This window comes from Bradysia coprophila, unplaced genomic scaffold (assembly GCF_014529535.1).
Source record: "Bradysia coprophila strain Holo2 unplaced genomic scaffold, BU_Bcop_v1 contig_24, whole genome shotgun sequence".
Classification (NCBI taxonomy): Eukaryota; Metazoa; Arthropoda; class Insecta; order Diptera; family Sciaridae; genus Bradysia; species Bradysia coprophila.
The window spans coordinates 3,090,570-3,233,346 of NW_023503501.1; the positions used below are offsets into that span (position 1 = coordinate 3,090,570).

Here is a 142,777-nt window from a genome sequence, read left to right on the forward strand (position 1 = left end):
TGTGATAGCTCGTTGAACTCGTGTGGATGCCTAGATTTTAAATATCTAAGTTTGGGGGGTTAAGGGCGGGAAGTCAAAAAGTTGCTGTAAATATGTTCCGTCATTCCAAACTATAAAAACAATTTTGGTAGTGAACTTGCGTCACGCCCGCTTGCTAACGTGCGGGCATGATAGAATATCCACTCAATGCGAAATTTGTTAAATTCGCGTCAACTTTTTTTTATTTGCTCAAATTTACATTCCTTTTCAGCAGTTTTTAGTTGGATTGGTTTGCATATTTTGAACGAATGTAATATAAAGCCAATATGAGAAGGGATTGATCACTAAAAGAAACTTAATCAGATGAACCAACGGTAGGAAGTAGAGGAAAGAACGTTTAGTTGTATGCTTCTTAGCCCAAGTATAGACCTTTACAAGATCTCAAAAGTTGAAAAACGTATATTCACACTCTGAAATCCTTTATCTTTTCGATCTTTTAAGTTACAGATTGTTTTTGATTGTTCAGGGATAATCCATAATTAAATCTAATCTGCAAATAAGAGTAGGCGACCGATATACGATCTGCACCAGGGCCTATTTTTAGGAATTTAATTAAAAAAATTCTTACAAAATTTCTCTAAAATTCCTAAATTTACCTCCTTTTTCTGGAATTTATGAGGCTCCATATAAGGAGACTTTCGGAGTTTTTTTATTGGTGGTGCCTGATCTAAGGAGTATCTTAGGAGATTATTGTTAGATATCCAAAGTGTTTTAAATAGTGTTTCAAAGATGGAACTGTGAATAAGGTTTGAGAATGAGAGTCGGAGAGATTCAATAAGGAACTCTAATATTTCCATTTTTTTAATTTATAAATCTTCATTTTAAGATTTTCAGGTTGTAGTATGATTTTAGAAATTTTAGGATGTAAGAGAGTTTTAGGAGTGATAACTCTGAATTCCTGAAAGTAGGCCCCAGCACCTATTAAATCACAACTGGAGCGTCTAGACAAGAGCTCGGGATTTCATGTCAATTCTGTGAAGTCAAAAAGATTGTGCTGATCGGAGCTTTAACTAACTAACAAAACCGGCTGGCTAAACAAATTCAAACAACAGTCACAATCAGTGTTAGTCAATCATTACTTTATTTTCGAGATGTGTTTCGGTTGTTTTTTCTTCTTCTCAAAAGTCATTTTCTTAAAATTCTCTTCGCTGTCTTCATAGCTGATTTCAAAGTAAACTGACGAATCTCGCAAGGTACCAACGCGATTCATTTCTTCCAAAATAATTAAAGAATCTACGTCAACACCGACGTACACGCATTTGGTGGAATCAACCACTTTGTTCGATCGCGGAGACCGTAGCTCCCAGCGTCTTGTCAGCAGCCGTGGATTGTTCACTCTCAGTTGTTCCATCAAATTATTGAAATGAAAATACTGTGGAACGTGAAACTTAAGGCAAATGGTTTTCAGTTGATCGTAACCGATGGCATTGTTGACGGGGCGAATTTCGACGCCAAGATGATGAGACAGCGTGTTTTTCAGCCAATCGAACGACATAGTGTTGATGCATAGGATTTCCAGTGCGCCGTCTTTGAATTTTATATCTCGGAGCGCAGGTTTTTGAATTTTCATGCAATTTATCGATTCAATCAGAACTTTGGTCAAATCGGTTGCTGATTTCGAAGTCATTTTTGTGTACCGATTGAACAACTTAACAACGAATGGAACATCAATGAATCGGTCCGACGGTACACTGAATTTCTTCGGCAATCTGACCGGAATGAACTGTTCCAATGCAATTTTGATGTTCCTCATAATGTTGCTGACCAATTGACCCTTGCCAACAATTCGATTTTTGACACCCGTATTACTCAACAACGCATATGGGTTCTTGACCAGTTCCAAGGTCAAATCGTGAATATTGTCTCCAGGACACAGAAACGGAGAAATGAGATTTGCGATTTTGGTGTGTGGCCCACGAAATGTTTTAGTTTCGCTGACAGTCTCCGGGTTAGCAATCCCTTTTTTCAAATTTTTGACCAGCAGCTTTTGAGATTTCGAAAAGGAAGCCTGATTTTCCGGATCAGTTCGACTTAGATTGGATAAAATGATGCTGCTCTGTTTGATCAGTTCTTCGAACTTTCTATCGCCGACTCTTTGTCTTACTGTTTGCGCTTTCGGGTGAGATCGAAGGACATCCGGATTAATCGCCGTCTGTATGAGAATTTCATTTTTAAGTTCAAAGTCACTGGCTGAGAGCGCTTTCCAATTGTTTGATTTGTTTTGGAATAGGTCCGCTACCAGTTGATCCATAGCAATCCATTCCGCTGATTCACTTCGAATGTTGGTCTCAGCGATGAAGCTTTCGCCAATGTCATAGTCAATTGTAAGATCGATCGTGTTATCAGTTTCGACGGTATTCGATGGTGTTTTGGCAGCACTGTCAATATTTCCAGCACCAGAGTGATTACTGGATCTGTGGATCGTATTTTTTGCACTGGCTTCATTCATTACCAACATTCGCGTTGGGAAATCGGTCGAGCCATCTCCTTGTTTACGTTTTAGTGTATTATGTAAGAGTAACGTCTTTGGCTTATCAAAAAATTTCGTCGATTTATTTCCGACCAACTCTCCTCCAAAAATCACTGTTGGTTTTTCTATCGTTGGTGTTGGTAGTGTGGCAGATGGGGTTTTGCGTTCCTGCGGTCTTCTTGTATTCTTTGAATTATCTGTTGGTAGCGAAGTTTTTTGATCTTTGAGTTTTCGAGTTGATGGTAGAGCATATGCACCAGATGGCAACGAGCTAGCCTGGAGGAAAAGTTTAAAATTTGTTTTAAACGATGGCAGTTGTTAAATAATTTAAATAAATTTAGGATCGATCCCACAATCGTGAATTACGTACGTAAATGGGCATTTCGTATTTACGTAATTTCGTGATACCCGTAAATCGATCAAAACCTAACATATTGAAATATGTATGGATGGATATGTCTTGAGCCTACCCATATCCAAAAGCACTGTCCGACACGTGTATCACGAAATTACGTAAATACGAAATACCTGAAAAGTGTAACGTAAAGTAAGCTACGTGAGAGCCCGTCACAAAAGCACAAAAGTATCATTTTTCACCGTGCCCTGAGTACGAAAAACACATCAGTTGGTCTCAATGATGTCTGTGGTTTCACTGCAGGAGCTTCACAAAAAAAAAATATGAAAAAGTAATAAAAGCGGGACAGTTATTAGTGCAGCAGGAATCTAGGGAGCAGTGAGTTCAAATAACAAATACTACCTATCATTGGTAGGCAATGTCGAAAGAAGGCAAAAATTACTCGTACATGTCTGTCTACTTCGATATTGTACTAATGATAGGTAGCAGGCACTAATGGAGTGGTTATTTGAACTCAAGGCACCAAAGAAACGTGATAATGTGTGTTTCGTATTTAGAGCACTATGCCAACATTTGTGCACAAGGCCTGTGTTGCCTAGTGAATTTATGAGCCCACATCCCGAAATATAATTTTTTTTACCTTTGCCTCTGCCTCAGATATTACTTCAGACGAATCTTTTGCCGGAACGTTGATTCCCCTAATATTTGCAATGGATGTTGTCGAGCTGATCTTTGTTTCAGTCTTTTGAAATTTCTGAACGGGTATTTCAATCAAATTGGAATTGAATTGACTGCGGTAAGTTGAGGGGATTTTTGGGGAGAGCTCAATTAAATTGGAATTCAATTGTCCCCGATTGATGTGTGGCTGTTGTTCACAATAAAAAGTTGATACTCCAGTTGGATTTTGGTTCTGCTCCGGAATTTGATAACTTCCGTCGGAATTCCACGCATTTTCGAATTCAGTTTGTTGATCGACGTCTTGACAACCATAATAAATTGCTGGTGCGGCCCAACCATCTGGATCGCTAGCAATCGATGATGTTGAATTGTTATGGATTTCATATGTCTGCTCTTGTTGTTTTCTCAACAATTCGATTAATTCGAACTTCAATTTCTGGTCGACTAACTTCAAAACGATTTTTCTTCTCTTCGATAATTCTTGGTCTGTCAATGGTCGATTGGGTGATGTTCGTTGACCGAACAAAATTTCGTTGGCATCAGGTTCGAACTGAGTGTACAGTTCACGTTGCTTTTCAGAACACATTTTGTAAGTCTTTGAGTTTAAAATGTTTGTTGTTTTGCTCACTGATCTTTCTGATCATCGAGTGAAAATGTCATTTTAACCGTTGTAACCCTTGTAACCAAAATAAAACAAGGTAACCAACTAAACCAACAAATCTACGCGTTTAGTGCCGCCTCGGCGTATGCCATAAATCTTGGCGCGAATTTTTAATTTTTGTAAGGAAATTCACATTCAAACAGTGATGTCTCGGCTGTTTTTGAAGAGTAATAACCAGATGTTGTCCTGTTTGTATCTTTAAGTGTGTATTATCGAGTCGCATACGAGGGATTCTTCTGAAAACGTAGTCGTGCGGGATGTCGTTGGAAACTTAGTACTTTCGGAAAAATAGGTCTTAGTGGGTTTCAAGTTCACATACACTGAGATATGTGCAGAAACAGGCGAAATATTAAGGTACTTCGGGGAACTGATAACGGGTCTTCTGTAACCGAAAAGCAATAAAAATGCCAAAAAACTTTTTCCTGATGATAACTCAACCTCAGCTTTCCAACGACACCAAACCCTCAGCTTTCCAACGACACCAAACATGCATGGGGAGTGACACTTTTGTGTACCTTTCAAGTGTAAATTTGTTTATCTCGAAGACATGAAAAAGATGTGATTTTGTTTCTGAAACATATAAGGCTGCTGACTTACGCTTTCGATAGCAACCAAATATTTCTCTTTGAATCTATAACACCTTAGGAAATTCGATATCTAACTGAAAACATTCAAAAAGATCTCTCGGTGACTTATTTAGTCCTAAATACAAATGGATGTAACAAAAGACCATACAACGATTGGGATCCTTTTAAGAACACTTAATGATTTAAGATTATGGAATTTTTTTATCTCAATATTTTAGTATTTATTAGTGATCACTTTTGAACATAATATTTCGTGGTGATCACCACACAAACGCTATACATGATTTATTAACGCTAATATAGCATTTTAACAGCAAACAGAACACAGAACCTTTCATGCGAGATTCCAACCAACGAAGTATAGAACCAGATAGTTGGTGTACGTATACAATATTGCGTCTATATATAAACTCTATATAAACTTCTCTTGGACTGAGACTGAATCCGACATTGATCGCTGTTATTTCTTCGCCTGTTTTGATATTTGTAAATGTAAATGAATCTGAATTAATTTATTAAAGGAAAATGCGCAAAAAAAGACTGCTCACAATAATGACGCAGCCAGTAAAAAAGCGATCTTTTGTAAATGTACCTAAAATCAACGATACTTACTTTTCAACATTACAAATACGGATAATATTTCTAAAAAATAAATTGACGCCGAAAGTCCGCGAAAAGAGTTCACAATTAAAGGGTTCAAACGCTGCGTTAAGTGCCAATCCACTCAACAAAAAGTACTCCGTGAAAGAGCCGTGAGAGAGCAAAGGAAGAACAAAGGAAAAATTGAAAAAAAAATCAGTTTTGTCTCTCACACGGAGTACTCTTTTTTGGTAAGAGGAAACTAAGCATTAGGTAGTTTACGATTACTCTCGTACAGATTGCTTTGGAACATATTTTGTTTATTCATTTGTTCATCCACTGATTAACCATGTATTACTTGTGCTTTGGAGAGCTTTTCAGAGCTTTCGACAGTTTCGACAGCTTTGGTGTTTTTTTCGGAATTCATTGGAAAAGTGGAATGTGTGTGTGGAATACTAGACAGGCTCAAAGCTCTCGAAAGCTCTATAATACTTTGGGGAGGTGATGCAGATAGGAATACGCAGGTGACACACCAAAGTTTCAGAAGTGATGCGTTCTGATATCATAGACCTCCAAATATTTGCTATGTTAATGCTTGAAGCCAGAATTTATCCAGAATTCAAATTCTGAAGAGCAACTTTGGCGTGGCGTGAAAGTCTATATTCTTGAACTTAATTTTTATAGAGAATTCAACGTCGATTCGCTAAAAGTGATTTACGGGGTCATGAAATAATGACGTTCACATTTTTCAGTGCTGTCAGTAAACTTGAATCATCAATTACTCGACAAATATTCATTTTATGAAGTCAAATGTGTGTTCTACCTCTCTAAATAAACCCCCTCATTACAGATACGACACAGATTTAACTACAAAGCATGCAGTTTTGTCGAGTTATCGATGGTTTAAATTTACTGACAGCACTGACAAATGTGGACGTTATTATTGCATGATCCCTAAAACCCTATTGCATTCTGCTTTATGTTGTAATTATTTTCCCATACATAGAATGTATCGCGCTTTTAAACGACTTGAACACCTATGGTTTATCATGTATAATTTTCGTTCAAGATCTTGTGATATTTAGGACGCGTGCTGACATACAACCCAGAATTAGCATAACCCAATAAAATAAAAGTCTTAAATGATATTTAATGAATGTTAAAATGAAATTTATAATCAATAGCATTTCAATATTTTTATTTCTCTGTTCGTTTTCGTTCGTTTTATTTTGTCTTTCTTCATCTCATTTAAAATGTTTCGATTTTCGTCAAAAGATTTATTGGAGCGATGTGTCGGATTCGACAGAAAAATTGGTTAATTTTTATTTGATTTTTGATTATGGGCATAATATAATATACGCTTAAAATTTGATCTGGCTGTGATTATGAAAAATTGGTTAAAGATACATTTAGGATGTAACACAGAGGGAAATAAATATTTTCGTTAGTTTAAATGATGTTTCTCGATGTTTTTTTTATTATTATTGGGTTCACGATAAATATTTTCTTCGACGATTCGAAAGCCATTAATAATAATCATTTATCGATTTAGAGTATTCACATGTCGTTGTTGAGGTAAAATGTGTGTGTCTATAGTTATTGTATGCATAGTGTTTCTGGTGTCGTAAAAAATTGTAGGTAGCTGTTTGGTGTGTAGATACTTAGGTGAGGTCGTTATTTGATTTGACACGTTCCATTCTGATCAATTTGGAAGTTACTGTCTAGGACATTATTGAAAAGAAAGCTTGTCTGAATCATAAAAAAAACAGGACAACAAAACCATCTCCCATATACATCCATATTGTGAGACTTCAATTTGATTTAAAGATTTTTTTTTGGATTAACATCATCATCTCCATATGTCGTATTCAGGTGATCATAAACCTACATGAATATAAATTGCACACGGCTGACAGAAATCTTCAAAATTATTGGGATTTTGAGAATACACTCTTGCACTGAAATATCAAATTTATGTTGAGAATAAGACCTTGTCAGTTATATATTTACTCTTAAGAGCAACCAGCCTGGACTCAACCTCAAATTTAAACGGAAAATCACGTTGACACTTTCATGGGTGGAACTCTACATGGGCTAACTTCACAGCAATCAATTTTAAAACGTTTCAATGTCCATTCCACTCAACAAAAAGTACTCCGTGAGAGAGCAAGCTGTCAAATAAACAAAAGAAAAATTGAAAAAATTCAATTTTGTCTCTCACACGGAGTACTTTTTTGGTAAGAGGAAACTAAGCATTAGCTTGAAGTTAAACTGAGGGTAGATCCATGCGCTTCGTAATATTCGTGAGTATAGAGTGTTTAAAGAAAGTCAGACGTCGAAATAAGGCAAGTGCAGAGAGCAAAATTACCGTTGGCTAGTGCCATACATAGCATAGAAAACTTATATTAGTGCAAAAGAGATTCAAGATTTTGAAAGAGTAAACGTATGAAATTCTCTCTCTTTTATGCATTGATCTCGATCAAGTGAAAATTTGCTTGGTTTTTTGTTTTTATTGTTTTCTAGCCATGATTTTATGGTTCGTCAATGAACCGAATGCAAGGGGTGAACAATTCACGCCGTAAGTGTGCCAAAAATTCGAATTTTAAGTGAACGATTCGATGAAAAAGCGAACCGAAAAATACATTTCAACGCTTCATTGTATGAAAATGACGCTACGTTAGAAAGACCTCCGCACTTTCCATTTTGAATTTCGACCGCACTTACGGCGTGAATAAACTAATCACACTGAACTGAGTAGTTTTTTTTTCATTTTGGGTGAAAGCAAGCGATATAAGGTCAAGGACCAAATCTAGCGATACAAAGACCTAGACACTTTAAAACAACTGGTCCAAATTATATTTCCTTCTCTCTCATCATAACAGTCTATTTTGTAAAATGCTGACATTTGGTGTTTATGAGTAAAACCAACTCACTTCAAGCATGAGTGGTACTCTAAATAGAGTACTGAAACTTAATAGTATCTCACACAACTGTAAAACACTGTAAAAGCCATTTCATATTCTATTTGACAGCTGTCAACTATGGTCACTTTTACTTGAAGTGCATTGATAAAACGTCAAACCATTAAGAAATCGACTCACTTCAAAGCACCAGCATTTGCGTATCTGGACTTCAGATACCATAAATTGAATTCCCAATTTACTCTGAACCAAACGATATTGCATAAAATGAAACCCAGAAAACGCCGAGACCCCACTATAACGTTTAAACTTGTGGTGTAAACGTATACCTAAAATCATTCAGTTATCTTGATATTTATTACGATCTGTAAATTCATATTTAAAATCCTGCAATAAACACCGTGAACCGTGATTGGTTTTGAATTATCTGAAATTTCTTTATTTATTTTCTTCTTATTAAATAAAATTATATTCGTTTTGATCATATCGTGTGGGAATACGTGTATTTTTACCATTTTACTACCATCAGAGACGACACACAAGAGTTTTTTTTGGTATTCTTTTTTCTTCTTCTTGTTTCTCATCTCCCCATATTCAATTTCGTTCGGTTCTTATTTATGGTATTTACGATTTTTATTTAAAAAAAAATATATTTTGGTTGGCAGCGGGTACTGACATAAACGCTTAAAGAGGAGCACATAATAAAAACCGATGTTTTTCTACCGTGAAAATTATCGACATTCATTATCGTGGTTCTCATCAGCAAGCAAAATCCCAGAGAGTGGCGTAGTTGTACAATTCACTCCTAAATGTCGCCCTAAATAATTCTCAGTATTTCTTTCCATCTGAAAAAAGCGCCTTTCAAATTCAAAATAATCAAAACGATTACTCATTAAGTCAACACAACTCTTTACTATAAGTATAATCTGCATTCATACGAATTGTCCATTTTTTTATGTAAAATAAATAATTCTGGTAAACCAGTAGAGCACCGAACCTTATAACATTAATGTTATTCCGGATTGAAATAAAATAAGATTAGAGTTGATGTGATTTGTGTGAAATTTAAAATTGGTACGGAAAATTATGATGTGTAAAAGGTTATTACTGAAGGTTGCGCCGCATTTTACCATCGGGAGTTTTGAATAATTTCATAAATTCATGGATTTCAATTCAACGTTGTTGTTTTTTTCGATTTATAAATTATGCCATTTAAATTAGAATTGCATTTCGGAACGGATTGTTACACTCAACAAAGATTCAAGAACTTTCGAGAAGATTAATTGAATTAAAAAATAAATAAATTGAAAAAACGAATTAATATCCACAAATTCATATGTATAAGACAACCGAAAATGGTGCAACGAGATGCATTATTGCAGTATTTTTACTGCAAAGAGATATTGTATGCCCATGTTAAAATGAGCTGCCGCTAAGGTCCGAAATTCACGATCTATTCTTAAACATTCCCGTAACTACGGAGGTTTCATTGACATGAGCGCTTAACCCCAATAATGTATTGTATACGAAACTATTTGGAACTTCGCATGTTATTGCAACTCCAGCCGAAGGCAAAAATACCGCACCTGGCAAAATAAAACTTCTAACCAAAGACGTAACCTACTATTTATCTACGTATAGATTGTGGAAATTGTTATCGTCACTACCGCAAAAATCAGTGATGGCACTGCCTTCGAGTCGGTCTTTTGAGATACGAAATTTAAAAATCCAAATCATTTGTTAGGAAATTAAATTTTCGATCACATTGTCCGTGAAAATATTGTTCGGTGAATTGACAGAAGTGACCGACTTGCTGACAGCGTCAATCATTGAGAGTCCTGTGAAATAGTGGTCATATCCATAATCTATTTCTACTTTGTAGCTTGGATTATGTCATACCTAACTTATATTTTACGTTCGCAGATGACATCGGGTATAGGTTATTTGTTGTCCTGTTGAATGTATGGATAATTCCAAATGCTTTGTTACGCTATTGCTCACAATGATATTACCATATCTCCAGTCCAGTGTCACTCTATGCTTTAGATTAATGCAAGAGTCATTGTCTAAATATCTCCGCGTATGTGATAATGGTAGATTATTCACCTCTGTCTACATGTTTATTTAGACACTTGGGGAGTTATTGCATAAGCCGAAGGCGAATGTTATAACCGTAAGTGTCTAAATAAACATTTGGACAGAGGTGAATACGCTATTTTATCTACCGACGGCGAAATAATAGCACTTTTTCCCTGCCAATATTTCACCTAGGTAGATAAAAAAATATTCCGCCTTTGCACACAAAATAGTCAAGTGAACTAGGTACTGTCATTAGTTTCGCCAACTGACCCTAGTCACTTGAATCAGAAGTGTCGATAAAAATAAAATTATATCGCTAAGCTAGGGTTCCCAGACGTACCCTTTTCAGAGTAAATGTACTCTTTTTCGATATCGCAACTACTTTTGCCGACTGAGGCTAGCCTGCTACTATTTCATTGATTTTGCACTCTCTGTTCTCTTTTTCTGCAGGGAAGTGAAATTCTTATACACTTTTCCGCACGAGCTGAAAATTCTGACATACATTTTGTGTCAAAATTGCATTTCACCGGCTATACTAGGCTTCAACAGGTGAAAAAAAAGTTTCGCTGCGCGGCAATAGGATCAATTTTTTACTAAAATCTTGTACGTGTTTCACAAGAGATTACTTTTAGTTCCATATCTTGGAGCCAATGAATACTTTCTTGCGAAATGTCGGGAACGATTTGAAATTTTTGACGCAAAGTTTGTTTTGCAAACACCTCATTTGTACAGCAGAACAACGGCATTTATGTTAGTAGTTAAAATAATGACTTCAATTGAGAAAATTCGAATTTTAGTAATCCAAGTGTCGTTTTTATGGCAGTTACAACACTTGAAATATTGTTACAGTTAAGACCAATCATTTGGCTACTAAATTGAAGCCTGAACTTATGGGCAAAAAATTTATATTTTCGATGATAACTTTGTCCTCACATATTTTTTGGAAGTACATCCACAGTTGTCAAGAAGTGATAACTTCTCATTGAGAAATAGAAACGTTTGTGATAATCATCAATAAATGTTAGAAAAAAAAGAGTTACAGTACAAAGCTATTACTGAAACAGGACTTCTTATTGATGTTTTCCTAATTTAGCAACCGTACTCTTTTGTACTCTTTTTTAAGTCAAAAATGTACTCTTTTTGAAATTTTCGATCTGGTAACCCTACGGCTAAACTAAGACAAAATATTTTTTTCATTGCAAGAGATTTTGAGATAAGACTGTGCTCGTTTCGTTTCAACTCGAGTGTCAATTGAATAATTTAATAAAAACGCGATGATTTAGACAAATAATGTCTATAGAACCAGAAAGTTCGTTTCATTAACTTACTTACATCGTTACAATAAGGAAAGTTTAACAATTTTATAATTTTTTCTGGAAAATAGGAAAAATAGAGTCGAAAATGTTTTTTCAAAGAATGCTACACAAATTTATCAAGTGTTTTTGGGCGATACTGACGTATCTACAATTAGTTAAAAATAAAACATTAAATATAGTGCCCGTGTCAGTAAATTATCATTTTACGAGAAAGTGTAATTACTCGTGTGGTTTTTGCTTTCACACAGCTAAAACTTCTTATGTGGCTCCACTGGGGGATATTAAAGTCGCCCTACGCAAACTAATGCTAAAAGGAATGAAGAAACTTAATTTGTCTGGTGGCGAACCGTTCTTGTATCCGGAGCTTGTGGGTGAGATCTGCAAATTTTGTAAAGTTGATTTGAATCTGGAGTCGGTGTCGATTGTCACAAATGGATCGAAAGTTAAAGAGAGCTTCTTCAAGAAGTATGGTGTATATGTGGATTATATAGCAGTTTCTGTCGACTCGTTTGATGAAGAAACAAATATAAATATTGGTCGAGGTAAACAGATTCTCTTCTTCGTTATCTGTGTTCAATTCATGATGACGTTGACTAATTTGAAACTTATAGGAAAAGGAAAGCATCTCATTCAGTTAGATTATGTATCGCAATGGTGTCAACAGTACAACATCAGATTCAAATTAAACACAGTGGTCAACCGGTTCAACCATTTGGAAGATCTATCCCAAAATATTGCACTGCTAAATCCTTTCCGCTGGAAATGTTTTCAAGTTCTTCCAGTAGACACTGAAAATGTTGGACAAATCGCAAAACGAGACTGTTCTGAGTTCCTAATTACCGATGATGAATTCGGTGAATTCTGTCGGCGACATCAACATCTTCCGTGCTTTGTTCCGGTATCAAATGTTGTGATGAAAAACTCATACATTATCTTGGACGAGTATCTCCGATTCCTTAACAAAGGCGATTTTTACAAAGAATCAGAATCGATTCTGAATGTTGATGATATTGATCCCCTACTTCAGTCCACTGACTATAAACATAACATGTTTATAGAACGAGGTGGCTATGATTGGTGGACTAAACGTTCCGCTTGTGATTCGGTAGATCCAGAGCTGGACTGGTGATACAATTTAAAACATTTAATTACTGTTCCGGTACAAATTTCTGCTTGAATACTTGTTCACTCAGCTAAGATTTAAAATCTTTTCTTTTTAAATAAAAGCTTTATTATTTAATGAAATGAAACATAGTGTTTGACATTTTTCTCAAAGGTCTGTTACGTTGAAGTTTACCTCTGCCAATTGTGTGAGATTAAACCTCAACGTAACAGACCTTTGAGAAAAATTACAATCCTACATGTTAGCAATCGACCCGATTGAAGAATAGTGTTTGACTTTCGGTTGAAGGTATTTCTTACAATTTCATTCGACAACATTTCTTTAGAGTGACATACTCGGCACAACTGATTCAAAATCAAACAACCAACTCTTCACATCTTTTTCACATATTTTCTTCTTAAAATTTTCTTCGTTAAAATTGATTGCGTTTAGGCGTCACATCTGCGTCAGCAAAACTGATATCAAATGTTTTGGAAGTTTTATTTAAGGGACTAGCGTCACCTCTTCCTCTTTTGAGATTTTTGTGGGATACATTTTACCCAAGAAGTAATTTTTCACACATCGAAAATTATCAAACGTTGTAAAAATGTTTCCCCATTTAAAAAATGCATTCGCGACGCAAACGAATACAAAACAAGCGTCAAATAACGCGTGACAACGAAAAAATCGCACGATCTTTCTAACTTTTCCTCAGCAGTCGGTATGCCAAGTTTCCGGTCTCTAGGAATTTCTATCTGGAGCTCAGCTCATATATACCAACAGAAAAACAAACAACAAAAACTATATGTTCGTGCCGTAAGTGCGCTTCAAAATTTGAATTTTCGATTAGAGAAGGAAATATAATTTAGACCAGTTATAACAGACGTCCCACTGATTTTCGGGGTGTCCAACTTAAAACAAGTCGGACATTTTTCTTGAAAAAGTCGGACAAAATCGGACATATTTTCGCTAAAAAGTCGGACTAAATCGGACATTTTCTAAGGAAAAGTACCTGTATTTTTTCAATAAAGTACAAAATCGGACAATTTCTCGTCGATAAATCGCAAAGTATACTTATAAACATACTGAAGGTAATGCAAATGCTCAGCGGATCACACATTTTACGGAACCTAAGTTTCGGGTGAATATAAGACGCGTTATGTTGCTTGCGTGATGTTTGGAGTTTTTGTGTTGAGTATAAAGATGCAGCCTAGGGCCAACATTATAAAAATTATATTCACCCGAATGCTCTCAAGCTCTCATAAGGTTATTTGAAGAAGCAATAATGGGTTTTAACGATGGGAAGTTTACAATAGCCGCTTTTCTAGACATTGAAAAAGCTTTCGACACTATGTGGGTTGAAGGACTCATATATAAACTGATAAACTTGAAGTTTCCTGATTATCTCATCAGAATTATTTTCTCCTACCTCAAAGGACGTAGTTACAGAGTTAAGTTGGGACACCAGCTCTCCGACCCAATAACAGTGAATGATGGGGTACCGCAAGGATCCATACTAGGACCTTTACTCTTTATCATTTTCATGATTGATTTGCCGACGCATATGAACACTACTCTGACCGTCTTTGCAGATGATACAAGTACTTTTTCTACGAGATTATCCCTGAGCAGAGCTAAGTCAAATGTACAAAGCCACCTTCACAAGTTGCACAGATACTATCAGATTTGGAAAATTAGAGTAAATGTGGAAAAATCTGAAGCTCTTTTCATTCAGAGGTCCAACCGCGGGCGTCCCAAAAATGAAAAAGCTTGTGGCATTGAAATGAATGGCACAAAAATCCCTTTCAAGGATAGCGTTCGTTTCTTGGGTTACTACGTTCAACCAAACCTTAAACACAACGAACATGTGAACAGGATGCTTCTGAAAGCTAACACCGGTTTACATAAACTGTATCCCATCATGAAAGTCAATAATGGCATTTCGCAAGAAGTTAAAGTTAAAACCTATTATATGTAACCATATTGAGGCCGGTTCTAACTTATGCCGTCGCGGTTTGGCATAGTTTGCCAAAGTACTTGATTAGGAGGTTAAAAGTCTTTGAAAATAGATGCCTACGTATGGCAATCAATTTCAGAAGATCGAGAACGAACTTTAAGTATTTATCTACTGAAGAACTGCACAAAGTTACCAAAGTGCCGAGGCTTAACGTACACCTGTACGATTTGGCTATGAATATGCTTAGCAAGACGTATTCACATGATAACAACGTTATTAGTGAATTTGGCAGCTTTTCAGCAGAAAGAATTGCTAACTGTACCTATAAACCTCCCCACTCGCTGTTAGGAGGCCATAATTCCAAGCTATTGTCATTATAGACACAACCGCATCCCTATTTGTAATTTCGTATCACCAAAATGACCACTGTATACGAACTGATTATGAGAATTACGATTTCTTTCAAATTTGATTTGATCACAACAAACTTTGTTGTAACCCTAGGTTAAGTATTTACTCAAAAAAATTTAGAATATTGATTGTTTTTCGTGCTTTCTTCAATCTACAAGGTGATGAACCTATTGCAATTTCATTTATTCCAATTAAATTTCAATTTTTTTTTAATTTTTAAGTCTAGTATTACTTAAAATGATGAAATTTCATACATAAATTTGGAAAAGTCTGGCAGACTGTAAATTTATTTTTAACAAGAATTATTTGTAAACAAACTGTATAAACTTGATTTGATTAAACGAACAATAAAAAAAAAAAAAATATTCACCCGAAAGAAGGGTTCCGTGAGTTTTTGTGTATTTGCATTACCTTCAGTATGTTTATATACTTTGGATAAATCGTACTTATAAATTGAATTTAGAGGCGTCAGGAATGAAGCTCATCTAAAAGATAAAAAACACCTCTAGCGAGTTTGCTTCGCTGCAAAAACTCTCCATTAGATCCTGCTTCGGGTCTATATCGCAGGCTTTTTAAAGACTATTTTGGATTTCTGTCTGAACTTTATGGACGTTTTAACAGATGCATGTCACTTCCTGAAGTCTTATTACTCAATCATGGTTCAACAACCTCCCTGTCTACCTACAACTTATAACTTAGATGTTACAAGTCAGAAGGAATATAAATAACTTATAAATTCGATTGTCTGTTGATTGTAAGTTAACGTATACAAAATTGTAAATATGTGAGTAAACCTCTATGGTACCTCTATGTGGTCAACATAACAAGTCAATACAGTAATATATTTACTGCCTTAATTTTATAGTTACATGTACAATGTGACAATTTGTAAACAACTAAATGCGAGCGGAGCGAGCGAATTTTTTCGAGTTTGCATCAGAAGCATTTAATGTTACTAACGAATTTTATCTTGAAGAAAAAGTTTCATAAATTTTTATTTTTGAAGAGAAGTCGGACAAAGTTGGACAATTTTTTATGAAAAAGTCGGACAAGTCGGACAAATCGTACAAAGTCGGACAAATGTTGAAAAAGTCGGACAAATCGGACATGTGGGACGTCTGGTTATAGACGGTTATGATCAGAACGAGAGTACCATTTACTGCGATACAGAGAAATCTCGAGCTGTAAATCAATTTCGTGATACTGAGTTTTAGAAAATCTTTCTGGATTAGAATGTCTGTCCCAATCTGCTGTATGTAGAGAAAAACTGAATATCAATTCTCAATGCTCAATTTATTAGTTTCACTTTTCGGATTCGGTTACAATCGCATTCCTCGAAGTCAAAATTAAATTTACATTGCAGTGTCAGTACATTTGGTCTCTGTTCGACTATTTTAACAATTTCAAAAAAATCTCTCTTCTTCAATACAAAATAATTCCTAGTCGCGTGATGCTGAAGGAATACGAATTTCTCTAAATTTATTAGCTGTCTTACTATGTCAAAAAGGTCGGATGCACAGAATCCACTAAGTGATTCGTATAGGTACAGTTGCCCCAATTGTGTTAACTTTGTCCATGGAATGAAACAATTCAAGAGGCTGTATGTGAAACGTAATTCACGTAAATTCTCCATCCGAGATAGAGCTTCAAAGACCTGATCTGGAACTTCGTCCATGTGTCGAAATTTCAACGTTTCTACCGCATTAAAGACTTGGAACAGTGTAATGTGGTGATCATTAATTTGAAAATGAAAATCAATGCTTAACATTCTGAGTTTTAGCAAATTTTGCAGATTCCAAGAATCCGACGAAATGTTAGGAGTGTCCAAGCTTTCTAAAGTCAATTCTTCCAATTCCTTGCAACTATTGCTGATTGTGTGTAAGAGCTTGATGCTACAAACTGATCCTGCACTCAGATCGATAGATCTGAGGCATTTATGGCGTCCGATAAACTTTGAAAAGACATCACTCTCGTTATCACTTGTACCAGAAAAGATTTCAGACGCAACAAATGCCAATCGTTTCAAATTGGGAAAATTATTTTGCAGAATTGCGCCGCACCAATACGAATAATTGATTTGCAATTCGATCAATGAATCACAGATTAGTGAGGCTGTGGCTGGTGTCGCAGCATCATCAAGAAAAGAACAATGACGAAAAGACAGTTTCAGCAGCCGTTGAATGATCGATTTAAATTTCACTTGGAGATCTTCCATATTTTTCATATTAACAATGTCGAGACACTGTAGCGTTACGGCACCGCAATACATCGCGACCAAATCGGTAAGAGCATGATCTTCCTCCCAGGATACCGAAAGCGTGGAAAGATATGTCCCGAAATTTTTTAAAATTCGTTCGATGTCTTGCAGGTTTTCATAAAATTTCCGATAGTTTTTCGTCTTGAGAATGTATCCGCGTATCCCCATGTCATAACTAGTTTCAATGGTGAATTCTTTAGGAAACACGCGTAGAGCTATTCGTTTGAATCGTCTACAAGTTTCAGCCAGTGAACACAGGTCCATGAAAGTCAATGAATCGCTTGAGAATATATCTAGAAGACAGTACTCATTCAAATGTTGGAGATACGTCCCAGTGGTATTCGATAGTTCAATCAACAGCGTGTTGCTATTTTCGTCCACCTAAAGTGCACAAAGTTGTTTATCTCCGACGTTATAACGCTGCCGTAAAACACATGTATTCGGCAAGAATGTGAATCGAATTTGAAAGAAAAATATGAATTTTAGTTCTAACCTGATACTGAACAGACGATACATTGTCAATTTGATGATCCGCGCCCATAACTATTGCGAATTGCGACTAATTGTAAAATGAACAAACAACGAAAAAAATACGAGAACAAAATGATTTTTGCGTTACAATTCTGCAAAATAAAACCGTCTATGTATACACAAGATGACTTTCTAAATCGGAATTTAAACAATTACAATTTTGAGAGATTTTGCCAAAAGTTCCGTTGCAAAATTGACACTTCTTAGACGAAAAGTCGTGAGTCGTAAGACGTCGGGTACTGTACGAAGGCTGTGAAAAGAACAGTGTCCTGCTTACTTTTAAAATATTACCTCCTATGTGCAGCGAAAATTCATTTTTCAAACCTAGGACCCAAATCCGACGGATATGAAAAATACCATTCGTACCACGGACTAAAAGTCTTTTTTAGCGTATTCGATTCCAGACCTCGCCTTCGGCTCTGTCTGGAAACTTCTCACACGCTATAAAACACTTTTAGTCCTAGGTACGAAATATATTATTTCGCAGGGGGCCCGTGAAATAAAAATTCATATTCGCCGCACTTAAGAGGTAAGATAAACTACATACTTGTCTGGAAATCGTTGTTTTGACTCGTGTGGTTGCACACTTCGCCTTCGGCTCAGCATATAAACTCCACACTCTTTAAAACAACGATTTTACGCACAAGTATGTAATCTATTATTATTGACTGTACCATGCGAAAATTGACTATTACACCTCTGTGAAACTAATCCATTACACTTGGGATATTTAGGGTTTATTTTCATTTTGTTGACTGCATCGAGCAAAAAAGAATGCAAGAAGTGTCGTTAAAATTAAAAAATTTTGGTAAAAATATTTACATCGCCTTCGGCTCGGATATACAAACTCAACACTTGTCGCAATTAACTGTTACAAAGCTTGTTGCTCAAAAGCACACTCGTGAGTTCGCTCGTACCACAAAATTGTGTCTATGTGTAATGAATTACTTTCGCAGCATCCAATGTAATCTACTATTGTAGATTTTTGATTTGAAGTATATCGGATATGGTGAGACAACGAGTGATAAATGAAGAAATAAAGAAATTGCCGCCTAAAATTGAAATTTTCGAAAATATACATCAGACATCGAAAAGCAAACTTGTTGATATCTCTCTCAATCTCTCTTTCTCTTTCTGAAATAAACGTCATGTTTCCAACGTGCTGCTGACAAACTCTATTTCAGTGATTTCAGTGTTTTGATAATGGAAATGCGGGACTTGATCTGTAAATATGAATCAAAATCTCTTACTCTGCCTACCTTGCCAGTGGGATACATTCAAGTTAAAAGCTCGGTTGAAGAATGGACAGTAAGATTGAGTTACTCTTTTAAGTATTATTCAAGTTTTTACCATATTACTGAACACAATTTACCCTTTGCAATTTAGAGCGATTCGAGCCAACATTCCCAACAAAATGTTTTGTTACCATTCGCTGCTGAATCAAAATGTCATTCAGTTCCCATTAAGTCATCCCGTTTACTCACCACATCATCGAATCAGAATGTGAAACCGGTCTACGAGTTATTGTTTGATGTCGAGGTATTTCCATTGTTTTACAATCGGTTCATGAAGTCGACCTTTGTGTGTGTTCCTTTTCAGCAAATCAAGGAGTTTCTGTTCAATCCTGGCGATACCATCGGCATATTGCCAATAAACTCGGATGACGAGGTTACTATTGTATTAGAAGCAGCCTCTTTGAGTGAATTGTCCCAACTGAAAATTGCTATTGAACTTGCTGCTGGTAGCAAGAAAAAATTACCAAATCATCTACCTCAAGAAACGTCAATCAGAAAGTGTCTACTCGAATGCCTGGACCTGCACGCCATACCGAAAAAATTATTTCTACGAAGTTTAATCGAACATTTAGTGGACGATGAGGAAAGGCGCGTTCTCGCAATTCTATGTTCAAAAGAAGGCGCTACGGATTATTCGGAACGGATTCTAACAGCTGGAGTCGGATTTTTTGACATTTTACAGATGTTCAAATCATGGAATCAAATTCCATTTCAACTACTGTTGGAGCATCTACCTCGTTTACTACCTAGGCCATACTCAATTGCAAACAGTCCACTGCAGAATCAAAATATTTTAAAAATTTGGTTTTCATTAGCTGAACCCCCGGGAGTTACAACAAAGATGCTGCATGATATGATCAAAAGAGCTAACAGTGGTGTAACTACCATGGTTCCAATATATTTGAGACAAAGCAATGCATTCAGTTACACACTGAATGAGATGACCGATCCAGTGATTTTCGTAGCGGCTGGCGTTGGTGTGTCTCCGTTTCTGGGCTTTTTAGAACATCGAGAACAAGTGCAGAAATCGGATAAAGAAGTTCGCTTAGCCAATGCGACAATGTTTTACGGCTGTCGACAAGAAAGCGAAAGTCTGTGCAAAGACATATTCCGCCACCACTTACAAGCTGGATCGTTGAGTGATTTGAAAGAAGCGTTCTCTAGAGATGTCAATTCGCAACATAAATACGTGCAAGACCAAATCCAATCGAACGCAAATATGTTCGCGGAAGTGTTGATCAGAGGCAAAGGTCGGATTTATGTCTGCGGGAGTGCTAACATGGTACAAGATGTAAGAAAATCAATTCAAAATTGTTTGGCTGAGCACCTGGACGATTCTACGACTAGCGATACAATTGAATCTATTCAGAAATTGATCAGAGATAAACGATACGTCGAAGATACGTGGATCTAGGTGATTGAAATCTGGTTGGACAAATAAAAGTTTCAAATTTTTGTACAAAAAAGTTTCACTTCTTTCGTTTAGCAAATGAAGAGGTGGTACGTGTCAATTAATATTCATACAAGACTTTAGATCTTAGTACCCCCCATACCACAGTATTACAACAACATCACAGACTTACTTCGTAATATCAATTAAATCGCCGTCCCGAACCACTTTGAATTTCAAAAATTTCGTGTATTGCATTATCAAATCATACCAGTAGTCTAGGATGTCCTTCATATCTAGCATCTGGTCAATGGCGTCGCATCCCCGACGTGCTATATCCTCGGCAAGTTTATCATTTTCCACCAGAAATCTGAGTAAATATCTCAGTTCATTTTCTTGCGGATAAGCGGGCACTTGAATGAAGTGGTAATTCGGCACGAGTGCATCATAAAAGAATTCCTTCCATTCGTCTCCGACATGAATAACCAACGACTGGCACATAAACAGATGACGAAAGCGAAAACTTGCTGCCACGCCACGGAAATTGAACAAATATTTGTAGCGGCAATGATTTTCCATCGGAATGTCCTTCACAGGTTCAGCACCCAAAGTATCCGCCGATGATTTCCATGCTTGGTTCTTTGTGTACTGAGCTTTCACCAGATCTGGATATTTTCTGGACAGTAGCACCAACGAATCTCGTTCATCGGACGTACGAGATCCTCGGAACAGAGCCTGGCTCTTTTTCTTGGACCAGGGATGTTTCGCTGCGGCTTCAGTCAGTTTTTCTCTCATCACGTCCCATCTGCCCAGTCCGGTTGGATATGTAGAAATAGCTGGTCCGCCTTGCCAGAAACTCCACGCCGGATACATAACGTCGAGATACTTATCGGTTTTGCTGAATGAAAAGACGGGACCACGAACACCCCAATCGGTATGAATTTGTGGCCAATCGCGACAGTTGATTAGAATTTCGGTGTCTTTTAGTCGGGGCAATAGTTGCATCAGAAAATGTTCGATGCCAGCACATCGGGATGGAAACATGCATTCTTTGTCCCGATACAGTCTCTGGTTGACAATTTGGTACTTAACTCCATACTTTCGTACGTCATTTATCATTGCTTGGGAAATGCCCTGTCGAAACGGCGACAAATCTTTCTCAATTTGCTTGGAGAAGCCGGTGTAGTTTTGTGCCTCGAATTTGGCTTGAGACGAAGTGAGTTTCTGAGTTAGGGCCTCGGCGTCTAATCAAGTGCAATGTAAAGTTCGGTAAATTTTAATTAACCCTTTTCCAACCGACAAACAAAGTCACTTACACTTCTTATAGTTTTCCTCGTCTCCGGCCAAATACTTTGACGATCCATCGCTGTTATCAGATTCACAATTTCCATCAATTGTACAAAAACCATTTGATTCATCATTCGGTAACACAACCGCTACCAGATGAAATAACAGAAATCCAAAAATTAGTCGTTTCATTGTTGAAATTTTGAAAATGTAAACAAAACTCCAAGTCAAACTATTGACAACACACGCACACACGGCACACACACATATGAGCACACAAATTTTTCGAAAATGCATGTTCAAGCCGTTGTAGTTCAGTGGGCTCAGTGAAAGAAGATAATGTGGATGTGCTAACCGCGGTCTTATTCAAATTAAAACTAGCGCAAACTAACATTTTTCATAGTAATTATCATGTCTTCAACAATAGGGCGTATCGAATTTTACAAATTTTAAGGACCGCGATAGCCTGTGTGCGGAAAACGTATATCATCGAAAACTGTGTCCGGGCATGTGGTTGATGGATCCAATGGAGCCATGGAAGAAGTCCCCCCGGGCGACTTTAAGTTTCCGATGGTCATAATTCGGAAAGTTGAGAGTATTTTTGAAAACAATTTTCTAGCAGAATGTAGAGCTTTGAAAACTCTACAAAACTACCGAAGAAACCGATGGTCCAAAAGGTGTCACTGCCAAGATTGCCTAACATCGAAAAAGTGACCTTTTGGTTTTTGACTTATATTCCCTGAGAGACAAATGATTTTGTTTAGCCTGTGGTATGAGGTGGTAGAGGAGGTCGAGCACTACCAGTACACTAGGCATGTCCCGATCGGATATACTCTTGAAATCACTTTTATAACATTTGTGAATGGAATTTTTAAGAGTGGCCACGTCGCCCACGAAGCAAGTGCAGACACTGCAACCGGTGCTGTTGAGTCGAGGACACCTTGGCCAGTAAGTATGCATAATATTCCATGACAGTAGCTGAACTCTTTCACAAAATATTTGTTATTTCGATGTGGCACATGAATTGAAAAACTATACTACGAACTTCAATTTTTCGTAAATATATCGAAAAATATATATAATCTGTGTATTTGCAACGAATTCGACTTCTTACTACTATTCGTGGGTGAAATAACTAATTAAATCGATTATTTCTCGTTTTTCTCATAAATTCAATTTATTCAGATTTTGTAGTACAAAGTGTGCCACATCGAAATCACAGATATTTTGTGAAAAAGTTCAGCTACTGTCGTGGAGTATTATGCATACTTACTGGCCAAGGTGTCATCGACTCAACAGCACCGGTTGCAGTGTCTGCACTTGCTTCGTGGGCGACGTGGCCACTCTTAAAAATTCCATTCACAAATGTTATAAAAGTGATTTCAAGAGTATATCCGATCGGGACATGCCTAGTGTACTGGAAGTGCTCGACCTCCTCTACCACCTCATACCACAGGCTAAAAAAAATCATTTGTCTCTCAGGAAATATAAGTCAAAAACCAAAAGGTCACATTTTCGATGTTAATCAATCTTGACAATGGCACGTTTTGGACCATCGGTTTCTTCGGTAGATTTGTAGAGTTTTCAAAGCTCTACATCCCGCTAGAACATTGTTTTCAAAAATACTCTCAACTTTCCGAATTATGACCATCGGAAACTTAAAGCCGCCCGGGGGGACTTCTTCCATGGCTCGATCGGATTCATCAACCACATGCCCGGACACAGTTTTCGATGATCTACGTTTTCCGCACACAGGCTATCGCGGTCCTTAAAATTTGCTAAATTCGATACGCCCTATTGGACATAAATTTCGGATTTTTTTTCCGTAATTTTATGTTAGCTTGAAGCGTTGTATACAATGAAAGTAGATAAGTAGGTATGGCCAGTCCATACAAGTCGGAGCACATACGGATTTGCATGGCGCCACCTCAAACGAACTCATTTCTAGTGGAAATTTGCACTAGAAATGAGTTCGTTTGAGGTGGCACCATGCAAATCCGTATGTGCACTGGCTAGAACAAATTTGAACGTTTGGCCATACCTATCCATTTACTTTCATTGGTTGTATACGCATCCGTTGTGGACGATTTATTTTAGACTTTGTCGCTAGGGTCGCTAGTGTCCGCACTTTCGTTTAGGCTGCAACTATTACGCATCGGTTGTAGACGGTATATTTTAGGCTATTTCGCGAGTTGTAGCCCGAACTAAGTGACAAGCGGAAGTGTCTAAAATATAACTTCTACAACAGATGCGAAGACACGTTTCATTCTGAGGGTCTAAATTACGAGAAAAATTCTGAAATTTATGTCCAAGCCATGCAAACGTTCTTCTGTGAATCAGTAGTTTTGATTGAATACGAGCTAACCGTAAATTTATGACCAAAATTTCTGCTACACAGAGGAATTTTTAGATTTCTTAGGTAAAAGGGTTAGTGGAAAGAACGTAGCGCCCGTGCTACTGAGGATCTAATGGCGATCTGCGTGACCTCACTTGGTAACACACGTAAAATAAGCATGTAAAGAGAGAACAGATCAAAATAAGCACAAAGTAAATAAACAATACAATGGTTCGCCAGCTGACATGATACCAGCTGTTGATAATTCTGCACAGTAATAAAATTTACCGGTCGAATTCCCAGAAAAAACAATTTTTTGCAGTGTTTTCCCGCTTCATAAAGGGATCAAAAATTTTATTGAAAATTCGATCCGAACCTTAACCGAATACCATGACCCAAATTTCGGTAAAAGTAATCGGTTCGGGTCACGCCGGTTCAACCAAATTTGGGTAACTCGATATTCTCTGTTTCTAATGGAAATATTTCTCTTCTCACTGTTTGAGATACTCAAATGTAAGAACGATGAATATGTAATTCTAATAAGTGACGTGAACTAATGATATTCGGTTCATTCGTAATGAATTAACGAATTTTGAAGAATCACTTGATCAAACAGTTCAGGAAGTAAAATGTTGTGGGCCATAATTCTTTACTCGCACGAAAAATAATTATTTTGCATTCAACAAATTTTCAGATATATTTGGCCATTTTTGAAATTGATTCCGCTTTATGGGAAAGTCGCAGTGTAGGGACTAACCGCTCGCAGTGTAGGGACTAACCGATTGGCGAAAGTAACGCCATCTGTTACCATCTCTTCGAAAATATAACTTAAGTTGCACTTCGCTCCTTGTCAAAGTTTCTCTAACTAAAGCTGTACCCTCAAAACAAAGATTTTTCGTCATATGTAGAATAGGGCCATAGGGCCTATAACGAAATTAATTAATTTAAAATAATGTCTGACAATGCATTTCAAGCAAAAGAGCTTCGAGTGACAGCAACCAAACAGGATGCTATTTTATATGAAAATTTTGTACACATTTTTTGACAGTGTTAAATATTGTTTGATACACTGTTCAGTTTCAGTGCTCTGTGAAGAGTACTACTCATGCTTGAAGTGGTCTCTAGGTATGATTGATTTGGATTTATTTAAATATCCTTTATAGCAGAAAGATCAGGCAGGAGAATACGTTATTTTTTGTTGAACTTCATTTTGGGATGCAGCTTTGCATGTGTCACTGCAATGGGATCTCCTCATGTACTACTATTAAGATTTTGGTTTCATGCAGTACAATTGTGCTGATGAAACTGCAAAACGCCTTAAACATTTCAAAAAATTTACAAATTACCGTGGGTCATGATGATGGTGCTAATAATTGCCGATCTTTGACGTAATTATCAACCGGCTTTATGTAAATGAGACCACAGTTTTGCGGTATAAATACTAGCTTAGACACGAGGATTAATTATCATTTTTAGTGTTATATCAACATTAGCAAACGTTTAGCCACAAACGAGATGAACTCAATTTTGGTAACAGTTTTATTTGCTTGCCTTGCTGGGATCGTTTCCGTAAGTAGAATCTGATTAGTGTTTCGCAGGGTCATACTCATACAGTGAATATTGGAAAATCTTTTTTTTTTCTTTTTCAGACTGATGAAGCTTCTGATCTTAAGCAAAAGTTCCAGCAAGTTCATTTGAGTTGTGCAGCCAGAACGCTTTTCAATCCGGTGGGAATTAAAAATTTGATCGATCTTGATTTTGCTGCCGCCCAACGGATACCAAACCATGACTGCTTCGAGAAATGTGTTTTCCAGAGTATCGGTACCGTTACACCGACTGGGCTGGACAACAACAAAATTTTGGCACTAGCAGCCATATTCCAACCGCAGACTGTACCGCAAACTCAAATTCAACTAGTTAAATGTGCCAGCTTGTACGATCCCAATAATTTTGACTGTGCGGCAGCTTGGCGATTGTATCTTTGTCTGCAGAATGGGGAAAGTGCTCTGAGTCAACCCAAGGCACCAACATGTTTACTGGTTCGAGCTGCTTGGAATTAGAATTTTTTGTTTGAGAATTTAGAGGCAAGAAGGGAGTTGGTCACTAGAAGGATACTACGGAATAAAGATTCATTTACTGACACGCATTTGTTTGAGAACCGATTATGTAAAATCTTCGTCAATTCTTCTGCAAAGTTGTTTATTGGAATGTAAACATCGACCGCTACAACTTCATTTTATGCTCTATAACATTTCGGCTTGGCGAATACATCGGAACGCTGTACATTTACAATGTCTTCATAAACCAAAATTTGTCTTTGGTCATCTTGGGTAACGTTGGACGGAACCGTTTTCAATTTAGAGCCGATCAAACCACTCTTCTTGATTCTCACAACCCAGTCAGCGCGACCTTTGAATGCGGCGTTTATTCCGCCGTAATTGTTCTTCAAAATGTCGTCACGAAAGAAATCCGTCGGTTTCAATTTTGTCATATAGACCCCAGCACCAAATGCACCGGATGCGCCGCTCTTTTTTAGATAACCAGACGCTACAATTGCTTGGGCACCGACGAAGCTTGTGTAATGATACAAATATTCGTGTGCATCACCGCTGTTTCTGAAATTGGTCGTTCATAATCTCTGGGTTCGCTAGAATTCAATGCAATTTGCCTTACCTTTGATTCTTCGTGCATTGTGGTTTATCCATCACATCGGCGGGATTAACGGCTATGTGAACTGTGTATTCGTAGACTTTACCACTTTGCTTCGATACTCGCAGCTTAGCACCTTCCAATTTTGTTTTATCGATCTTGACACACCAGTCTGCGCATGCAGCAAACTGCAAGCGGTCGTAGCCTCTTCCATAAATTGTATTGAGAATTTCATCACGAAAGTACTGTTCCGGTTTCATTGTGGTAAGGAAGAGACTACGATTACTTTCGTACGGAATTACTCTCAAATTCATGATCCGCTGAGCGTTGCTGGTGTTTGTATAGAAGAATAGTTCGGAAGAGCTTTGTGCAATTGAGCTACTCGACCCAGAACTACTCGGACCATTAACACATCGCGGCTTATCTTTGACATTTTGAGCGTCCACCTGGATTTCACCTGAATACTGATACAGGGTGGGTGTTATTTTGAACATCTTAGACGAGTCCAGATCAGCTTCGGAGATGTACACAACGTTATCAGCTCCGTTTTTACGTTCGCTTGGAATTCCATTTCCATAAATTGTACGCAAAATGGCATCACGTGTATGCTCCTCTGGATTTAGAGTAGACAATTGTACTCCACTCTGAGACCATAGACGCCCTTCGTTGCGTATAGCATTTGCTCCAGCAGTGCTCGTATAGTGATAGTAGAAATGTTCCCCCGAAGACCCCATCTGTGTGTTATATAAAATTCAATTAAATGTGTTAGGGGGTGGATTTCAACAGATTTATGTGCATATATGGACAGAATTGACGCGCTTGGTAACATTTATTTGAAAAATTTCCTTACCAAAAATGTGAATCTGCAGCAAAAGAAATTGCAATCAATTGATCGAATTAATTCGGGGAAAGCCCAGCTCTTTTCTCAACCGCACTTAGTGACAATGTGATCAATATGTCACACATTTACTTTGTTCTACCGGTTCTACCCTTATGTACCTGGAGACCAAGTGTCGGGGTTAATGCGTCTATACCCTTACGATTGTAACATTATTTATTTACATGTTGAATGCATTGGAAACCGTCTCTTTGAGAAGTACTCAAAAATCGATCGTAGTTTACGTGTCGAAATCCGTCGAATTTTAGTCTTCAAGCGCAAAAAATGTTTTTTTTTCCTAACTAGTGTTAAAACGTCTCGACTTTGTAGCGTATTTCCATCGCTTTTTTAGCGAATAGGATTAGGATTTTTTAGCGAATTCGATTGAATCGAAACGAAGCTGAGGTCAATAATGGTTCAATTTTTCAACTTTCGCTCCTTGTCAAACAAATGACTTCAATTTATTAAACGTAAAGCTTGTGCAGAATCAGCAAAAGGTGAACATCTTCAGTTGGTCGACAAAGACATTACCTTTGTATCGAAAACAACTCAAAGGCAAGCTATACATTCAGTGCATACATACATACGCTAAGGTCATCTATATAACACGTATGACTCTAGTAAACTCATTGTTTAGAATGTGTTTTTCGATTGCATATTATACAAGTAGAGTTTGTTTGTTGATCAACTGGTGAAGTTCAGCTGTTGCTGATTCTGCACAAGCTTTACGTTTAACAATTGTGTTGTAATTTTGAGAATATTTCAATGACGAAGTAGTATATAAACTCCCTCTCTTTAACAATTAATAGTCGATTCTATTGCGAATTGCCAACTGACAAGGGTTGCAACCATACTTGTAAGAACGACTTTTTTCTTTAAAAGGGATTTCCATTTAAGTGTCCATTCCACTCAACAAAAAGTACTCCGTGAGAGAGCGAACTGTCAAACAAACAAAGAAAAAATTGAAAAAAGCATTACGGCGGTGACACTTTATCTTAATGCTTAGTTTCCTCTTGCCAAAAAAGTACTCCGTGCGAGAGACAAAATTGAATTTTTTCAATTTTTTCTTTGTTTATTTGACAGCTCGCTCTCTCACGGAGTACTTTTTGTTGGAGAGGACACTTAATTTTTTGAGTGAAATACCTCGCTTGTGAATGGGACATAATAATGAAAATGAAATCTTGTATGTCTACCGGCCTCGGTCTCGTCTCGGATCAGTAAACTTACACTCTATTTGGTCTGCTGTTGGGTACGGTACATGTATACATACAAACTCGTATTACGAGTCTCGTAATCAAGGTTACAGCATGTGAAACATGAAACAGTAGTAAGGTTCGGAACAGATCAGGTGGACCTCAAGGCTGTTGTCTCAAGCTCAGATTATTTGAATCTTAATAAACTGATCCTGAATTGTAAACTTTTACCTGACCAGAATTTATCTGACATCTGAAAATCAGTAAAAATACAGGTAAATCAGGCCAGATTTCTAGTATATCTGGGATTTTTTTTCAGGATCTTTTTTGATTTCCAGATTTCAGGTAAATTGAGGTCAGGTCATATCAGATTCAAAAATTCTCAGGTCGACCTGAAATCAGGATCTATTTTCAGTGATTTAAATTCGCAAAAATTCCTTCATTTCTCTATAATTTTTTGACCTTCATCCTTTTAAGCTGAACGTGATATTTAACACAAACCAGAAATTGGGAATTTCGGGGAATTGCAGGTTCAGATCAATAGATACCTGACCTGCTCCAAGTCTTATGAACAGTATGATGTTCGATCACAACGTTAATGTTGAGCTAAATTGTAACTAAAAAAGAGAAAATCAACTCGGCTGGCTTCTGATAGTTGGCTACGAGATATTGTTCGCTAATTATATGACGACAACAGATTTGGTTAAGTACATTTCGATTGTGAATCTAGTTGATTATGGTCCATCCACGATTCCGCTAAACATAACCTTCGAATTGTTATTGAGAAAATTTCTCTCGTTTTGAGATTGTGAGATTTTAAAAATAAATCTTACGCTGGAGGCTTCAATTCAACAGATTGAAAAAATGGATAATTTATTAAATTTCTGGGGTGGCAGCGAAGCAAAAGAAAGGAAAGACGGTAAGTTTTTCCATTCAGGTCATTGAGTCCAATGTTTTGGCTTTGCCACGGAGATGCAAAGTTTTGTCATAAGTCTTAACATTAGCATTGGATTGTGAACACCGTGAAAACCCCGACAAATCAATAACTTTGAAGTAAATATTTCGTTCAAGGTCCTATCTATTACCATTACACAAATCGAAACGCGGCCGACTGTATATCTCGTGATGGAAAAATTAAGAATTTCGGCAATGGAATTCTATTAACTACTATGGATCCAGAATTATACTACCGTAACGAAATTCTATTCAACAATTACGGCGACAATATTCCATCTCGTATTGAAAATCGAGCCGACTATTGTGTGCGCGTACTGCGCAGTTATCTCATCGAAAAGAAACTGATTAAGGTGCCGATGCCTTCGGAACGGTTGATCTATTTATATAACGAGGATATACGCGTAAGAGAGCTAGATGTGTTCGATAAACCGGCGTGTAAAAGAGATTCTAAAAAGACTCAATCTCGTAAGACTTCCTTTGTATTGTGGGATCGGAGTGCTAAGGCCTTAGAGTCTCTTTGTTAACATTCGTCTTTCTTCACTGATCTAGATGTTCCACAATCCAGCTCGAGCTCATTATCGTCTCTGTTATGCGTTGCCAAAGAAGATGAACCTGATGTGTCGCTGAAGAGGTCTGTGCTACATGTTCAACAATCAGCCTCGAGCGATGTTCAACAATCAGCCTCGAGCTTGCGTTCGCCATGCGTGGCCAAATATGAATCTAATATGGCATTTAAGGTACATTGTTGGACCATTCACTGATAAATTGTGTAACAAAACGCACGCTCAACAGAAACCAAAGTGCAGCAAAATGAACGAGATCAAAATGCAACTCCGACGTGACATCAAATTTAATCAACCGGGTTATCAAGATGAACATGTAACAGTTTGTGCTTTCGAATGGATGAAAGATGGACTAAAGCGTATACGAAAGTTCCTCGGTGATGAAGATCTGGAAGTGAATGTTGCTGATTCGGCTAAGTATTGCATTATGGAAGGAAGTCTGTCACTGAAAGACTTACAGATTATCGCCAGAAATGAGTCGTCGAATACGACTGGCAGAATAGATTTTGGAAGTTACAAGGGAATCAGCAGAGAATTGATTTATTCGTTAAAAGACTTGAATCGGCAAACTGTGATTGTAGGTGGATGATGGCGGTCATGTTATTCCCATTGTTTTGATTCTCGCTATTCTTCTAGATCGGCAAAGATCGAACAACTGGCTATGGTGGGTATCCTAGCACCAACAAAAGAACACCACAAAGTGAACCGGTGTACGTTTGTGATCTCAGTGGTCTTCAGTTCCAACAATCATACAACTCCGGACGACTTGTTCTTGTGGGTACGTGCTTCAATATTGTTTTTTTTCCCAAAATAAAGATAAAGCCAAAGATTGGGTGTCGCAGGTGAAGATCTACCGAAAGGATTGCTCGACGACTTTATATATGAACATGTTGTCAATGAGAACAAACCAACCATGGACGATGTACGAAGCAATCAAACTGGTCGTTTTATAGAGGAATCGGGAGTATTCTTCGACACTAAGGCCTACGTCAAATTTGTTGCTAATGACGTGGTTCTAGCCGGATTTGCCTTAAATCGTTGCGCAACCGAATCAATAAATTTCAAGTTTCTGAAGTATGGAACTGGATACTTTGCAGGACCGTTCCGATACCTACTTGATCGATTCATAGGTAGGTTGAGCGACAAAATTATGCGACGACTCGATTGATCAGCCCTAGATTGTTACAGGACTTGGAGTAGCAGTAGGCCTGGAATATCTACTAAGAGTTCTACCGGAAAACCATCGGATAAAGGCTGTAGAGTTGCCGTTCTACGATACATTGCCCGCCATTGGGAGCGTTTGTCGCAAGTATAATGTGGAGCTAAGGTACAGCATGGACGATGCTCTGAAATGTACCCGGCGTGGACTGACGACTGCGACCACAAACAGTGCAGATCCTCATGCTATGACAGGCAACCGAATGGGTTTCGGCAGTGTTGACGGTGCGATTGCAGAGAATCTGCAGGGGAAAGCTATCAAATTTTCGCCAGTAATCAATGAATCGATGACGGAATGTTTTGTCACAACTCACGAGCCAAATCATTTGAATTAAAGAAAATATATCGCTTCCATCACTAACCATAATTTGCACAGTCTACCCTGCATTGCCGAATTTTCTTTCCTAATTTTATTCTGATCCATCAGACTAATCGATGTCAAGCCAAATTGATCACTATGGATTCCAGCCTGTAGCCCGAAAAATGGTTTAATTTTGTCCTTAAAAGTAAATTCTACCCGTTTCGTTAACGGCTTCAATATTATTTATTTAACAAAGTTATTGGAGGTCATACGCAGGACATCATTCTTATCCTTCGATAATCGATAACGAAGACAAAGCCTGTTTACTCATTTAAACGACTATAAATTGACATCCTCATTAGCCAGCTCAGCTTCAGTAAGAATCATCATCACTTTCATTATAACAATAACTCGCATCATCGTCGTATCCATAACTGTTGTCATACTCGCAGTCATCCTCGTACTCGTCTACATTACAGTCTTCTTCGCTACCCCCACAGTCTTCTTCGCTACCATCACAGTAGTCTTCACTACCATCACAGTCGTCTTCGCTACCATCACTTACAGATTGCTCAGCTACTTCCGAATAACATTGGCTTTCGTCCACTCCACTTGGATCTTCATAACTGTCTTCCTCTCCACTTGCATTTTCATAACTTTCTTCTTCTGCACTTGTGCCTTCACATCCATTCGAGTCATACTCGGAATATCCATTTCGTTCCTCTGCACTTGCGTTAGAAAAAGTGTCATCATCGGTTTGATGCTCATCGATCTCCTCAATTTCTTCATCTTCACCGCTGTACGCGATTTCATCGGAATCACTGAGTACGTCATCCGTATCAAACTCAACGCTTCCATCATCTGTACTGTCGGAGTCGTGATCCCCATCGCTGCTGAAAGTATCTGCTTCACAATCAGTGAAAGCCTTAAAACATCTTGGCTTGTCGTAAATTTGGCTCGCAGTAACCGGAATAGAAGTTGGGTACACAAAAATCCGTCGATCACCAGGAACATGAACTCTGCTCAACAGTTGCTTGTTAATGTTTTTTTCAAACACAGCGACTACCCAATCGGCGCGATTACGAAAATTTGATCGTATTACACCATAATTGTTTCGCAGAATCTCATCGCGAAAGAAATCATTGGGATCGAGATCAGTAAGATACACCCCAGGGCCGAACGATCCAGATTCTCCACTCGGTTGAATATTACCTGACTGACTGATTGCTTTGGCGCCGCTTCCATTTGTGTAATGATAATACATTTTGGTTTAATGAATTAAATTGATCGAATATCTGAAGAATGTAAATTAAATTTTGAGTTACGCAATTGTGACGAGTTTCTCTTCTGCACATAGTTGTCCACCTACCTTCGTAAGCTTTTTATATTTTTAGAAACTCATAACTGATCGATTTGTGAAGAAATAGTTATTGACAGATTACACACAAAAGCGTACAGAGTATGGTGTCACAATAGCAAACCTCAGTTGACCTGTAGAGAGGCACCACCATTTTCTTTTCTTTAGTCAACGCACTTCTAGCATAAGTGGTACTCTTACACTGTGAAAAAAATTGAAGCACATTTTCATACAAAATAGTACTCACTCTATTTGGTTGCTGTCAGCTGTCAGCTGTCATAAGAACTCTAAATAGGGTACTGAAACTTGACAGTGCTCCATATAAAATTTTACACTGTAAAAAGAGTGGGGATAAAATTTCATACAAAATAGTACTCTATTTGGCAGCTGTCATTAATAGCACTTTTGCTTGAAGTGCGTTGTTGAAGTGCGTTTCTTCAATACCTCTTGTGAAGTGCAAATCACCTCTTCAGTGATCATTTATTGACTGTAAATGGTCAGTACACATCTCTGCTTTACAATAAGTCCATATTCGGCGCAACCAATTGAGTTTCTGTTCATTTTATAAAGTAATAAACATTTACTACCTACTACGAAGTGGGAGGAAAGCAGCATTTTCAGCCAGTTATCGCACGGTACAGTACAATTTTGTGCTAAACATCCCGTTTCAAGACTAAAAACAAGTTGAAAACACTGAAAAATATGGGTCTACTTCGACCAACTTTTTGGTTTGCAACACAAAATATCTGGGGTGTGTTATATGTGGAATGAAAGGGGGTAAGTCCAGCTACAACAACTGTTAGAATATGCACTTGATATAATTATATCTAGTGATATAGTCAAGTAGTCTAAATGAATCGTAAGGACGTAGTGGCCTTAGTTAAGTGAAAAATGTTTTTAGTCACTTCTCAATAAACAGCTGAAAGGTACGAACGTGTGATATTGGAGGTCCGGATAAAAGTTCTATCTGAAATATCCTGGAGCCATTCCACAACTTCCAACAACAACACCCTATAGTCATTTCCGCAGTTAGGCGCTGTTGCAAGCCAGCAGGACTGTCCAATAATTCACCATATTTTTAGTTATAAATCCAGAACGGGTGGCATCTAAACAAATTTGATAATAAATCGGTGAACCAAACGGAAGCTTTGATTGGATGCTACAGCAAATATAGTTTTCCTGGATTTACATTAAAAATTTCGTTTCTGATGATTTATAAACATGGTCAAGATTCGCTCCATCAGTTGAAGAAACTTGATCATCTGAATCTTTGTCTTTGGTACCTGGCTGTACGTTACATTTTTAACGTTGCGGTTCTTGCAACGGATCATCAAAGTACCAAATGAGTCAGTGTAATGTGTTGTACTGTGCTCGTGGACATGTAATTTGAAATGAAAAATTGGTGCACGGGTGGAAGACGAACCCACAATCTTTAAAAAAAAAAGTCGAACTGTCCTGCCAAGCATTAATTCACGACGTAAGTGCGGTCGAAATTCAAAATGCAAAGTGCGGAGGTCTTTCTAACGTAGCGTCATTTTCATATAATGAAGCGTTGAAATGTATTTTTCGGTTCACTTTTTCATCGAATCGTTCACTTAAATTTCAAATTTTAGGCACACTTACGGCGTGAATTGTTTCAACGACTTTTGCATGAAGTATTTGGATTCAAAGAGGTTATGGGTTTGCCTGCTGCCAGAAAGAAATTTTTGGTGCCCATCAAAAATAGCAAGTAATAGGCCTCAGGATTTCATTTAATTCATTTTAAGTGTAATAAAGCCATATAACAGAAAAAGAACGGGTGGCGGCCCCTACTAATGACTATACTCTTTGTAAAGGCCTGCCAGAGGTCTATATTCCTACAACATTTCAACTTTTAAAAAGCATGTCTCAAGCTATCACAAAAAAAAATGTTTTCATGACCCTTTGACATGCTAAAAAATTTTCATGTGCTTACTCCAAAAATAGAAAACTAATCAGAAAAGTAAAAGTTACATTTCTTAGATTTGAAATTGAAAGACGATTCAAACGAGCTATAGCTTTCCCGGATCACCAAGCCATTGCTTTCAAAGTTGATTCACGTTTTGGCGATTAAATTCAACGGAAGTAGGTAGTGTGCAAAAATATCAAATTAAAAAAAAAAAAAATCCAGCAAATGTGCAGAAAATTGGAATGGGAGAAGTTCAAAAAAATGTGAATTTTCGAAAAGAAAAACCAAGAAAATTTGCAGAAATTAGAATTTAATAAACAGTTTAAAGAAAATGTACTTCGTCGAAAATTTTTTAAAATCGGTTCACTCGAGTTATGGTACATACTTTCAAGGGTTGCATAGTTTCTGTATTTTTTTTGTCAACTTATAATACAGATAACTGCAGACGTATTTTCTGACGTAAGACCGTGACTTTCAGTCAAAGGAATTTAAAGAGTGATAGTTGGTAATTTGCAGCAACAAGTGCCTAACAAGATAAAAAAGAAAAATGCAAAAAATTAATTTTTTATTTTGAATTCAATTTATTGGATAGGATCTCATTAAAAACTCCTGTAATTTGTATTAATTTCTTCTTTTTATATCAACATCAACACAAAAAAAAATTGCCTAACATATTCTATGCAATCGTTTTCTAATTCTTGCTTCTTAAAAATTGAATCAAAAACGTTTTTTTTTAATTTTTCTCTTAGTCTAATTTTTATTATAAATTTTTAATTTATACATAGAAACAAATACACATAAAAAAACAAACAAACAACAGCAGCAACATAAAAATAATCAATAGAGCATCAACTTATTTAAAATGTTTTTAATAAAATTACAATTATTGAACTTAATTTGTTTTTTTTTGTTGTTGTTGTTTTCGTTTAATCTCACTGGAACAAAAAATTGTTTTTTTTTTCGTTTAGATCTAAAAAAATGCTTCTAGAAAATAAGTTGAATGAAGGAGGAAGAGGATGCGGTTCTCTTTTTAAATTCATGGTTCCATTTAAATAAAATAATTAATCCGTAGCGGGCTCTAAAGTATTTTCATATTTTTATTTTTTGTGTGTTAATTGCACTTAAAGTGTTTATATATAATATATATTGAAATCTCTTAAACCACTAAAAATTTGTTTGTTTTGTTTTTTTTTAGTTAAAATTAAACATATAATCCACATGTTGTTTATTCTCTAGTAAAGTAAAATATTTTTACAATTAATTTATTGCTTGTTTGTTAGTTTTTAAGTTTTTCACATTCAAAGTAGATATTATGTCCTAAATTTCCGGCGTCTGAATGGTCTATACGATTTGTTGCGTCTTCTTGTTGCATTTTTTTTTTTTTTAATAATTAATGGTACCGAAGAAGGTTTTAAACTTAAATTCTATTTCGTCAACGTGACCTATATTATATTCGCTTTGTGCAATTTTATTGATAAATCAGCTTTTCATATCATACAATTATACAAACTTTCAGGCTTTCATTTATACAAAACCATTGTCGGCAAAAAAAAAATTAAAAAATAATAATTAAAATCAAAAATTTACATTTAATAATTAATAGAACGGCTGAATATTAAAAGAAACAAAAAAAAAAACTAAATAAAAATAAAAACTAAATAAAATTTTTCCGAAACGCTTTTAAAAAGGTTTGCTTTTGCTCAAAAAAAAAATCTTTTGCTTTAAATTTTGTTTTATTTCCGTTTTTAATTAGAAGAACTTAAAAAAATAATAAAATAAAATAATTTTATAAAATTAAAATGTATCACAACGTAAAAATTAAAAAGAACGAAAACGATTTTTCTTTTTTTCTTTTTGTAAAGAACGGTAGGGGGATATAAGTATTTTGTGTCTAAAAAGGACAGAAAACGTTTTCATGTAACTTTTACCTCTCAAATTTGCATGATTCGCGTTCGGTGTTACATACGCAATTAATTTATTGATTTTCTAAGATTCGGCGATGATCTGTAAAAAGTTTAATGTAGAATTTGGGTCAAAGTTGCAGTCAGACAGAATGAGAAAAAAACACCGTGCAGAAGAAACAATTAAAAATTAAACGATATCGAGAGCAACATCAATAAAAGTCTCTGATTTTTTAAGCCAATTCGACTGTTAGTTTGAAAGTTATAATCGAAAAACCAATTGTTAACGATAAACCACTGATGAAGCAACATAAAAAGGGTTTTCAAATTCCGAAATCAGTTTCTCTGAAATGTTTCAAAACATTGCCCGAGTCGAAATAAGTGGAAAATTGTTCTTTCGAATGACATTTAGACAGTACCGGATTGGTTCAAAAAAGCCCTTCGGGCGTTGTATGAAGAAATTTTTCAAAAGGCCATCAGTTGACCCTTATCCATACAAAAATCAAAAGGCCCTTCGGGAATCGCCCGAACGCCCATAGGGCCAGTCCGGCACTGCGATTTAGAGATCCTACATTTTGATATTTTTGAACAATTCCTCGTTGTATCACATTGACGATCTTTAGTGCAATATGGCTTACGACAAAAACACCATTCTTCATTGACTAATCAAGTCATGAGTACGTTTTTTCAAACATATCTTCCCCATCTCCATTGATCGGATTGGGCGGCTTTAAAAATCATGTACAACATACAACTCCAGGAACTCTAGCTTTCATGGAAAAATGAGTCTATGAAAATCGATTTAGTCATTCCGGAAACATGATATTGGTGCACTTTGGTGATGTTGACTCGATCGATATCGAAGATTTTGTCCTTGTTTGGAACTTTTTGTTTTGTTAAAATTTTCGATTTGCTAAAATTTACCAAAAATATTTTTTAACAAATTACAGTTAGAGGCATTGAAAATTCAACATGATTTTTTTTCAGCTGATCCACTGTCTTTATACGGTTTTGTCACTACCACGCGCGTGCGTGTACCAGCTTCAACCGTATAAACAGTTTTGAATGTATGTGTGGATCAGCTGAAAAAAAGATGAAGAAAATTCATGCTGAAATCTCACGGCCTCTGGCTGTATGTAAAATCTTAAAAATTTTTGGAAAATCTTAGCAAATTTCACAAATCAATTTTCCCAATTTGGAATTTTTGGAAGGTTTGCATGAACCATGAACCACAACGAATGTAAAAGTTACATAATTGTCCGTAAAATTAAAATTAGAAATATTCAAAAAAAAAGTTTAAAAAGCAAATTAGTTACAAAATTTTCTTTTCATTTTTTTTACTTTTCTTAACAAATGGAAGACTATGTTTTGTTTTGATTGTTTGATTTTATTTTAAATTATAAACAAAAAGCTAACGAACGAAAAAAAAACTAAAGAAAAAAGTTTCTCTCTTTTCATTTTACATTTCATCAAACCTATCTTTAATGTCAGTCGATTGATGACGAATAAATTTTTTATTAGAAAGAACGAGTCCAAAATTGTTTTAACCATTAAAAATGGGGTAAGGCACATTTGGATTTTTCACAATTTCAGTGACTAAAACTAAAAAAATTCTGGCTACCAATATTGTGAAAAACATTGTAAATGCAACTCGGTGAAAAATGTTTTTTTAAGCATACGATACACATTGGCACATTGTGACAATAACACATCTAGTGCCTGAAAAAAAAACATTCATCACTCGGTTCCATAAGTAACTATTTTGTAATATACATGCGGAAAAGTGAAAGCACTGCTCCTAGCATTAACCTATTGAAATAACAAGCGTCATATTTGGTGGCTTTACTGATAAGAGCTACCGCAAGATTATTTGTAACTAATAGAAGGAAAACGATTCATCTTTCTATAGTTAAGAAATCTCTGTTATGTTAATGCTAGGAGCCTATGGTAAAATACAACACATTTTCTGATTTTGAACAAGATTTGTAAATGTTACATGAATTTTGCTTCACAATTGAAAATCTAGTACTTCGTTTCAAGTCGCGTCCATACCCGGCAAAAAAAGAGCGGAAAATAAGAATTCACACTGAAAGGAAATGAGAAATTAGCACAATTTTAAACAAAACAACTCCTCTCTACGCCCAACGCGTTATTCTGAATGTTATCAGTTGTTCGATTTAACGTTAAATTAATAATAGGGAGCTCAGGTGTAGATCACTTGTCCATTGGTCCTCTTAAAAATCTAAATTGTGCCAATTACTTATTTACTCTAACCGTAACGTGGCAATCAGAAAGCATATTGTTGCATTCCACCTTTCCGCGATTGTATTAGATTTTCGTAAGCACCTTTTCTCGTATACATTGCAGTGCCTATTTTATAGAATTACGTTTTCTAGGAAATAGACCCCGATACATTGTTTACATTCATACTCGGTTACAGTCACAGTCACACACGCTCATATTTCACCAAAAACAATTCATTCAAAATGTTTTGTGTAAATCTTAATAAAATTCGTCGCAGTCTGATTACTTTGAGAATTTGGAAGTAATTTGGAGTAAATTCTCCACGGATTGAGGATCCCAGAAATTAAATTTTATTGATCATCTCTATCAAACTAGTCCGTGATCGACTGTTGTGAGCGTAATAAGTTAGTCAATCAAGAAATTTAAAATCTGATTTTATTGCAATATAGAAAATGGTTTAAAGAAGTACGATTGAATGGCAAAAAAAAAGTTAAGTAAAATAGAGCAAAGGCTATCTCATCCGGTGTATAATTCTTGAATAATCAACAAAAATTAACTAATTTTTCTCTTTTATAATTGTACGCTATCAATCAAAAGTATTCGATCATTGTGCTTTCTCAGTCTGAATTGCTGAATTTTGAAAGGACATTAAAAATCAAAATGGTACCGCATTTGCACGACAGATGGCGTTCTGGAAAGCTTGATAAATAATCTTTCTTTTTTTTTATTGATCTGTCTGTCGTGCAAATCCGGTGTCATTCCGATTTTTAATGTCCTTTCAAAAATTCAGCAATTTAGACTGAAAACACACAATGATCAAATACTTTTGAATGATAGCGTACGACTCGGACTCCGGCTCCGCGCATGAAATAAACGGCAAACGAACGTATATCATTGAACGGGAACACATGTATACAAATATTTCATTGAATTCACTTGACAAGTGCGAGAAAATGACTGCACAGCATAGTCGCATCACATTCAATCCGATGACGGACCCACATTTTCCACTTGACAAGTGCGAGAAAATGGCTGCACAGCATAGTTGCATCACATTTAATCCGACGACGGACCCACATTTTCTACTTTTATCTGTTGCATATTCAACATTTGTGCATTAAATTGTGACATTGCTTCGTCGCTCTTATCATTGCTCCGGACGTCGTCATCATGACGGATCGTACTGGGTGTTAGCATATCATCGGCCGATTCGTTCAATGATTGGGCTGAAACGATACGCAACTGTGATGGTGATGCTTGTGGTGATTGTGATTGAGTGGAGGTTTGATTTTGAAGTGAAGTTTGTTGATTTGTCAATTGTTGCTGAAGTTTTTGAAGTAGTTGCTGTTGTTGCTGCTGTTGATGGTTGGTCAGTGTTGGTGATGGTGTTGATGTACCAGACGCACTATCACCCATTCGTTGTGAATTCAGTAAATGCTGGATTTGCGGAGTGACCACCATGTTTTCCACTTGAGAATTTAGTATACTTTGTATTTGCTGTGACACATTGTCCTTCATCTGAGAATTTTGCAGTTGTTGCTGTAGTTTTTTCTGCTGTTGATTGGTCGGTTGTTGGGCGCCTGGTGATGCTTGAGGCATATCACCTCCACCACCCATTAAATAACTTAACGGATACACTTCCACTTTCGGCATGAATGCCTCGTGTGTCATTTTCATGTGATTTTTCATTTTGTCAGGTCGCGAAAATTCCTTACTACACACCGGACAGGGAAATACTTTACGTTGCGTACCTTCGTGGTACAAAAAGGCGTGTCGCTGGAAGCTGTACTTATTTTTAAACGTCTTTTGTATGTTCTCTTTCGCACATTCTGTACACTGATATATTCCTTCGTAAATCGTTGCATATCGGAACAGATTCAAGCCACGCACCGACATTTCCGTTAAATGTTCCGCCTGATCGTCAGCTGGCGAATTGGCTTTCCGTCGAACGCGTCGACGTTGTGGCGGTCGAGAGCCCGTCGGTGTCGTAACTGGTTTTACATCGGCAGGTACAGTTGATTGAGTGGGATTGCTGAGTTGATTGGACAGGTAATTGGTTACCATTGAATTGGCTAAACTGGTTGAGACACTATTTGGTGTTGCGGTATTGGTGGATGGCATGGCAGATCGATTCGGTGCATTGTTGTTTATCGAATCGTTGTGCAGTTGTTGTAGAGCATTCGCTAAATTTGATGTAGATGGGGTCTGTGTTAGCGGATTTATGCGAATCTTCATCGGTGATGGTTGAGGCGACGATTCCGATTTCGGTACCATTAATCCATATCGCATGTAGTTCGAGTAATTTGTGGGCGTTATTTCTGAAAGAAAGTAACGAGAGAGAAAATTTTAGCGACGGAATTAATTCGATAATTTAAAAAAATTTAAAAGATGAAGTACTAGATCGCCATGGATGAACGTTTAGTTGATGTAAATTATAAAGTTAAAGAAAAGTTTCAATCTCGCAAGAAAATAAAAGGATTTGGAAAAAATATATAAAATTGTTGTTCAAACGTTGTTCGTTTGGTTCACGAGACTCAAAGGGCATAAACGAGGGGTGGGTAAACGCAAATTCCGGTCGAACTTTTTCGTTAACAAATTGTTTCTTGTTTATTTCTTTTTTTCTTTTGGTTCTTTGCTCCTTTGTTTTTTTTATGTTTTTTGTTGCTCTTTTCTGTTTTTTTGTTTGTTTTTTTTTTCAATTTTTTGATTGCCCTGAACCTTGTTTTTTATGTTTATCCACCTCTCGGGCATAAATATGATTTAATGAATACTGTATTCAGTAAGTGCAAGTGAAAGGGATAAATGACTCTGGTAAATGGTGTCACAAGGTAAAGTAAATAAATGAAAGGAAAATACAGTTAAATGTCAACGGACAACCTTAAGTCAACGTTACTAAATGGCGACTCAATATGGGCCATTTAGATAGATTAATAATGGGAAATTATATTCGACCAATATTTTTTGATCGACGACCATTGGAATTTTTCCTTTTACAAACATTTTAATTCTCGCTACCGTTACTATCATCAAATTGGTACCAATTAGATGGAAATATTGGTAAATGGAATTATTTTTAACGCTCAGCCCAAAACGTTCGATTATTACCATCCGATTAATAATGTATTGTCCGTTGACAAGTAAATCGCCACCGGTTTCTGGCAAGCTTCTGAAAGAACAGGTTAAGCCACTCACGAAGGCGTGTGAAGTCTTATTAAGTTGACATTTCACGAGTGTGTTTAACAATACCCGTCTAAATTGTCAAAATTTGTGTTTCATCACCTTCGTGATCAAGTCAGAAGTGTCTCCTGTTCTTTCAGAACCTTGGTTTCTCGTGGGTTTTGGTTTTTGTTTTTATACGTTGCCACACTTTATTGACAATTTCATGATATTTTAATTGTGAGGCTACGCTGATCGCTTGGTGAAAAACGACTTCAGCTAGCACAAATTAAAGACCTTGGATATATGGGTGACTTTACAATGTAAGCAACATAGAGAGACTTAATTTCAAAACCCACCGAAACCCCGTGCTTCCATCTACATACAAAACACATACCGAACGAGCCAATCTTAATCTATTGCTATTTCCACAAAAGGCATATGTTTTACATGCGTCGAAAATCGTACTTTTCATGTTTCAAGTACTCCTTTCGACGCTCTCTGCATGTAAAATCAATTACATAACTCGGAATAAAAAAAAGTCTCGTTTTCGTGTGTTTATTAACCTCGGATACGCCACCAAAATTCACACGAAAACTCTACTTTTCATCTTTTTATCTATAGTTGTGTTAATGACTATTGATAAAAGGATTCGGTGGCTAGTGAATTTTAGATTTACCGTATTTCATACTGCAACAAATTATGAGAGTAAAACATAATAAACTAAATAAAACGAAAAATTTTTTACTTTAAAATAATTATTTATTTCAACTTATAATACACAATAAGTCTACAATAATAATATAATTAAAAAACAAGAAAAATAAAACAGAAATAAAATAAAAACAAAAATTGAAATAAAAATAATCAAAAAAGGTACTACTATTGAAAATAAAGTTAATTTAAAATAAAATCGAAAATAATATTTTCAAAATAATATTTTGTTTTATATTTTAGCTAAAGAATATCTAAAGAAATTATTTCAAAAAAAAATCATTTTTTTCCCTTCCTTTTAAAGATATTCCTTAAAATTTTAGGAAATTTCATCATTTTTTCATTATTAGTTTCTTTAAATCAAAAAACCCTCCCATTGACTGGTAAATGGGAAAAATGAATTCAAAAGATTAAATCTTTCTGAACCATTGTCCCGTGTCCAATGAATGAATATGTAGACAAGGCTTTCTAAGTTTAAATAAATTAGAGACATTACACCCAGGTGCTTATTTCACTAAACTAATGCATATACCCAAATTTTATAATTATTAATTGTTTTGCTTTTAGTGCTAAATACACTCATTTCTTAATCCGTATGCTCTAACATAGTTGAAAGGGGTTGAATAAAGACAAAAAAAAATATTTCTCCTTTTATATAATTAAAATTATTTAAAACTTAGTGCGGTTTACTTAGTAAAATAAATTGTTTATGCCTCGATATCGTTAATTATTTCTTTTCTTAAAAAAAAAGTTAAACAAAATGACGGGCTCCAACGTAATTGCAGTTAATTTAAAGATTGAGAACTACTTGCTAAAATTGCACTATCTACTTAATAATAAATGTTTTTTTTTTGTATTTAAATTGAAACGAAAAATGGAAGAAAATTGTTTTTAACGGAAAATAAAAATTCGGAAATCAAACTTTTTCATGTTGTTCATTTTTGTAGCATAATATAAGAATTACCTGAATGATATTGTCCGTATGTTTAATTGTAAATTATCCTTTTTGTTAGCAATTTGTCGAAAGAGAAAATACAGAAACTTTAGTTAGTAGCTACACATTAAATAAAAGTTAAAAAAAAATTAAAAAAGAAGAAAAAATGTTTTGTTGGAGAGTGTTTAATTGGTGCTTGAATATATTTTGTCGGTGCAGTCATTTGTCCGTATTGCAAAGAAGGATATTAAAATCAATGCAATTTTCGTTTTTGTTAATTTATTCCAAGTAATAGCTGAATCAAAACATTTTACAATCGATTTATTTTAACAACATTTTTCTTTTGTGTGTTTTTAACAGTAGAACCACTAAAGTATTATTCGAATAAATTTGGCATTTTGACAAAATGTCAAAAAATGGAAGATACACTTGTATACAAAGTCACAGAATTTTGTTTGTTTTAAATTTTCAAATATTCTCATTTCTCAGGAATTAATTTTTCCCAATATTTTTAGTCGGCAAAATTAGGCCTAGTCAGGTTTTCCTCTGGTGTAGCACACAACTCACACTATTTTTCATCGCCAATTGAAGATTAAAATTTTTTATTCCAGGACGCGGATCGGTAAAATGAACAAAAATTCTATTCGACAGTCAACAATTTTTCGTTTTAAAAATTAAACTGTTTTATTCTATTGATTAACATGTTGTTATAGTTGCTATTGTCTAGTCATTATTGCAGCAAAATAGATTATACTTCAAACTTATTTTTAAAATAATTGATTTTGGTTCGTTTTATTTATTTTTTTACGTTAACGTTTAATAGACCTCGGCTTGTTCTTATTTATATTTTTCATTTGTTTTATATATATTAAATTTCATAAATTAATATTTTTTGTTTTTATATTTATAAATATTCATTTCAGCCTTTTGCATTGTTTTTTAATTTTATTTATTTATTGAATTGGAAAAGTTCGCTTCGCGACGCATTGATTGATTAAGAAACAATTTTACATTTCGGATGGACTGCCTCGCATATTTTATGAATTTCATTATTTGTTTAAGTCATTATTTTTCTAGCAAAAAAATCTAATTAAAATCTGTGAACGCATGAAGTCTGTTGAGATGACACTGCTGTGGAAATCAACTTTTTGAAATAAACGTTTTGTTCGTAGATCTGCAAAATATTGAATTCCAGATTCAAGAAAAATTTACTTTCCCTTTCCCTTTCCAATTAGTCAATTAGCAATTGATAACGATCATCTAAACATATTTGAATAGTTAAATGAAAGGTGACTTGTCACATAAGTGAAAATTTCGTTCATTTAGCTCAGCTTCGAATCAGCTGACAATGCTTTTTGTCGGCATATTATTTTGAAGCCGAGTTAAATAAATAAAATTCCATTTTCCCTATAATTCACTAATTTGGAACGTCCTCTTGAGCATTTAACTATTCAAATATGTTGCAATGTTGACAATGACTAAAAACAAGACATTCATTCTGACACAACATTCGTTGGTAATTTCTAAAGAACTTTTGTGAGCGTTGAGCTTCTTTCGAATTCCAGTTTCCATCAGATTGGAGAAGTGTAAAGGCCACCTACGTAGCCGTGAGTTAGATATATAGGTAAAGGGATATGGAAGATTCAACTGAATATGTTCAAGAACAAGAACAAGAACCACAAGGCACTTCGATCTATATTTTTGAGAAAGCGATAAATCGTGAAATTGTTATCCTTAAAGAGATCACCAGGGCCTGTTGTTGCTAAATTTATTTACCGAATTTTCTCAAACTTACCCAAATTCAATGAATCTTTACTGAATTTATCGAAACGAATCGGTAACTTTTCGGTAAATTTGGGTAAGTTTGAGTAAATTCGGTAAATAAATTTACCAATGATAGGTCCTGTAGAAACCGATATCCATGTGTTGTTGATAACATCCACAAAAATAAACCATGAGCTCTGTATGTAATATGAAATTATGGTGAGAATGTATAGCAGTGACTTCACTGCTAGTAGATTTTATGTAAATACAACATGCATGTGCTGCAAAAAAGATCGAAATTGTGCTAACTTAAACAATCAATGAGCGCAAACAGAGAGGTTGTGATGAAATGAAGAAAATCACTTAACTAAATTTAGGTTCTGTTTAAAAAATATTTTCCCATTCGTTTAGATTTACATTTTACTCGTTGACTTAACATTAAAAAGGCCACTTTCTTTAGTTGATATTGGTTTAGTTTTTTGTTTTAAATGTTTTTTTGATTTTATTTTAATTTAATTATTTTTTTTGTTAATTTTTATTCAGTTTACATAATTACAATAATTTTTTGTTTGTAACCATTTGATTTTTGTAAATAAGGTCACCCTAGATATTATTTATTTCTTTTTTCATTTTGATTATATTTTTTGTTTTGTTTTAATCTTTTTAATTCATTCTCCCGTTCCATTCGATTAAAATTAATTAGTTTCTCTTTTTTTTCAATTAATTTGTTTTTGAATAAATTGATCACAGAATGTCCAAGATTAGTCTATTCATTTAAATTTCTTCATAAAAATTTTTTAATTTTATTTTTTAGTAAAATGGACATAGCAAATTTTCCTTTTTTTTAAATCCATTTTCATTGATTTTTTGTTTTATTGTACTCGTTTCCTTTTGGCGAAAAACAAAATTATTTAAATTTGTTTTTCGTTTTATTATCATCTTCTTCTTCACTACTACATAATAATAGACCGTGTTAATCATTTTTCTTTTATTTAAACTTGCAAATAGCTTTTAGTATCTCCAATATACATAAAATATTTTTGTTTTTATTTTTCATTTCTCTTTAAATTAAAATAGATATAAAATACCCTTTTTAAGGAATGATAATTTTTTGTGTTAATTAAAATTAATTTTTTTTATAAAAACGCATTAGAAATGCCATTTTCCGTACGCTCATTTTGTTAGTTCAAATAATACGAATTTTGAAGAAATATAAAGCCGAGGGGACAAAGTCAACATTTTTTTTTTACAAATTTTGCAAACATAAACTACTTGACTACGATCCATAGAATTAATGAGTGCAAGATCGTTCATTGGACGTGGTCTTGTAGTTTAGTTGTTAGAGTTTAGTGGGTAACTTTCGAGCGATCACGAATTCGTTGCATGCATCAAATAATTGTACAGTTCAGCCAAAGGATAATTTTGGTCACTTCAATAGAAATGTTGAGCAAATGCATCATCAACATCAAATACACCTTGTAAATCACTCTACAATTTCTCCCAATATTTGATATGAGGAAATGGTTTAGAATTTTTCAATTTCTATACCGACTTATAGGTCGGAAATAATGTTTTGGCAACTCGAAAACATAATGTTCGAAAACTGCGATCTTTAAATCACTCTGTTGCATAAAACGTTGTATGAATCTCGGTGCGAAGTACGTGATTAGGCTCACTATGTGTATTATGACACACGCCCTGCCTCGTGTCATAATTACACATCCACAGCCTAATAAAGTACTTCACACTCGATGTCATAAATAATATGAATTCAGGCTTTTTGAACATTTCGTCTCTTACTTGCTACCCGTGTTATTGCGCAACTAACTTGCGCAACATACTTAATGATTGCCAGAAAGTGATAGAATATTCCACCATGTTATGTGTAAGACGATGATGTTGGATCGATTATCGTCACAGAAATAGATCCAACATCATCGCCTTACGAATAAAATGGCAGAATATTCTATCACTTTCTAGTTGCGCAAGTTAGTTGCGCAATAACACGGGTAGCAATTAAGAGACGAAATGTTCAAAAAGCCTGAATTCACATTATTTATGACATCGAGTGTGAAGCACTTTATTAGGCTGTGGATGTGTAATTATGACACGAGGCCGCATGGCGTGTGTCATAATACACATAGTGAGCCTAATCACGTACTTCGCACCGAGATTCATACAACGTTTTATGCAACAGAGTGATTTAAAGATCGCAGTTTTCGAACATTATGTTTTCGAGTTGCCAAAACATTATTTCCGACCTTTTAAGTCGGTGGGGTGAGTGTACCAATCCTTGGACAAGAATGAGTCTTCGGACACCTGTTGTTCTTTCATTCATAAACTTTTTTTATGAATGAGAGAACAATAGGTGTCCGAGGACTCATTCTTGTCTGAGGATTGGTACGCTCACCCTATACAAATTGAAAAATTCTAAACCATTTCCTCATATAAAATGGGAGAAACTATAGAGTGATTTACAAGGTGCATTTGATGTTAATGATGCATTTGCGCAACATTTCTAATGAAGTGACCAAAATTATCATTTGGCTGAACTGTACAATTATTTGACGCATGCAACGACTTTGTAATCGCTCGAAAGTTACCCACTAAACTCTGACAACCAAACTACAAGACCACGTCCAATGAACGATCTTGCACTCATTAATTCTATGGATCGTAGTCGAGTAGTTTACTGGCCGTAGTTTTTCTTACGAGAAAAAGTTATTTTTTTTTGGTCATGACTTCGGTGACTCGATAGAAATTCTATGTGGAAGACAAATACGGCTAAAATCGAAAATTTATTGACTTTGTGTTACCCCTGTCATCATCGGTACTGGTACAGTCGTATTATTGTTATTGATTGTCGTATCGATTATAGGTACAATCGATGTTGTCTGATCACCAGCACTACTATTACTGCTGACGGCGTTTCCAGCTGTTGTGCCGCCGTCGCTCTTCGCCGATGACGTTTCAATTTTATGAATTATTTTCACGTGCGCCGTCATATTATCTTTACGCGTGAATTCCTTAAAACAATACGGGCACGGATAGACTTTAACGTTTCGCTTATGCGACGTCACATAGTGTCGACAGAAATTACTTATGTGTGTGTATACTCTTGAACAGACTTTGCAGCGATAGGTGTGATCACCCTCTTTGGTACAGAAATCCCGGACGGATCCTTCCGAATCATCGATGATATACTTTCCGGTGCGATTGCTCGTCACTTGCGGTTCCACTTTGCAAAAATCACTGGAATTGGAATTGTTTGCGGATAGGAAACTGCTCGAAAACAGATCAATGAAATCGTTATTGTTGATGCCGGCGGCCAGAGCGTTCAGTTGTATTTGAGCGGTGGCTTGAGACAGATGTTGTTGTTGAATTTTCTTTGAATTTTGGTAGGTGCGTAATCCATTTTGTTGAATACGTGGACGTTTTGTTAGCTTTGGTATGGGTTTGGTATTTAATTTTTGATGTGAGAGATTTTGCTGTTGCTGCTGTTGTTGTAAAAGCTGTGTGTTGATTGGTGCTAATTTCGGCATTTTCGGTGTACTCGTATTGCCTTGCATGGACGTTGAATCGGAATCGGTTTCGGGATTGTATTTAAATTCGACCGGCTCATCGTATTCATCAAGCATTAACTGTGGTTCGACGTACGACGACATATCATGAGCATCTGATGAATTACCCGCATCATCTGAAAGATAAATCGAATTGGTTTTCATTAGCCGTTTCTTTGACCGTTCGACTGGTTTGAATTTAACACAACGACAACAACAAAAAATTGAGAAAACAAAGGAAAAGCTATAGGGATTTTAAAGCCTTTTATCGAAAAATTGATTATGAGTTAGTGATTTCACGTCGGCCAAAAATCCCTATGCTGATATCCCTTATTTCCGATGTCAACTGAATGACTTAATACGATTTGGACTCACCTGCCGACGGAAATTCGCTTAAAACACATCGTAAATTCCAATAAAAAACAATAAAACTTGGAAAACAAAATTATTTAAATCAAACACGAACACGGGGTGCTTTAAATCCCAATAGCTTTTCCGAAAATGGTTTTTTTTTTAAACTTAACAATTATTGTTTACACTTAAATTATAAATACAAAAGTGAGATTTCTGTTTGTAATTCATGTTTTACACTACCCACGCCGATCATCGATCATAATCATTTACGATCTCTGAAATTGTCTCAGTCAATTTTTAATCTATGTCCGCTGTGGAAATCTAAACAATTAAATTACAGTGGCAAATGATAGAGGAAAGGGCAATCAAATTTCATCCGATGTTTGTTTCAGCTGATTTTCAGCTGATTATCAATGCAAACAAATATGGTTATGAGTGTTTATACGGATTTAACAGTGTAAAACAGTGTATAAACCAACGTTCATTCACAGTTTTGTTTGTTTGAGTTAAAGAAACGCACTTCTAGCAAAGGTGCTTCGAGTGACAGCTGTCAAATATGTAGAGTACTATTTTGAATCAATACTCTCTGACATTTTGCAATAACCATGTTCAAAGACATTTTTTAAATGGTAGAAACTTGGTTATTACAAAATGGTGTTTAGACTTAGAGTACCAAACAAGCTTGACATGTGTTGGTTAAACCAAATTTCGGTCGAAGTTTCATTGCCCCTTCCTGTAATTTGAAATGTGTAACGATTTGCCACAACTGAATTTACCAGCTACAGCACACACTCATTTTGCATTGTAAAAATCAAAACACAAGCGAATCAATGTCTTTATTACACTGTTACCACTGTGTGGCAGCTTGTCTTTGGATTGTTTCTTATACAAAGCGTGCCTGTTTGGTTTTTGGAGTAGCTGGTGAATTCGAAACTCAATTAGCATTTTCTGGGGTCATTTAAAATTTACAAAAAATCTAATTCTTTCACCGAATGAGATACACTTCGATATGAGCTCATTTCTATGCAATTAGTTCTATCGGTCCGTTTCATGGAACGCCAGAGTATTGATAATATGGCGTACCTTTAGTGAGCTTAGAATTCGATAGATGGAAGGAAAAAAATGTGGACAACTGTTTTCGTTGAAATCATATCAGACCAACTGACAAAAAAGTTTTCAGGACATTAACTGTGACAGATCGTCTAACTCCAAGCAATCAGCAGGAAATCCAAATTTTTAGGAGTTAGGGAGTTAGTATACACGCATCCGCTGGCCCCAATGAAGTCTGTGGTTCCACTACAGCCGATTCACAAAAAAAAACTGTTAAAAGTAATGGGAATGGCGCAGCAGGTATTTTTGGTGTCGTGAGATCAATTGATTGAACAGGAATGTTCTTTCTTGGCACAATTATCCATCACCTCAATTTAAAGGGAACATTTCCATAGGTGTCATAGGTGTGTTCAGAGGCTCGACAATAAAAACGGAACGTCTAGCTAGACTCGTTTTTCCATTATAATGGCAAAAAGGTTAATTATCATATCAAAGGCCAAATTTCTAGTCAAGGCGCGACGCATCCTATCGCTTTTTGAATTCAAGTCTAATTTTATTATAAAGTCTCATGAAGGCCAGCATGTTTTGGCTGTAAGTTGTCGAGTGTAAAAATACTAACGCACAAATAGTCATTTATATGATACGTAATAGATAGAGATTGCACTTACCCGATCCGCTATTGTCGATATTATCTTTTCGAATACTACTGTCTTTGGACGACGACGCTGCCAATTGGGATTTGTTCAACGGTTCGGATGTGTCCATTTGTTCCTAAAAATTACGGAAAAATTTTGGTCATTCATATCAAAGCAAAAAAGATTCATCAGCATCCTTACATTCGAATCTTCATCATCATCACCATTATCGTCCGATGATTCTGGATAAATGTCAGCATTCACTTTCATTTCAAGCAGCTCCGGTGAACCCTGGAAATGCATAACGATATGAAAAATATGGCAAATCATTCGATGTCAATGTGATGCACAAACCTGCACTAAATTGTCTCTCGACTCGTAATCGTTAAAATCGTCAGCGGTCCCATTCGAGCAACCCGATAATTTTCTCGGTCTCCCCCGTTTTCGCTTTGGCATCGTTAACGCTGATCCCAATAAGGGATTGCTCAACATCATCCCTTGTGCTTTGCGTTGTTGCTGCATCAAATACGGCTGTATTCGATGCAACTGTGGCGGTGGTGTTTGTGTTTGTTCGGCACTATTTGTATTGCTATTATTGTTATTGTTGGTGTTGTTGTTGTTGTTGCTATTACTACTGTTGTTATTATTGCTAGCAGGTTTCTCATCGTTGACTTCAGTCAGACCTTTTATTCGCAGACTTTCAGCTACCCGGAGAAATGCAGTTAGGCGTTCCTGATCCACAGAAACCTCGCCGCGGTACATAAAATCTAACAGACTTTTCATATCGGCATACGTTATATCCTTTAAAATTACGATTGGATGCTTTTCCGGATGATTTACGAAAAGTGCTTGGAAGTACGGACTACATGCCGATAATACCATCTGCAAGAAAAAAAGGTTTTCGGTTAGCAAGAGACCTAAAAGACATAAAAGATGGTTTAAGTAGGGAGAAAGCTGTTAGTTGTCACAATTGATACAGGATCGCCTTAAAAAAAATCGAAATCGAATGCTGGCCGTAGCCACAAACCAAAACCGCTGGAGAATTTTTTTTTATTAACTCGATGTTGTAAAATTGATAAAATTGATTGATAAAATTGATTGATAAAATTGTTTGATATCATCGACATAACACACCCAACTGCCCTCATCGACGAGAAAATATTTTTGTCGTGAAGTCACTGACATCATTCATTAAATTTTTCGAAAATGCTGGTCCATTCTACAGATTAGTTTCCAAGAATGACCATTCCCAAAATTTCATTTTTTTAAAAATAAAGCCTCACGATTGCTGTCGTTTGAAAGCTACTACATGTGTCCTCACCACAATAGTCATTTACATAACTAGGGATAAAAATACGAATAATTTTCGGGTGAATTTTATTTATCCGAGGCGTAGCCGAGGTCAATAAAGACACTAAACCGAGACTTTTCGTTTTTATCCCAAGGTACGTAAGGGATTTTACGAGAAAATTCACACGAAAACTTTTCGTCTTTTTATTCCTAGTTATGTAAATGACTATTGTGGTGAGGACACATGTAGTAGCTTTCAAACGACCGTAAACGTGAGGCTTTATTTTTAAAAAAATGATTGGACGAGTCTAGGCGAAAAAAGCAGCTTCACAATGTCCCAAAATGATGTTTTCGATTTTTACTTCATCAAGTCCTTCTGGAAAAAATATTCTTAAAAAAATCTCTCCAGGGATTTTGAGTCAAAACAAAATTTTGTGCAATTCATTCGACTTCGAAAAAAATATATTTCTGGCTACCCTAGTCAGCAACTGAACAAATAACATTTTCTTCTTGTCGAAATAACATATCATCGTTGTTGAAGCGGAAATAATTTTTAGTTTGCTTCAATCGCATAATTAAAACATTGTGAGAGAAAATGAACACAAACATTATCCTCGGAACCCTTATTGAAATGACACAGCGTAACCTTTTCGTCTAACCATAATATTCTATATTCTTATCTCAACATATTTCCGTATAAAATTTAACTAAATGCCTTATCTAAAATACAAAAAAAAAATGGTTTGATAAAAGCTGAAAATAGGGGTGTACATTGTACCGTACACTTATAATTTCCATGTGTAGCCTATACAATATTGTAGTCGCATAAAGAGAAGATAACGATAAGGACACCAAAGCATTAAAATTAATCATTTTGCTGGCTCCGAGATAAAATACCAAAAATAGAATGAACGCATTCATACATCGCAGACGAAAAAATTATTTCATTTCAGAAAACAGGCAATGCCATTCACCAGGCTTAAGGATTTTCATTTGAAAGACGAATTTGGTGCTAGAGTGGATACGAACGACATCGTCTTTCTGTTCAACACCCATTGCACAACGTACGACGTCCATGTTGTGTGAGAAAGTTAAATTTACTGTTCCATTTCAAAGTGCTTATCAGTTCGTTGAGTTCGCTTAAAAACCAAATCGAATTCATTCATTTGATAACTGTATACGATAAAGTGGTGGTTAGAAACCACTGTACACAATAGTATTTATGGTCGGTACGAAATGGAACGCTTCGGTATGAAGTCTATGTATACTAATAGGTATACAGTCCAACGATTGCAAATTTAAATTTAAAATTTATTTTTTTAGTTTTGTCAAAAAAGGATCGATTGAATCACTAAGCGTTCTCAGCGAGGTTCTGAGTGAAACCTCATTTCAGTAAGCATGTTTTCCAATCTTTTGTTTCCAATGATTAGCAGTCGGTAACGTTACGTGAACTATCACATGATGCTGTCTTTCTTGTGAGCTTTTTAATTGAGGTTCAGAGAAAATTAAACAGATTTCCGCAAGGGTTCCTTATAGTGAACAAACTAAAGTCAACTTAAATCCAACATTTGTGGAACACTTACTTTGTGAGCCTTTAGGTACTGGCCTTCGACCGCCAGCGTGACGTCAGTAAACGTTTCAGCGTGCAACAGTTGGTCGAACACCGACAACAGATTACTCTGGTGATTATTCCATCGCAAACAAAATCTTTGGGATGCCATTTCGATTGATTTTTTTAAATTCAATTCTCGACAGAACTGAATGTGTTATGTGTCCAAAGGGGTTGTACTTTTTACCACAAATTTATTCGAAAATTCGCTAATTGTAGGGAACGTATCAAATACTTTCTGTATTGAAGTTTAACCGTTTTTTGCATCGCCACTTGGCGGTAACATAACATTAATTAGTGTTGTGTCAGGTAATTGGCAAACAATGCTGGTGTTGTGTCCTGAAAATGAAAATGAAAAAATCGTTAGCATCTCAGAAATAAAATGGAAGATGTGTGAGTTGGCTTCTGGATTCTAGTTTATATTTGCGACGAATTACAGTAAAAAAGACGTATGAAATCAGTGATTCTACTCTAGACATTCCCCGATCCCTGACGCGTCATTATTCATTTTGCAAAATAAATTTAAAAAAAATATTTCCGAGACACACAGGTGCTTTGAAGTCATAATAATTATAAGTTGTTAGAATTAAAAGCCGAGATAAAATGTCGATTACAATTGAAGATGTTATGTATAGATGGTATTACGTACATAAAATGTAATAAATCGACGTACGAATACAATACAATATTACGTTATGCATACACATAAATATGTGAATGCCATTCAGGCACAAACACTCACTCGCAGAAACCGCAATTATTTAATTGATTTTTTTGTTGATGTATTTTTTGTTGTTTATATTTTGAATCATATATTGAATGTGTACGTTCATTATAAGTATGCACAAACCACGTTTCTTCAGCTGCATATGAAATAAATGTGCAGATAGAATTATTTATTTATCACTGTCGCAAATTTAGATCTTCCCTAGAATAATCATTTACGTGTTACGGCATGTTTCATTTTCATTTACATTGCCTAATCACGTAAAGCATTGTACTTATGAGGTTCCAAGTTGTTATTTGACAAGTGGGGAATACAGCCCTCCCCTTCGGGTCGGGCTGTAACACCCCACTTATCAAATACACAACTTGGAACCTCGGAAGTAATATACTATAAATTCATAGCACTGTCTTCGGTGCTTGACAGCGCTATGGTAAATTCTATTGGCATCCCTTGTTGGTCGTAATAAATTATGTCGATAATTACGTCTTAATTGAATATATATGTTTGTTTGTTTAGAGACCTCTCTAACAGCCTTTTACGGCCAATAACAAGTGCAGTCTCGAAGTAAACAAATACTTGCTGAGGTAAGTTAGGTGCTTAATTGATATCTTGCCTAAATGTAGGCTAGACACTATGGACACAGATTCATCGTATTTCGGGGGTTACGTCATACGAATCCTTTCAGTGCGTACATCCTTGCAGCCACCAAACGCACTGCAATTACCGAAACTATCAAGCTTGAGAGACCCTTAGAGCGTGAAATGATCTGGCGTGGGAATCGAACCCGGATCATTTTGGTGCAAGGCTAGTACGTAACCACTCAGCCATCCTGTCAGGTATTAAGAACACCGACCCGGAGTTTCAGAAATAAACTATTGAGGGAAAAAGACAACTGAACCTGTAAACAATAAAGACGCTCTTGTGTGAATCTACATTGTACTGAGCATCTTTTTTTTAATAATTCAATTTATTAACATCCCTTAACCTAGGGTGTGTGGGATACAATTTGTGCTTGGCACAAAACTGTCCATTTCAGAATTTTCATAGATTCCATGTCACTTTCCAAGGATGTCATGAGTGATACTCTAAATAGAGTACTGAAACTGGACAGCGCATCAAACCAATTGTAACAGTGTCAGACTGAGCTTGAACTTGAACGGCCCATAAATTACGGACCGCGATAATAGAGGGAAGGGTTGTGTGACAGTCCATTAATTTTTTACGTAATTTTTGACCGGTAAATACGGATACGGTTAACAGAGATCCAATCAAAACACGCCAAAGTCATAGCGGCCAAATTACTTTGTAGGATAATAGGCTAGTAACATTTCCTACGTTTACAATCCAATTGATGTATTATTCAATCCACATGCAATATCAGCGGTAACATATACTTAAATGCCTTAACATTGCATCATGTGGATTCAATGAAGAGAAGTGGATTGTAATTGTGACTTGTGCGTGGAAAATCCTGTTCTAGTTTTGGGTCAAAGTGATGTATCGAAAAAGGCCGCGCTACTTTCCATACATCACCATATATTTCGGACCAACGGAACCACTTGCTAAGACCCGTAGAGTGTTTTTGGTCTGCATTGAGGCTAATAATAATAAATGAATGTCGTCTGGTTATATGAAATCGTAACCTAATCTAAAATTCAATAAATTCACAGCTTTTTGCTTGTATTTTCCGCTCAAAGAGACTGCATAAAAATTGTAGTCATGTTCTACTCTACCCAATAAAAATTAAATCAAATCAAAAGTGATTGTCAACCAATTACATATCGTTCATTAAGCCTACATTAGAAAAAAAAAACCTAAAATATGAATTAATCACGCGGGGTAGACGTGTGAAGGAGGTGATTTTGATATCTAAACTGTGTTAAGAATTCACAATCGAAGTGTTCGTTCATAATATTGTGGAATGGTTGTCATAAAGCGTTACGATAAGTTCAAGGATATGCCGATGTATTGAATTGTTACGATTAAAATGTTCGGTAAAATTAATTAGTAAATTAGAACGAAATGTCGGATATTCCTTTGGGAAATTCAGCCGCCAAATGAATTGGTGATTTCCTTCTTTTTTTCCATTTCTAATGCTACGATTTTAAGTAACGAGTTTCTACTATCATCGAATCTTTAGAGTAGATAAGAGGCTTATCGCAAATATAATGGTTTATTGAACGTTATCTCATCTCGACATTACCAACAAAAAATGAAATAATCGTCAGAAAGAATAAGAAATGGGTTTGAAGAGGTCTGGAAACCCGTGATAACCCGTGTCCTTAAATTTTAATGAAAAAATTAAATGAAATTCGGTTATATATGAAGCAATTTTGATTTTTTCTTAGATTGTACACCATAGAAACTGTCGATCATCGATATCTCTTGAAATTAGGATGGGAAGAGAAGTGGTCGTTTCTAGATCATGTTACGGAACTTTCCGATGTAACCTCACTTAAGTTTCGTTAAATGTTTCGTTCATTTGTATGAAACTATTTTGAAGTGGATGGCATTTCAAACGTCCTTGAAGACGGTCTATTAAATGCAATTACAACTATTAACATCTTACGACTGACTCACACTATATGTAATAAGAACTGCTTTGCACTGGAACTTTTGAAATTACAGAAGCGGGACCAGGACAAATTTTTCCCATACATCTAAGGGGTCATTCACTCACGCACTAAAAGGGGAAAGAGCGCAAAAAATTAAATTGTTCCTAAAGTGGACTTTCACTCATATGCAACCGAACTGAAGTATCAACCACAAACACCAGTCAACAAACTTGATTTGAACCGAAGGGCCATTGGTAGAAGGAGCTACCAAACCGTAAGGAATTTTCATTTGAAGCACCTTTACATGTCAACACCCATAAGGCGTACTCACAAATTTGATAATTCAGTTGGAATTCGATTCAATAGTTTTAAGGTTTCCTGGTCGTTTTTCACGCTCTAATTTGAATTTTCGATAACCAGATTTCGTGCGCACTTTTCGTAGAGAGTTGGGTTCGGAAAACGAACAAAATTCTATAACAAATCGACCACAGATTGACCACACGAGTGAGTGTAGGTACATTTTTCACATGTGTTCAAAAAAAAGCTTCGAAAAGCTACCGTAAGCTGCGGTATTTTCGATATGGAACTCAGATATCTTCAGACATCGAATAAATCTTTCACCTTTTACTAAAGATTTCTGTGAAGGGAAGAGACGCTCTAATCACTGTAAACTCGATTTTTGGTTGACATAATCATGTGGTCGCGACCACAGAGAATTGATTGAAAAGAGGAGAGAAGACCCCAAAAAAACGCCATTTTACATCGTGCATATTACTTGAATGACCCCTAAAGTGTTGAAATACATGTAAGCTTGCGTAAGCTTTGCCTTTCAGCCTAATTAATAATTTCCTGCACAATGTACACGTATTCGATATATCAACTTCAAGTAAATATCCTATCCATATCACAAGCAATAAAGATTTGTCTTATAGATTACGTTATCTACCTACATACAGTTGTGTACGTTGTGTGTTCCTTCATGATAATGAATACAATTTAAAAAAAAAAAATATTTTTACTTGAAATTTGGCAATCGAAACGAAATAAAAAACCAGATCCTGACTGTGACTCACTCAAATAAAATATGCGAACGAAGTAACGCAAACAAAAATTCCTCATCAATTCAATAGAATTTTAATCATTGCTAATCAAACAAACAAATATTACGTTCCGAATAACCCAAATAGCCGAAAAAAAAGAACGAAACATCGACGTTAAATAAAATACCGAACTATGAGTAGAGAAACGCCGAACACACCACAAAATATATCATTGCAAAATGGGTGCAGCCCTTCAACGCCATTAAATTGTTTATAAAGAAAAAAAATAATTCAAAAGAAATCTCAACAAACCATCGGTGGAATTTTGTTACGTACCTATGTATGTACAAAAATCTACCTACAAGCCAGACCAAAAAACTGATACATAAAGACGTTTTATAAACACAATTTTTTGTATGGGTAGAAGTCTCTTTTTGTTGCAAAATTATATAAAACTCTATAGTCGATGGTATGTACAAAAAATAAAAACAAAAATACTCCGCCCCTAGAAAATGTTTTATTTTTCTGTATATATGAAGGTCACAAAGTTGGTTGTGATAAATGGTTAGCTTTGATGTGGTGTTGTTTCGCAGTATAATACGAAAAATAAAATATGAATGCGATCATGTGAGCGAATGTGGCTCGAAGAGGATCATCATGTTGTTAGTCATACTGAGGTGAACTTTTTTTTTTTTTGGTTGAATAAAACTTTTTTCTTTGAATGATCTGCTGTGTAACATACATAAGATGGGGTTGATTTATTGGCATGAGTTAACGTATAAATTGGGATCTTGCAGATGTGCAAAAATGTATTGTATGGGGGAAACGAAGACTTTAATTTAATCCTACGAACAAACTTCCATCTCACGAAGCCATCGACACGAATCTCTGTGTGTGTGTGTGTGAGGCATAAATTTACTTTGGAGTTCTTTAAATAGAAATAGGACGCTTACACTTCCAGAACGAGTGAATGTGAACGACATACATTGGAGCTACGTGTTTACACAAGGATTATTAACTAAAATAATAAATAAAAGATAGGGTGACGGCACCAGTCTCCGGACATGTACCAATAGTCTCATACCTTTTGTTCTTTCATCGATACACTTTCTTATGAATCAAGCAATAAAATAGGTATCTGACTACTGGTTACATGTCCGGAGATCGATGTTGTCACCCTACGTTAAATTGACGATGTGCAGATTTTGCAGAGTAATTTGATCGAAGTACTGTTTCGATGGATTCGACGTTCATCTAACCATTTATAAATTTACGATCTTATAGCAGCGAAGATTTATGACACTGGAAAATGAAATCAAATTCGATAAACTCAATCCAATTCACAAGACATTCAAATGCGTTGTAATAATAAAATCATAAAACTCACAGCCTCTACCATACAGCTGGTATGCCTTGAAGGATAACAACTATCGTGAAATGATCCTAATAATTTACGACTAATATTATTCATACTGAGATAAAAATTCATATTTCTAGATGGAATGACTAGATGCATGCATATGGTTCTTATATTATATTGCGTAAGACGAATATACAATCGCTAAACCGAACTGGTGTGCATACGTTATTTTGCACCAGCTGGTCACATACAATTCCAAATGGGACCAGCTGGTGCAAAATAACGTATGCACACCAGTTCTGTTTAGCGATTGTATATACGGAAAAAAAACAAAACACCTTCTGAGCGCATAAAGCTGATGCGAACACATTATGACATGGATATAGGTGTTGTGCAAATCCGACAATCTTTGTATAAATATTTGTAAATTTAAAATAAAATGTCAAATAAAGGCGTTGCTGTTGCCATACTCGATTTTCTACAGATCCTTTGCATGATCGACATTTTTTTTTTGGGAACGTCCTCCCAAAGTAACATATAATGCAACAAATGGTTGTAACATAATTCTCGAAACGAAACCATAAACCAAACAATTGGCATCCTGACTCATTTAAAATCGTACAATAAATGGTTTCTTTTGCTGATTCAACGCTAAAATGTATTACAATTAGTTAAAGTGGCATCGATAGAGTTGCTTACTATTAAAGTTTATAAATACAAAAACAAAAATCGTTCGTATGCTATGACACCGAATACATTTCTTCACAAATTAGTGGAATAACATATGTCTTTTGTTCAATTCTATGCAACCTACCTACTGTTCGTATTTTTCTTTACAGAAAAAAAACATGATCTCTGAGGTCAGAGCTGTTAATTTTGAAAATAATCTCTAACTAGTGTGCTGAGTGGAATTGAATAAATGATTCAAGTGACACTATGTGTAGTGGACAGAATACAATACGTCGATAAATGTATTATTAGCACTACAAAAGGCTTGAAGGGGTGAACACTCTGATGAGTCGCATCAGCAAATGTAAATGTTGAAATTCGTTAAAATCACAGAGTATGTGGCAAGGGGTCACCTTTAAATGACTTTTGATTTGTTTGTTTAGAGACCTCACTAACAGCCTTTCAATAACAAGTGCAGTCAGGACGAACGGCCAATGTGACTTCTGAACCACGCCTCGAAGTATATAAATACTTTCTGAGGAAAGTCAGGCGCTAAGTTGATATCTAGCCTAAACTTAGACTAGACAAATAAATAGGACACAAATTACACGTTTACTGGGGGTACGTCATACGAGTCATTCAGTCATACCAAAGACACTGCAACTACCCAAATTTTTGAAGCTTGAGTTACCTTTAGGACGTTCACTGTTAAGAGTTATAAGGGAGTTAAGGGTGACTACCATAATGGTTGGTCAGGATTTGGATGATAAGACACGATTTTGAATAGTTTTTCCCCCTCAGGTCAATGGTCATCAATGGAAAATGAGACGGGTTCAAAATCCAGGAAAAGCATCATTTATGGATGGAAAAACGTGGAGACAAAAATTGTGCGCACTAGTTTCAATAGCAGAAGTACAACGTTATCGGCTCGATATACGTATTGAAGGAATGAAAATGAGATATTGAAGAAAATGTTAATTGGACTCTATGTCTTCAAACAATAAAATGTTTGTCGGTAGCAATTCGAACTGTATCTGCAGGTAATTTCCAACTATTACGTAAGGATAATTACGACAAAAATTTTGTTGAAGGGGAAAAAATTACATTCGATTTCAATGTGAGTGAATTACTGTTTGCACAACACAAACAACCATTATTTTCGCTCCATTGTAATTCTAATTCTAACAAGAATGTTTTCCCATTGAAATTAGCTTGTTTTTTTTTTTGTTAGATAAATTTTATTTTCATTTATCACTCGGCTGTGTATGAAAAGAATTATTAGTTTTTTTTCAGAAAAATGACAAAAAAAAAATTAAATGAAACTGTGTTACATGCGATGTAGCCTTGAAAGTTATATATTACTTCATTGAATAGACAAGAGGCGACATTTAGCAATTTATTACGAAGGACGAAATAAAGGTGTTTTTTTTCTCTCTCTCCACAAACGACGATAATATGTTACACACATGGTTTATGTTATTATCAAACAGAACTGGTAATTACTTAATTATCAATCACATAACCAACTGATATTTTTGATAAATGTATCTACAAAATGTTGAAGTACACTTTGTTTGACCCTGAAACAATACAGAACCCATTTTGTTCACTACCACCAAACCACAATGCAAAGAAATAAGTTTTTTTTTTTCGAATAATCATGTGTATCTCAGAACGAAACCAAAACGCGAAACGCTATTTTTCCGTTGTTTTCTTCTCATCCACATTCATCTCTCCGTAGTATACAGAAAATAGGCATTTACCATTCACAGACTGTTCATATATTAAGGAATAAAAAAAAAACCAAATACGCAACACACAACTCACCAAATGTAATTTTCATAACGCCGAAATTAGAAAATTAATACCTCCACCGAAACGATCGAATGAATTTAACGATATAAATAAATCGCGGAGGGTTTTTTGTTTTCACTTGTTGGCTTGTAGACGTACGACTTTTACGGTTTTAAAAACTAAATAAATATTTAACTGGCCACAATCTAAAAACGGGAAAGATTTGAAGTAATAACCACAAAAATATAAAAATATAAATTCAACAAAAACGTTTCATATTTTAGAAACAAAATGTAACACACACCATAATCAACCCGACCGAACAAATCTACTGAAAAATTCCGCACTTCACCACACTCCGGACGCCATGTCAGCAATATTTTAAACGAAATACAAAAAAATACGCGATTTTCTATTTCGCTCTTGAACACATTGGGGTTAGGTTGCGATTTCCCTCTCCCTCAGTGAATGTATGTGTTAGTGAAATTTTATATTACCAGCAATTGCGCGGATCGTCGCGATTTTATTCAAATACACAAAACGATATAAATGCTGATAGTCGTACATATATATGTACATAATTCACATGGGTGGGTATATTGTGGTATAATCGTACTCAGTTTTAATATAACACTGAAAAAAAGAAATAACTCGAAACAGGCAAATGGAATCGAGGCTAGGAGAAACGAAAATTTTTATTGTGAACAAGCATAAAATCACATATAACAATTTTTGTTGCGAAATTCTCGGTAATTTTAATTCGTTACAATGAAGGGAGCAACAGGGCAAACCGGTGGAACCGATGATGATAATGGTATGTGGTGTAAAAAAAAAAATCTGTTTTGATTGTATGGGGTATATCGTCACGGTTGAATGTTATGTGAAGTGAAAACGATGCGAATCCGTGAGTTGTTATGGGGTTTTTTTTCGGTGTGTTCAAGTCATTTCGTATTTCAAGTTATGATACGGGTAATGTTTTCTTTTTTTTGTATTATTATTTTTTGCATTCGTGTCTGGTGCTTCCATTTAACCCTGTACAGTCGTCGCTTTATTTTTAGTTATATGCATGAAAAATGTTTTGCTTACGTTGCAAGGAACTTTCTGGTGCGATTAATGCAGTCAAGCGAAATTATAAATTGATTTTTGTTGAATTTTTCTGTTGGAATGCATGACGAATGTCTTCGTAGAGTGGAAGAGTTGAGTTGGAAAAAACCAGGAAAATCATCAGAACCCCATTGTATTATAATAGTATCCGCAAACTTCAATTTCAAACATTTTAGTTGACAAAATTCTGTTCACGTCATTATGGCTACAAAATGACATTTATCTAAATTGTCACTCGCAGGGTTCATTTTATTCAATTACTATTTTAACCATCAACATTTCAAGCGAAAAGGCTTCAAAAGTCGTTTTCAAGGGTCATATGGTAATCTCAAGTACCTCAATATTTCATTCAACGCACACATAGAACCAATGTCATGACACTTAATGATATACAGTCTTCGCCGAATTATAAAAAAAAATGAACGAAAAATATTGCGGGCATACATTCCAACTATATGGGAATCCTTTGATACCGTTGATTGGGACTAATTTAATTCAAATAACGTCAATTATGCCATGTATCAAACAGCATAATTTTGTCATTACAAATGAGAAGAGACAAAATTTACGGAACGAATAATAAAATGAATTTAAAACAAAAAAATTAATATAGAAAGTCGTCCTACCATCATAAAACTCTTCAATAATAAAACACACATCAAGTAAAATCGTATCCAAGCAGACCCCAATCACGAGATTTATGAAACTAAAAATTTTTTTATTGAAACATTTCCACTTCCACCACCTACGTCCATGGCCTGATAGATGCGATGTAGGACGTAGGTTTTAGGTGACTATACATATATGTATACACGCGAACAATATTTAGATATCTATCTATCTATCTATATATACTGCACACATCCACACACATATATATATATATATACAAGGAACTTTAATTCTAATTCAAGTTATTTAAAAACCTAAACATGCTTTTAACTTACACAAACGTTGCTCAAAATTTCTTGTGTAACAAAACGCCCGATATATTTGTGTCTTATGAACGTACACAAAATACATAAACTGCACGGGGAAAATCATCCTCCGTCTATTATACTTGCTATATATACATTACAGTTCGCTCTCTCGCGATAAACAAACAGATAAGTAATTGATGTTTTAGATAATCTCTGAGCAAGTATTGGTTAACGTGTGTATACTCAACTCTCACATGGATTACGAAACGTATCCACGTTTAGGGGAGAGGAGAAGTAAATTTGTTTTAAGGGAAAGAGGGGAGTCAAGTTAAAAAAGATCATCGTGATCATCGTTTTTCAAGCGAAGAACCATTCCAAATGGAACCGAAATGAATACATCGAATGATATCCTCTCGGCTTCACGTTATACTGTATAGCAGCATGTAATTCAATAAAACATCCGAAAAAAATATTATTTTTAGATTTATGGGGCGAGATAAGTGTGTAGTAGGAACGAGAGTTGTAGGAATCAAGTATTTTATTTTTCTTTAGATATTTTTTTTCTCATGTGTGCTAGATAATTCTCTAATAGCAAATAGTCGTTGATAATAATGTAGGAATATCCATAAGACAATAAAGTGGAAATTACATGAAATAAACAACGCCATATAGGGACAAGTTAAGTATCTTGGTTGTAAGTGTCATGAGGAACTGTCAAGTTACTATGAAAGTACGTGAAATCCAGACGTCTAACATAATTTGTACTACACATTCAACATTCTCTCAAAAAAGGATTTTTTTGGATATCAGTGGAAATACGAAACGCCCAAATGTAGATTCTAATTTCAGCTAAGTGTCCATGCCTCTTAACGGATTTTTTTTTTTTCAAAGAAAGGATCTTTTTTGGCCGAAAAAATCAAATGTTTTGAACGAAAATTAAAATCCTAAACGTTATAGGATAACGCCCTTTTGATTGTCACACAGCTGAACGTTTCATTTAATAAAAATTTTTGAAAATTGTGCAATTACGAAGACGGTCTTGGTGACAGTAATATACCTAAATTTAATTCAAAATTTTGGAAATGGTAAAATATAAATTTAGAGGTGTAAATGCTCCAATACATACACACATAAAAAAGCAACTAAATGGGGTCGATCAGTTCATTGACCGATGTTTCTCTATCGCTTGAAAGTTATTTTTCTTATTTGCTTTTTTTACAAGAGAAAAAAGCAAAATACGATTGTCTGCACGAGAGATTTACCGTTTCTTTTCAATCTCTTTACCGGCTTTTTATGTATAAAATTTTTCTTTTTCCTGTTATTAACTTTCAATGAACAATTGAATGTTATAAGCCAGGCTTTTTTCATAGAGTTATTCAACCATGAGAGTGGCTTTGGAGAAAAAAAAAACATTAATTTTTTAATGGCATGGAACCGATCTTAAAGTTTACAACAAAATTTAAATAAAACTTAAAAAATTTAAATGTAAAAATGACAAAATAAAATTGAACAAAACTGCCACGTACCGTATTCATATTACTTATTTATTTTTTCATTCGCTCAGTCGAAGTGGTGTAAGGTAAATTCCATTCGAACTCGTTCTATTTTTGAATAACGGGTAAAAATAATCCTTTACGTAACGACGCGAACGCCACAAGGCACTAATATATGAACGCACAATTATTCGTTTACTTTGCTTGGTTGTCCCAGTCGGTTTAAGGTTCAAAGAAAATGTGATTTTCTTTTTTGGGAGTATTTTCTTCTTCGTTTTTATAAAACTTTTTTTTTTACTTTATCGAAGATACAATGTTTTCGACTTCTTACACTCTTTCCGCTTTTATAATTTGATATGTGTAATTCAATATTACAACACAATTTTTAATCCAATTTAATATGTTTGCATAATGAAATCCACTTTAAAAGTCTTTTCGTCCGGGTTTTTTTTTCTATTTATTTGATAAGTCAGTCCTTTTCCGGTTCACCATACACAATTTCTTTTCATATAGTCAAAATCAGATTAAATGTTCATCTTCAACTCAATTTCGAATCAAATCACAAAACTGTTCCGCAATTTATTTATTGGTCAATTTTATTGGATAAACAAATGACGTCACCATAAACTTCGGTTAAATTAAATTAAAAATTTATTTATTTTTTGCTTTTATCAAAAGCTTTTTTTTTATTTATAAACAAAAAATTTGTCACTTATCAACAAATAAAGTCTCTGGAACGTTTCAAAATTTGCTGACAAATTTTTAGTTTTGTTTTTCTTTTCTGTTTTCCCTTTAAATACAAAACTTTCAGCCACAAAAAATTCACATTTTTTTCATCAACCTCAGGAAAATAAATTTCAATGCAGCGGAGAATCCATCGTCGTCACTATTTTAGGGCTGTTACCGCTGTGGCGGTAAATTTTAAACTAAATTTGACTTTGTATTCTGTGTAAGGCTGGTGGTGACTTTGAATTAAACATAATACAACGATCGCGTACGGATGTATTCAACAATTTTTTTTAGCGTAACACACACTCACTGATGTAAAGTCTATGCATATTGGATACAATGAAGAGAGAGAGAAAAACGATTTCGTTTATATTATACAGTAAAATTTCAGGGCAGATTTTGACTACACACATAGAGCACTACACGAAATGTCACTGTGTGTAGGTATATGGGATCTAATAATATTTGTTACTTAAGATTTATTTTCATATAGAAAAATGTGTGGTACGGTACCTAGTAACAATTTATTTTATACTCAAATCGTATACTGTTTTGGGGATATAATGCCATGTCTATTGGCTTGGTACGTCCTCGCGCATGTTTTCGAACTATGTGAATGTCCTACTCGTCGAATATTTATTGTATACATGTATTATGCTTATACGAGGCATTTCGTTATACGGACAGATAGTGGATGTCAATTATTTTGGACTTTGATGATTTACAAAAATTTATGTGCGTACATTTTGTATATGTAGAGTTCGTGTGGAGCTCGGCTATTTGCTGGCTTAATCTGACTGCTTATAGGTTTTTTGGAAGGAATAAAATAAATTTTAAAATACTCGTTTTACAGAGGTAGTAGGGGAGCTGGGTGCAAGTTTACATTTGATGAATTTTACAAATGATTATTTTCGAAATGTCGACGTTTACATTCATCATAATACTACTTTCGCTGTACTAAAGTAGTCAGAACAATCTTCTTATTTATTTAGGAAAAAATTTCATTTCTCGGTATTTTGAAAATGGTTTTTTGATGGATTTGAAATAATTACAAATATGAGCATCAACCCTTCATTAGTTGCTCAAAATTCCAAAGGTCTTAATGGCCTTGTCATTAGGGTGTAATTATAGATATTGATAATGAAACATTCAGAACGAAGGAGTAATAGAGAATAAATGATTAACTCAATACAACTTTCGAGACACGAAAACCTAACGAAGGTCATAAATACCGTTTGTTAGATTAATTTGGTGACTTCAAATTTAAAACTGCAAAGGAACTTTTAACTAATTTCTATTGCGACTGCATCATCAGTTCTCTACAGTGACTAATGAAACAACAGATATTTTTATGCAGTTCAGTGAGCGAATTCGATACTCACGCGGCCTGTGTGTAATGTCATATGTCATAAGAAAGTGAACGTACTTTATCGCACTAGTGCGATAAAAAAAATGGCAAGATTTTGTCGCACTCATGATTATGATATGTTGTTTCAGTATTTTAGTTTCAGATTTTTTTCAGTAAAATTTGTGGTTTTTTATGTTTTGTTTATATCTGCGCGGAATACGCTCACTGAATAGCATAAAACAGTGAATGAAACACGAATCGTATCCAGGTATACACAAGGTATGGTTGAATGTCAAACTTTGTATGGAGCGGAGGACATAGCGATTTCATATAAAGAGGTGAGTTTTTTTTTATATGAAATCGCTGGGCTCTCCGGTTTGTATGAATAGACCATACCTGGTTTAAACTTTCAATGACGGCTTCGCATCGGATTCGGGTTGACATAAATAATTATTACGCTAGTTTAAAAGGAGGTATGGCGGTTTCCTAAATTCCGTGAGTGTAGTAACATAATATACTATTATATTTATTTGTGACGGGATGGCTCAGTGGTTACGTACTAGCCTTCCACCAAAATGATCCGGGTTCGATTCCCGTGACAGACAAATTCCGCATGGAATTTTTCTAGCGATTATATCGCATTGGTAACGTCCTTAGTTCACTCAAGCTTCATAATTTGGGTAGTTGCGGTGTGTTTGGTGGCTGCAACGACGTATACACTGAATGAATCGTATGACGTAACCCAAATACGATAAATTTGTGTACATATGTCTAGCCTACATTAAGGCGAGATATCAATTTCGCACCTAACTTTCCTCAGAGAGTAATTACATACTTCGAGGCGTGGTTCGGAAGTCACGTAAAGCCGGTGGTCCAGACTGAACTTGTTATTGGCTGTAAAAGGCTGTTAGAACGGTCTCAAAACCAACAAATAAATAAATAAATAAATAAATAAATATGTCGAACTGCTGAAAGTTCGCTTGTTCTACTTTAAAGTGCACTTTACAGTATATATGTAGAGATACTACCTGCGCTATGTGATAGGTGACCCTTACTTAGCAATTTGCCCCTGTGATTATGATCCATTAGGTGTGGACTATTTTCGGTTCATACTTCTTATTTTTCTATGTGGAAATCAACTTTCGCATGGGGGCAGGTAGTAAACCAGAATGCATTGGATGCTACACGTACTTCATTACTTCGGAAACAGCATTGTGTAAAATGATCACAATTTACTTTGATAAAATAATAGCTTTATATTGACACTCGCAAAATCACTCGTGAGTTTTGAGCAACTTGCTTCAAAAATATTTTTTTCGACCAGTGTAGTTGAATAAACTCTTACTGACGACGCTTGTGAGACAAAATTGTTACCTTATGAAAATAAATGATTATTTTAAAATAATTTTCGACCGGCTACCGATTTGGCGCCATTCCATAACAATAGATTAAGGAATTTGTTTATGTGTTGCCCGTTGACAAGAGGATCGCCACCGGTTTTTGGTGGGTTCTTATTTTTATTTTTTACACGTTGCCACGCGTTATTGACAATTTCAAGATATTTTTATTGGGAGGTTACGCTGAAAAAGGACTTCACCCAGCACAAATTAAAGACTTTGCACATATGTTTAACATTGCAATGTGGGCAACATAGAGAAACTTAATTTCAAAACCGACCGAAACCCCGTGCTTCCATCTTTATAAAAAAAAACACATACCGAACGAGCCAATCTTAATCTATCGAGGCCAGTCTTCAAAGAAGTAGATTTTGAAAAAAATCACGGTTTAAGTTTTAAAGTTTTGCCGTTGGTACCCTCACTAAAATTGAAGAAAAGTATAAAAAGAGAAATGGATTAAAAAATGACGAATAATGGACACTTAATGTAGAACTTTGCGGAACTGTCCAAGATTCTGAAAGTACTGCTTAAGACACTTACGAAGGCAATTTCGACATGTTTTGTTAAACACACTGATTATAGACACAATCAAATTGTCAAAATTTCGTGCCACTCAGAAGTGTCTTCACCTGTTCAGAACAGGCTGTTCTTTCAGAACCTTGGGACTGTCAACTTCTAGGACGCTTGGTTTATTCATCGTTCTGAAAGAACGAGCAGGTCACGAATGCTGGTGACTTCAAATTTGTTTAACGCTCTCATTACATATTGTGTGAAAAGTCAACTTTAAAACACAGCTAACACCGACCCGTACGAAACACCTATTCGTATCAAAAGCCTTTACTGTGAAACTCTTCATTTCTTTTACTTCATTCTCTACTGAAAAGCTATTCGCCCTTTAAAATCACTTACATTATCTTTCTTTGCCTTGTTAGCATATACAAATAAATTTCCGGAGGCAATATAGACAGCCCCGTACGAAGTCAACTTTTATAAATTCCTATTTAAATAGCCTATATTTTCCTATAAATAAACATTTCACAGATGAATATGCTATTATATCGCTCTATATGCCTGTATATAGCTCAATATAGGTGAATATAGATATATATAGATGTCCATATATGGAATGCCTGAAACATCCCACACATATAACAAATTATTTCCATGTTAACAGAAACACTCTAAGTACAATTTTCCCAATATATATCAATTTTATTAAAATCCAATATGGCCACCGGCAGCCATTTTGTTAGGAGACCGGAAATTTTACCGACGCTTTACATTCGTTAATACCTTTCAAACAAAAAAAAAATTCATGAAATTCGGTCAAAATTTACTCGAGATATTGACAAAATACTCCACGTTCACTGTACGGCCGAGTAGCCAGATAAGAGCTCACTCCAAGAGACCTAGCTCACGCTCCGGAGAACATATTTTCAAAAACTTTTTTTTTCCCTGATTGGTACGGTCAATACCTCTCTAATAAAGCTAAAACAGACGAAATATGTTGAAATGTGGCCGACCTACAAGCAAAAACTGCTTGCCGCCCTGTGCCTGTTTCACACCAAGGGGTCTAACTCACGAGTCGGTCATCCGATTTCCATAAACTTTTTTTTTGTCGATCGGTATTGTAAATACCTTTTATTTGACACGAAGTGTAACGTTTGAATGTCCGGAGATATCTTCGAAAAACCGTAAAGCACTTATTGAGCCACAGCTCGGGAAGGGTCGATCCAAAATCACTCATCTTCGAAATTAGCCTGTCTTTTGACATTACCAAACGGGAAAAAAAAGAATTTTCAAAATCGGATGCGTTTTGCTCAAGTTATCGTGCAGACGGACAGACGGACATTTTTTTTCACTGATTTGGCATCTCTAGACAACCACAATAGGTTTCCCCTTACTCAGGGAGTCCAATTCGACGTGTTACGGACGTATGCGTAAACGCATAAGACCCCAGTACTTCGTACGGGTCTAAACAAATAACATTTTTTGTTGAGTTGAAATCGTCATATAAAGTTTCACAAGCCTAGTTGGCGCCACAGGAAAATTTTGATGCCACCAATTCTGTGATCATCTCGAAAATGTCTCCAACCTTTTCTTTCAGAACCATGGGTTTATTAACAAGAAAATCCAATTATTTGTTTTTGTCAAGTTGGACTCTTCTTATCAAAATACGGAACATCCCAGAAGTTGACAACTCGTGAAGTGCTAAATAACAAAGCCATTGGACCTTTACTGTCCAATGAAACATAGAACTGGATCGCATAAAATAAGAACGGGTTCACTGAAACGCAAACATCTCCCCAACAGCGACGTGTTCCACCTGAAAAGAAACGATCTCACAAAAATTCGTAGTGGTTATTGAACTCCAAAACTTAAAAAAAAAAATTTGTCCCCATATCAAATGAAAAACATTCCAATGGACTTCGATTCCACAGTAATTGGCCCAGCCCTAAATAAATCTCTAAAACATAGCGATACACGATCGAATTTATTTCAAAGAAAAACATTCAACAATTGCTTCTATTTCCATTGTTAGGTTTTTACCTACATGCACCTATCTAGATACACCTCTACAATATAAAACCTACATGTAATGTGTACCTAAGTAATAGATCTACATAGAGTTTCATCCATCCATCCATATATAACTCGTATATTTAATGTACCTATGTGATGAGGGCTCTAAAAAGCAACAAAACATCCAACTCGTATAAATACACCAAACCGATACACACGATGTTTGTTGGTTGAAAAATGGTTTCGTTATTGTTCATAATGTTATGTGACTTTCATTGTAGAAAAAAGGGTTTTTGAACTCAAAAGAGGTCATGCAACAGGAGATAGATTTTCTATGCGCGATCGACTTAGGCGATAGGCATAAAGGCATAAAGCTATGCTATAATAAAATGTGTACGCTCGAAACTTTGTGTTGAAATTGAACACAATTTTTGTTTGGAATTGAAATGGGAAAAAAGGCATGTTAGATGAACTCTGGTGCTGTGTACTGACGATAGACGATATAGTGAGGGATATAAAGTCGTTTTTTTTTTATTTGGATGCGCACCTGTGATTTTTGTTGTTTACTCGAATGTAAAATTCTAGTCAGTAATTTGCTTCTAACCAGTACATCCACAATGGATATGAATCGTAGTGCGAGAATAGAATTTTTTTGTATTATTTTGTTTTTTATATGCATGTTGATCAACCACCGTTAATATCCATGGAATTAAGCTGTTACACTTCCTGAGTTATTGCTATTAATTTTAATTGAATTTGAATCTTAATTTCTTTGATGAATCCACTTCAGGCCAACATCTGCGAGGGCTTCCTTTATTTGGATAATTCATTGAATCAAATCGAAAGATCTACTTCCGAAATGGCTCGTCACCTGTCATCGTCACCAGTGACAAAATGTTTAGTTTCCTGCTCTCTTTAGGCTGCTAGGAATTTTGCGCAACGTCATTCACAATAATTGACAAAATGACACAATTTGTATAAGGAAAATGTCACTTTGTGGATTATTGTGAATGACGTGGGGTGAAATTCCTCACCACCCACTTATAGGGAACGTAATTTAAAAATTATTTAAACTATTTTTAAGGAACATATTTTTTCATCTGACGCACTGGGTGACAGTACCGGACTGGCTCGAAAAAGCCCATCGGGTGCTCCATGCAACTCAATTTAAAAAGGCCCACAAATTAAAAATTCTCATACAAAAATCCAAAAGGCCCATCGGGAATTCCCCGAATTCACCATATGGCCAGTCCGGGCCTGCTGGGTGATACTCCAGGCAGAAAGAGTATCAGAGATTTAATTTTTCAAAAACGAAAAATTCGAAGCACAAATGATTGTTGTTTAAGAGAAATCAACACAACGGTTCGCAAAAATAATATTTTCGATGATAACTTCGTGTCGACGTCCTTTCTGGAAAAACTGGGCCCATCCTTTTGTGTCAAGAAGTGTTGGCTCTGACCTCTGAGGTTTGCCTGTATAATATCCTATTAGGTCTGTCAAGTTACGAATTCCTAAAGTTAGGAAAATACGAGAATGGGCGCCCAGGGCGTAGATTCCCGTAGCATTCGTAACTTTAAGAATTCGTAACTTGACAGTTCTTATGGGATTTTATGCACGCAACTTTCAAAATACGAATATTTGGAGTTATGAAAATACGAGAATAGTCGCCCAGACCTGTTGCAAGAGTGAAATCAGTTAGGGATCAATTCAAAACGTCAACCGCAAATGGTGCTTTGATGTCTAATTAGGAACAGATTCTTTTTAAATTGAATAAACAAATTTTCATCGCTAAATGCAAAACGTGTTTCCAATAACTATTAACTACAACATGCCCCCATTCATCCTATCAAGTGTAACGTACACATTGATAGATTCAAGTTAATTATCAAGTGAATACTGGCAAAGTAAGGTATAATTTTGAAATTTGTTACAGGGTCGTTATTTCCTAAGTGGATTGTGGCTGACGTGCATTATTTATAAAAATAAAATTAATGTGAATATATGCACAACTTTACAACATTTCTACCTACAATTTTTCAATTTATGTTTTTACAAAATAAAATTGCATGCCTTGGATATATTGCTACTACTTGTTGTTGTATATGAGCCGAGCATATGACCGAAACCCATTTATTTATTGCACAATTTGATTTACGCACATCAGTTCGTTTTGAGAACCTGGGTCTCAGGCGCAGTCTGTTTCATCGATTCAGTATGGAGCACTTTCCTTCGCTTGATTCTATCTAGTATCTATCTCGATGATTTATGAGCAGGAAAATCGAAAAATTTACTCAATGCACTTCAAGCATAGCACATAAATAGTGTACTGAAACTTGACAGTGTGTCACACAACTGTTTAACACTGTAAAAAAACCATTTCAGACACACTAGTACTCTATTTGGTAGCTGTCGACTATGATCACTTTTGCTTGAAGTGCATTGATTTACTGCATGATTTTCGTAATTTAATTTTATGATTTGTTCAGGGCCGAACTGGCTACCCAATGGCCGCTGTGGCATTGCTCCTTTTCACATTTGATTTAAAAAATTAAAAAATTTTGAGCTGCCCAAAATAGTCAGCAGTCCTTTGGGCGAACAGTCTAGTCCAGGCATGTGTCCAGTTTAATTAAAATACAATTTGTAGTATGTAGTACAAATATTTTATGAACGGTCCAATAATCTGTTTCTGAAACACAAAATTCAGATCGAACGTTTTTTTTTGTCTTATAATTCACTTCAAACAGAAAATGCTACAAAAGATGCGCATCATTATACCCGATTTTACTACGATGTAGATCCATGTTATTTATTTCATAACATTTCCTTCATTCAAACTTCTTTTGGTCAATTAAACCTACACATCACGACATTCAATAACATTTTACAACAAAATTTATAAAAAAAAGCTGGTCGGTAGTTATATAACATAATCATCAAAGCGCTTTTGTCAGTGTATATGGTTCGCTTTGGCTATATATTTGCATTGAATTTCAGATTCATTAATGGTTTTATTGTATTTTTCCAGTTTGTTCGATGTTTTATATATTTTTCCAAACGAAATACAACAGTAACTTTGACGGAATGTTGGTGAGCGTTTCTTCTCTCCATACAATCATCTACGAAAACAAATTGATGTTAAAATCCAATTCTATTATAAAATTATTTTTTTAGCATTAATGTGTTAACCGGTCGTTTCGGGGCGGCCAATACATGATCCTACATGTAATAACACAAGAAAAAATATTTTTTTGATAAAGCATCGCTACTTTTGCGCATCTAAACCGCGCACTATTGACTTAATATCTGAAATGTGCAAACTCATGTGATGATAAACAAATATACAAATACTGAAACAAAAATGTTCGAATAGAAAAAAATATTTATAAAAATTCAAGGCCATTTACAATATTATTTTACATGTACCACAATTTTGCGCCATATGAGTTGAATTTTATACACATACCTATACTTACACAGCAATATTCTTCTTTAATCAACGCTCTGTCACATTCCTGGATTTAAATATTAAACTGAATATATGGCACCTGATCAGTAGCTCGTTTAAATCATTTTTTTGTTCTATGCCTTTGGGTTGTTCTAAGGGACAATGATATTAATGTCTATAGCGATAATTTTGATTTGCATCAACATATACCGAAGTTTAAAGCTTATTTGTCGTCAAACTGTAAAGTGTTCAATCCAAACTTAATTGATACACATACACCATACCTCGGTGGGCATGTAGAGGTGTTATATTTTTTTTAAGTACTGCATTCTCTGCTCTCTATTTTCTAGTGAAATAACTTCACTCTGGTCAATATCGATGAAATGTCAAAGCAGTGAAGTTGGTTCACGAAAAAATAGATCGCTGACAGAAGCAATTTTACGACATGTACTAGAAATGTAATAGAATTATACAAAAATCTATTACAAACGAGCCTAAGTTTCCAAATTTAAACAGCATTTCCCGATTGAAAATTACATACGATTCAGAGGAATATTGCTATATACGCAAAGGTTGTTCTTGATCTATCGTTGAAATACTTAAGCTGTAATCGTACTTACGCTGTTTAGCTCTACGTTTAGTTCTTAACAATGGAAAGAAGAAGGAGCTTCCATTGTTTGATCATAAACGGCGAGGGGAAAACCACTTTTTTTTATTGAAGTGATTAACATGATTAACCAGTGATTAATATGATGACGCATTGGTGATTAACCAGTATTTGACCGGGGGAATCGTCGCCAAACTACAAATAAACGTCAAAAATAGCGGTTAATCAATGTTAATCGCCGATTAACCGTTTAAATTCACAAAACTTATGTTTCTGATTAACATATTAACTGATTAACCGTGTTAATTACAAAATAGTGGTTTCCCCCTCGGTAAACGGCGTAAGTGAGTTTGGACCTTTGGACGTTTTTTTTAGCAAGTTCGATTCCAGAAGTCGCTTCTCAGCATGCGTTAAGAGTAGTAGGTTGCATTGGATGCTGCAAAAGTAATTCATTACATGAGGTGACATTTTTGCGATAATGTCTTTTTCCTGAGGATTGGATATCCAAAATTTACACTTGTCGAAAAGACAGTTACAGAAGGAACACACGAGTGAGTTTGCGAGTACCACGAAGTTGATTCCGACGTAATGACGTATGTAATGTACACTTAAAAAAAGTAACGAATTATCACATTTTCGTCTTCATCAGATTCTACATAATTTCTAGACCCACAAATTTGACAGTTGATATTGAATGCTTTTTTGGTTTTTGTCCCAGTAAACTGGTTGCTGTATGTGAGCGACAAATATTTCAACTGGGAAAAAATTCAAAAATTTCATTCAAAGTACCTGCTGTCAGAATCGGAACTAGAAATATCAGATCCTATATAAAACAAAAATGTGATAATTCCTAATTTTTCATAATTGTAAACCAAAATTACTACGAAAGTTGATTTTCATGAAAAAAAAAATTGAACAGAATCTCGTCACACTCATGTTGCCAAATATATCCGACGAGACAATGATAGCCGATTATACCGACGCTCTAAATGAATGGTCGTTATTGTCCGAATCACTTCCAGATAGAAAGATTTATCAAAACAAATGGGATGATTTACTTATGTCAGACAAATTGGAATCATTCAATTTTCAATCAAAGAAAGACACGGCAGATATCTAGCATCTTTACACAACGAGTCAAATACCTTGTAAATTTGTTGGCACGTTTTTGGACAACAACACCTTCCGAATCTCTACAGCTCTTCGTATCGGTTTCGATGTTTGTAAAACACACAAATGTATTTGTGGTGATATAGTATCAACTGATGGAACACACGGACTAAGCTGTTCAAAAAGGGCTGGCCGTCTACATCTTCATGCAGATCCAGACCAGGAATGTTTTGTGATGATGGGAAGAGAGTTGACGGAGTAACCCTTGTGCCATGTAGTCGTGGTCAAAAGCTCGTTTGGGATGCGACATGTTCCAACACACTTGCACCATATTATTTGAATCAATCATCTTCCAAAAGCGGATCGGTCGCAGAATTGGCAGCAAAAAATAAACATCGAAAATACAAAGGACTATTGGAGTAGAATTTCTTGATCCTTCCATTTGCTGTGGAAACTTTGGGGGTTTGGTGTTTAGAGGCGATAGATTTCATCGATAAACTCGGCAAGGAAATATCACAAACGTCCGAAAATATGAATGTAATATTTTATTATTTCTGGTAGCGTTGTATTGCTGGGGAGAAATATTGTATATTTTATAAGCGCTTTATTTCTTGTAAAAAAAAACTTTTGTAATAAAAACCCTAATTTACCCTTGTGACATTTGACAATAAAAAAAAACAGAAAAAATACTCAACATTTAATGGATAGTTTTGGCAGGGGGCAAATTGTAATGGTCGACTTAGAGATAAACGTCCTATTTTTGAATTCATTACCTATATTACTTCTGTGATAAATGTTTCGCCATTCTACACAGATGTAATTAACAATTAACTGCGATGGTAATATTCACCACCATTTCCTGCCCTATAACTTACCCCTATTTGTGATTGCGAAAAGTAGTGGTCCTTAACAGACTTATACGGATCTATAGACTGGTGGTCAACATGTTAGTTAGATTTAGAAGTATGTAGCTCACAACGCTACATATGACAGTAATTCATTTCTTCAGAAGGCTTGCAGTAAGTTACAATTATGGAAACTATTCTTAGAATATTTCATGAATTTTTAGTAGTTTATTTCAGGGTCTACACGAATTTCTTTAGTGAAATCTGATGAAATTTAGTAAATTATTGGTGTTGAGGTATTTCGCACCGCGTCATTCACAATAACCCACAAAGTGACATTTTCCTTATACAAAATGTGTCTGTTTGTCAAGTATTGTGGATGGTGCGGCGCGAAATTCCTAGCAGCCACACAACAATATATTTTCATTTATTTTTTATGATTTACAGACCAATTAACAGGCCGTGGCCCAATAATAAATTAATCACTTTCCAGAGACGACTTTTCGCTAGCGAGGAATAATCATTGAAAAATACGCGTTTACATCAGGTCACATGAAAAATGTTTGACAGATGGTTCATCAATCTTCTGTCAATATTTTTCAATTATTTTGCATGGGTCAATTTTTTAAGCATTTTTCTCGAATCTCATATAAACAAATAAAAAAAAACTCCATGGGACATTCATCGGGTTGGATAAACTTCTTGTGCTATTTTCGCAAACATCTCGACGTTATATTCGCACCATTGGCTTTCTATTAGTGTCCCTTCATCACTTTTATTTCACCAATTACAGTCCAAATTCCACTTTACAATCATATGGAAATAAAATGGCAGATTTTCAAAACTCCCTTCTATGTACAGTTTTATTGGAGAGTCCTGGGAACGCCTTGTCATGCGCATAGAATCCAAGCTTTTCAATGTGAAATTAAGGATTCCCTTTCGTAGTAAATAAATGAAACTTGGTATTGGTATTGGTATTGGTATTGCCATTGTTCATACATAATCGTTATTTATTCTAATTTCTTCGCTATCAGATCGGCGAATACGGTTGATAGTTTTCCTCATATATATAATTTTCACTGTTATCGTCCACCCTTATGCGTCTATTATATTTGGTCGTATCAGTTGATTTACAACGTTTCATATACGGTAAATGTTCAGACCCGTTTAAGCCAATATCATAAAAGCTGTTTATTTATGCAAACGAAACACAAACAATATTGATAAATGAGAAAATGACGCATAATTGGTTTTTCCAGCATAAAAATTCAAATACACCATAACACCATAGAACATACAGACCTCGAATATACACACATGGATTGTGTTATCACCCCTATTTCGTTCAGGGCCAATATTCAGTCTGAAATGCTTGAAAAATTTGTATTATTGATCTCACCCTCATGTCGGGTACTGTTGTATTTTGTACTCATTTCCTAAATGAAGTACATACCCACAACCGTACAACCAGAATGTTTCACCGAACAAATGCGTTTCTATTTAAAATAAAAATCATTTTCTGATAAGTTTCAATTGGGGAAAATTATCTATTATGCCGCCAGCATATTTTTGAATAATTTTCCTATTTAGAGCAACGAAACTATATATTGTGACGATAGTCAAACTTTATAAATACTTGAATGGAAAAATGTGTGGTGTTACCCATAAAAAGACCCGCGCAATGTGTTAACACACAACTTGAAATATTGAAAAATCGTGCAACATTGGTTTAGATGGTTTATTCACCCTTTTATTTCGAAATGTTTATGATATAATTTGACATCGTCCTTCATATGGGTAAATTAACGAAAACTGTAATAAGGGAACCATGCCTTGAATGCAACAATATGTTATTAGTCTGGGTTTTATCTCGAGTTTTACTGTCTGATGGAATATCATAATTTTTGACAACGTGGGGTGCGTTTTAGTGTACTAAAATAGTGAGTTTTGAGTTGTCGTTGTTTTTTTTTGTACTTTCCGATTTTCAAACAGTGTAACATTGCCACATGCTGGGTACGTTCTACGTTTGGTCTGAATTCAACAAATGTGCAAGGTTAATAAATTGTCTATATGTAGGCACTTAACAAGAAGGGAGAATGCTTTGATTGAATTTGTTAATTGATGAAGAATAAAAATAGAAAATTTATTGTTACATTAAAGAGCATGCGTTCTGTTTAAATTTTAATTAATTAAATTAAAGCAAAAAGATGAAGGCTGTTTTCATAACAATCCAACATTTGAACAAAAAATAAAATAAATTTTGAATGGCGATCCAATGCAATTACGTTGGATTGGCGATTTAATTCGTTAAAAATATATTGTGGTTCTTGCCCCAAATGTAACAACGTAGAAAATTTACACCTAAAGACACGTTTTATTTATTTCTCAAAAATAACAAAAAGGCAAGTGCAGAAAGCCGTTGTCATTGTTATTCCACCAGACAAATTTTAAGTTGGAACACATGCGGAAGGAACATGTGAATGACAGCTGGCACATATGGGGAAGGTGTTGAGGAATTTCGCGCCGCCTCATTCACAATGATTTCCTTATACAAAATGTGTCATTTTGTCAAATATTGTGAATGACGCGGCACGAGATTCCTTAACACCGTTGGTTTGCCTTACGGATGAAACGATAGAAATACAATGACAACGACTCTGCGTACTTGCCCTATACGAAGTTTTGCCTTACAGATCAAAATTTCCTCTCTCGATACTCTTTTCGCTGGTTCACCGCCAATATCGAATCAAAGTCGTTTGACGAATATGCCAAGAATTTAGCAGTAAAATGTTTTTGATGGATAGAGGTCCCCTATTGGAGGAGCTCTATTTAAGCAATGTTTGTCGCAGAAAAACAATAGAATTTCGTTTATAATAGTCCATTAAATTTGATTGACTAAATATGACCACAAAATAGTAGATTAAGTTTTTGTTTGGAACATTTTATTTTGCCAAATGAGGTCTTTTTACCTCGAGCCGAAAGCGATGGTTGCAACCACATACGGCAAAATACAAAGTTACAAACAATTACGTAAGTTATTTACTCACTTTCCCCTGGGTAGTGAGTGTTAGCTCTCATATCAATGAAGGAATTACTCATTTCCCAGGGGGAACATTAGGGGTGTGCGGTGGATAAAGGTTCGACACTGGCGTAGTCCACAAAAAACTGTTATCATCCCTAGATGTCAAAAATCGATTTTTTTTTTTTATTCAATAACAACTTGCGACAAATCATAGAAACTAAAATTTCTAGTTTTCGGCCGCCCACATATTTCGACCTCTACCAAAAAACTTCTTTGAGATTTTTGCAGGCTTTATCAGTCCTATTCTACTAATTGGAGTCCAATGCAACAGAAAAAATAAAACCCGGAAGAAGTTTGTCGGAAAAGTCTTCTTCGTGAATCGTCAAAGTTCGCTGACTATGAAAATTGATAGCCTTCAACATTCCCAAGAATTTATGCCAACTTGAGCAAAAATTGAATTATTTACCTGATGAATTTACGAATTTTCAAGTTCAAGATCCACTCAATTTTTCATAGTCGGCGAACTTTGACGACTCACGAATACGACTTTTTCGTCATATTTATTTTTTCGGTTTTTATTTTTTCCAGTTAAATTGGACCCCAATTAGTCGAATAAGACTAATACAGCTTGACATCTAGGGACGATAACAATTTTTTGTGGACCAGTCTCGATCCTTCATCCATCGCACACCCCTAGGGAACATCAGTAAATAAATTTTTGTGGATAAACCGATTCTAGTTCTTTCATAATTTAATTTATTAGTACAAAGATTTCACAGAGTATCACAGTGATGTGTCGTTGCAATAAATGCAACTTTTGTGTTTTTTAATACAGTCTGTTGAATCTCGAACAATGAGTGTTTTCACTGGTCGAAGTAAAGAGAATCAAAGTACCCTTTTGAATTAAACCGATTCGAGTTACCCTTGCAAATGGGTATAAATATACAATGTTTTTCCTACAAAATAGGCAGAATAAATATAACTGTTCAGCGGGCAACAAGCCCCAATAGAAGTGTTTATGTCTCAAAGTAAGGGTCTTAGTACGACATTACTAAAGCCAGTTGGAAAGTAGAAGATGTGCCGTTGGCCCAAGCAAAGCCACCGAAAAGGAAATTGCCCTTCATAGGTAGTTGAAGGTTCCACAGTCAGAAACAGTGAAATCTCAGCAACAATTTGCTTCTACTGTTTTTCAGCTGATCGACACATTCAATGAAAGTCGATTGGTTTTTTGTTTAACTTTATCTATAAATTAATACCAGCCCTGATCGTAAGAGTCGTGTTACAAACATTAATCATCACAAACGTTGGTGTCCACTATCAAAATTCCTTTTGACCAAAAACCAAAATAAAATGATCGACACACGTAACAACAAAAACGGCACTATTGGACAGCACAGACTTTACTACCACGAATACGATGTCCTAAAACTTCTAAAAAAATTCCTGTGCACTTCAAACGCAACAATGCTTTTCATTCAGTGTGTCAACACAATTGTTGCCCGATAAGCAGTGACCCAATACGGTTGTCTTATCATTGATTTCTCTTAATAGAAGTTCTTCAACGAACCGAAAGTATCGGATTACGTTCTGTAAAGTCGATTCAAATTAAAATCGAATCTATATCGTGTGTGCACACTTCTTGGTGGTGTCTTTTGTCTTGTTTTTCTTGCATCGAGTATACAATACACGTGTAGGTAACATTATAAGTGTGTACTCTGTGTACAGCGGAGACCAGCATAAAAATGTGTAAGGAAGAGAAATCTGATAATAATTGGGAAGCAAACGCTATAAAGCAAATTTTATTATTTGTTTTCGTTGGTAATGAGAAGGGAAAGGCAAAGCGGTTTATTTCAATCGAATGGTTTGTTGTAAAATATTTACAGTTTTATAAAAGTTCATTTGATTCTGTGAATTCTGTCAAATTTGTTCTGCATTTCCATGTAAACCGAGTAAAACTTTCTCACGAGAAGTCTCACCCTAACTAAAATATGCGATGTATCCTTCAAAATGGTAATTGAACATATGCAGGTCATGGAACAGAGATTCAATTTGAATAACAATTTAAACGAAATGTCCAACGTAAAATAAGGATATTTTCACCTTCCCACAATTTAAAATGTAAATCAAATTTCCAATGGAAATATTTATTCATATGAACCATTTCCTTCAACCCCTTGGCCCATGACGAGACCTCAGTAAAAATCATAGCGAATGAGTTCTTGTACAAACACACTTGTTGTTCCGTTAAAGAAACAAAAAAAAAACACGACAGCGTCCCATTAATATAAAACGTAACATCGTGCGTACATAACCATGAATCCAATTAACCACTTGCTGCAAATAAACAATGTGTTCAACAGCAACCCCTAAAATGTAATATTCCCCTTTATCATCAACCATAAACGATCATTTACATTAATTCGAATGAAATAAATTTACCGCTTCGATTCATTTGTTTATCGTAGGAAATGGTGACACAGGTGAAGACATGACAAGGTTTTGACTGATCATTTGTTTTATGACGTTGTAAAGTTGTAAAGAAGTTCATTCATATAAAAGCCTAAATGAAGCTGACAATTCTCAATTCTCATAGCCCTCTTTACCCCATTTACAATTTTTGTATTTAAAAAAAATCGAAATGAGCGGAGCAAACTACCTTTATTGTAACGAGCGAATTATAATAAAAATGAAATTTCAATGATTTCGCTTTATTTCCAATAGGTTAACGGTGGTTTTACTTCTGAAGTGTCAAAAATCTTCTATTGACATTGTCAGACTATTCGAAACGAAGTTTAATCAATGAAACTTCATTTTTCCTATAATTCACTAATTGGACGTGTCCCCTTTCTGCATTTAGATAATCACACACAAGTTATGTCAAGGTTAGACTATTGTATGATAAAATAAGACGGTAATCCCACAAAATGCTATATTCGTTACATTTTCTTGCGACCAACGGGTATCAATTAGTTGGTCTTTGCATTCATTCGTTAGAATATTTTCACTTTTCATTTTCAAATGTTAAATATTAAAATTCAATCGTTTTAAATAAAGGTAAATTATCCTTTGTTCCTCTTCGGGAATTACTCGTAATGTTAATTTATGCATAAAATGCATTTCCGGCAGGATGCCTCAACAATTTATAATTGTTATTTTTCAGACTCAGAACATTGGTTATTTTTCTAAGCTGATTTGGTTGGTACAAATTCATTCCGCTAACACACCCTTAGATGGGATGGTTAACTACTTTGAAATTTGTGATTGTTTCACTTTGTCAAATAACCTCGTCGGCGTCGTCCTGGTCGTAGTTATTTATTATAGTGAATAATTACAATTGGTAGAAGAACTACGAATATTTAACCATCAAACTGATATATATTTACCTGGACTTCTGAAACCTAATATTGTAACCTTTTGTTATTATTGTTTGGCAATTGTAAATGATATAGACAAATCTCCGTACAATGAATATGACAGCAGTAATAGGCAAACAGAGCCTGAAGTAATGAATATAAGTGAGTCAGTTCATAACGACTTTGTCAGGAATTTGGTGATTTTACAGCCATTTTTCGTTGAAAAAAGGCGACAGAATCACAATTAGATAGACGCTGGCGCACATTGTTAGTAAATAATTTATTGGAATTGGAGGAATCAAACTCAAAATCGTGTCTTTATGATATGCAGAAACAAAACGTTTAGAAACGACAAAGAATTTGCAGCGAAAAAATCAGTGCTTGGTTCAGTGCTATGAACAGTAAATATTACAGTGGGCAGTGGATATTACAGTAATAGTATAATAACCGAAATGAGCTTAGAAACTCTTTTTCCCTTCACTTAGATACTACATATTTCCGACCCACAGAATCCACTTCCGCATATGTATGTAAATATTGTTAGAAATTTCGTACATGCTTTGCATACTTTTTGCACATGACATGCATACGTTGACTCGTGTATCAGACGAGACGTAACAGCCGGTTAATATACTAAATATTAGAATATTAGTATTTGTGGGTTGAACAACGGTTTAAACGTGAAAAAATTTCCAAGTTTTTGTTAAGTATGTGCCCATACATGTTTGGAAATTTGGAGGCTTTTTGACGTTGGAAAAATTAGTGTTCGTGCTAGGAGCAGTGCTATGGTCAAATCCATATATCGTCGTCAGAACACTAGACAGAGCTCATTCCTTATTCTTGTTATGTTATCGTTGTCTATAACAGATGACCAGCCGTATTAAAGTGATCTGAAAAGGCTTTAAATAATAGCCTAATGTCGAACAACAAAGGAAATAGTAGATTATTGCACTTGCCTTAAAACATACTCTTTAAAAAAATTTACGTGTTACGGCATGTTTCATTTTCATTTTACATTGCCTAATCACGTAAATCATTGTACTTACGACGTTCCAAGTTGCTATTTGACAAGTGGGGAACACCCCACTTATCAAATACACAACTTGGAACCTCGGAAGTCATATACTATTTTTATACAAGAATGCAATAAGGAATGTGGCGCACCTCTATGTAATGAGGTTATTATCAAGCTCCTGTAAAGTGGCTACTTTTGCAGTAATTTGTTTACCGTTGACCATTGCATACGTATGAAAGAATGATACCGTGGAATTATCTTGGTCTACAAGTTGAAATATCGTCCGCTTATGTATGTGTGTGTACAGTGTTAAATTAATGATGCTTATACCGTCCGTTGTTCTCCAATGTCGACATACCTTCCACTCGCATTAATCATCCACAATTGTAGGACCAAAACTGTAGGTTCTCTTAAAAATATAAATTGTTCTAATGCTTCTTTACTCCGACCATACCGACCAACGTGATAGATTTGCTTGTGTGGGGGAGGGGGAAAGTATCGATGCTTGCCGACTCGGTAAGACCGAGTCAGTGTAAACTAATGTCGAGTCTATTTTCTATAAACGAATAGGGAACACGTAATTGTTTTTTTTTCCACAAGATTTGGTTTCTATTCCAAAAACGAAGAAATGCAATACCTTAAAAGTAACCAAAGCACACAAAGAACTTCACGAAATGAAAGGCCGGCCATAGATGATGGAATTACCATAAAAATAAAAGAATTAAATTGTAATTTACGCTCCATTAACAACAAAAAAAAATTATAGAAACTAGAGGTTTTTGAACCCAAAAAGCACATCAAGATTCGAGATTACATAAAAATGTTTTTATTTTTTTGGTATTTTCTTTCGCTGTGGTGTGGTTCCGCAGAAGTCGTAATATTTTGGCTGTTTGAGTATGGTTGGACAAGACAAGGTACGAATGAAATTTATGGAGGAACGCTTACGCCTTTCAAGAATATATTCATTAAAGTCCATTTATATGATTTAAAGTTAGAATATTCATCTCAATGAAGGTTAAGAATATTATTTAGACATAAGTAATAGGATGAAAAAGTCCACAAAATTTAGTGCTTACATGCTTTCTATCTTGACCCACAAAAGTTATTAAATTAAAATTAATTTTTCGACTATTTCGAGAGGAAAGACTCTTCAATTTTTTTTAATGTCTCTATGCATACATTATCACAGATACTATGATATGGGCAAGCCTGAAGAGGTTTATTTCCTTTTAAATTTAAAATCAACATTATTAAAATTTACAGTTAAGTTATTCAGATACATATATAATGTGTACTATGCCACAGTGCATTGTGTGGTTGGAATACATTTACCTTCTCAGCACACACCACTCACTGACGATATAAACAGAAATTTGAGAACAAGAAACACGGACTGTATCTAAACTATGCAATGCGTGTACACAACGAGCTCATTCTTTTATGTAATTTTATTCTTATAGTCACCGCGAGGGCCATCTCCTCTTCTGCTTTTAAGTACAAGGACACAATTTTCGAAGATTTAAATATATTTAAAACTCAAAATTACCTAACAAACGCAAATAAATAAAAATGACAAAAGATCTAAGCATCAGTGTCCCTTGAGAAGTAACTTTTTTCTTGAAGGACACCAACGTGTTCGTCAAAACGTCAAAACAGACTGATATTGATTTATAAGAAAGTTTAAATCGACAAAATAAATAGGAATTAAGCAGCATGTAAGAACAGGATTCATCTCGGGAAACACACTGTAACTCAAGCACCAGAACAGAATTTAAGCAAGGGGCCTGCTCGGCACAGTAGTCAGAATTTCTCACCCAAATTAAGTTTTAATGTTGGTATAACGCCACTGCCTTCCCCAAAAATAAGTGGCCAAATGACCGTTACCATAGCACTGAACCAAGCACGAGAACAGAATTTTCAATTTTTAGAGAGAAGAAGAGCAAAGGGATTACTTTCCGTTAAAAATCTGTTCTAGTCATAGAGTTATACTCGAGAGGAGGCATGGAGGCGCTGTCGATCAAAGAAAACCAGAAAAATATAAGGGAAGCCAGACATGTTCAAATAATGACAGCGTCACCTTGACACCTCTAGATGTAACCCTGTGGTTCTAGAAATTGGTTCAGTGCCATTAAATATATTTGTTCTGGTGTGGTGCTTGGTTTGCCGTGCGTTGTCTCGGCCTCGGATTTTTTTCGGTAAAGAGTTCAGAGTGATTCAAATTATCGACACTCGAACGTCTTGTAATCGATTTATTGCGACCTGTTGTTGTTCTCAAACATTTTCAATAACAGTTTATGGACCATTACGACAATCGATTACTAAGAGAACACCTAGCCCTAACACGATTGAGTGAGAGATTTTTAAATCTTTTTTGTCAGTTTCGTGAGGAGTAATAACAGAAATGAAGCCTGAACGTTTTTTTTTACATTTGCGTCTAGATTCTGCGACTATACAAATTTTGATTCGTGGCATTACCCGAAAACTTCTTGACATTTTTTGTAGCATCCGCAATAAGCCACCATTGGCCATCATTTGCGTTTGAATCGAAAAATTACTCAAACACATGTTACACACAAAAAACAATAAGTAAAAAAAATTAAGATTAACAAAAGCATTTCCAAACACACAGGTTATACATCCAAAAGCAACAGGTCCCTGTTTCTATTAAGTTTTACAAATTCAACTTCTCTCTTCGCTATCTACGTATGCTTTTTTATAGCCTTTCATGTGAAGTGTATCTTCTATTCAAATTCCATTTGAATCGGACTCACACACTACCGACTTATTCACATATATGATCCCCGTTCTTACACATTTTTTTTTCTCTCGTAATAAGGTGCTTTTACTATAATTTACCTGATGGTATTGTTGGCTTGAATTATTTTTCATTTACAGGTAGGTATAACGTATCTACGTATATACATGCATACGTTCAGATATGATGTATTTCCACCGTGGTACTCTTTCTTATTCATCAGCATGTTGAATAATATTATTTTGTAAAGTTTCACATGTTCCGGATGACTATAAAAAAAATAATAATAATAACACGGTTATTAACAGCACAGTCAACTTTAGTGTGATGTTGAAATGGATGTCCTCTTTTAAATTTATTTATTTTGTGTTCTTAAGCGTGCGATATGCATTGAATTTTAGCAACCAAATAGTGGTCGACGACATCGGCAGTTAGTGTTCGTCGCACAACATTTATTTCGTACGATATACAGAAGTCCTCGCGAATGTAGGTGTTTAAAACGATGCGTAAATTTTCTAAATTAAACTCAGTGACTGAAAGTCGAAACCATAGTTCATATTATCAAACCACTTCTTAACTAAGAAGAACTGGTTATTGTTCTATCGGGAGGAGGAGATAGGAACTTCTAACACACCGATTTTTGTCTTCAAATAATGTCTTTTCCTTCTCAATTACAGGTGTACACTTTGGCCCAACATGCTTGTATCCATATTTTATTTATCTAGTTTACTCCACGACTCCACCCCACTTGTTTACATTATGTTCCAGAATTATTAAACGAGTTCAGTGTTTTCATAAACTATTTTAACTAAGAAACGGAATAAAGGTAAAGCTTACGATCAATACAAGTTTGTAATTGTTTAGGATGGGTTATAGTTATTTGGTCACTAAGTGAAATTTCCCACTTTTTTCCCTTTATGTGTTAACACAAACAACGTTTTTACAACAAAGGTTCCCGAAGTTTCAGATGCGGTGAGAAAATAATGGTTTTTATAACGCAGGTGAGAAAATAGTGATTTTCTCGACTCATGTGAATCGTCAGAAGCCTTTGTTGTGAAAAGCGTTGTGGTAATCGAGGGAACAAAAGTAGCAAATTTCATTTTCTCGGGTGAATTGTGGCACTCGCTACGTTCTGGCCAACAACACCCTCGAAACACAATTTTTTTCATCCCCGTCATAGGTAATGCGAAAATAGTGTTTTGTTGACGATTGTCGAATGACATTTTCTAATAAGAAAAGTGCAGCACTTTCTTTCCCATTGGGAGAAAATAGAATTTTTCTCACTTGAACTGTCATTTTGTTTATGTTGTTGAAAATGTAGTAACAACAAAATCTCTACGAGAAAAGTGTGACGCAGTCTTTGTAGTACAATTTCTAAAATGAATGATATCGCTAGAGTTGACGCTTTCAGATTCGTTACGCAAAAATTAAATTGGACCAATTGAACACACTAAGCTGGCTTAGTTGTCCTCATCATCTAAAAAAAAATGACTGAAAACAACAAAAATTTTATAAAAAAAAATCTGCGTCGCAAAGTGGCAGATGTTGAGGAATAGATCTACAAGAAAATTTATCTGTCACATGCAACGCAGACTTTTTTGGTCAAATTTTTGTTGTTTTCAGTCAAATTTTTTTATGGTAAACCCACCATGTTAGGAGAGAAAATGACAACAGAATACCATTTCCACAACGCTTCATAGTGGACAAAATAAGGATTTTCACATCGCAAGCATGAAAAAGTTTTGTCACCCCGTCTTAATTTAATAATTAAATTTGGAGTCAAGACCGTCCTTCGTTTATCCTAGCAGCAAAAACAACTACTTTAAATCATCAACCGAATGATAACCGTTCGTTTCTCTCTGAATATCGGTTTAATTGAATGCCATTTAAATCCTCACCATCAATGTGTGCTGTGCGTGTAGTCTTATTAGAAAATCACTAAAGAAAATCCCATTGCACAGCTATCTTTGCCGATTTTTGTCCAAACCGTCGTTCTAATGTGACGATATATATCCTCTTCAAATTGCTGTGCATTGCCCTACGCCGCCTTTTTCTATGAATGTTAGAAATATTATGTACAACGAAAAGTGAATGAACTGTCTTAAGCATTTTCCCATAAATTAAAGTGAAGAGAAATTCATATAAGAAAAACGCATTAGATTGAATTTGAATTACAATTTCAACAATAAAAAAAGCAACCTGTTCCTGCGTAGCATATGGTCAACATTTTTTTGTTATGCTGTTTAAACAAATTCATATTTAAGTGATGGTTTAAATATTCAAAGAAAAAAAAGAATGAAGAAGTTTGGATAGAGGTAAAGACAACAAAAGAATATCTCTGCCGCATTGTACATAAGAAATTCTATGACTGTAAGCAGTTCCACATTGTAATAGCATATTTTTATAAAAGTTATGTATATTCAATGGAAGCATAATAGAAATTTTGAATATTTTTCTCTGCTCGTGTACACTCAAACATCAAAAAAGCGCTGGGTATATAAATATATAGACGACCATGTTCTCTGCTCTACATTAACTCCTTTCAATTCCTACAACTATACCCCTCCAAAGTGGGTACATTTTAGTATGTTTATCGGAATTCGTTATTTTTTTTCCCATTTTCCATTTTACTTACACATCTTCGTTGTAATAAAATGTTTACTCTCTCCTCAAAATGTACCAACATATTGTTTAGAACTGAGTGAGCGCATGTATAATATACATATCTTGACACAATAGTTACAACCACACAAGTTCTCTTTTTCTTCCTCGCTTCAAATCACATCCACATGCCCTGGGTTCGTTGAACCGAAATTTAAAAATAATTTTATTGTTTGAACATATAATATGGTGGTATGTTATGTGTGTCCAATGTTTGTGCATAGAAAATATATATAATATCGTAACTATACGGAGAAGTATGTATCTACTCCACTATTTTGTTCCATCAAATGATAAATTTTTATTTTATTAATTCCTCAATCCGGATCGCTTCAGTAACTGGAGTTGAGTTCAATATGTAATGTATAATATAAATACAAATTGGAATTTATCTTCTTCTTCTTTTCATTTATGCGAGTCATCTGATTACAGAAACAGGAGACACATAAAGAATACTCTTTTATTTTCGTTTTATAAAAGGAATGCTTTCATGACTTCAAATATATTTTTGTTTCATTTTAGCTCTTCAAAGTCCTATATATATACAAAACGGCTCCGTTGTAACGTTAAATGAATTATACGTTCAATTTGAATTCGATGCGTTTTCATTTATATGTGCATCAAATCCTCGAATGAATTTCAACATTATACTCTTCTTACAAGGATTTTTTTAAAACTCGTTCGTAGCATAGGATCTAAATTTGATGTTTTATGATTTCAGAATCTTTTTTTTTTTGTATCTAATGCTCATTTATTTTTCGAAAATATCATAAATTCAATTCATTGTTTTCCTCGAACGTGCCAATATAGTTTCAAAAATAATTCTTCTTCGTCCGGGCAGATTTTCTTTAGGTCTTCGATTTCTCTCTTCAGTCCAGGGCATTGCATGATATGTTCTGATGTTTGGTCTTCTTGTTCACAGAACTTGCAAAGTGGGGAGGGCACCAATTTCATTCGATGCAAATGTTTGTAAAGCAGATCGTGTCCCGTTAGTTTTCGAAAGTTTGCAACATACGTCTGACTAACATTCGATCGCACAATTTTTGAGTTGATCATTTCAGAATATGATCATTTTTAGATGATTTTCAAGAGATCGTCTCCTCTGTAAAACATTGTAATGACCAGAAAACCAATGCAGTTTTTTTTATTGAAATATTGAAAATTCTCTTGAATTTTCTTATATTCAAAAGGTGTACCCCATTTACGAACTAGTGAGCAAAATAGCTATTTTCTACTGCAAGTAGAAAATATTCAAAATTTTCAGCAACAATCTCGTTAGACAAACGAAGTTGATTTGCAATGTTTGCACTGCACACGACAATTGTCATGCGGAAATCCATGTGATACATAAGGGTACATAACCAAGATATAATAATTTACGCAATTGACAGAATACTACTACGATCATCATGTGCAGAAGGATTCTGAGTTAGTTAGCGGTAAATAAAGTCTTGTTGCCAACACATATAATGAGCAAAACAATCCAATTTACTAACTAGTTAGAAAAATAGCTATAAAAGACCACTTCATATCGTAGACAACTTGAAGGTTTTTTATCGCTGAAACTGAATGTAATTAATCCAATTTATTTCACTACCCCATCTGTGGAAGTATCTGTGGAACAACATTGTACATGCCCGTATGAAAATGCTTCATTGATCAAATTAACGGTTTTCGGTCCAGAAGCATGCAAAATAAGATTCACTGGAGAGTCTCCAGTGGAGACTGATAAACAACGGTTAGTTAACAATCGTATGGACATAATTATATTCACTAGAAATTGATTATACTACGCTAGGTACGATCACTTTCGAAATCGTTATTCAGTAATTTTAACTTTACACAGAGAAAATTCCTGGATTAAATTTAATTTATTAGAAAAAAGTGGGTGTGCACAAGAGTTCGGATCGCCCGCAAACCTTTTTATACTTCACAGAAATGATTTCAGAGAAAAAATTAAATTAAATTTCAAAATTTTAAACTTATTCCAAATACCTTTTTAATCTTTAGAATATTCCAATTTTATTGTGCGTAACCAAAAGATTACAACCAAATCTTTGAAAAAACTACAAAAGTTTTTTTTATTTCGAAAGCCTAACAGTTTAAACCAGGATTTGTCTATGTGTACTGAAAACGTAAAATTTGATTGACATTGAAAGGTAAAATTACGGAATACAGATTACGCAAATGATCTTTACGGTATGTTTCATTTTCATTTACATTGCCTAATCACGTATAAGGCATTGTACTTCGGCTCCCCTTCGGCTCGGAACAACTTGGAACCTCCGAAGTAATATACTATTACTCAGTATTACGCTAAGTGTCTCAAACAAAACAGTTAAAATCAACCAAATTTGTGTCTAGTAATTTCCTTTAGCTGTTGTACCAGTCGGTCCACTCGTACGATCACATTACTTTTGACGACAGCAAGATACCGATTCGCAATACTCAGATTATTTATTCTCAATGAACTTACAAAGTGTAACAATATGATTAGCACTCCAGACCTTCAAAAAAGTATTGAGAAGGTAACACTGGGGATATTGGTGAATTTTTTTAAATTATTTTGAAAATTGACCACAGAAAGTGTAAATTAATATGATCGTCAGAGAACTGTTAAGCAACTACATTTCTACAAAATTAAAAATCCATTCTACGGAAACGAGGGCTAGTTGACGCAATCAAATGTGTTATATAGGATTAGCTTCGAAGATTGTCAACCCAATGTAAAAAGAAAAACGTTTAGCTCAGTTTCTAGTTGTATACACCTCCTTAAAGATAACCGCAGCACGAAATTCGCTAATATTACATATGTGCGTGCACATAATTGAATACGTTTTTAGCGCAATAAGCACAAAAAGACCTTACTATAACATCCTGTTTGTACTATGATTATGCAATCATAACGATGAACATTATGTCTATTTTATCATTTTTACTGTGTGTACCTACCTAAAGTACGAAATTATCAACAATTCACTCATTGCATGGTCTTGAAAATAGTTTTTTTTTCTTACTATTCTTGTGACGAAAAAAAACAACAATAAAATGCACACACAAAACATAATACTTATTTAAGTATACATAAATATATACTTGGTATTATCGCGCATTGAATGCATATATGGGTTGTTGTGAACACTGTGCTGATGTAAAAAAAGAGCTGGTGTTGCTGTTCTATGCTTTGGTAAGTCATTTGACCCAGTTATTAATTAATTACGATGACTGTTTTAGACAACCACATACTACAAAGTACAATTCGTTTAGTTTAGGAAAGAAAAAGCATATATGAAAAGCAATGCACTTTTTTTCGAAAGAGTATAAGTTACTGGAGCTGGTGGAAACATTATTTATAAGTAGATTACACATAAATGTGTACGTACAGTGCATGTACAACATAGTTTTTATATTTTTTTTCCTTCGAGTATTAGTGTTTATGTTTCGTTGAACTGTGGGGTCGTTTGTTATGATTACTTCTAAATTCGATGGCATAAGAAAATGTGTGAATGATTCACTTGTGTGTAGACAATTTATATTGCCTTTCGCACATGCAACAGCAGCCGTGCCACTACTATGCTATTGATTAATTAAAAATTATTTAAACATTTCTGTAATCCCATTAACCCCATTTAAAATATGTTCTGTCCTCCTGTTTTGTTCACATCTTGTGGATTATTAAAAACAATGATGAGGCCAGTTATGTCTTCTGTTAATTTGACGAAACGATATACTAAGCAATTTTTAGTTATTATTGTCAAATGATGTATTCACTTCTGTGCATGGTGTAGTGGACACTGTGGACAGTGTTCTATTAAAAGTGGATCAGTTCGCTGCGTTTTCAAAATTATAGTCTTTGACAGGTTTTTATGACTAGAACTATCATGGGAGCTGCGGGAATGGACAAAAAAACACCTTTTACACCGATATTACGTTCAATTAACACCACGCAAATTTTCGATAGATGAATATGGCGTTTTGTTTGAGTTCCGCTCAGGTAAAATTCAAACTCGGTGAACCCAGCGTATTCAGATTTGAATGTGGATTTTGCTTCTTTACTAGGCATGGGCGATAATGAAAATGATTATCGATAATTATCAATTATCGATAATCGATAATTATCGACTTTTTTTATCGAAAATTATCAAAAAAATATCGATAATCGATAATTATTGATATTTTGATAATTATCAAGATATCGATAATTCGATATATCGATAATTCGGTCCGAAAATCCGATATTTATCGATATATTCCGATATATCGGTATATTATCATGAATTTTCAGATAAATATCAAAATATCGATATTTTGATAATTATCGATAATTATTAAATTATCGATAACGATATGATTAATCGATTATCGATAATTTCTTTCGATTGATATTATCGATAATTTTGAACGCCTCCCATCCCTATTCTTTACTGTATGTGAGAGAATATTTTCATTTCATGTATTTTCTTAAAAAAGAAATCTTTCACAAATGATCCGCGTAGCTCCAGTTTGTATACAATTATAAGGAGCTACATTCAAATATACTGTTGTAGTACTGCCTAATGCAATTATCTTTGACGACAAACTTACAAATTAGGATTTGACTGACTAAACTACTGAAGAACTGAGTTAAATTTCCGGAAAAACGGAGAATTTTAGATAGATATTAGTGAGGAATTGTACAATTAACCAAAAATTTCGACGCTCATATTTGGAAATATATTCTGTCTGCATCAAATACATTAGACCACCATTATCCATCATTATTGTCAAAAAATTTCTTTTCCCCATCCTTTCGCTGCCTTCAGAAACGGAAGCAAATTTCCCTCCTAAGAAATGTCCACATTCAAATTTCAAATGAATGAAATCGAAAACGAATGAGTGCTTTCCAGTCTATGATGTTTTGGCCGAGGGGTAAACCACTCTATTTTTTGACGTGTTCAGAACTAAATATTTCATTGCACGCATTTTAGAGAGCATTGTATTGTAGCAATTAGAATTTGTATGATGCACGAGTTTCTCCAGCGCCAAGTTTTTCCATCGCCATTGGCATGGTACCGAATTTAGCATAGTTTAATCCGCCAATGAAGCCGCTCAAATGATGGTGCACGAACGAAGTGAAGGCTACATGCGAAAGTGCCTAAAATCAATCGTCAGAAACAGACTATAAAAAAAAAATTCATGGAAGTGGTCGAAAACCTGAGATAAATCTCAAGATTCCCGCATTTTCGGCACCGACACATGAAAGTACTATTCCTTACTTGTTACGCAAATAACTGATAATAGCACACTACTATCTTGCTGGTACGTGTGGAATATATTACTCGCCTTCGGCTCAAAATACAATCTTCCCACACGACTTGACAAAAAAAAAACTTCCCAGCAAGACAGTAACTCCATTTGTTTGCAAAAGGCCAGAAAACGGGAAAAACTGGTTTTGAGCAAGACGGTAATGAGTCGCTTTCTGGCTGCCAGCAAACAACAATTAAAGTGTTCCTTCAAATGTTTAGCACGCCTTTTAAAAAGCAAACGTATCTAAACGAATTGAATTTACCTGATGCTGACTTTACGACTTTTCAATTGTTTACCGAAAATAGTCACCAACAATACAATTAATGGTATAGTCTGATTAGGATGAACAATTATATGAAATTACCATTTGCGATTCAGCAACAATAAAATGCATTCGTATAATATCCTTGGGAAACATAAACAAATCAAATTATTATTATTTCCATGGTGTAAACGATGACAATAACCAACGTGAATATGAGAAATATGTATCAACAACATCAATACCCAATATATATACTTATTGCTCGCAATCCACTCATCATTCCATTTGAAAAGTAATAAAAATAAAATGCGGAGGAAGGAAAGAAGATGCTAAACAGTTAACTTGACTTTTATGTAATCGAGTACAAAATCTTCAAGTTATTTTCTCAAAGTCGCTGGTTTTTTATTTCATCACCATTTGCTTGTCGTTGTTTTCAAACCATACGAAAAAAAAACACCAGAGCCTCTAAGACTATTGCGCCTGCGTATATTGCGCTATTATTAACATATTTTTTTTCTCTTCTTTTAGTTATAAAATTATTTATTTTTCAATGTGGTGCGTTCCTAGCGTTTTGGGTTGCGAGTGAATTGGTGATTGTGTGTTGATTGCCGGCTCATCACAAATAGAAAGTGGACGGGGTTAACAACCCCAGAACAGAGAGAACGAGTGTTGGAAAGTAAATCAGTATGAGCAGGATGTATTAATACACCTTATTCGAATACAAACGTATGCTAGATCTTTTTTTTTGGAGAATAGATCGACTCGACACACACGCATTTTGTGAAATAATTTTTTGCTAGAGTTGCTGGATAGCTAGCATAATTGCCCGTTGTTGAATGTTTGGACCTTCTTTGTTTAATAGGTTTTATTTTAGTGACTTTTCGATTGTTTTTTTAATGATCGAATGGCCCATTCGGTATAGGTGTACTCATCATTTTTAGCTTTTATTATATTTATATTATTATTGTAGTGCACAAAAAAGCACATTAATTTTGTTACAATTTAACTAAGTGACCTTTTTATTGCTAATTCGGCAAATAGTAGATTACGTTGGATGCGGTCGAGTAATTCATTACATGGGGGATCAACTTGTGATACAAGCCAAACTCAGTCTGGAAAGTGTTACTTTTTGGCTCGTGTAGTTCTTTACACCTGCCAAAATAATACTTTCCAAACCTTGTTGCTTAAAACATGTGATTGATTTTGCGAGTTCACAAAATCGATTCCGAGTGTAATGAATTACTTCCAAGCATCCAATGTAGTTTATTTTATTGCTAGCCCATCCGGAAGTTTACTATTACATGCGATTACATGGTACCAAGTTCGAAAACATTCAATTTTACAACAACAAAAAATTGAAGCAATGAAAACGAATTTAGTTTCTTGTGTAATTTGTTGGTTCACAGTCCTTCAAAAAATTCGATCCCCAGCGACATTAATTGAATTAGTTACAGTGATATAACTTTTCCAAAAAATATGTGAAAAATCGAAAGGGTTCTGTCCATAGAGTTACACTCGAGAGGTGACATATGGTGGCGCTGATGCTAATCGGCACCCAAAAATTATATGTACACCTAGACATGTTTAAAAATGACAGCGCTACCATGCCGTCTCTCGAGTGTAAATCTATGGTTCTGCCATACCCGCTGTTTTTTGGTGTAGTCATAATTGAAAAACGAGAACCGTTGACAATAATTATGGTTTACGTATAATGTATTGTTCTACAAATTCAGTGAAGATTTTCCTAAATGGGATTTCATGAAAAGAACAAAAAGAAATCTTCTACCCAGTAAAACTCCCAACAAATTTAGCCAAAACTTTCCACTCTGTGATTTTTCTTACTTTTTTTTCGAAAATTTTGTTTTTGTCTCACCAGTACAATTGAATAAAAACAAATAAAAATTAAATTATGAAAGTTTTTCATGTATATCCGGGTCCCGCAGAAGTGAACACTTCCGCAAGGGCCGAACATACACGTATTGATGACTTTCCGCGGGGGCACACATACATCTAAAGATTAAAAAAATCCCAAAATTCCCCTACAAGTAATGGAATACTTCCGTTGGGGGTAAACATACATGTAATAGTGAACTTCCGGATGCAGCTAGCAATAAATTATGTTTCCACCTTTCCACCTCCTCGACATTTCATGTAACCTTTCTATGAAACTTGTAGTTCTTTTAATGTGGATGAACGTTCTATTTGAAAAAAAAGGAAGACATTGACTTTTGAGGAGCGTTGAACGCTGTTCATTGCTTTTTATTAATCATTTCTTGTTCAATTACTGTCATTCAAACGATTCTATTAGTAAAAATGTTGATCCACATACAAAGTTGCTACGACGCGACATTGCGATATTGTTGTCCATAATGTGCACAAATTGATCGGACAAAAGAAAGGAATCGCGTAAAATTTTCTGTAACGGGTATTGTACATCGCAAGTGGATAGAGAAATACTGTTCGGAAACTAACGCTCAAATGTAATAGATTTTTTTGTAGAATTATGTTACAGTTCTAGTACAATTTCGTTACAAAATTACATACTAATGTCAGTGCTCTATTTTTTTGAACCAACTTCACAGTGATGACACTTCATGGAATATGGATAGAGCGAAAAGAATGAAGTACTAAGGTGACGAGGTTTCCTGCTAAATAACTTCATTTGGTTGTATTCGTTGGAAATGCGATTTGTTTATCTTCTTGCACTGTACGAGCATATACGTTTGAGTATGCACTACTGCACTATATGTACAATCTATGTGATTCAACAACGGTAATATTTGATGCATATCTTGGAAGATGTATCAAGAAGACTACAAGTCGCTCCTTAGAAGAAGGGTCATTATAGTAACATTATAGTACATTCTATTCTATTCTATTCAAAAACATTCTGACTACAAACTATTTGAGAAAATTGACATTTTCATTACATTAACATTTAGGGGTAGCCGTCATCTACAATCTTGTTTCATGTCTTACAATTTTAGATATTTTCAAATTTAGAGTATTACTGTAAACTTAAATTGTTTGTAAATTTGAGCCACCATCTTATATCTACCATAGTTGTAAGAACTGAAGAGAGATCTGCATTCAATTTTTCTTGTACGATTGAAACAGAAACAGATAAAACACATTTACTTTACCAATTTACCATATTGCTTGCGCCAACCATTCTCTAAGAATTTGAAGCAATAATTTTCTAAATGTCTGCCTTATCAGTTAGGGTCAAACACCCCGCATGCCCCGCATATTAATAATATGTTTCTTGACGACCTAAAAACGGAGGTCTATGGTTGATTGAACATTAAATTCATTGAACAGTTGCCAATTCGATTCAGAGTTTGATTCGTTTTTTTTTTGTTGTAAGCAAATAAAAAGGTTTTAATGTGCATTGAATGAACAAAACATTGATCCATAATAGAAATTTTAATTTAAAAAAAAAAAAATCTAATACGAATACCAGTCGCTTCGGCAGCAACACGTGTTGCATACTCTGTTGCTTTTTATATATAAATGTGAATGCTGTTCGGTGTGTTCGATAGATTATTCAATTCTGCGGGTTCCCGTTCGGTTTTTAAAATGTGTGTATCTGGACTCGGTCTGGATACGAAAATACATATGAACAATGATTTGAAATCAAACTCAAGCAAGGAGTGGAGTATTTATTGTTCTCATTGTGGAGTCGCTAAATGCTTTTCTGCTTTTACTGTGATGATACCGTCAAACAATAACTATATGTAACGTATATATTGTTGAGAGTACGCTGAATACATAAATGGTTGTTGGAAATAAAATGCATTAATGCGGTGTGGCATTACAATAACACGTCATACATGAGAGAATTCTGGAGAAAAACCAGCAAAAATGTATTATTATATCACACGCATCATATCGTATAAACATACAGTTGAATTGTGAAGAAGGGACGATGTAAAATTCAAGTTTTATAGGTAGACTGGAATTGGCTTTTTAATATATTTTCTTTATCGACGATTTCTCTTGTAATGGAAAGAAGGATGTTAACTGAAACCAGTTTAAAAAGGTTTATTTCCATTTAGGATTGCGGTTTTTGTACTCATTCGAATGGTGTGTACTAGTTACATATATATACATCATGATGGGATCATTCGATTAAAGGCACACAAGAGAATGACGTTAACTTTAGTTTTGATACTTTGTTGGTATATGCATTGAGTGATAAATTATTTTAAAAAAGTTTAGAAATTGATTAATTCTAGAATCCTTATTTTTTCTGCTTTTCTTACTTGACTGGTTTAAAAAGTCAATGAATCGACATCTTAAAGTAGTAATTTATGCAACAAGGAACAAGTTGAGAAATGGGATTATTTTTGTCACTATAGATGTTAAGTAACCAAACGAGCGAAGCGAGTTTGATAAACACATTGTGCTGTTTACCGAAAATTTACCTAAGTTACCGATTTACCAACCTGTGGTTCGGTTCATTATTTTTGCGGTTTTTTTTTGCTATTTCGAATTTTTATTGATCCATCACTCGACATACTAATCAATGCGTTTCTATTAAAAAAGTGCATCCATTTTTTGTCAACAAATTTATTCTTTTAGCAGCAAAATACTATTTTGTGCCATAATTCGACATCTTTCGTCGCTCACGGTGGGGTTGAACAAAACTTAAATAGAGTCGCGACCAATGAAAGTAGAGAACAGGTATGGTCGATCGCCGAATTCATCTTAAACGCACTCACATTTTATGTCAAAATAATATGAAAATGAGTGCGTTTAAGTACGAAAATCAAATTTTTATATCCTCCGGGCCGACAATAGAACATACCTGATTTACACTTTCATTGGTCGCGACACCACCTCTGATTTTTTTTTATATTCTTATTGAGGGACTCGAGTAAGGAACCACATTCAGCTCGCAAAATTTTCCAGTCGGTCAAAGCTGATTTCCAGATATTTTTAGGGTTAATTTCCTCTAATGGCAAGCGAAATCGTTTAAAGCTGATTTCCAGATATTTTTAGGGTAAATTTCTTCTAATGGCTAGCGAAATCAGCTTTAACCGACTCCAGATACACGTGATTAATGTAAGAATGTAAAAAGATAGATAGTAAATTGAAAATTTGGTCGTAGAGTGACCTTGCTGCACACAAAATGTCATAACAGATACTTGTTGTGAGGCTGGTATCAATGAAAGTCTAGAACAGGTTTGGTCGATCGGCGAATTCGTCATAAACGCACTCACATTTTATGTCAAAATAATATGAAAATGAGTGCGTTTAAGTACGAAAATCAAATTTTTATGTCCTCCGGGCGGACAATAGACCATACCTGTTTTACACTTTCATTGGCTGGTATGGCGAGTATGGTATCGTTGAAAAGCTTAGACTGCAGGCTGATCAGGCCCTATTATTTTGTTGCAGACAGGGTCAACCTGTGTATTACGAATCCAAGTTTCGCCGAGGATGGTGATTCAGACAAATTTTGTAAAATTCATTCTCGACGTTTAATAGAGCATGGAATCATCTACCAACATCGCCATTCAAAGAGTTTCAAACTTTCTTCGTCTTGGACATATAACCATTCAAAGATGTCGAATTTTCGACTTTAGCTGGCTGTAGCTACGTGGTCAAGTTGTCGAGGGAAGTCAGTACGATTAGCTTAGAATTAGCTTCCTCTATCCGTTGCGATAACAATCTGTATTCAAATTGACACGTCGGTCCCATACGGCTATGAGTGCCGGTTCTCCGAAACGGCTGGAAAATTTTGCGAACTGAATGTGGTTCCTTATAGTACTCGAGTCCCTCAATAAGAATATTAAAAAAAATCAGAGGTGGTGTCGCGACTCTATTTAAGTTCTGTTCAACCCCACCGTGCGCTACATCTACCATCAATTGCTAAAAAAAGTGAAGATAGATCATCCGTGCTTTACATTTACAAGAATTGTTTGGTTCGTTGACATAAACTTATTCCTATATCTCTCAATCATTGTCCTGAAACATTTAAGGGCAGATCGCCGAAATTCCGAATATTGAACTACCGACCATAATTCATTCCCCGACACACAATGAAACAATTTTACTAAATTTTAAATTCGAAAGTTATTACCGAATGCCATCACAATATTCCTTGTTGTGAAGTAATCCACTGTATGCATTCACATCACATATCAATATGATCTTCACACAATACGACTTAAGAAAAGCAAATAAAAACATATAAAGATATTCACGGTCAGTGACCTGATATCACACATAGTCAACAAACCCTTTTCCAACAAACAGTATTAGAATTTAGAATCTCATATTACTCGTCGTCTTCAACAAAAACCAAATATACGTAAAGGACTTCAACAAAAATATTTACTCAAAACCGTCGACAATATATATATATGAAACACGAAAAGGGAACGGAGAAGAAAAATCATTACAGGGGTGGTTGAATGTGTAACTTTCAGTGTATTTAAAGAGAAGAAAAAAAAAACGTCGAAAAACCTGTACCGAAAGTAACAATTGGTATCTTGAAGGCACAAAGTCAATATCTTAACTCGGATCTTATAAGTTTCGTTCGTCGTAGTCGGGTTGAATAATATGATCACCATGATAAGTCCTTGACTCTAAGCAAATGGGTTGAACGAACTGACTGCTTTTTCTACCACGGTTAAGTGATTTGTAGAATAGAAAAAAAAACTGAGAAGAGAAGGAAATAATAGAACTTTTTTTGTATATTGTATTGTATGTATGTACCCGTGTAAAACGACATGCCACAGTGAATGGATGAAAATACTCATAGAAGTCAAAAGTCGTATATGTATAAATATGTTATATGGGTTTTGGTCTTTACATCAAACTATTTGACGAATCCGATATAAATAGAACGAATTCTGTATGTGTGCGATGAAATGAGTGGTGTTTTTTTCATCCGATGTTGACTCTACAACCTACCCCTATGTGAGTATAGTTAAGATTGTCAGTTTCTTTGAAAGGTTTCAGTTAGCGCATTGCAGGAGGGTTGCTTTCTATCACTTATAATTGATTTAATACAAGCATAAGGGTGCTATAATTATGAATAGCTCCACAGTAAGGACACAAATATCGAAATGCCTTACATTTATAAGCTCTCACAGGCTTTTCATTTGTGTAATATGTATGGCTTCAATGACATGTATGTCCTTCTTTGGAAATATATTTGTAATTGGATTGTATTAGCGTAGTGATAAAATGGTATGCCTGATTAAATTACCAAGAGAATGACGACGGATACTTTAAAATTTTGCACATAAATCAATCCCACAAACTTTGGATTTTCATTGTCTAGCTAGATTTTAATTAAAGGGAAGTAAAGAGAGTACGTAAACAAACGTATCATTATAGTCATATTTCTTACAACTTTCATTTAAACAAAAATTATGCAGAAATTATCATCTCCGGTGTGTCGTTAAAAGGCATCGATGCTTAGCTAAAATTATGGCCTACATTTGTGTGTCTCGTATTTAATTTTCGATGATATCTTTTCATCAGAATCCTTTTTGAAAAATGTACACCGCAATACGGACCACGCACGAATGTGTTAGTCTTAAATCAAAACAGTTTTGGCTGTAGTGGTTTGACCAGCTCTGAGTATTCTCAAAAATGGTAAAACTGCTACAACTGCTTCGTAGCTCTTTCAAATTGACTTCTTCACACTAGAGCTACGCAGATGTTTTCTTGTATTGTAATCTTGAAACTGAAATGAAATGAAAGTTGAAATTTATATTCAACCAATAAAGTTCAATGAAAAAGTCATTTCATTGCAATCGTTAACCCTGAAGTTTGAGGAAGTTGTAATCTAAAAAATATAGTCGAAGTAGGGAATGCAACCGGTAAATTAACCTGTTACAGACGGCAAGCATATGACCAGTATGCTTCCATCGATCAAAGTATTTTTAATCTGTTGATTTCAAATCTTGTACTTCAATTTTTTTAACATGCATTTTACTATATTACTCAGAGCTTGTCAATGTTTTTGTCGACGTTGTCGATAACACATGAAAAGGCGCGTTTGACAGGTTAAAAACAGGTAAAAACCCGTATGACTGGAAACCGGCCGGTATTTCGTCTTTTTGTTTACCGGTTTTTGCCCATACAATATAATAGCTCAAAATGAAGCTCTGAGAATAACGACCGTGGTCAAAAAAATTCTCAAACTTGTCAGAACAGGCCTCAGGTTGATCTGAAACTTTAAGAAATTTTCACACAAATTTGTCAAAAATATTAGGTTAACCTGGAACCTGACCTAATAGGTCGAGCCTGAAATCCGAAATCAGGTTTCAGGTCACGTCAAAATTCATTTAATACAAACAATATCATTTTTTATTTACAATGCCAAGAAAAGGTAGTCAGGCTAAGCCGTCATTTAATCATTTTTGAGATAAAACTTCAGGTAAAATTAATGTGAAAAGCTATGAAAAATTGATTGATTATCTTTAATTTTCGTATTTTCCGATCTCTGTCACAATAGTTCGAAATGTTCGTCCGACTCTTTTGACTATGGTACACGAGTAGATGAAATAAAGTTACAAGTGGGTTGCTCTCGGAATGGATTTGGATTAATGAAAATTGATAAAAATGGGGTTTTGATCGCCAAACAAAAGGGGTCTAAGTGTTCTATTTTCCAATATTCTGTAAGTTGCTTCCATATTACAGTTACAGATAAATAATTGTGAAGTAATAAATTGATGGCAAAACATTTACAGTCTCGAGTCTATTTAGTTGGCATAATGAATATTTCTAATGTACTATTTCAACCGATAACTCGTTTCACATATATTTCTGGGGGTAGTCACACAGTCACAAATTGTCGTACACTCAACGTATTACCCCCCATTAAAAATTATTGCGATAATAGGGAGATTGCGATTTTCACTTATCATTGTAAGTTGACGTAACAACTGGAATTGGAATTGTTGACTCTCCATATACGTTGGATGGAAAAGTTACTTATAATTTCAAGTTTTATGTCAACTTTTACTAAAGATGAAATTCGCAATCTCCCTAATTAGTACATTACGTCCGTGGTTCCAAACTTGATTAGGCAATATACTATGCATATTTCATATATGAGCGAAACGCAATTTACATTGCCGTAACACAGAAAATAATTTTATTTACTTTCCATGACAATACCGCCAAAATAGTCAATAAGTAATAAATACAGTGTCAAGGTTTGATAATCGAAATTTGACTATTTCAATAATTAATTTGTAAAAATTTTTTAGTATTGTTTAGTTAGCTGTTGTGTATCATCGATTGTCATCCTATAGTGTTTACTTCTTCGCTAGAAATATTTTAATTAAAAAGTAGTTATCTTTTGAATATCAAGAAGGTGGTAGATGTTCAATAATTAAAATATTTTAGAGTCAATCTACACTCAGAATGACGTAACTTGCCAATTGTCCTTTCGATGCAATGAAAAGTAACACAAAAATAATTTGGATTTTGTGAAGTTGGTTTAACAGACTTTTCGTCTCCAATCATTGCCTTTATACCTATACTGTCATTTTAGTTATGTAACATACCTAAACGACTTCATAACTCTACTACAGACATTATTGCAGTAATTATTCGGTTATGCGAATCTCTTGTACAAGTTTTCAATAATTACCTGTGGTTACAGGTTTTAATGTTTATGTAATTGGTCTAACACTTAAACTTTTAGTTTGCTTGTTATATTGGCAAAAGCAAAAAGGAATAGAAAACTAGTGTGTGGCCGGAAGAAGTTCAGAAATTAATTTTGGCCGTAGCCAATCATCTTATAAAACGATTTTTGAAAGATTTTTTTTGTGTCGAATAATAATTCAAACATTAAACGACCGTGAACTAGACCTACACTCGTGATCATATTTCTTTTTCGTAAAAGAAGCTGGAAACATGGACAATCCAGCATTCGTTCAAAATGAGGTACATTTTCATTAAAAAGAACGGACAAATTTCAAATTATTTTAATAAATTGTATGAGCGAAGGTTCCACTAAAAGATCGGAAACAAGTCTCAATCAAAGAACTTCCGCCACAAAATGAAAACTTCCAAGGAAATTCAAATGGTGAATTAATGTACACCGTTGATGATGTTCCTCCATGGTATTTGTGCCTTTTTTTAGGTCTACAGGTGAGCGAGATTTTATTGAAATAAAAACGAACAGAATTTTCTAATAAATTTGTATGACTATTTGGCAGCACTATCTCGAAATGATTGGCGCTACAATTGCGTGTCCATTTTTCCTAGCTCCAGCTCTGTGCATGGCAGATGATGATCCTGATAAAGCTAACATTATATCAACTCTGGTTTTTATGTCTGGTATCATAACCATATTTCAAAGTACAATTGGAACAAGGTTAGATCTCCGGAAATATTTTCACTTTTTTCTTTGTATATTCATTGAAACAATTCATGTTTGCAAAAGGTTGCCAATTGTTCAGGGCGGCAGTTTCTCGTATCTAGTACCATCTTTAGCTATTATGAGTTTACCGCGATGGAAGTGTCCAACTACGGATGTGTTTGACACTTTGTCCGACGCAGACAAAACGGAATTGTGGCAAGTTCGTATGCGAGAAATCCAAGGAGCTATCATTTTTGCCGCTTTATTTGAAGCTTTGTTTGCTTTTACGGGTTTGTTAGAAAATTCATTAGATCGATAGGCAGTAGTCATGATCATGTTATATCATTGGTTGTGCTGTACTACGTATTCGTGAAAAACACATTTTATTTAGGAAATAAAGAAAGGGGCACTAAAATAACAAAAAGCATTTACACAGGTCTCATCGGATTTTTGGTAAAATATTTAACTCCCTTGGCTATTGCTCCTGCTATAAGTCTCATTGGCATATCTTTGTTCCAAAGTGCAGCTGAGGAAGCTTCTAAAAACTATGCGGTGTCGATATCGTAAGCTTAATTGATAGATACAACAAACGTCATTGAAATTTAGACATGAATTTGCTTCAGTTAACACACTTAAAACATGAGTGGTACTCTAAATAGGGTACTGAAACTTGACAGTGTGCCACACAACTGTAAAATACTGTTTCATATAAAATAGTGCTCTATATGGCAGCTGTCGTTGCTTCAGCTGTTTTTCAGCTAGTTCACTCTCATAAACAGAACCACTTGTCTGTCTTTATACGGTTTTACCACTTCCAGACGTGCGTGTAACTATTTTACACGTAAAGACAGAAAAGCACTTATGTTTGTATTAGTGAACCAGCTGATACAAATTAATGTCTAAATTTCACTGACATCGGCTGTAACTGTTAAACTTACGTGTATTACAAATGTTTTTTCTCGCTAGTCTTTTGTTGCTACTAGTCATTTTCTCGCAACATTTACGAAATATTAAAATCCCATTCCTTTGTGGAAATGCAGAACCGAACGGCAAGAAAACCAAATTTCCCCTGTTTCAAGTGTTTCCGGTAATTGTTTTTAGTTTTAAGCTTATATTTCGCATAATGTTTGTTTTTTAATAGGTTTTACTATCCGTCGCAACAGTATGGGCTATTTGTGCAATTTTAACTGTAACCGATGTTCTTCCTGCAAATGATGCGGCCCGAACGGATTCGAAAATAAAAATTATGACGGGTTCGTCATGGTTTCGTGTTCCCTATCCATGTAAAATTAAGAAAATCACTTTTTTTTACCGTCACCAATTAAAATTCAAATAATTTTGTAGTTCAATGGGGCTGGCCCACTGTTTCAATAGGAGCTGTTCTTGGTATATTTTGTGGTGTCATGACATCTACAATTGAATCACTCGGAGACTATTTTGCTTGTGCAAGCATTGCTAGTAGAATTTAACCCGTTTAGTGCGTCGCTTTCGTTTACTGATTATTTTACCCTTTAACAGAAACTACGAGTCCTCCCATACACGCTCTAAATCGTGGAATATTCATTCAAGGTTTTGGTTGTGTTCTAAGTGGTTTTTGGGGATCAGGTAACGCATCAACGTCATATTCAAACAATATAGGGACGATTGCTGTTACGAGAGTAGCATCCAGGAGAGTGATACAAGGTACAAACTACTCATTTTGTTAACACCAGCTGTTGCGGAAATTACATAACCTAACCCAATTGATTGCCGTTCTTATAGTATCCGGAGTCATCATGATAATTTTGGGATTAGTGGGAAAAGCTGGGGCTGTTTTTGTATCGCTACCTGATCCAATTATTGCCGGAATGTTTTTATTTATTTTCCCATTGATTATGGCAGTCGGTATAAGTACATTGGCTGAAATTTCCTTGGAATCAGCTCGAAACGTCTTTATCGTCAGTTTCTCAATTTTTATGGGACTTGTAGGTATCACGTTCAGTTTGACTAAACCTTTCTTTGAAACTATTAATATTCTTAAGACAATATCTGAATGGGCCAAACATAATGAAGGAGTAATTCAAACCGGATCTGAAGAAGCCGACAATCTTATTCAAATTTTGCTCAGTACCGGAATGTTCGTTGTAAGATTATTTCTGTTTATGTTTGTGGATCCGTTCCGGGATCTTATCGTGCTACACTTACTACATTCTGCAATCGTGTCAATTAATATTTTTAGGCTGGTTTCATTGGATTCGTGCTTGACAATACAATTTCTGGAACTGACGAAGAAAGAGGACTGACTAGACGGAGAAAAGCACAATTGGAAGCCCAGTTGGCTGGAGATACTTCATTTGATTTTCCTTGGGGAATGGAAGCAATTAAAAAGTAAATAAATTCGACTGTAAATTGTCTAGCAGATAAACTGACTCAGACAACTGAATTTACAGGATAAAATGGCTGCGATATCTACCGATCTCACCGACTTACGAAAAAGACCTGATCGAATTTCTACCATTTTGTAAAAAGCGAAAAGTTGTCATATCCGATGGTGTGAATGGGAACACAACTCACTTGTGATTTGGAGACAAGAGGTTTACCAGCAGAGAGGAGATTAATTTCATTTTAAAATTTTGAATAAATCGGTTTTACGTTAAGTCACTATTATTGGTCAGTTTGGGATGTAATGGATAATTGGGAGATATTTCGAGTACAGCAAAATATAATTGCGAATAGTCTTGAATTTCTGATGCGAAATTGTCGTGATCCAGCTAGGAAAATAGAAGATTTTTCCTAGTAACCGGCGTCTCCCTACGTTTCGCAAACAGAGGCAAATATTCACTTTATATAACAGATTTTCTGCTGTATTTTCAACATGAGCATCAAAGTGATGAGTGTAAGGATGCAATGGCAAAAATAGCTATTTATTTACCGAGAGGAGAAAATAGGAAATTTCTTTCGAGTTAGAATTTCATATGTATCTACCAGAGGTGAGCACAACATTTTTCATGTGTTCATGGTGTGATTAACCTCTTTTCTCCATGAAACGAAAACCTCTATTCGCCATATAATTTTTGAAGACATAAATAAATGAAGTGCTCAAATGATCAAATGTCCCCAATTGTCAACCAAACGCATTTGTACCATAACCTACTGGGGGGAGATAATAAGGTTAACCGCACCGCACCAAATAAATTTCTAAAAATCTAGAATTCCGTTTTGGATTTTTAGAAATTTATTTGGAGACATTCCTCGACGATTTAAGTAAAGTCCAGGGTGCCGAAAGTTGACAAGCCGCAATTAACTCCAAGGGGCGAAAATGGGAAATTTCCCCGAGAGCGAAAGTTCAAATTCTCTCAAAGTGAAATTTACTATTTCTCACCGAGGGAGAACGTTTTTCATGCTACGAAAATCTGCATTTTTTCCACTCTGAAGAAAATAAAATAAAAAGCGTGTTTTGGTATTGAGCCATTCACACCCCCCCTGAACAAAAATAAAGTTTTACCGAAATGCACCCAAAAATTTATTGCTGTTCTAAATAAAGGGACCCTAGGGGAGTTCAAAACGATGGTCCGTTAAGCTGGACCAGATGCTTCCCCAGCCCATACAATTTTTTCCTTAGTTGGTACGCACAACAGGCCCATCTGAGGCTTAGGTGCAGGCGTAAAAGCCACCCACTTATTCTATCTTATTCTACATCATGCAAAGCGTTCACCCCTTCTGATAACTCATTATTCAAACCGTGTATCAAACCGTGTTTTTTTTTTATTAAATGCAAATCGCATTGTTGATGCGATGCGAAGGGAAATCGTTCACAAAATTTAAATGGCTTAATATGTCCGCACACGAAATGTACGAATGTAAATGTGAAGTGAGTAAATATATATTTTATACATTAAAGGAATGCATATTATTAAAGGTACAACAGGTCATTAATAAAAAAAAGCTGAATGCTAAATAAAATTCAACAGTTTACCCATTTTAGTGTTCTAGTAAGTAGTGATGGTATCGTATGCTAGACATTTAAATCGACTCTATATACGTACGAGTATCGGCCCATATGTTGTGCAATATAAAATGTAATATAAACAGAGTTTATTCACTTTTTAAACCACATAAAGGATGGGGTCTGACTTACTGAGGGCATTTAAATTGAAATGATCGACTTGGTCGTATGGACATGCAACAATAATTTCGAGAATAAAAAAAATTACTTCTATACACAACACAAAGAATAAATTATACGTATGGAATAATGAATGAATGAATGACTGGGATTATTTGTTATTTTATTTTGAAACTCAACCACCGGAAAGGAAGGGTCGAATTTTCACGACAGAATATGTTGTTGATAAGTCGCATTGTATAGAAAAATTACTCAATTTTCAAGTTTTGCTTACTAGAAATTGAATTTCATGAAAGAAAAAAAAAATGTTCGAATGAAGGCATGGGATTCAGGTATCAATGGTATTAATGACACGTATGACACGACGCGTCGGCCTATGACCTCATGGAATAATTTCATTTTAATTTCTGTGTGCTTTCAAGAGTCTTCCTCTGCAAGGAACTTTCTTTCTTTCGATTGATCAAGACGTTTAGCACATCGGCCCAATCACACAGAGAAAAATCTTGGATTAAATTGTTAGGATTTCGAAAGATTAGAAACTTTTAGCGGTCTTAATCTTTTGGTTAGTTTCTATAGAAAAATTACTTAATTTTCAAGTTTTGCCTACTAGCAATTGAATTTCATGAAAGAAAAAAAAAAAGTTCGAATGATGGCATGGGATTCAGGTATCAATGTATGACACGACGCGTCGGCCTATGACCTCATTCAATAATGAACATTTTACTTTCTTCTTTTCGATTGATTAAGACGTTTATCGGCCCGATCACACTTTGTGAGTAAACTCTGATGGAGCTGCCTGGGATACAAAGATATCAAGGTTCGGAAATAATGTAACATGCATAGCAAACAGTGGAAATGACCATATATGCTTATAGGTTACATAGTTTGTTAAATAGTCTTTATACGTCCTAAAAAATTAAGGCTCGGAAAAGGTTGATTTAGGTCGCTCTTTAAACTAAAAATTGATGACCTGACCTGAATTTAATTCACGGTGAGCTTCAAAAAAATTTTATTCGACCTCTCGTGGACATGAAATGTTTGAAAAAAAAAAAAAAAAAATGTTTTTAGTGATTTTTTTAGAGGGCTTACCACGAATAAGAATAACGTAAAAAGAAAATATTTCGATGGGAAAATTTTTAATCGTCCGAGCGACGATAATATCGTAATATACGACAATAATATCGTTTTCCGGACGATAATATCGTTTTCTGTAACAATATTATCGTCCGTGTAACGATATTATCGCCCATGAAACGATATTATCGCCGATTGAAACGATATTATTGTTTTTGCGACGATAATATCGTTTCATGCAACAATATTATCGTTTCTGCAGTGATAATATCACCTGTAAAACGATATTATCGTCCTTGAAACGATATTATCGCCGATTGATACGATATTATTGTTTTTGCGACGATAATATCGTTTCATGCAACAATATTATCGTTGCTGCAGTGATAATATCACCAGTGAAACGATATTATCGTCAATGAAACAATATTATCGCCGATTGAAACGATATTATTGTTTTTGCGACGATAATATCGTTTTATGCAACGATATTATCGTTTCTGCAGTGATAATATCACCCGTGAAACGATATTATCGCCGATTGAAACGATATTATTGTTTTTGATACGATATTATCGTATCAGACGACAATATCGTTTTCTGCAACAATAATATCGTCCTAGCAACGATATTATCGTCCATGAAACGATATTATCGCCGCTGCAACGATAATACACTCGAAAATTTTTCCCGTCACCCAAGTTTCACTCTTAACACGATTTCGTTAAATGCGGCCGCGAGTGAATTTTCAAAATGTAGTACTAGATTGGTTTTAAATTAAAGTATTCGTTGCTAAATTAACGATTAAAAATCAAAGCAAAGTTAAGAAAAAAAATGGCGGATGGAAGGCGTAGCTTGAAACGTAATTCTTTGAATCAATCATTATTTGTGGATGTAGAGGATGTAGACTCGGATTCATTTCTTGAGGAAGATTCAGACTCTGAATTTAGTGAAGAAACTGAAGACGAACATTTATTGGAAGATGATGATCCTCTCTATGACGAACATTTACCGGAAGATACTCTTCGCATGTATGAGAACAGCGACCGTGTTGACTGTTCAGATTTAGAGAAAAATTGGTCTTGTGACGTCAGGGACATTCGCCAATTTCCATTTGCCACTGATCCGGAAGGAACAATAACTATCGATATTACGAAAGATAGCAGTCCGAGGGATGTTTTCGACAACATACTTACTGGAGATATTATGGAAATGATTGTAAGTTCGACAAACGAATATGGAAGAGAATTGTTTGCGAAGCCAGTGCCAGTCACGAGAAAGAGTCCAAAAGTAAATTTCTGCCCCACGGATATCACGGAAATGCATAAATTTTTCGGATTATCGCTGCTTATGGCACAATGCAAGTTCCCAACAATCCGAAATGCTTTCTCTAAGCATCCACTATACTTTCATCCAATTTTTCCGGCAACAATGTCTGGAAGACGTTACCAAATGTTGCTTCGCACTTTCAATTGTCACACGCCATTTCATGAAGGGGAAAAGCAAGACAAATTGGTAAAAGTAAACCGCCTGGTAGATGCTCTTATTAAAAGTTTCAATGCTGCTTACATACCCAGCAGAGATTTGTCATTAGATGAGTCCCTCCTTTTATTTAGAGGAAGACTTAGCTTTCGTCAATTCATAAAAACCAAGGCAGCTAAGTATGGAATTAAGTTTTATGAGCTGACTACTGCTGACGGTTACGTTCTGAATATGATAATCTATCAAGGAAAAGATCCGAATTCGACAGAATCGGGCGGAAAAACTCAAAAAATTGTGGAAATACTGATGGAACCGTACCTTGATAGGGGCCATAATTTATTTATGGACAATTTTTACAACAGCCTGACCCTATCGAATTATTTGCTGTCAAAACAAACTCACATCACAGGTACGCTAAGAGCTGACCGTAAATACAATCCAAAAGAAGTTGTCACAGCAAAATTGAAGAAGGGCGAAATTATATGGCGAAGAAACGGTGAAGTATATGTGACTAAATGGAAGGACAAGCGCGATGTACTCTCTATTTCAACGGCACATCACCCTGAACTAGTATAAAAGTGAATTTGTAACTCGCTAACAACGATTCATTTTTGTCGACAATAGGTAGAAGCTGCAAATCGCTTTGGTGAAGTAAAAATGAAACCAAAAGATGTCGTCAATTACAACAAAAACATGGGTGGAGTAGATCGCCTGGATCAAATGACGGCATATTACAGTTCCCCTCGGAAAACCATCAGATGGTACAAGAAAGTGCTTTTTCATTTACTGGATATGGCCGTGTGGAACTCCTACTTTTTGTATAGAAAATATCATCCGGGGACGTCTTTCTTAGAGTTTAGGGACTCGCTGATCATATCGTTGGTAAGAAGATGCGCATCAGAACAAAACATAGGCTAACAATCTAATCTATTATAGATACAGTTGCCACACTCTGTTCAAGAAGGTAAACAGCTGATTCAGTTCATTCCATCATCCGGTCGTCCTATTTCCAGCATTTGTGTGCCTATTCCTAAAATTGTTGAACCAACAAGCCTTCACCTTATGGAGAAAATCCCTATTCCGGATAACTACAAGCCTACCCACTATCAACGATGCAAGAAATGTGTCGAGCAAAATATAAGAAAGGAAACTTGCTATCGATGTTCTAGCTGTCCCGGGAAACCTGCAATGTGTCCACCTTGTTTTCAAAAAAACCACGAGTAACTTCGATTGTAAACAAAGAGATTTTTAATTGTAAAAATGATCCTGGTACAAAATAAACGTTCCTGAAAACATCTAACTTTGAAGCGACTGCCAATAATTGTAAAAATAATCCTGGTACACAATAAACGTTCCTGTAAACATCTGTTTTTGGAGAGACTGCGAAGTTTCTTCACTAAATTTCAGCTGATGTCAAATTTTCGAAGGAGAGACAAAAAATTCATCACTCGGTGGTCCATTGTTTGTGGGTCTTGAAAATTCCTGTTCCACCGATATTGAACCGTGAATTTGAATCTTGATCTTTTCACAACTTACTTTACTTCGAAAAGCATAAATACGGGAATATGATTTAGTTTTGTAAATCAAGTCCATCGACTCCGATGAAATAACTAAAAAATTTTTGGGGAAATTTGTTTATCCCATGGCTTTTAGGCCATTTTGTTTTTTGACACTGACACTATAGTGTGTCACTTATCGCAGCCATCGATAAGTCGAAGCCGTAGGTATTTTTCGTCAAAGCTAGTACATTTTAGTATTTACTTCGTCGTGTTAAGAGGCACCGGCACTTAGCTAAAATTGTAGCCTACATTTGCATGTTTCGTATTTCATTTTTGTTAATATCTTTTCATCAGAATCCTTTTTGAAAAATGTGCGACCGCAATTCCGACCACGAATGTGTTAGCTTTCAACAGAAAATAGTTTTGGTTTTAGTCGTTTGACCAGCTCTGAGAAAAGTGAGCAGTTTAATGAAATTTACATAAACTGCTCATTGTTCTCAGAGCTGGTCAAATTGCTGCAACCAAATCTATTTTCTGTTGAAAGCTAACACATTCGTGGTCGGAATTGCGGTCGTAAATTTTTCAAAAAGGATTCTGGTGGAAAGATATCATCAAAAGTAAACTAAAATCCAGTATTTAAAAATCGCCCTAATGTATGCTTTTCGGCAAAGTACCGGTGCCTCTTAAGACATTAGACATACGAAAAATTTAATTTTTAAAATGAACAAACGTCAAACTTAGGCTTTGAAAAGATTTCAGTTAAATCATAGCACAGAACTAGTCACGAGAACAGAAATCTGTTCAAAGCTATGATTAAATCAATCGAAAGGTTCCATTCAAAAGTGGCACGTCCTTTAGAAAGTTTTAAAATAAAGAAGCGAGAGGTTCCTTTTAGAATTTAAAAAAAAAAACATTTCAATTTAAGCCAGGAATTTTCTCTGTGTGCAGTTTAGTTACAAAATCTATGACAGGTCTATTTTTTATGTTTATATTAACTTTCCCGACAATTTCCAGTTGTTGATATCAAAACGATCATAAACTTATTCTCTTACCTTTCAGGTTGCAGGCATTTTCCTTGAAAAATAAAAAAGACCTTGCCGGTGTCACCTGACATCGCAATTGAGCATGCAAATAATGTGAAATCTCAGTCATCAAATTCCTAGCGGAAGTTTTGCTGTCTGTGAAAAAGATGCAAACAAACAGCAATAATTTACAGCAATAAAAACAATAGCAGTCATCACAACTAGTCAACAGAACTGAGAAAGTATTTTTATGTGTTAGGTTCACCTTGCAGAGTTGTCATTTATTTTTCGGTTGCTGTTTTTCAACAACCAAAAACCATAACAAAATTAACCGTTTAAATACCTACACCGCATCTATACGGTGACATATCAAGTACAGTTCTTGTTAATTGAAGTAACATTAAATTTCCTTTAAATTTGTGTATCGAAATGGCAAAATTTATTTTATGCACAGTGTTTGTGGCGTGTGTTTTATTACTGAATTCGAGTGAATCGTCCCAACAATTAAAGACGAACTTTGAAAATGCACTATCAAAACTGCATATAAATACTTTGATGAAAGAACAAGTTCCATGCACTTGTGGAGTATTCTTAACCGGACAGTTCAAGCGCGGATCAAACGAACAACCGAAAGGAAACCCAGCCCTCATGTACGAACAAGACGTGCATTTTCCATGCAATCCAGCCGGCGTAAAACAATGCACGAACCGCTGTTTGGAAATGGTAAATGACTTTTTTCCTTGCTTAACGGCTCATCAAAAGAAATCCCTCAATTTGTGTGTTTCATTTAGATTGTAAAGCATTTGGCTAATTCACCAGCTATAGTTTGTGGTTTAATGGATCGAGATTGTTACAAGGAGCGAGCGTACTTATTCATCCAAAATTGTAATTCGACGTGGATCAACACAAATCTATCGGCCGGACGAGAATTTTGCTGTAAGGATGGTCAACACTATAAATGTCCTTTGGTGTAAATGGAACGTTGCCTTCGATGTGAATTGTGATAAAGCTTTTTTTTTACGGTTTTCTAATAAAAACACGAAATGAAGAGCGCGTTCTTTACATAAAAAAGAAATTATTAAGAACTGCAGCAACAAAATGGTATCAAGAGTCGGAAAGTGCAATCGAAATATTTTAATGTTTTTTATCGCCACAAAGTGAAAGGTTTCGTTGAAAGTTTGAACAAATAATCCCTTTTAATATCTTGGCCAAAACTCATCATCACGGTACCAGTACTTGTTTTCAGAATGGTTTAACGAATGTGAAGAAAAATTTGATTTTTTTGGTGTTGAGAAGAAATTGTTATTTTCACAAGTAAGACAAGAAAATAGTCGTTTTCTTACCTCAACTGAAACGTCGAGAGCCTTGGTTGTGTTAAACTTTGTGTTGCCCTCGGGGGAAAGTAGGAATTTTCATTTTCTCGGGCGACTTGTAGCCCTCGCTACGCTCTAGCCACAAACAATAGCCTCGAAATGGAATTTCCACCTTTTTCGCCTCGAAATGGAATTTCCACCTTTTTCGCCTCGAAATGGAATTTCCACTCTTTTCCTGAGGTCAACACAATGTTTTTCAAAACAGTCCCTAAGTTTTAGCTGAGGTAAGAAAATGGCTCATGCCTGCTTTGTGAAAATAACTGTTGTTCACCGATGGGAGAAAATAGGAAATTCCAAAAAGATCGATGATTTCGCTCTAGTTGGAATTTCCTATTTCCCCTAGAGATGAACACAACTTTTTAACATATATCTGCGAGGTATTATTTACCGCTTTTCTCCACGAAACGGCAATATTTTGCTTTACCATTTTTGAAAACATAAACAAAATGACAATTCAAGTGAGAAAAGTGGGAACTTTTTTCGCTGGAAATGTCATTCGGCCCGGACGTCAGAAAAAATTAATTTTCCTGTGTCTTATTGAGTGGAGAAACTAAGGTACTGCACATATGAAAAATTACTTATACCATACCATATGGAATGATATAGTAAAGGCCCTGGGAACGAATCAAGGATACAGAAAACATATAAACCTAATACTGTTAAATGAACTTCCATAATAAATAATCTTTCCGATCCTCTATGTTACTCGCAAGTAAATGCCACAAAGCAATTTCTCATGAACATAATGCGTATCATTATACTAACGAAAAAAAAGCAACAACAACACACAATACCATTTCGTCTTTTCTACCATTCCATCAACATACTTTATGGATTATGTATTTTCTTCGTACAATTCAATGCGGTGGATGTAAGAAAAAGTTAAGTAACTTAAAGGCAAAGTCAATGTAAATATAAAAAAATGTATTTCTCGTCATAAGTTAAGGTCGACAACCCTTAATGTAACTGTTTCTATCTTTCTCCTCGTGTAAATTTATGTACAGAATTCTCATATATGAAATATATATACAGTCGGTATTAAGTACAGTGAGTACATGCGTCTTTTTTTTCGTTTGTTCTTCTTTTTTCATATTTTTTTTTCACAAACTGACACGAATCGGAATTTTTATTTGATGGAATCAAATAAATTTCTTTTATTAAAATGAAGGTAAGTTTACGATTTGCATGTGTGGTTTTTCGGCCATATACACGATCGATATGCAGACAAAATTATTTATTCCGTTTGCGTTGCATCCTTTCGTGAATCGAAATTTATTTCGAAGGGAATTCAAAATGATATTTAGATGCAAAAAAATTTGATACTGACGCACCGTATGGCTAATTAGGATTGTTTTACAGGGATGGCGAACCAGTCTCCAGATATGCAATGCACCAGTAATCGAACAACTATTGTTCTTTCATTGATAAATGTTTTATGAATGAAAGAATACTACTGGAACATGTCCGAAGACTGGTGTGGCAAGGAAAACACGAATGGCTGCAACTGTTTTCAGCTGGTCCACTCATCCAAACAAAACTTATAAATTATGTCTTAATGTGGTTTTACCATTGGACCTTGCAAGTGTGTAACTTGTCGAGCCGTATAAACAAGTAATAGTACATTATTGTCTTGCTGGGACATGATAACATGTGTGATGCATTCCTCGCTTTCGGCTCGAAATAAAACCTTTTCCCACCCGACTCAACAAAAAAATTCCCAACAAGGTCCTTTGTTGTATGGCGACCAGAAAATTTGAGAAACATTTTCGGGCAGTATCACAAAAACGCAGTTTTGTTTGTATGAATTGATCAGTTGAAACGAAATGAGTAACTTACTGCCTGTGTCTCATTTTATGTCGCCGGAAATAATGTCTTACGACAATTTGTTTTCTCATTCTCAGAAACAACATTTAAAGGATTAATTTCACGAGTCTATAACACTGGAATCGGATTAAAATTATAAGAAAATGTTGGGATAGCCATTATTAGATTTCTTGATTTTTTTCAGCATTTCTGGACAAAGAATGTCTGAGTCTGAGAATAGTGAGTAGGTAACCATTCCAACACATAGTACCGATTTAGTAGCAGGTGACTTCAATCTCCTAGTAATTCTCTAAAGTTTTTTAAAATTCTCAACAATTTAAGAATTTTAAGACGAATCGACACAACGCCTAAATTTTTGCGAAAAAGTGATATATTTTTGATGATAGCTTCGTATCCGCTGCCTTTCTGGGAAAAATGGGGACATCGTTTTGTGTCAAGAAGTGTTGGCTTTGTATAAAAATAATCAATGTTTGTGATGATGTGAGAAAACTCAAAATTTGGGCCAATTTTAGTGAACTATCGCGTTTTCTCGTAATAGGTTGCACCACAAACCTTTCTATTTTTACTCAAAGCCAACACATTTTAACGATGTTATCATCGAAAATACATTATTTTTTTCGCACAAACTTAAGCTACAATTAAATTTAGCGTTATGTCGATTCGTCATGAATACTTTAATAAATTATCCTTTGTTGGAAAGCCTACATCAGGGCGTTCTTTAAGTACTGTATTTTCGCTGAAATCCTTTTTGGAAAATGTAAGACGACTGTACGTTCGTTCCAAGGTCATTTCGAAATATCAAATTTCATCCACAGAAGGCAACTTACAGGCTGACGAAAATTGTAACAAAAAATTTACAAAAAAAATTGGTTGACATTAGGTTATGTCGTTTGTGTTGTTAAAGTTCGAGTTTACAGTTATTTGGAACAAACCTATAACCACCACAAATGTTTTAGTTTTCAATAAAAAATAGATTTGTGTGTGGCAGTTTGAACCAAGGCTGTGAACTTTCGGGAGGTCACGCAGATCGCCATTTTCTTAGATATGCGGGAACACACCACTTCTGAAGATTTTACTTATAGAAAAACTCACCACATCGTCAACAGCGACGAGAATGACGAGGAGGTGAATTTTTGTATGACATCCGCCATTTTATCATCAACTGAGGTGTGTCGCGCGCGTATCTGCATCTGCGTGACCCACCTGAAGTTTACAGCCTTGGTTTGACCAGTTCTGACAAAAGTCAACATTCTGTGTTCTTCTGAGTGATTAAGGAAAAAAAAAGTACTTTTTGCCCACGCTGCTAATAAATTTGTAAAATCATCCATCCTTTATATAGTTTATGCAGCACAAGGACCTATTAATATCAGCCAGACTTTTTTGAGTACTGGTCACATTTTTCCTGGTACACGAAATTATTTCAGTAGAGGAATTGAGTCTCAAATTTACACTACGAAGCAAATAAATAAATAAAATAAATACTTCGAAGCAGGACCAATTTTAGGACCATAAATTTCCAAAAATTCAAAAAAAAAATCCCTAAATATCCCGAAAATTCCTGAATAACTTCCGATCTACCACGAAAACATAAAAACCAACGGATGAACTTCGATCAATTGTTATTTTAGAGAAACGGAGAAACGTGACGGTACAATGAGGGAATTTAATTCCGCTAAAATAGGCACTGCTTCTAAGGTACATTCACTACTCATGCATCTTTAATGCGAGTAACAGTTTTTTAATGTTTGCGCGTCGGATGCAGAGTTAGTTCTAACAGTTAAGGTCACATTTTTACCCATTTTTCAACTGCTCATATCACAGAGGTGACGAATTTCAAACCCAAGCAGACCCTATTTGTCCAAAAAACTACGCATTACCTTGCAATTACGTTTCTAAAGACACCCCACAAAGTACCTGAAATTTCCATAAGAAAAGTGGATAGTTTCAATTTTCGATCACCATCAGCCACACAAGCGTCGGGAAAATTTTCTGGAAATGGTGTCGGATTCTCAGGACCAATACTTATCTAGGCGCAAATAAAAAAAATTCCGCTGGAAAATGTGTCCGATTTCGATAGGCTGTTCTTCAAAACAATCCCTCACATATCATTCTACAAAATCGTTATTTATTCATTGTCACTTCGCCTTCGCCTTCGGATGACACTAATCACATAAAACGTTTAGTAAAAATAAATGCATCAAATTAGGAGTTTTATCAAACAGGAACTGGTAAGCGAAATCTCTGTCCATTAACAACGGTGGACGTACCTGGCTGAGTGTAGCTGGGTAGTGATGACAATATGAACTATCCAAGTATGAATGAGAACATGTGTTTTAAAGAAATCCTGGCAACTACAGGAAACCGACTACGGAAACTTACCTTCGGATTTTTCTGCAATGTGGACATGTATCCCAGGCACAGTGACTGTGTTGTATGACTCCAAAGTAATTCACCATCGCCGTTTCGCGGATCGTATACAATCGACAGAGCGCCTCCATATACTTCACGCAGCTGGGACAGGAACGGTGATTCGATAAACTTTTCCTTGAATGTATTGTGCAGTGATGTGACGGGACATTCGCATCGTAACAGGTCGTCGACGATTTCTTTGGCTAGCAGCGTTTTCATCAAATATTCACCATTTCCGGTGGTGCATGTTGCAGCAACTGAATCGGGTTTTGTTCGAGCCCAACAGCCAGCACCGTACGTAGCTGATTGACCAATGCGTCCGGAAATTTTTAAAATCAGTCCACCCGAACTACAACCAGCTACGCAGTTGCCATCCAAATCCACACAGACCGCACCCACTGTGTCCATGGGAGTTATTTTGATGTTGTACAGGTTTTCGTATTGTTCGACATTGTTCCGGTAGTGGTCGTAGCATTTGGCGGCCTTGCGTGATATTAATTGTTTTGGTTCGACAATCGTCAGATTCATTTCTTTCGCATATTTCGATGCACCGTCACCTGAGATTTGTGCGGAGAGTGAATGTTATATCAATCGAAAAAATCCTCAAAGAAGGTGATGCAGTGTCTTGACTACTCACACCTACCTGATAAAACCATTGGCGGTATTCGGTCTAATGTCAGCAATTTCGATTGTCTTTCGCATAATACTCGAGCCAATGATATTGGATTTTGAATGTTGGATACGTTTGTGCAAGCTCCATACTGCAATGTTGTCCCTTCCATTATGGATGCTGAAATTATAACATCCTGTCACATGAATGAAAGTTGTTTATGTACGACGACACTATACCTTCGCATTCCACTTGTCTGTCCCATGTCAAATTTGAACCGAAACCTAATGGAAATCGGAGAGGAAAAACAAAAACAAAAAATTGAAATTTATGTCGTCAAAGGGGCTAACTGAGACTCACCAGCATTTGTGTTTCCAGAATTTTCCAGACAAACGATTGCAGCCTCACATGCATCGAGAGTTGTGCCTCCGGCCTTTAAAATAGATGTCGCCTTTACGCAGGCCTCCTTGCACACACGTTTGTATTTCGTCTCATCAAGGCAATTACCCGCCCCTGGAAAATGGTAAATCTTTGAATGTTGTTTCTTGACTTCGTCTGATGGAATTTTTTCTTACCAGTATGAACAGCAATAAAACCTGCCATTGTATGATACAATCCAATGAATATCACACACAACGATCTCACTAAATCAAATAAACGGAGAAATTACATCATTTTATGTCTCTTTTATTATTTTTAGGTTTAAAATAGTAAAATTTTTATTAAAAATTTCATGTAAACAAAAAATAACAAGAAACATATCGATAAAGAAGTTTTTTTTATTTATGACAGCACTGACATACCTTCATGCACAAAAATGATGTTCAATTTTAAGCATAGCATAGCAGTCGATCGTAACCAGCCTCGATGAAGCTGTTAAGTTTTGTCGTTGCGTCATTTTGCGACAAAATGGTTCAACGAAAAAGTGACAGTTGAGAAAATTCCGGAAAATTCTAAATTAGATTTTTTGTTGAAGCTGATTTTATGCCCCAACCTGATTTAAATTAGATTTTCTCGTTTCAGACAAGGTTTGAGCTGTAGTGAGCAACAAGGTTTGAGCTGTAGTGAGCATTATTTAGGAATTTTTTGATTATTTTTTGCATTCAATCAATAAAATCCAATTCTAAAAACTTCACATTCAAAAATGTTGCGCTAAAAAAAATCCAAATTTTACGACAGAAACTCTTTGTCGGATTTCTCATTATTCTCATATATTTCCGTCTCTGCCACTGTTACCCGATTCATCGAGCCTGTTTAGTCGATCGTTACGAGCGAAGTAAATGGGTTTTGAAAGCACACCAATTTTCATGTACTTCGATGACTTTGATATTAGTATTTTACTGGTGCTGTGGGTGCTGTGTCTTAAATCGAACATTTATACCAAGGGAACTCAAGGCTCTGAAAGAGAGCCACGAAGGCGACACCGAAATTGATAAACGCACACAGTACAGATTGTATGTGAAATCAACTTGAAGAAAATCATTTTTTTGGGAAAATTCGGAATTTAGTTTCTGTTAAGTTGCCACTTTCATATAAACTATGTGTGGCTTAACCTGTTCTTTCAGAACCTTGAGGGAACTAAGGTATTAGTGTTAGATTTAAGCATAGAATCGGTATGACATTTTATAGCTTACGCTCGATGATTTCTCCTCAATGGGTTTGTTCCTAGGTTCAATTGTCAAATCTTATCGATAGAGACATAACCTCATCAATTTTTATATGAAAACCGATCTCTATTGATGAAATCGTGTTCGTTCGGCCAGTGAAAATTCGAGTTACTTGGCACAAACATATTTTAAGTATTATCCTATTAATCATAAGCGAACATTTATTAAAACTGATAGGAAAATTCCCTAACATCGCGGTTTCCACTTCTTCGGTTAGGCAATGTAACATTAAGTAGTGTTAGGCACTATTACAAACGTATTTTATCAAGGTAGATACCGATCACATGAGTTCGATGCCAAAATGTTTTTGTTATCTCACAACAGATGGCACAAGTTTCTATTCCATTTTTTGTTTTTAACGAAGGGAGGAGATGGCGTTTGTGACGATTTTTCGTGACACAGCACATCTGATATGGTTATGTATGACATTCCACACTATATTTACCCTGGATTATACATCGACTTCATTGTCATGAAATTCAATGAAAATAGCAATTGTTGATCCCCTAGTATGTGCGTCTTAGGACGCCACTTCCACTTCAAACATAGCTAACGCCGACCCGTACGAAACACCTATTCGTATCAAAAGCCTTTAATGTGAAACTCTTCATTTCTCTTACTTCATTTTCTTCTCTGCTGAAAAACTATTCTTCCTTTTAAATCACTTACATTATCCACTCTTTGCCTTGTTATCATATACAATTAAATTGCCGGAGGCAATATAGACAGCCCCGTACGAAGTCAAATTTCATAAATTCCTATTTAAACAGCTATATACCGCTATATTTACCTATATTTCACTGTAAATAAACATTTCACAGAGGAATATGCTATTATATAGCTCTATATGCCTGTATATAGCTCAATATAGCTGTATATAGGTATATATAGATGTCCATATATGGAATCCCTGAAACCCCTCACACTTAACACATTATTTCCATGTTAACAGAAACTCTCTAAGCATCATTTTTCCCACTTTATATCGTTTTACTAAAATCCAATATGGCCGCCGGCAGCCATTTTGTTAGGAGACCGGAAATAGTACCGACGCTTTACATTCGTTAATACCTTTCAAACAAAAAAAAATTCATGAAATTCGGTCAAAATTTACTCGAGATATTGTCAAAATACACCACGTTCACTGTACTTCCGAGTAGCCAGATAAGAGCTCACTCCAAGAGACCTAGCTCACGCTCCGGAGAACATAATTTCATAAAAAAAATTTCCCCTGATTGGTACGGTCAATACCTATCTAATAAAGCTAAAACAGACGAAATATGTTCAAATGTGGCCGACCTACAAGCAAAAACTGCTTGCCGCCCTGTGCCTGTTCCACACCAAGCGGTCTAACTCACGAGTCGGTCATCCGATTTCCATAAACTTTTTTTTTGTCGATCGGTATTGTAAATACCTTTTATTTGACGTATCACTTACTAGTTTAACGTTTAAATGTCCGGAGATATCTTCGAAAAACCGTAAAGCACTTATTGGGCCACAGCTCGGGAGGGGTCGATCCAAAATCACTCATCTTCGAACTTAGCCTGTCTTTTGACATTACCAAACGGGAAAAAAAAGAATTTTCAAAATCGGATGCGTTTTACTCAAGTTATTGTGCAGACGGACAGACAGACGGACATTTTTTTTTCGCGGATTTGGCATTTCTAGACAACCACAATAGGTTTTCCCTTACTCAGGGAGTCCAATTCGACGTGTTACAAACGTATGCGTAAACCTATAAGACCCCAGTACTTCGTACGGGTCTAAAAATGAGAACCTGACCTGTCTGATCTTTTTTTATTTAAGCGAAAACACTGAGCTCATGAGTACTAATCAAAAATTCCACACAAGCATAAAACCCCAAGAAATCTTCGTATCTGGTATTGTTTTCCACATTTAAACCGAATACTAATTGCTTTCCAGCGTATATATACGATCTGTGAAACATGAATTTGAACGAAGTACGAAATGAAAAATTACAGATTGCCCTTGATTCGACTCCTGTCCCCACGTATCTGGTCATTATAAAAAGTCTTTTTTTAAGCGAAAAGTAACTGCTCACAATTCACGCCGTAAATGCGCTTCAGAATAAGTGGATAACTAAATGAATTAAAAAATTTCAGACAAAAGCAATGAACATAAACTTTCCAGGTATGGTCTAATGTCACCGCGGAGGAAATAGCGATTTTAAAAACGGATTCCAACTCACTCATTTTAAAAAAGCATCACATTATCCGCCATATTATCGTCATATTAGCGTGACCTACCTAATAAGCTTACAATCTTGAAGAGCTTGGAGACGACAAGCTCTGTCAAAGTAACAAGTTAAGGAAGCAGCAAAATGCGCGCAAATTTAAATATTCTCCACTGAATATTGTTATATCATATTGCCTCCGATGCAGGCGGCTTCGCAATGTTTAAACGTCAAAAACTACTGAAAAACACAACAAACTAACGACCAGCAGCTTCGAATCTAAACATAGTTCTGTAAAATCTTATTTAAAATTTCATTTGTAACAAACGTCCAACACGATTCTAAATTACAATGAGTGATGATTCGGTTGCATATTCCATAAAACATAATTCGAGCGAAGTGATGCTCAGTGAAAATGCAGATGATCGTCGGAGTACAAGTCAGTATGAAATTAAACCTAGTCAGACGGAGGGATTCAAGCAACAAGCAGTTAAGGAGATCATTTCCAATGTCCTCATAGAAGTATTAGATGGTAAGTACTCAATGGTTCACTTGATAAGAATGGTCAGTTTAGGTATCCATAAAGAAAATGAGAAAGTGTCACCAACGAGATGATGACAAAAATCTTTGCAGGTAAACAATATCAAAGTACCCAAATAGCAGAATGGACTAGCAAAATTTCGGATACCATTAGCGCACAATTGAAAGAGCTGAATATGAGGCGATATAAGCATATAGTACAAGTTGTAATTTTGCAGCAAACCGGGGCTGGTTGCAAGTATAAAATATAAGTTTTTAAATTGGAATGTCACTAATTCCTTCACCATCCAATTCAGATACATTGCCCGATGTCGATGGGATGCTGAATGTGATGTGCAAGTATCAAATTATTTCACAAATGAGAGTATGGCGTGTATAGTAACAGTTTTTGGAGTTTTTATGTACTGAAGGACTCTGCCTCGGGTGTATGAAGTGGACGAAATTTTATGTACGAGTAAACCCACCTGCCTTGATGAAATTCACTACACAATTTGCATTTGGCTCATGTATTCTAATTCGCCTTATTTATTTTAGCCTAATACAATGGTTGTGTACACAATTGTAACAAATAAAAACCGGAATTAGTTAACCACGGCGTCGACTCGATTTTTAATTCGGACAAATACTACAACCCGAAAACCACTGCTGCTACTCAGTTTAAGTTAGTCGTTTTTCTCCATCGGTATGAAAAATATTATTCGCACCACGGACTAAAAGTCTTTTTTAGTGTATTCGATGCCAGAACTCGCCTTCGGCTCTGTCTGGAAACCTCTCACACGCTAAAAGAGACTTTTACGGTGGTCATACATGACTAGAACTTTATCGAATCTGTGATAATTGACGCAACTGATTAATGTAATTAGTCAGTGAAAGCTAGCCATTGATAATGCGATCCGATGCGATCCGCGAAATATTTGGTGAATAAATAATTCTAATCGAAACTGAGCTACATCGACTTTTCTTATTGGAAAGTAACAGAAAACTGGGGAAAAGACTTTCAGTCCTAGGTACGAAATGTACTATTTCGCGCCAGCCTTTGTACATTGTACAATGGAAAGAAATTTCGATTTTAGAAAAGACAGTCGATTCCTTTACTGGTGTACTGAGACGAATAGTTACTGTTTTTCTTGATTAAGTCAATCAAGTCCTCAAGCTGTACTTTTAAAACGTGCAACCATTAACGATCTAAAACACATTCGTTGTATCGAAAGTAGAAGTTAAGAATTAGTACTACACGGTTGGTTCGAAACGAGATTAAACTTCACACAGGAAAAAAATTAGTACGAACCACTGTGCCGTTTCTGAGATCGATGCTTTGGACGTTCTCTTACATTAGGATCGGAAGAGGCACAAATTCCAAGAAGTTTAATTAAATCCTCACTTGGAAGAAAATGTCATTAAGCATTTAGAAAAATGTAAGGATTTGACTCGTTCCAAGTTAACGTCTTAAATAATTATCTGGTTCCGCCCTAAGTCTAAAAATCATGATTTTTAATTGAGTGAAGGGCCGTGACGCAAGTCCTCACTTAAACATTTGAAAACATTTTGCGTAAGTATTTTAGTCATAATCTAGGCGTCCATACGAGTTCAGCGAGCTAAAGCACGTCAAAACAGGTTACGATTTGGCTGAGATATTAAATTTCAAAATTTGGATATTTGTGTAAAGAAACGGATTTTCAAATAGAGTGTTGTGATCGGAGCGAGACGACCGATACCAGTTAATTATAACTTGCCTTGGGGTACTAGGGTTACTCCGTGGATTTGACTGAAATTTTCACGGTATGTCAAGGACGTACAAGCTTATAATTTTGGAGCTATGAGCGTCTTAAGTTATTCAGCTAGATATGTGACCCATAACTCGGAAAATATAGCAGATAGAATTTCGTTTAAAAGACAATTGCATAGAGTTTTAGATTTTAGTCGACACGTGTTTCAGGGTTTTTCGCAAATGTAGCTCGTTTTTGAGCTATGGTCGTTGCAAGTGTCTAGCCTTATCTTTCGTCTGAGCCAAACAGGTGCTAATCTGCAGTGCCCTATGTTTTAATGACAATTAGATCTAAGATGACTTAAAACTTACAAAAGCACTGATATCGCCCAAAAGTCACTTACAGTGGAAGTGTGACGAAAGTCTCTTTATGCTCTTACAAAAGAAGTGATATCGGTGGGGGTAACACTGACAACTTCGACACGCAAAAATAAATGCGTCACAAATGTCAGATTAAAGGGATAGTGTCCACAATTGATTAAAAAGTTGTATATTAAAAATAAGTTACTATTTCATTTTAAGGAAGGTGCGTCACAAATCGCAGATGTTTAAAATGATTGTAAAGAAAATTGAAGAACACAGAAAATCAACCCCGGAAGAAATAGAGACATTCATAAGTCCAAATCATCTTCCACTTCTGAAAAAATTTCGTGCTCTATTTGGCAGCTGTCACCCGAAGCAGTTTTGCTTGAAGTGCGTTGATCGGTACACAAATCGATATTTATCAATTTATCATCATTTAACGATAAATAAGTATAAATTTTTCTCCTAATATCAAAATATTGATATTTTGACAACCGAATTTCGACCTACTCTTCAATGCAGTGCAGTGAACTCACTCTGAGTGTTAGTTAAAACAATTTGTTTTTATTTTGAAAAATAGACAAATTTATTTGAATTTGAGATAAACATTTTGATACCTTCACCATATCATTGTCCCTACACCGACTCTTTGAAAAACAGCCTCCCGAAATTAGACCCAATTTCCAATGGAGTCATGAACCCTACAAGCCAAAATCAATTTCTAAAAGGACAGGCGACGAGATCTTGTAGTTACGAGGAAAATGGGTAGTACTCATTCATAAAATAATAGGTGATGAATTTGTTTTTGCATGGAACTCAAGATAAAACAGATTGTGTTTGGTTTTTGGAATTATTGAGTATGTTGGTATCCCCAGTTGTACTACTCCTCATGGTCCATTATCGTCCCAGTTCCAGAACTTTGGAATTTTGAGGACTTTCGACTGTTTTTTGTTAGCTGTTCTCTGCAATTTCGGGATGATTGAGCATTATGGTTCCCAAAATTTGCGTACCCAATTGGTACACCATTTTCTCAGTTATAGGATTCTAGGAATTGGAAGAATTTGTTACAACATGGTCATTGGTTTATTTCTAGACATTGTTGAGGCAATAGTATGGTAGGCTACCATACTACTGCCTCAAAATGTTAGAGTCAATGTTTTATTGAATTCTCAATTAAATATATTTGAGTCATGTAGGCGTCTAAATTCATTTTCGTAAATCTAATTATTCTCTGAAAATATCTCGGTTTCAGTGGACGCGTTTAAATCAATAGAATTTAGTATCGTTACCACCAGAGTAGATATCATTTGAAGAATCCAGTCTAAGCCACTGCCAATAGGTTATGGGCCCAGCACGCTTCCACTGCGTTTCATCATAAATTTATGACCGTAAATGTTTATGCACAATTTCTAACTCGTCTGACTAGGGCTTGGGCAATAGCGTCAAGTATACTATAGGGTACAGTGCTAACATCTGTTAAGTTCTACACTTGTTTTTAAGTGATTTGGGATAAGTTCTCTGAAAAATAGGTATAAATTGGGTAGGCTGCATTCAAAAGAATCCCTTTGTTTTTGTAGAATTTTATTAAATTTGTATGTAACCACGCGCCTTTGAGGTACTTGTCTGCCTTAAAAAAATATGTGAAGCAATATTTGAAGAGATTTTACTTCACTCAACGTTATGCATTAAATTGATCAACTCGATGATCGGAGACGGAGAAAAAAATTTTCATTCCAGCTACTACCGTTTTCCGATCACCTTTAGTTACATCCAAATTCAGACGATAGTCCGCGGCTGACATCATTGGTGTCCTTGAAAACTCTTCCAATGATATATTATCAGTTTTAAGATAAAGATGACCGTTGAAGGGACAAGGATGAAAGAGATTCGTCTGAGTGTTTGTACGATTTATTATGGTTGCGGCTATCCAGTCCAAAGTGAACGAATACGATTTTCCGGCCAACCATTCGCAAGGGTTGATCCAAAATCTTGCCATTTCCATGTACGTATTGTATTTTCGAAAACCTCTTACGTGTACCCAAAAATTTTCAATTGGTTGACTCAAATTTACCTGTCCATTGATTTTCAAATGGTAACGGTCAATATGCTTCACAACACAGAGAAAATCTTTAACGTAGCCTTGAACAGCATTATTCTTGAAGCAACTCACGTGATTGAAAATTATTTTGTTAGACTAGAAGGAAAAAGTGAAATTTTTCTCCGTTCTTAAATCGACGTTACCATACCACTGCATCTAGCATTAACATATTTGGAGGCTGATCGTATCAGTATGGGCTTTGCATTTCGTTCATTAAGACAGGAGCTATGCATTCTTGGTGAAAGTTAAAACAGTGAAAGTGTTAGTGCTAGGAGCAGTGCTATCGATATTAATATCATTCAAATCTCTACTTTAGCTGGATTCAGTTTCCAAATGGGAAGCTCTTGTCCGATACATTGCTCAAATTCGACAAAGACAATCATTGATCGAAGCAGCAAGGACATGACGACTTTCATTTTTACCGTGAATATAAACATGATTGGAATGTTCGGAGTCCATCAACAAACTGAAAAATTCCAAATTATTTTTCGAAATTACATATTCCACCGGACGTAATATCCTATGTATTAGTCGATGGTCGTACCAGTTCATATAAAATCGTTCAATTATTTTGAATGATGTAGACGGATTGAGCTATTAAAAACATGTTTGATAGTCTTAATCGGAAAATAAGAGAAGTAAAATATTTTAGTCAGTCGAGGTGTAAGCTATTGTGGATCAACCGTCGGTTTTTTATGTGAAGGCATTTCGAAAGCGACCAGTGTTTTCAATAGTTACTTATATTACGTATCTGTGGTGGACGGTAGATTTTAGGCAATTTAGCGAGTTTTACCCGAACGAAGTGAAAAAACCTTACATGCTCGCTCGTACATGACAACAGACTAGTTGCATGCATCGAATGTAATTTGAGGAGTACTAGTTTCACGTTTAAGATGAATTTGGCACAATGCCAGTTTAAACTCCTGGAGTGCATTTCACGGGGTACGTTTAAACACCCGAATGGCGACAAAAATAAATTTTGAGAAAAACAGCTCCGTAAGTGGCTATTGGCCTGAGCGTGAGCAAAACCGCTTGTCTTGTATGTTTTCTTCAGTTTTTCTCTCATACCTTTAGCAACATATTGATATGTTTAAGTGGTAGGTATTGACTAGACGAATCAGAAAATCGACGGTTTTTGAAAATCGGGGTCGTATGTCAGCAGTCTGAAGTCAGGAAAACAGCGGATTTTTTTTTTTTTTGTAAAAGGTTCTTCAAATATAATAAATAATTGTTGTAAATAGTTAACGACGTAAAAGTTGTTGTTGTAACAATTTGGGTGTTTAGACGTCTGTAAACGGCATACTCTTCTAGTTTTTCCGCAGATCGAGTGAGAATTAATCATGAAAATGGTGCTTGCCATCTGGAAATCATTGCCATCGTGTCACAACCTTCATTCTGAGCACTGACAAAAACGAGTTAAAAATCTTACCTGTTGCAAGTAACTTTGTCTCCAGGCAATCTATATGCCAAAAAAGAAATCTTCAAATTACGAGACAAAACAGGAACAATTCAAACGGATCGAAATGCGATATTAAACATTGCAACCGAATTTTATAAGAATTTTTTTTCTTCAGCAAGACAGAGTCCAACGGAAGAAACCGAAGATAGACCAATAATAAGAAACGTGGGATCGGAGGATATGCCCGACATAACTGTTGATGAAGTCAAGGCCGCAGTAGCCGAGATGAAAAACAAAAAGTCTCACGGAGAAGATGGTGTTCCAGTGGAAGCCATTAAACTAGGTGGAGACTCCTTATTAAAGGCAATCACGGCTTTGTTTAATCAATGTCTCCAATGGGAAGAAGTACCAGAAGCCTGGGAAAATGCGGTAATTACATTGCTGCATAACAAAGCTGGAAAATTACCGGCCCATAAGCCTATTGTCAACACTCTACAAGTTGTTTATGAAAATCATTGCGAAGAGGAACACTAACAAGTTCGACTTCTACCAACCTGTTGAACAAGCTGCTTTCAGATCTGGTTTCAGCACAAACGACCATTTGCAGGTGATGATATTGAGAAGTGTCGTGAATACAACACAACATCGACATAGTCTTGATATTCATAGACTTCAAAAAAGCTTTCGATTCAGTGGAAACATGGTCAGTATTGGACGCATTAGACGAATGTAGAGTAGACTCAAGTTACTCCAACACAATTCGATATGTGTACAAAAAAGCTACTTCATGTATAAAACTTCATAAGAGCACGGAGAAATTCAGAATTGGCCGAGGTGTAAGGCAGGGTGACACCATTTCACCGGAATTATTCACGGCGATTCTGCAGAGTATTTTTAAGAAGTTAAACTGTAGTAAAATGGGAATAAAGATAAATGGAGAGTACCTGAGCAATCTCCGCTTCGCTGATGACATTGTACCGATAGCAGCGAATCTAGGTCAGGCTCAGCTTATGCTACAACAGTTAAGTGAAGAGGCAAGCAAAGTTGGCCTCAAGATGAAAACAAAAGTCATGGCCAACATCGGGGACGATAGAGAAATCAAAATTGGTGACGAGTCGACAGCTATGTATATCTAGGACATAAACTGAAGTTAGGTCTGGACAACCAAACTGCAGAAATAAGACGTAGGATTGGTCTTGCATGGGCACCGTTCGGAAAACTCAGACTAATTTTCAAAAGCAAAATGAATAATAGTCTGAAACGCAAAGTTTTCGACACTTGTGTCCTTCCAGTGCTCACTTATGGAGCGGAAACGGTAACTTTAACGAAAGCATCCGAAGATAAATTGAGAGTGACACAAAGAGCCATGGAACGGAGTATGCTTGAAATAACACTCAGAGACAGAATGACGAATCAATGGATTAGACAACAAACCAGGGTCGTTGATGTCATGGAAAGAATAGCATCTCTGAAATGGAGCTGGGCGGGACATATTGCAAGAAGGACAGACGAACGTTGGACCAAAATGATCATGAACTGGCGACCATATAAAAGACGAGCTATAGGTAGACCACCAGAGAGATGGACAAACGGAATTAAGAACATTGCAGGTACAAACTGGCAGCAAATGGCAATGGATCGTACGAAATGGAAAGAAGTTGGAGAGGCCTACATCCAGCAGTGGATAGAAACAGGCTGAAAAAGAAGAAGAAGAAGAATCTAAATGTTATATACTACAGCTGCATTTTTATATGGAGAGCTGCAACTGTGGAAGCCTTTGTAGGTTACCTGGAGACAAAGTTCTCAGCAGCAGGTAAGATTTTAAACTCTTTTATTTCAGTGAGAATCTAGATAAAATCGGGTAAGATTTACTCAAGATTAACGGTCGAGTAGCCCAACTCAGTTTCACTCCGTGAATTGCTTCATTAATCTGCATTATTACTTCCAAATCAATCCTTTCACTAACCATTTTTATTTGTTGCTGATGTCACCCACTTTATATTCCAGCAATCCGACTTTAACAATTCGCTGCCATCTATCCACATTGATGGTCACTCAAATTGTCTTTGAATTTTTCATTTGCGAAGATTTTGCAGTACAGTATGTGTATACAGAGATCGAATTGAAACAAATCGAACTAACAATCACTCTTGGTGCTGAATTCAGTCGTTGTACTGAAAATTCGACAACATGTATCGACGACTTCTTGAAGAAACGGTGAATTCCTGACGAAATGACGAGTAGTCGACGTTTCTTCAGAAAGTCGTCAAATTTTCGCTGCAAAGATTCAGTTTTCGACCCCAGATTCATACCAGCTTATCAATTGGTCCAGATGAATCCAGTGAACCACTCCAAGTAAAAGCTATCGTAACAGACGCATGATACATCAATGATCATAGGCTAACTTACTTCCCGAGAGTGAGTGTCTACAAATTGATCAAAACAGTCGCATTATTGTTTTAATAACATTTACTCCTTTATTTCTCATTAAATGTTTTGTTTTTGTTTTTCATCTTAAATTATTTGTCCACAATTATTTTAGGGTTTCTATTCATAATTATTATTACTTTTATAACTTAAAAAAATCAACAGGAAAAAGTATGTAGACGACGATCTTGTCAGCTAATAGTTGACCCGCATGAAATTCTTTCTTGTTGATAATAGCCGAATATATTAGGAAGTAGCGTCGAGTCGAGATTATTAACGGTGTGTTGTTCGATTGTTGTATAAGTCTCAAAATGGTGTTGTCGACGTCATCGAAACGATTATTCTTGTTAATGACGAAAGCAAGGTTGGGTCTTGCGCTACTCAATATCTCGTTAAATGGGGACGAAAATTTATATGACATTCAAGGACAAAGTTGTTCCCTAGAAATCAAGGAACAATTTATTCTGAGACGATCTAGCACAGAATTTCAGATCTTTGAGTGGCGCTCGATTCTTCTACCTCGTAAACGATTTTTTCGAGACGACGTCTTGAAACAAGATGTTCTTTGAGGTCTAATGAACAAGTTCACCTATGAATGTAACATGAAATTTTCACTCCAAATAACCGAATTTTGCCAAAGAAGTACGAGTGCACAAAGTAGTGCGGCCAACCATGAACGATAGTAAACAAACAACCGACGAAAAATATGGAAACTGATATGCCACCGGGCATTGCAGCTGATATTTAGAGCATTTGATGACAAGTGTGGATAATTTCTTATTTCTAGGCTTTGAGTATACATATTGTTCAAAACTCCTTAGCGAAGAGAAGTTTTGCTGTTCACCACATATTTAAAGAGTCTAGTGAAAAACTCTTTCAACAAGAAGAAGAACATCGGTTGAATGTTTTAGTCGAATTAAAAACGAATATTGGATTGTTCACTTCCACTGAAGAAACCATCTCTAGTGATGAATATAAAATGAAAAGAAAATTTAATCGGAAACACAATAATCATGAGAAATGGCTCTGCAGATTTAATAAAAGAGCGAAATTTTCTCCTTTTCTGTTTTTGTTTAAATCTAAATGGCGTTGCTATTGGAAATGACAGACACAAATGATGTTCATTAAATAAACTGACACAGAAAGAAACAAAGTGCGGAAGCAACCAATTGTAAAAAAATTAACTGAAATTACCAGATCTGAATAGTCGCTAGGGTGGGTCGAATTTTACATTTAAATATTTTATGCCTGACCCGCTTGCATTCAGGATGGTCCAGAGAATCATTTTTTCGGAAGAAACATTTTTTTTCATTTTGAAATTTCAGCATGAATTTGCTTCAGCTGATCCAGAAAAACAATCAAAACTCTTACTGCATCTTTATACGGTTGTATCACTACCGCGCGCGTGCGTTTGGCAGCCTCAACCGTATAAAAAGTTCTGATTGAATATGTAGAAAAACAGCTGAAGCTTTATGCTGAAAATTCACTGCCTCTGACTGTACGTATCGCTCAATGATTTCCCTGACATGCGTGAGGTGTAGCATTACTATATTGACTAGAGTCAATAGCTGAATAATGTAGCTTTAAACTGACGGTAGCATGTTGGAGGTCGAGGTCTCCATTCGGACAGTGTATGTCAGTTTGTCAGTGAGTTTTGACCATGAATGTTCGTAAAATAATTTCGACTTTTGGATCCAGTCGGCAAATCATGACATCTAAAGGATGTCTGTGCTATGCCGGAAAATGTACAACCATCACAATTTTTAAGCGACTTCTTGTTTCCTTCGTCCCGCTCGTTCTACATTGTTACATGTTAATACGATTCGCGTTGACATTCGGGCTTACTGTTTTTCTATGAGCACGTGTAGGGCGCGACAACTGGTTTAACATACCCAGCATACAAGTGTGTAATTTATTGATGGAAGTGTGGAACTTACAGAAACAATCGAGCTAACCGAATTGAGTTCAGTATAATCTCATAGAGAATCTTAGGCAGGTAAGTTTCTTGAAATTGCTCTAACCTGTTACAGAAGGCAAGCATAATGACCAGTATTATTATCGGGTCCATTACTATCATCGATCAAAGGATTTTTAATGGATTGATTTCAATTTGAAATTTTCAAATCTAGTACTTTAATTTTTTTAACATGCATTTAGCTACACAAAGGACGATATTACCCAGAGCTTGTCATTATTTTTCTCGTCGTTATCGATAACAGATGAATAGGCGCGAGTGACATGTCAAAAATACTCGACTGATTCCGAATCGCTCTACGACACTGGAAATCAAAATTGTTCTTGAGGCAAGGGAAAAATATATAAAAAACAGTTTCTTCCGTAAAAGATTCTCTGGACCATCCTGAATGCAAGCGGCGATCAGGCGCATTTTGAAATAAAATAAAATGTAAAATTCGACCCACCCTAAGCGTTTACTGTGTTTTGTGTTACCGTTTTGAGCCTCGGTATCAGATTAAAGTCATTTCTTTTGTTGCGGTTCGAGACAACCTTTTTGTGTGGAATGGTTTTCCGACAGTTTATGTGTTTCACATAAAAAAAACGAAACAACAACACCCAATTTTGACCAGTTAAATATTTTCGTGCGGGTCGAATTATCACTTTTCACTTGTTTGAAATTAAATTCTTTTTTTTTTTTTTGTTTTGTTTACATTTCATTATTGGATTTTCACATTAATAATCTTTGTGTTTTTTTTATTATTTTTTGCTTTTTAGAAATATATGAACACACGTTTACATAATCGATAAATGAAAAATACATAAGTTTTACACGAGAATTTATAAAAGAAATGAAATAATTTTTGTTTAATTCAATTCTTATGTTTCAATTTTCTTCTTGGGTTTCTTTTTCTTATTTTTCTTTATTTTTCTTATTTTAAGTTTGTTTTACGAAGTAAGCATCACACGCTGACTAATTGATAGTTTTAGGTTCGAAAATCAAAAGTTGAAATGAAATGAAATTTACAGAACAAAAATTTTGATAGGCGATAATAGAACGATTATGGTGTACTGTACTTGTTTTGAGACCGAAAATGTCGGTCCTTCATCAAACTTCTACACAGACAGACACACAATTTACAAATTAATAAAATCCTACAACAACATTTCATGTTGGAGAGCCGTTTGTTTAAGTTTCGTTTTCCATTTCTTTATTAAAATAAATCAACCGAAACTAACGAAGCTCTAGTATCATCATTTAGTCCGAAATTTGCAGAAACAATTGGTAAATTATTGATTATTAATGTATTTGTGTTATTAATGTTATTGTTTAAATTATTATTTAGATTGGAACAGCCCATTGATGGCGGTGGTGGTCGCACGGGCAACGGCAACATCACGTTTGATAATGTTAAAAATTTGTTTCAGCTTATTTTGACGCGCTTGCGCGGTGGTCCAATTGGTGGGGTTTGTTGTGTCGCTAGGGCACGAAATGCCTCAGCTATGAGATGCGGATGACTGGCGATCATGTTTTTCCAACCAGCGGTGTCCATAACATCAGTAGGATGACTGGAAAAAGGAAACAAAAAAAACGTTATTGGCATGTGTACCGCCAAGAGCCTAATGAACAAGGGTATGGACATCGAATTAAATGTTTTAGGTTTTCACGCAATAATGACGTCACATTTATCAGTGTTGTCAGTAAATTTAACCCATCGATAACTCAAAATGCAAAATGGCATTCTATTCAGTCAAATGTTTGTCGTACCTTCTAGTTAGGAGGAAAGTTTAAGAAGTTTTTCCTGGAGTAATGAACTCCTCACACTTACGAGATCGGTAGTAAGACGAATAGCTGACGCCATTACGAACCTTTGAAAGCCTCGTTGAAAGCTTAACGATCTCGCAGATTTCGCACCGTTTGGAAATTTGAATTACAAGATGAGGGAGGATGCACCATCATCATATGGCAAATTCCTTAAAGAATTCTTATCAGAAGCAGGGAAATTTCCCAGAAAGAAGTAGTAAGGTCAGAGAGTATGGACCAAGGGTTCTTTGATCTGGGTTCCTACATTTCAATTGAGAATGCTGACAAAAGGAGTTGAAAATCTTACCTGTAGCAGGTAACTTTGTCTCCAGGTAATCTACAATAGTTGCCACAGATGTAGCACCTAGTACAAAAAATACAACTGTGACAGATAATATACGTTAATTGGAGACAAATTCACATGTAATCACAATCTTTTTTGATGTAGGGTAACTTCGTCTCCAGGTAATCTACAATAGCTCCATTACTTGAAGACAAAGTTACCTGCTACAGGTAAGGTTTCACCTTTCACCCCCTCTTTCATCAGTGATGCCTCACAAAAACTCTAATCTAACGGGTAAACTTTATAAAATGAATATTTGTCGAGTTATTAATGTTTTAAATTTAGTAGTAGCACCGAAAAATGTAAACGTATTGCATGACACTGAAGTCGTAGAATGGGAAGTGTTTTCTTACAGGCTCTGTGCTATGTGGTGCGATTTTGTCGATTGAATTCAGGTTGTCAGAAACTGGTAAGACAAAATTTTTATAGAACTAATGCATCACAAATATCAGTACCTCAGAATGGTGTACACTTAGTTGAGGAAAAGCGATACTAACAGTATACAGAAGAGCAAGCAAATCTTTACCCATTTTCCATCAAATGGAGAGAACTGAGTGCATCAGGCCAATTACAAAAATCTGGAAAATTAAGTTCATGGATCAATGTCCGACCTTCTTGAAGGGGATTAGGTAACTGGGTATCTCACATCCCAACAGAGCCTATTTTAAGAGAATTAAATGCCCTAAAATTCGTTCGCTTTTTTAGACATTTTTTTACTTGTTCGCGTCTCAAAATCTGTGGATTTTCAAAATCTAGAAATTTTCGGAAATTTCGGAAATTTAATTTCCTTAAAATAGGCCCTGCATCCCAGTCTTAATAATACGATTTTACCTATAGAAATTCTTCAGAAAATTTTAAGATAACGGCAAAACTTCTCCGCGAATTCAATTTCGAAATTTTAGAATTTCACCATTAAAATGATTGACAGGGCGTAAGAGGTTCTGCAGTTTAAAAAATATATCAAAAACTTACGTGTTGATGAATTCAATTGTTTGTGCTTTCAATTGATCTGCACTGTGGAGATCAGCTAGGATTAATGTGTCAGCAGCCGTTTCCACCGATAAGTTAACACAGAGCGCTTCTTCACACATCACTTTTAATTTTTCTAAAGCATACTGCAAAATGAGCAAGAACAGACATTGAATGCAATGACCGCTAATTAAAGTAACTTGAATCAATTGCTTCCATACCTTATCGGCGGCTGCTAGCAGATCGTCGGCCATTTTCTCCAGGTTTGGTGCTTTTCCTGTATAAATAAATCGCAGCATTTCCTTCAAGACTTCATGGTCGACATCGACTATGGCTACTCTATTCTGTTTCCGCTCTTCCATTTCGTGCTCGAACATTGCAGCAAAGACAGGACTTCGAGCTGCAAAGATGGTAAAATTATGAATTGATTTCTCGTTTATTCAACGAAGTCTGAAAACCATCACCTGCTAAAATAGCTTTGTGTGCTTGATATTCTCGGCCGTCAACCGCCAATGTTATATCACTAAATCGTTCATTATCAAATAAATTTCCTAAGTCCTCTGATAATTTACATTCAGGAACTTTGAATTGTACAATATTACTTTGTCCGGATATATTAACACTATCAGCTACAACACTAACTTCACAAAATATTGTTAATTTGTCTTCAGGCAATAAGCCATTCGCTTCATCCAAAAGAAAGTCTCGTCGAATGAATTTCTTGAAGCCCCAATCCTTTCCTTGCACAAAGCGATATGCTCTGATGAAAAATAAGAAACTTTATCAGTTGTCCGTCCGGATCATTATACTGTTTGTGTGTAAGCACAATATACCTTTGTGATTCCATTGCTTTGGTTTCTTCTCGTTTTGCATTTAAAATTGAGAATTTGAATTTAGCTCTAACTTCTGATTTATTACACGACACTAGGAGAAGATATAACGACAGGTAGTCTTTGCTTTCTTCGTCAAGACCTTTTGGATTAACACGCAAACACCTGAAAAATGAGAAAGCAAATGTTATATTCAATTCGTTCTATGTCGACCGATTGTTATGCATTTCACTGACCATTTCAATTTATCATTAGCACCAGCTGAAAATGTTGATGATTTTAATACTTCTCCCATTTCTTCGCGACAAAAACTGAAATTGTTTATCGTCCACATGTAACTGAATTTAACAACTTTGACCTGGAAATTAAAAGAGAAGCAAATGTTCAAAAATAAATTCGAAATAGAGATGTGTGCAGTCTCCACCCACAGGATATGAAATAAAATCACGCAGCGAGAGATATATAACTCTCCCTAGTTACAACTGTAAAAATCAACCCTCACATCATAGAACAGGGTAAGCTACATAATATGTGTACAATGTGCATATTATACAGAGATGTTTACTGTGTACTGTGCCCTTGTTAAATCTTCACGTAAAAAAAACATTTTACAGTTTTTGGAACGTCTTTGAGACAAACAAAAATTGGCAAGGTAGACATTTAACCATTTATGACCTTTGCAACAACAGGACAATTATCTGAATAAAACATTTTAATGAACATTTACCGTGTGTCAACATTATGTTTTACAATAATAGCTAACGCATACTACCGACTCGTTCTCTTCATCATCAAACTGCTATAGCACACGCACAAGACAGTTTAATATCGATGGCATAGGTGTAAGCAAATATTTATTGGTTTCATTTCTTTCACATATATATTCGGTACATGCGTGAATGTACAAAAAAATTGATTGAATTCGATGATTTTCGTAGAAAAATACATTTATTGTGCACAGTATAGTAGAGGAATTGCGTCACAACCATACACTGACATTATAACTCTTTTATTTTGTGGTCGAAATGGAGAGTGAACAATTTTTATTTATTTCGATGATATTTCCTCGACCCTATTCACACTGCTCCACTTTCAGTTAAACCAAAAATTTACTGACTACGCTGTTCACAATGATGCTCTTTCGAAAACAGAAATATTCATTGTGTTACACGCTTGATACGCTTTAACATTTCACAATATACCACACACCAGAAAACCAAGAAAGAAATAAAAAGTAAATAAAGAAAAAGATTCGTTACAATTTCATATTCAAATCGGCAATGTAGCCGTGTAGTGTGTTGGTTCGTTGAAGAGTAAAAAAAAAATAATAATGAAAAGGAACAGAAGAAACCCTTTTTAATCGTACTTTACTGTCAAATATAAAAATTAACTCACACAGTATGCATGGACATGATGTTCGAAAGGACAAACAGTCGACAAGGCAACGGTGCACATTAGTGTACAACCCCGTAAACCTTTTAATGGCAAAGGGTTCCCTTTGAAGACGTGCAAAAGCCGTTCGCAAATAGAGGCACGATTTCGAGTTACATGTTGTCGGTAACAATAGATGGTAACATGCTTTACATGCGAAAAGAAAGTTTTCAGGTACACGAATACGTTGACGGTACGCAGTATTTATGAGATGTTTGATCTTAGGTTAAATGAGTACTGTAAGACACTTCACTTCACGTAACTAAGGACTTGAAACTTTCGTTTAGTGGAACTAATTTTATCATACTAATCAGCTTGCAACAACATCTCCGGGTTTACTTCCTCCGTTTTATAAATTGGAAAAAATGATGCATGCGCAAAAATGTAACGGATTTTTGCGTCATTCAATGTAACAATTTGGACGTTACTTACAACACGGTGTAGCTGAACTAATTTTAAATTTAAACATCTTCAACGGAACATGTTACAGGCACGGCCATCGAGCCATTTCTGAGAACGATAGTCAGTCGTTTTTGATGTTTGCATTAATGAAAGAGAATAATACCTTTACACTGTATGCTCGCAACTGTAAGCTGTGTGGTCTGTAAATGATTCCCAAAGTTTAAGTGTATTTGGTTCCTTCAGTCCCTATAGATCCGTTTGTACTCATAAGCTTGCTGGAGTGTGAAAAAGCAATCCCTGCAAACATCACAAGACTACTTTAACGGCGGCACTCAGACACGGCTCGATTGTAGTACCTGTAACATAGGCCGTTGAACAGTACTCTACTCCCA

The 142,777-nt window shown here is 35.4% G+C and overlaps 14 protein-coding genes, 1 long non-coding RNA gene and 1 other non-coding gene across 35 annotated transcripts in view; 8 read left to right on the forward strand and 8 right to left on the reverse strand.

Annotated features, from left to right (window-relative positions):
- Positions 1-1,099: 1,099 nt before the first annotated feature.
- On the reverse strand, positions 1,100-4,226 carry LOC119077858. The gene is made up of 2 exons (XM_037185187.1): positions 3,505-4,226; positions 1,100-2,785 (listed from the first exon to the last, which is right to left on the reverse strand). Exons 1-2 carry the CDS (start codon positions 4,126-4,128, stop codon positions 1,115-1,117), a joined length of 2,295 nt encoding a protein of 764 aa, XP_037041082.1. The 5' UTR covers positions 4,129-4,226; the 3' UTR covers positions 1,100-1,114.
- A 7,460-nt stretch (positions 4,227-11,686) lies between these two features.
- Positions 11,687-12,870, forward strand: LOC119077903 (radical S-adenosyl methionine domain-containing protein 2-like). The gene is made up of 2 exons (XM_037185274.1): positions 11,687-12,227; positions 12,297-12,870. Exons 1-2 carry the CDS (start codon positions 11,771-11,773, stop codon positions 12,812-12,814), a joined length of 975 nt encoding a protein of 324 aa, XP_037041169.1. The 5' UTR covers positions 11,687-11,770; the 3' UTR covers positions 12,815-12,870.
- Positions 12,871-16,427: 3,557 nt separating this feature from the next.
- On the reverse strand, positions 16,428-18,161 carry LOC119077884. 2 transcript variants are annotated; one of them, XM_037185248.1, is made up of 3 exons: positions 18,100-18,161; positions 17,906-18,035; positions 16,428-17,793 (listed from the first exon to the last, which is right to left on the reverse strand). In XM_037185248.1, exons 2-3 carry the CDS (start codon positions 17,951-17,953, stop codon positions 16,444-16,446), a joined length of 1,398 nt encoding a protein of 465 aa, XP_037041143.1. In that variant the 5' UTR covers positions 17,954-18,035; positions 18,100-18,161; the 3' UTR covers positions 16,428-16,443. The 2 variants fall into 2 exon arrangements, with proteins under 2 accessions (XP_037041143.1, XP_037041142.1); XM_037185247.1 differs by having other exon boundaries at positions 17,906-18,157.
- A 932-nt stretch (positions 18,162-19,093) lies between these two features.
- Positions 19,094-20,695, forward strand: LOC119077885 (methionine synthase reductase). Its single transcript, XM_037185249.1, has 3 exons — positions 19,094-19,251; positions 19,330-19,482; positions 19,543-20,695. The coding sequence occupies exons 1-3, from the start codon at positions 19,147-19,149 to the stop codon at positions 20,650-20,652; spliced, it is 1,368 nt and encodes a 455-aa protein (XP_037041144.1). The 5' UTR covers positions 19,094-19,146; the 3' UTR covers positions 20,653-20,695.
- LOC119077890 (O-glucosyltransferase rumi homolog) lies at positions 20,695-22,164 on the reverse strand. The gene is made up of 2 exons (XM_037185254.1): positions 21,945-22,164; positions 20,695-21,872 (listed from the first exon to the last, which is right to left on the reverse strand). The coding sequence occupies exons 1-2, from the start codon at positions 22,105-22,107 to the stop codon at positions 20,818-20,820; spliced, it is 1,218 nt and encodes a 405-aa protein (XP_037041149.1). The 5' UTR covers positions 22,108-22,164; the 3' UTR covers positions 20,695-20,817.
- Positions 22,165-25,685: 3,521 nt separating this feature from the next.
- LOC119077928 lies at positions 25,686-26,390 on the forward strand. The gene is made up of 2 exons (XM_037185308.1): positions 25,686-25,819; positions 25,900-26,390. Exons 1-2 carry the CDS (start codon positions 25,766-25,768, stop codon positions 26,308-26,310), a joined length of 465 nt encoding a protein of 154 aa, XP_037041203.1. The 5' UTR covers positions 25,686-25,765; the 3' UTR covers positions 26,311-26,390.
- Positions 26,391-26,432: 42 nt separating this feature from the next.
- On the reverse strand, positions 26,433-27,898 carry LOC119077900. Of its 2 annotated transcripts, none has more exons than XM_037185269.1 (3): positions 27,750-27,898; positions 26,924-27,637; positions 26,433-26,865 (listed from the first exon to the last, which is right to left on the reverse strand). In XM_037185269.1, the coding sequence occupies exons 2-3, from the start codon at positions 27,631-27,633 to the stop codon at positions 26,487-26,489; spliced, it is 1,089 nt and encodes a 362-aa protein (XP_037041164.1). In that variant the 5' UTR covers positions 27,634-27,637; positions 27,750-27,898; the 3' UTR covers positions 26,433-26,486. The 2 variants fall into 2 exon arrangements, with proteins under 2 accessions (XP_037041164.1, XP_037041166.1); XM_037185271.1 differs by having other exon boundaries at positions 26,924-27,633; positions 27,750-27,892.
- Positions 27,899-29,697: 1,799 nt separating this feature from the next.
- LOC119077872 lies at positions 29,698-32,076 on the forward strand. Of its 3 annotated transcripts, none has more exons than XM_037185222.1 (7): positions 29,698-29,888; positions 30,041-30,391; positions 30,476-30,663; positions 30,719-31,066; positions 31,126-31,267; positions 31,332-31,619; positions 31,678-32,076. In XM_037185222.1, exons 1-7 carry the CDS (start codon positions 29,834-29,836, stop codon positions 32,040-32,042), a joined length of 1,737 nt encoding a protein of 578 aa, XP_037041117.1. In that variant the 5' UTR covers positions 29,698-29,833; the 3' UTR covers positions 32,043-32,076. The 3 variants fall into 3 exon arrangements, with proteins under 3 accessions (XP_037041117.1, XP_037041118.1, XP_037041119.1); XM_037185223.1 differs by having other exon boundaries at positions 30,728-31,066; XM_037185224.1 differs by lacking the exon at positions 30,041-30,391.
- A 156-nt stretch (positions 32,077-32,232) lies between these two features.
- On the reverse strand, positions 32,233-33,469 carry LOC119077908 (stress protein DDR48-like). 3 transcript variants are annotated; one of them, XM_037185280.1, is made up of 2 exons: positions 33,378-33,469; positions 32,233-33,303 (listed from the first exon to the last, which is right to left on the reverse strand). In XM_037185280.1, the coding sequence occupies exon 2, from the start codon at positions 33,270-33,272 to the stop codon at positions 32,382-32,384; it is 891 nt and encodes a 296-aa protein (XP_037041175.1). In that variant the 5' UTR covers positions 33,273-33,303; positions 33,378-33,469; the 3' UTR covers positions 32,233-32,381. The 3 variants fall into 3 exon arrangements, with proteins under 3 accessions (XP_037041175.1, XP_037041176.1, XP_037041178.1); XM_037185281.1 differs by having other exon boundaries at positions 32,233-32,500; positions 32,564-33,443; XM_037185283.1 differs by having other exon boundaries at positions 32,233-32,442; positions 32,549-33,443.
- Positions 33,470-38,814: 5,345 nt separating this feature from the next.
- On the reverse strand, positions 38,815-67,089 carry LOC119077860 (protein tramtrack, alpha isoform). 7 transcript variants are annotated; one of them, XM_037185191.1, is made up of 7 exons: positions 62,953-63,076; positions 62,682-62,854; positions 54,478-54,842; positions 51,959-52,486; positions 51,806-51,895; positions 51,638-51,740; positions 38,815-41,755 (listed from the first exon to the last, which is right to left on the reverse strand). In XM_037185191.1, the coding sequence occupies exons 3-7, from the start codon at positions 54,613-54,615 to the stop codon at positions 40,494-40,496; spliced, it is 2,121 nt and encodes a 706-aa protein (XP_037041086.1). In that variant the 5' UTR covers positions 54,616-54,842; positions 62,682-62,854; positions 62,953-63,076; the 3' UTR covers positions 38,815-40,493. The 7 variants fall into 7 exon arrangements, with proteins under 7 accessions (XP_037041086.1, XP_037041085.1, XP_037041088.1 ...); XM_037185196.1 differs by lacking the exon at positions 38,815-41,755 and adding an exon at positions 48,751-49,702 and having other exon boundaries at positions 62,953-63,077; XM_037185190.1 differs by lacking the exons at positions 62,682-62,854; positions 62,953-63,076 and adding an exon at positions 66,199-67,089.
- LOC119078185 lies at positions 58,372-58,486 on the forward strand. Its single transcript, XR_005087949.1, has one exon. It is a non-coding gene; the product is annotated as a U5 spliceosomal RNA (small nuclear RNA).
- Positions 67,090-105,645: 38,556 nt separating the features above from the next.
- LOC119077866 (solute carrier family 23 member 2-like) lies at positions 105,646-109,494 on the forward strand. The gene is made up of 13 exons (XM_037185211.1): positions 105,646-106,444; positions 106,508-106,651; positions 106,720-106,877; positions 106,947-107,152; positions 107,299-107,425; positions 107,829-107,949; positions 108,004-108,145; positions 108,207-108,320; positions 108,381-108,545; positions 108,624-108,826; positions 108,884-108,985; positions 109,081-109,229; positions 109,292-109,494. The coding sequence occupies exons 1-13, from the start codon at positions 106,415-106,417 to the stop codon at positions 109,419-109,421; spliced, it is 1,791 nt and encodes a 596-aa protein (XP_037041106.1). The 5' UTR covers positions 105,646-106,414; the 3' UTR covers positions 109,422-109,494.
- Positions 109,495-115,797: 6,303 nt separating this feature from the next.
- On the forward strand, positions 115,798-116,706 carry LOC119077943. Its single transcript, XR_005087904.1, has 2 exons — positions 115,798-115,993; positions 116,082-116,706. It is a non-coding gene; the product is annotated as an uncharacterized LOC119077943 (long non-coding RNA).
- Positions 116,707-121,342: 4,636 nt separating this feature from the next.
- Positions 121,343-123,078, reverse strand: LOC119077902 (threonine aspartase 1). Its single transcript, XM_037185273.1, has 6 exons — positions 122,836-123,078; positions 122,621-122,773; positions 122,500-122,544; positions 122,294-122,440; positions 121,621-122,207; positions 121,343-121,545 (listed from the first exon to the last, which is right to left on the reverse strand). The coding sequence occupies exons 1-6, from the start codon at positions 122,861-122,863 to the stop codon at positions 121,456-121,458; spliced, it is 1,050 nt and encodes a 349-aa protein (XP_037041168.1). The 5' UTR covers positions 122,864-123,078; the 3' UTR covers positions 121,343-121,455.
- A 3,272-nt stretch (positions 123,079-126,350) lies between these two features.
- LOC119077929 (tctex1 domain-containing protein 2-like) lies at positions 126,351-127,272 on the forward strand. 2 transcript variants are annotated; one of them, XM_037185309.1, is made up of 3 exons: positions 126,351-126,653; positions 126,755-126,903; positions 126,962-127,272. In XM_037185309.1, the coding sequence occupies exons 1-3, from the start codon at positions 126,473-126,475 to the stop codon at positions 127,067-127,069; spliced, it is 438 nt and encodes a 145-aa protein (XP_037041204.1). In that variant the 5' UTR covers positions 126,351-126,472; the 3' UTR covers positions 127,070-127,272. The 2 variants fall into 2 exon arrangements, with proteins under 2 accessions (XP_037041204.1, XP_037041205.1); XM_037185310.1 differs by having other exon boundaries at positions 126,755-126,899; positions 126,958-127,272.
- Positions 127,273-134,782: 7,510 nt separating this feature from the next.
- LOC119077882 (protein roadkill) overlaps positions 134,783-142,777 on the reverse strand; it is a 20,464-nt gene continuing 12,469 nt past the window's right edge. For all 7 annotated transcript variants that reach the window (XM_037185242.1, XM_037185243.1, XM_037185241.1 and 4 more), the window contains exons 3-8: positions 140,789-140,910; positions 140,556-140,717; positions 140,187-140,482; positions 139,944-140,122; positions 139,726-139,868; positions 134,783-138,175 (exon numbers count right to left, since the gene is read on the reverse strand). In XM_037185242.1, the coding sequence (XP_037041137.1) occupies positions 138,031-138,175; positions 139,726-139,868; positions 139,944-140,122; positions 140,187-140,482; positions 140,556-140,717; positions 140,789-140,910 (1,047 nt within the window). In that variant the 3' untranslated portion in view covers positions 134,783-138,030. The remainder of the gene's footprint in view (positions 138,176-139,725; positions 139,869-139,943; positions 140,123-140,186; positions 140,483-140,555; positions 140,718-140,788; positions 140,911-142,777) is intronic.

Excerpts from the sequence above, each read along its gene's own strand:
- LOC119077858 (XM_037185187.1), bottom strand. The coding sequence starts at position 4,128 with ATGTGTTCTGAAAAGCAACGTGAACTGTACACTCAGTTCGAACCTGAT. Across the intron at positions 2,786-3,504 it reads TATCTGAGGCAGAGGCAAAG|GCTAGCTCGTTGCCATCTGG; the intron begins GTAAAAAAAATT and ends CTTTTCCTCCAG.
- LOC119077903 (XM_037185274.1), top strand. The coding sequence starts at position 11,771 with ATGTTTTTTCAAAGAATGCTACACAAATTTATCAAGTGTTTTTGGGCG. Across the intron at positions 12,228-12,296 it reads AAATATAAATATTGGTCGAG|GAAAAGGAAAGCATCTCATT; the intron begins GTAAACAGATTC and ends TGAAACTTATAG.
- LOC119077884 (XM_037185248.1), bottom strand. The coding sequence starts at position 17,953 with ATGGGCGCGGATCATCAAATTGACAATGTATCGTCTGTTCAGTATCAG. Across the intron at positions 17,794-17,905 it reads TATCGTCTGTTCAGTATCAG|GTGGACGAAAATAGCAACAC; the intron begins GTTAGAACTAAA and ends TGTGCACTTTAG.
- LOC119077885 (XM_037185249.1), top strand. The coding sequence starts at position 19,147 with ATGGAAATGCGGGACTTGATCTGTAAATATGAATCAAAATCTCTTACT. Across the intron at positions 19,252-19,329 it reads GCTCGGTTGAAGAATGGACA|AGCGATTCGAGCCAACATTC; the intron begins GTAAGATTGAGT and ends TTTGCAATTTAG. Across the intron at positions 19,483-19,542 it reads AGTTATTGTTTGATGTCGAG|CAAATCAAGGAGTTTCTGTT; the intron begins GTATTTCCATTG and ends GTTCCTTTTCAG.
- LOC119077890 (XM_037185254.1), bottom strand. The coding sequence starts at position 22,107 with ATGAAACGACTAATTTTTGGATTTCTGTTATTTCATCTGGTAGCGGTT. Across the intron at positions 21,873-21,944 it reads CGAGGAAAACTATAAGAAGT|ACGCCGAGGCCCTAACTCAG; the intron begins GTAAGTGACTTT and ends GCACTTGATTAG.
- LOC119077928 (XM_037185308.1), top strand. The coding sequence starts at position 25,766 with ATGAACTCAATTTTGGTAACAGTTTTATTTGCTTGCCTTGCTGGGATC. Across the intron at positions 25,820-25,899 it reads GCCTTGCTGGGATCGTTTCC|ACTGATGAAGCTTCTGATCT; the intron begins GTAAGTAGAATC and ends TTTCTTTTTCAG.
- LOC119077900 (XM_037185269.1), bottom strand. The coding sequence starts at position 27,633 with ATGGGGTCTTCGGGGGAACATTTCTACTATCACTATACGAGCACTGCT. Across the intron at positions 26,866-26,923 it reads CAATGCACGAAGAATCAAAG|AAACAGCGGTGATGCACACG; the intron begins GTAAGGCAAATT and ends GACCAATTTCAG.
- LOC119077872 (XM_037185222.1), top strand. The coding sequence starts at position 29,834 with ATGGATAATTTATTAAATTTCTGGGGTGGCAGCGAAGCAAAAGAAAGG. Across the intron at positions 30,664-30,718 it reads AATCTAATATGGCATTTAAG|AAACCAAAGTGCAGCAAAAT; the intron begins GTACATTGTTGG and ends CACGCTCAACAG. Across the intron at positions 31,067-31,125 it reads TGAATCGGCAAACTGTGATT|ATCGGCAAAGATCGAACAAC; the intron begins GTAGGTGGATGA and ends CTATTCTTCTAG.
- LOC119077908 (XM_037185280.1), bottom strand. The coding sequence starts at position 33,272 with ATGTATTATCATTACACAAATGGAAGCGGCGCCAAAGCAATCAGTCAG.
- LOC119077860 (XM_037185190.1), bottom strand. The coding sequence starts at position 54,615 with ATGGCATCCCAAAGATTTTGTTTGCGATGGAATAATCACCAGAGTAAT. Across the intron at positions 51,896-51,958 it reads CGAGAGACAATTTAGTGCAG|GGTTCACCGGAGCTGCTTGA; the intron begins GTTTGTGCATCA and ends ATGCATTTCCAG. Across the intron at positions 41,756-51,637 it reads TATCGACAATAGCGGATCGG|AAATAACGCCCACAAATTAC; the intron begins GTAAGTGCAATC and ends ACTTTCTTTCAG.
- LOC119077866 (XM_037185211.1), top strand. The coding sequence starts at position 106,415 with ATGGACAATCCAGCATTCGTTCAAAATGAG. Across the intron at positions 108,146-108,206 it reads GTTTCGTGTTCCCTATCCAT|TTCAATGGGGCTGGCCCACT; the intron begins GTAAAATTAAGA and ends ATAATTTTGTAG. Across the intron at positions 109,230-109,291 it reads GGAATGGAAGCAATTAAAAA|GATAAAATGGCTGCGATATC; the intron begins GTAAATAAATTC and ends CTGAATTTACAG.
- LOC119077902 (XM_037185273.1), bottom strand. The coding sequence starts at position 122,863 with ATGGCAGGTTTTATTGCTGTTCATACTG. Across the intron at positions 122,441-122,499 it reads CAGACAAGTGGAATGCGAAG|CATCCATAATGGAAGGGACA; the intron begins GTATAGTGTCGT and ends TTATAATTTCAG. Across the intron at positions 122,208-122,293 it reads ACCGCCAATGGTTTTATCAG|GTGACGGTGCATCGAAATAT; the intron begins GTAGGTGTGAGT and ends CACAAATCTCAG.
- LOC119077929 (XM_037185309.1), top strand. The coding sequence starts at position 126,473 with ATGAGTGATGATTCGGTTGCATATTCCATAAAACATAATTCGAGCGAA. Across the intron at positions 126,654-126,754 it reads CCTCATAGAAGTATTAGATG|GTAAACAATATCAAAGTACC; the intron begins GTAAGTACTCAA and ends AAATCTTTGCAG. Across the intron at positions 126,904-126,961 it reads CCGGGGCTGGTTGCAAGTAT|ATTGCCCGATGTCGATGGGA; the intron begins AAAATATAAGTT and ends CAATTCAGATAC.